The following is a 143,616-nucleotide window of genomic DNA, read 5'->3' as shown; positions in this document are numbered from 1 at the left end:
ATTTAGTTAAAATAATTCTATTATTTTATCTATTATATTATCTGGAATCAGGATACTCCCTGGGATCCCACTGTTAGCAAGAAAAGGCTCTCAGCTTGGACAGGGAAAAGTCCCAGGCAAAGGTATTTCCAGCACTTTGCCTCTCCATGCAGGTAAAAGGGAGAGGGCTGTGGGTTGCCTTGGGTAGGAAGACTCTAGCTCTATTTTTTTTTTTTTTTTTTTTACCAACATCGGGGTCTTCTTGTACCTCCTTTGTTAAGGACAGTGTCCATAGACCCTCATGACCAACCTCCTCAAGTTGAATGACCAAGGCTGCAGGATAGATTTGTTCTCTCTAGTGACAGTTCCCTAGGGCCCCAGGGAGCCCACAGTTGGTGGGATCAGATGCCATCTGGCGGATACTTATGGGTAGAAACAGTATACATGTCTGTAGCCTGGCTTGGCAGGACCCAGGATTCCTAGCAGTGGGTCGGAGACAAAACCTAGATCATTTTGGGTTAATAAAGCAGACTTTTGCATAAATTATTTGGTGTTGCCAAACACCAACAAACAAATACCTTATGGCTCAGATCTGGAATCAGGATACTCCCTGGGATCCTACTGTTAGCAAGAAAAGGCTCTCAGAGGCAGGGAGTGCAAACGTTTCCTAACTGTTTACCATGAATCCTCAGCAGATAAGCAGGTACAGGAGAGGGCTCTGGTGGGTGGAAGGGCCAACAAGGGAATTCTGACCCTGAAATCCTGCTCCTTCCCCTCTTAACCAGCAGTCCCAGGAGCTTGGATTGGAAACATCTCTAACATAGTTTTCAGCCCCACTCCAAAAATGGAGAAGCTGAGGTTAGGGGGAGCCCACGAACTATTCAAGACTGCATACTGGGGGTCCTGGCCGGGGTTTCTGACCCACAGCCTGGCTGGGATTGTACACTTTACTCCAAGCCATTGTGTGTTTGTGGACCACCATTGTTTGAACATACTATGCAATTCCAGCTGCCCACTCCCAGAAGCCTTTTAATAAAAGATTGTTTAAATAACAAATTTTAATTTGATTGAAGCTCACTCATTGAATCTGCTAATAAAAACATTAGGCTTCGGGGTGGGGAATTGAGGGGGTGGGGGACTAAAACCAGAGACGTTCCAGGCCATGAGGTGAGCTCAGGTTGGGATCCCGAGCCTGGGAGGAGGATGACACATGCTCTGAGCACTCACTGGATCTCAGTTTCTGATGGATCTGGAAGGAGGACCGTTGAGACATCTTTCTCTTTTAACTCAGGTCCCACCTGGGCCAAGTTTGGATTTCCTGAGAGCAGCATCTCTGTTAGGTTATTTAGGCTGTTGTTTTCTTTGGTTTTGGACTCATCCAAATGCAGGGCTTCTGGTGTTACCTTTTCTTGTGGCTGCATCTTTCGATTTCTGAGAGGAGAGGAAAGAGTATTGATCAGGGATGCTGAGGGAGTGGAGCAGGCCTGGCTCTCCCGATGGGTTAGAGAGTTTGAGGAGGAAATCCAGTGTACAGTCTGGGAGCCATTTGAGAAAAGTGGCCATGGTTTGACGTCCCTTCAGTAAACAGCTTATACTTGCGTGTGCCTCACTTCATCAAATCCTTTACTGCCACTTGTGAGCCCAGCATTATCACTATCCCCACTTACAGATGAGGAAATGTGGCTTAAAGAGGTCAAAGAAGGCCAGGTGTGGTGGTGCAAGCCTGTAATCCCAGCAGGTCAGAAGGCTGAGACAGGAGGATTGTGAGTTCAAAGCCAGCCTCAGCAACTTAGCGAGACCCTAAGCAACTCAAGATCCTGCCTCAGAATTTCAAAAATATATTAAAAAGGGCTAGAGATATGGCTCAGTGGTTAAGCACCCCTGGGTTCAATCCTCTTTACAAAAAAAAAAAAAAAAGCCCAAGAAGCTCATACCTGAGTTGTATGCTTCAGTCTCCCCACTCTGAGTCCTGTTTCTCACCAAACCACACTATACTCCCCAGGACTGTCATCTTACTTAGTACAGGTCCTTGTCCTTCCACATCCTATCCCCTAAGATGCTGCAGGAAATTTCTAATTAACCTGTGTCTGTGTGTTTCCTTCTCCAAACCAGCCTATCCACACCACCAGTCCTGTGTGTACAGCCCAGGCCCACACACCTCACTCCCTGGCCCAACACCCTCATTGGCTTCCACCACCCACTTCCACAACCTGATATTCCTCCCACAAATCTGTCCTCTCTCCAAGTTGGTTTTACTTAAGATACCCCTAGAATGGAGGGGTCTAGCTCTGCTAAGAGCTGAGTATCCAGAGAATTCCTTGAGCCACAAGAGGGTACAGGTCACTTTCTGTTGCTCCCATGGATGGCCACATTGATTCATTTGACTTCTGAGGGGATATTCTCTGACAGGGGAAGAGGGGCAAGGCCACCTTCTTAATGGCTACCCTCCCCTGGATCATGAACCTTGCTGGTCAGCTCCAGGGGGTGGTAGTCAAGAACAATTGCTGGGTTTTCTTTTTCTTTTCTCTCTCTCTCTCTCTCTCTCTCTCTCTCTCTCTCTCTCTCTCTCGTAGAGGGACACATTCTTTTATTTTTATGTTTTTTAAATGTGCCTCACACATGCTAGGCAAGTGCTCTACCACTTGCGATCGTGATCCTCCTGCCTCAGCCTCCTGAGCTACTGGGATTACAGGCCTGCACCACCATACCTGGCCTTCTTTGACCTCTTTAAGCCACATTTCCTCATCTGTAATGGGGGATGGTAATAATGCTGGCAGTAAAGGATTTGATGAAGTGAGGCACATGCAAGTATAAGCTGTTTATTGAAGGGACGTCAAACCATGGCCACTCTTCCCAACCACAACCACAGCCCAGTTGCTGGTTTCTTAACAGCTTTGTGTTCTCAAAGGACCCTGAGGCAGCATTTTGTCCAAAAAGGCAGACAGCCATGGACTCTAAATGACCCCTTCCTAGATTTCCTCTGGGAAGGCAGGGCCCCTACCTCCAGGACCACCCCAGAGCAGCTCCTCACCTGTTTGCCTGGATGCTCCTTCCCAGGAGGGCAAGGCTTATGACCATCACCACAGCCGACAGGGCAAGGATGGAATAATTCCAAGGAGACCCTGAGGAGGGACACGCAGGACAGAGCCTTGAGGAGAGGCCAGGTGCCTCTCAGGCCCACTAACAGTTGGGGCTTGGGCTCAGACCAGCTCACAGCATCGATTGTGCCCTGCTGTGGAGATCCTTGTCAAGGATGATGAGCCCTCTGCACCAGGGCAACTGCCAGTGGGCAGGGGGATGACACCATGGCTACCCTAGAGAAGCCCTGGTCTAAAGGGGGAGGCAGCCATGCAGTTGGAGAATAGTGGGGGAAAGAGAGTCAGGGGGAAAAGAGGTGAGCCAAGACAAACTTCCCAGTCTTCCATTTTGCCTCCTGTGTACTTCAAGGAAATAAAGAAAGAAGGAAGGGAGGGAAGGCCGGGAGAGGAAGGAGTGATGGTCAAGCTGCCTAGAGATGGTACATAAACTGGCTAATCTGAATTTGGCTACTCAAGATTTGTCCACAGTGGGCTGGGATTGTGGCTCAGTGGTGGAGCTCTTGCTTGGCACTTGTGAGGCACTGGATTCTATCCTTGGCACCACATAAAAATGAATAAATAAAATAAAGGTATTATGTCCATTTACAACTAAAAAAAAGTAAAACTTTTTTAGAAGAATATTACTCAAAAAAAATTGTCCACAATATCAAAATGAGGTGGGGTGCGGCCTCAGGACATTTACATGTGCTGCTCCTCTGACAGGAATGTTCTTCCCCCATATAATCTGCATGGCCAATTCCTTCCTCTTTCTCTGCTTAATTTTTCATCTTATTACACATCATCAATATGCTGTGCGTGTTAGTCATTTACCTTGTTTATTTTCTGTCCACTAGAATGTATGCTTCACAAGGGCCGAGATTTTTCTGTTTTACTCACTACTGTAATCCTAGTGCTGAGAAGAGCACACAGTAGGAGCTTAATAAATATAGCTGTGATGACTGGGTGGCTGAGTAAATGACCACACCCTGAAAAAAAGAGGGTGAGATTCAGCCAAACCCCTCTGGGTAGCCAGACATCTGGTCTCAGTCCCTGTCCTGGAGGGAATGTGCTGACTGATGTTCGGGAGGGGGCTTTGGCCAAACCCTGCTCTGTGAGTTGGGGAGTACCACTGCCCACCCACCAGCCAGTCCCTCACCACTTACCATCTTCTACACGAAAAAACCAAACCATTTCTTCCAGCAGCTCCTGAGGCACCACAGTGCCAACTGGGACTCCGATAACCTCTTTGCTCTGGTCCATGTTCCTTGTCCTCGTTAGGGTACGTTTCTGGCACTGAAATCCTTAGGCCCCTTGGCCACAGCTGCTCTCCTGGCCTCTCTTGGGTTCTGGTCCCTGAGCAGAGAAGCCCTGAAGCCCCTGGAAACAAAGCAGAGAGCATGACTGGATATCCCAGCGCAGCTTTACCTCCCTTCTAGGCAAAAACACAGGTTTTCTCTGGCCTAGGGTTTTAGGACCAAAACAGCCTCAGTCCAGGAGCAGGTGGGACCTGGGACCATAGAAGCAGGAATGACTTGATTCTTTATTAAAACTCATCACATGGGAGAAGAGCAGCACCAGTCTAGGAGGGAAGAGGACTGGCCCAATGACAAGCCATGGAACCCTGGCAGAGGTTGTATGGAATCCCTGCCTCTCTAGTCTGCCCAGCATCACCACCCACCTCTACACCCATAGCCCTCCTCAGCAAACTGTCCCACCCAACGCACTTCATCTCCCATGGTAGCCAATCACAGGCCTTTGTCTCATGTGTTAAAGCTGATGCTTGGCTCACCTGAGACCAAGAGCTGGGAAAAGAAGAGCCAGAGAAAAGCCACTACCTTACCCCAGGCCCGACTGGTGAGTGCTACCTGCAGTTTGGCAACACCCTGAGAAATTTTTCTTTTCTTCCTTATCTTCCTTCATTTCTTCCCTCCTTCCTTCCTTTTTTATTTATTTATTTTTTTGGTACTGGGAATTGAACTCAGGGGCACTCAACCACTGACCCACATTCCCAGCCATATTTTGTATTTTATTTAGAGACAGAGTCTCACTGAGTCCTTTTTCTTTGGTACTGGGGATTGAATCCAAGAGTGCTGTAACACTGAGTTATATTCCAGTTATTTTTATTTCTTACTTTGAGACAGAGTCTAGCTAAGTTGCTGAGGCTGACCTTGAACTCAAGATTCTCCTGCCTCAGCCTCCTGAGTTGCTGGGATTATAGGTGCACTCCACAGAGTTTCGCCTACACCCTGTCCTTTCTCTCTCTCCCCCTCATTTCTTTCTTCTTCTCTCCCTCTCTCCTTTTTGCCTTCCATTCTTCCCAAGAACTGGAGCCTATGTTCCCTGGATAAATTCCTTCCTTAATTTGAGTTTATATCCATCCCTGCAAAATAAAGCAGGTTAAGCTATCTATGTTGACCAAATCTCAGACAATCTCAAAACAGTCACAGATTTTGACATTTTTATATATTACCTTACTATTACTACTTAATTAAAAATTTCTAATATCCATAAAGAAATAGTAAAATTCATTTCGACAATATATTTGGTTGAAACCAATATTTCCAAAATATTTCAACATGTGATCAATATAAAAATTTTTGAGATATTTTATATTTTTTCAGCACCAAGTCTTTGACATTCAGTGTAAATCTTACATTTACTGCATATTTCAATTCCCACTAGCCACATTTCAAGTGCTCAATGGCCACCTGTGGCTGGCAGCTCTTGTACCAGACAGCTCAGGTTTGTGCCTCAGCCTGGGGCCAAGGCTTGACAGCTGGTTTTATGCCTCTGGCATAAAAACCACAGGATGTGATAGGTAGGCCTTGGGCAGAGGGCCAGCTCCCCCACTGGCTCCACCTTTGGCTAATGGTGTTTAGGTGTTCTGCTCTGAAGAACAGAAGAGGAACTAAAAAGGCAGATGCAGAAATTAGGAAAGTAGAGATGAACAAAACCAAAAGCCAGTTTGGTTTTGTTTATATGTGATACTGGGGATTGAACCCAGGGACACTCCACCACTGTAATATCTCTCTAGCCCTTTCATAGAATTTTTATTATGAGACAGCTTCTCACTAAGTTGCCCAGTCTGACCTCAAATTTGGAGATCCTCCTACTCAGCCTCTTAAATTGTTAAGATTACAGGCATGTGTTGCTGTTCCTAATTCCAAATACAGTTTTTATTTTTTAATTTTTTACTTTTTCACCTGTCCAAGATTTTATTAGCGGGACCATAGTGGCCAGTTGCAGAAGGGAAGGGAGTGGAGAGAGAGGGGAAAGAGAGGAAAGAGAGAGGCGGGGGGAAGAGGGGCGGGGGGAAGGGGCCTTGCTAAGTTGCTGAGGCTGGTCTCAAACTTGCATCCTCTGGCCTCAGCCTTCCAAGTCTCTGGGATTACAGGCATGCACCACCACACCCAAGTCTTATTAATACTTTTAAAAACTGTGTTTGGGCTCTCTCTCTCCCTCTCTCTCCCTCTCTCCTCCCCACCCCTCTCTCTCTCTCTCTCTCTCTCTCTCTCTCTCTCTCTCTCTCTCTCTCGACCCCCTTCTCTTCTGCAACTGGCTGCTATGGTCCCCCTAATAAAATCTGGGACAGGTAAATGGTTGTTTCGGTTTGTTGAGTTTACAGAGCTTTTCCGCCGTTCCTACATTGGTGACAAAACCAGGACCGGGATCCCCGTCACTCAAGGCGGAACCCTGTTCCCAAACTTCGAGCCCAACCGTTCCTGTCACAGTCCACTCCTCTGATCACCTGCCTCACATCCACCACCTGCCTGCGGATTGGTTAAAACCGGTTGCACGCCCTCCAGAGGACAATCGCACCACAGCTCCCAACCTTGCAGGACCCCCACAATAGCCCCGATTTACCTTTCCACCTCAGGGATTACCAGCTACTTGCCAACGAGCTGGACGACACTCATGTATTAAGAAATCATTATCAAATAAATTTAATGCCAGGAATGGAAAAACAATTTGACATTAAAGTGTATCAATGTAATTCACCATATTAATAGGCTAAATGAGAAAAAATGTGATTAACACGTCTGATACAATCTGCTAAGGGGCTGGGCATGTAGCTCAGTGGTAGAGCCTGGGCATGTACAAGACCCTGGGTTCAATATTTAAAATTCCTACATCAGGAGTTCTTATTTAATAGACATAGTTTTAGTTTTATAAGATAAGTTCTAGGATGGCTGGTAGTGATGGTTATTCAACAGTGTCAATGTTCGTAGTACTACAGAGCCATACACCAAAAGATGTTTAAGATCAAAAAATTTGTTATGTGAAAAAAAAATTCTAAACCGGGTGTGGTGGCACACACCTGTAATCCCAGCAGCTCAGGAGGCTGAGGCAGGAGGGTTGCAAGTTCAAAGCCAGCCTTAGCAAAAGTGAGGCACTAAGCAACTCAGTGAGACCCTGTCTCTAAATGAAAGTACAAAATAGGGTTGGGGATGTGGCTCAGTGGTTGAGTGTCCCTGAGTTCAATCCCTGATACAAATATATATATATATATATATATATATATATATATATATATATATATATATCAAACATTAAGTGGGGAAACTTTAAATATATTTACTTTAAGGCAACAGCTTACTGACTGCACTTGACCATTGGTTTAATCTAGACCTTGGGATCTTGGTAAATACTCTAATAGAGAAAAGAAAAAGAAGTGCAAAATAGATAGGAAAAGAGACAAACTTGTAATTTGCATATACAAATAATTTACCTGGAAAAACAATTAGAATGAGTAAAAGCATTCATTAGGGTTACTATATCAGTAGCATTGCTCAGATTATTAGTGGGTTGGGAATTAGATAAAAACAAGATATGATTTGCAATAGCTTCTAGGTTAACCTAGCCAAAAATATAAAATACCTGTATGATGAAAATCTTAACTTTAGAACAAGAAAAAGGTGATCTAAATAAATAACAAAAATGTCATTATCCTTATGTCAATCAAATTCACTGCAATTCCAATCAAAATGGATTTTTGAGGACCTTGAGTAATTTGATCTAATAGTTACATAGAAAAATAAATATCTACAAGTAACTAAGTCAATCTTGTGGGTGGGGATGAAGAGGAGAGATTAGCCCCACCAAATATGGAGACACAATAATAAAAATTGTGGTTTTGACACAAGACCAGACACTAGACTGAGGAATCAGAATAGAATTTGAGGAAGACCTATCTACACATGGGAACTTCATATACATATCTCTATCAACTGCAGGGAAAGGAAGATTTATAGTAGGGACTTGGAGACTGTTTTTGCAAAAAGCACTGACTCTTCACTTGGGCCTGCAGATGCCTGATGGGTAACTAAAAGTAGGACAAAAACTTGCATCTCTGCTTTCGTTTTGTTTCTGTCTCCTTTGCCTTGAACTCTGGGTCAGATTCCTGAACTTAAGCATGTTAATCATTAAGGAGCATCCACTGAAAGCTGGTAATCCTCTCTCTTCAAGAATGAAGATGTCAAGATAAGAGTAACTTTTATTTTCAACAGATTATCAACTGCCAGCTTTACGACATCCTGTCCCAGACCCCTGGAGTGGCGCCTAGAAGTCTTCAGTCATTGCCCTAAATTTATTTCCAGAAACAGTGAAGCCTTGCAAGCAGATCACCCCACGATATGACTGCCCCCTAAATAGGAGCAATCGTCTCATGGGAAACAAATTGCCACCCTTTCCAGGATCACAGATCTGATAGAAACACATCACGTGAAGAAAAATGAGATTGCTCCTGAGCAGCAACCAGGCAATTTCCTAGTTATCCAAAGCAGACTCCCATCACTGCCCCCTCCGCAGCAGTAATTTTCTTAATACTGATGAGACTCAGTGCCATCAGAACTGAGATAATGATCAAACAGACCCGTCTGACCAAGTCTGCTTGGCTGTGTATACTTCTTGTCCCCTTCTCTACATAATCTTGGAGCTCATGTCAATACCCTCCAAAGACAGGGCTGCAACACTTGATCTGCCTTGTCTTCCCAATGTAGTTCTACTGATCAATCCTTTCCTGCTTTTCACCATTACTCTTTCCATTTGATTTCCAGGGTGAGGTCCCCTGTGGTCTAGGACTCTAGTAACAGAATTATTTAGTAGATAGTGTAGGGAAAACTGGCTCACCATATGGAGAAAACTCCCAAGGGGTGCATGTCTAACAAACTGCACTTACAAAGAACAGACTCAAAATGCATGAAAGGCCTAAATGTTAGAGGAGTAATACAAAGTCAAGGCCAGATGTAGTGGCACACAGCTATAATCCCAGCTACTCGGAAGGTTGACACAATTACAAGTTTGAGGCCAACATGGGCAATTTAGTAAGACTCTGTTTCAAAATATAAAATAAAAAGGCTGGGAGGGGCTGGGGTTGTGGCTCGGGGGTAGAATGCTCAGCACCACATAAAAATAAATAAAATAAAGGTATTGTGTCCAACTACAATTAAAAAATAAATATTAAAAAAAAGGACTTGGAATATCTCAGTGGCAGATCATCCCTGGATTCAAACTCCAGTATCACAAAAACAAAACAAAAAGTTAAGAGAAGGTAAGTAGGACTTCCTAAATAAAACCATGAAAGTTCAGATCATCCAATAACAACATACATTTATGAATTTGCATCAAATGTATACAAATATTTTACTTATTTTCCTGAATAAAACCATGAAATTTCAATAACAACACACACACATGAATGTGCATAAAAAATAAAGATACCTATTCTTGAATAAAGTGACAAAAACATTTCCATTTGGGATAAGGTACTTACAATACTTAAAACCAAGATGGGATTGATATCTAGAATATACAAAGAATTCTTGCAAATCAACAAGAAAAAAAACATGAACCCCAATAGGTAAACTGATGGAAGATGTAATTTGGCAATTCTCAAAGTAGGAAACTCAAAAGGCTTGGAAGCATATGAAGAAATGTTCAGGGTTGGGCTTGTAGCTCAGTGGTATAGTGCTTGCCTACTATATGCGAGGCATTGGGTGTGATTCTCAGCATGGCATATTTAAATAAGTAAAATAAAGGTCCATTGCTAACCAAAAAAATATTTTAAAAAACTGTTCAGACTCCTTGGAATCAGAAGAATGAAAAGAAAAAATGAGATGCCACTTGACATCCATTGGAGATTAGCACAGTTTGAAAGCTGGATGGGGCCACCTATTGAGGGGTTACAAAGCCTTAGGAATTGAGTGATAGAGGGAGTGGCAACGAGGCAACAACCTGGAGAGAAAATTAGTCAAATAAGATGTATACACCTCCTGACACTGCAGTCCTGCTCCTGAGAATGAACTAAAGAAATGATCCTCAGGAGGGTGTCACAAGCCATCCGTGGTTTGCATGTGAGTCACCCCACATGGAAGCCTTGTCGACAGAGACATCTTGTGCCTGGAAATGGCCAGTGGACATTTCCTCTGGTCAATTGCCCAGGGACAATGTGAATCTCTTTTCCACTCTGCCTTGACCTACGCAGCACTTGAGATGGGTGTGACCTGCCAAGATATCAATCAACCTGCTGATTGCAAGACATCAAAAATCGAGACTCCACCCTTGAAATCTTATCCCTGCCTTTGGTGTAACCCCTTAAATAAACCACCAGAGCCATTTTCCCTTTGTCTAGTTCCAGAACCCAGGTGCACTAGATCTATCAGGGGCTTCGTGTTATGTAAATATATTTCTGAGTATCTGTGTTTTGTTACTTATTAGTTATCTGAGATTGTAAGTTTTAGGGTGGCTTGGATTCCCCTGGGAAGAAAGAAGAACCCCTTCAAGAGACACTGGCTGTTGTTAATCCCCCAGAAAGGAAGGATCTACCAAATGTTTGTGAATATTCAAAATATATACACACAAGCAACAACACCTATTTTTACAAGAACCCATTTCTAAAAAGACACATATTAAACACATTAGGACAAATGTGTTTAAAATTATTGTCTCTGGGAGAGGAGGAAAATGGGAGCAGGAATGGAGATAAAAGTAATCAGAGAAATTAAACAAAAGGGTAAAGAACAGATTCACCATGAATACACAGCCTGGAACCCTGGTAAGAAAAAAATGGAAGGTAAAGAGAGTAAGCCAGGTGATGTCAAGTTCATGAGCTCAGCAACCTCAGCCTGAAACAGAAATAGCCTTTGGACATTAGTTCAGACTTGTTCACAAACAACTGAATGGCCAAAGTGAAACACTGATATTAACCAAAGGACTAAATTGATACCAGTGTTTTCTCCAGCACTAAATGCTCTGAGAAAACTGAAGGAACATCAAAAGATTTTAAGGGAAAATATTTTGACATGAATATAATGCTGAGTTTTTTAGATTTTTCATGAATGATCACACGTCAAGGTGGAGATGTTCACTACCTACTTCCTCATCAGAAGGATAACATGGAAAAACAGAGTTACAGGATGGCTAACAGACATGATCTTGTCTTCCAGCTGCAACTGACTGTTCAGAACACTGTTCTAAGGATGGCGCCGGTCTATACAATCTCAGCACCTGGGTTAATTAGTAACATCAGCCACAGGCCCCTGTCCCATATGCTAATCCCCCATGCCTACAGAGAAAGGAGTGTGGAGGTCAGGACTGACAACTGTCTCCGTCTGGGTAGTGGGATGGGGCCTAGACAAGTGGGGCGTTCACTTTGAACCCTTTGGTATTACATAGACCTTTTGCAAGTATGAACTACTTTCATGATAATAAATGTAATTATAGTTTGTGATACTGAGGATTTAACCCTGGGGTGTTCTACCACTGAGTACACCTTCAGTACCCCCCCCTCTTTTTTTTTTAAATTTTGAGACAAGGTCTTACTAAGTTGCCCAGGCTGGCTTGGACTTGCCATCCTCTTGCTTCAGCCTCCCAAGATGCTGGGATCACAGGAGTGTGTCACCATGCCAAGCTTGTATAAAATTTTCAGTGTGTGTGTGTGTGTGTGTGTATGTGTGTGTAGTATAATCTCTGTGTGGGGTATATGTGTGTGTCTGTGTGTCTGTATGGTTCTGGGGATTGAACCCATGGCCTCGCACATGCTAAGCAAGGGCTCTACCACTGAGCTACACTGCCAGCCTCTATTGTATAGTTTCTGAGACACCAATTCCAATTTTGAATATTTATTTAATGAAATAAATCAAATAAATGTAGAGTTGCAAATAGCCTGATGTCTGTGGTGGAGTATGTATTTTTAAAATGTATAATAATGTCATAGTAAATACATATCAACCAGCAAAAAATCAAAATGAAGAGTGTTATAAATCCAAACTGAGACTCAATCTTCCCTCACTGCATTAAATGCCCCCCAAACAAAGGAAAGTGCCAGAGGACTCATGCAGTTTACCTCTAGAGTGTTATTACTCTTTTACTGTTGAATTAAACTTCATGCTTTATTTGGATTTTATTGATTTTCTTATTAATGTCCTTTTCCCCATTCCAGGATCCCATCCAACACATCCAACATTTAGTTGTCCTGTGTCCTTAATTTCCTCTAGGAAATCCCTGTTTTTTAATCAGGGCTTAGCCATCTGCCATTGGCTGTGATTTCTGCCAAAGACCCTAGACCACCACCCCTGTAGTAGGTTGAGAACACTCACCCTGGATCCTGGTTCCTGGGGCCTTGATGTGCTGATGGGTGCAGCACTGATTTCTGTGGTGTCCTCTTCCTCCTCCTCACAGGACAGTCTCTGCAGCTGAACTATCCAGAAAGGTGCACTTGTGTCCTGGTGGGGACAGTGCCAGCAGGGGCTATAGCAAATCGGCCCATCTGGTAGCTCTGCCCTTAGCATACGCCCAGAGTTGTTGCCTTTGCAGTCACTCTGGGGTGACTGACCTCTTGACTAAGTCGCCTCAAATGGCAAGCAGGCTCCACCTGCCTTTCACAGTCTGAAAGAATCAGGAGCTCAGTGCATTCCATCATAGTGGAGGGCCCCCTCCAGGCCTGTGTTTCTCATCATTGTCAATCTTTAACTAAAGAGCAGGAGTCAAGGCTGGGTTTTTATAGCCTTTGCTTTCTCATAGTGAAGGTCATGCATCATGTGAATTCCTTGGAAGGTGCTATAAAGTCAGACCTTTAGAGGGTGGGGTTGGGGAAGACTGTGTGATCACAGAAGAGGAGCAGGAGCAGGCTTGATACCTTGGAGTGGGAGCAGGAGTCAGGTGCTCCCCTTACCAGGCCAGACCCATTTAATTCTGACAGTCTGTGGACCCTGGGCTTTTCTACCCAGTGTCTCTGCATCTCCAGCAACCATTATCATTGGCTTAGAAAGGGGTTTTCATTTCATAAATGCAGAAATAGAGGCTGAGTGAGGTTGAGTGTCAAGCCAAAAAGTTCCTTTATGAGTTAAGCTGTGGTCAGCAGTGTGGATGACAGCATGGCGCAGAGGGAAAGAGACCCAACCAGGAACCTGAGGGCAACATGGAACCTTAGCTCCTTACCACTCTGTAACACATTCATTCATTCATTCACTCAGGAAATATTACTTAAACACCTACTGGGTGTATACAGGGTAAACTAGACAGGTGAGGACACTGCTGTCTTGGAGCTCAAACTCCAGGGGAGATAGGCAAAGTAAGACATAAACGAGATAACTGCAGTTAGTGATAGTTTCTGTGACGTTTAAACAACATAATGATCTAGAAAGAGATGGGGTGGGGAGCTATGATTACTATATTACTATACTAAAAAATGAACACTGAGTTAACCATGCAAAGACCTAGGACAGCAGGTGCAAAGACACTGAAGAAATTATGAGCTTAATGAGCTGGAGAAACAGTGGCCCAGGGGCTAAAGCCCAGTGATGAGGGGAAATGGCTTGAGGATCCTTCAAAATTTCTTTCTCTGGCTCTCTCCCTGCTTCTCTCTGTATTATGACAGGGACAGAAAGGCTGACTTTGCTAAAAGCAGTGACTCTTCATTTAGGCCTGCAGATGTCTAGTGGGTAACTGAAAGCAGGATAAAACGTGTCATCTCCGCTTCATTTTATGTTTGTCTTCAGGTCTCTGCTCAGCTCTGCATAGAGGTATATTAATAATTTAAGGAGGGTTCATCTGAAAACTAGTAATATAAATTTCATTAGCCCTAAATTTACCTAACCTATCTTGCCCCTTTTCAAAACTGAGGCAAAATTTGTAGCATCCTGTTTCAGACCATTGAAGTGAACCTGAAAGAAGTCTTCAGTTGTCCTACACTTTCCAGGAATGGTAGGAGGCAGCACATCACCCCTCTATGAGATGGACCCCCTAAACAGGAACAATCAGCAATCATCTCATGAGAACTGAATTGCCCCCTCCCAGGATCACAGGTCTGTTACATAAACATGCTAAGTAACAAACAGAAAGTCCCTCAAGCAAGAACTCAAAAGTCACCTCACAGAACCGAACTGAGAGAATATCAACCAGACCACAGTTTGACCAAGACTGTCTAATTATACACACCTCTCATTCCCATCCAACTCTTCCTCTTCTTAAAACTACAGTTCAGACCAGGTTGGTGGTGCAGGACTGTAATCTCAGCAACTCAAGATTCTGAGGAAGGAGTTTCAGAAATTGGAGGCCAGCCTCAGCAACTTAGTGAGAATTTATCTCAAAATAGAAAATAAAAGAGATGGGGATGTAATCCACAGGTAAAGCATCCCCGGGTTCAATCTGCAGGATTTCAAAACCAAAATGAAACAAACAAACAGAAAAGCACAATTCAGCTGGTTGTGGTGGTGCATGCCTGTAATCCTGGCTATTTAGGAGGCTGAAGCAGGAGTTTTGCAAGCTCAAGTTCAACCTGGAAAAATATATTTTTAAATATTTAAAATATTTTTTAAAATATTTGTGCAGGGCTGGGTTGTGGCTCAGAGGTAGAGTGCTTGCCTAGCATGTGTGAGGCACTGGGTTTGATCCTCAGCACCACATAAAAATAAAATAAAGATATTGTGTCCACCTATAACTAAAAAAAATGTTTTTTTTTAAATATTTGAGCAAGGTGTGGTGATGCAGCCTGTAATCTCAGTAGCTTGGGAGGCTGAGACAGGAGAATCATGAGTTCAAAGCCAGCCTAAGCAACTGCAAGGTGCTAAAGCAACTCAATGAGACCCTGTCTCTAAATAAAATACAAAGTAGGGCTGGGGATGTGGTTCAGTTGTCAAGTGCTCCTGAGTTCAATCCCTGGTACCCAAAAATAAATATTTGAAATATTTTTTAGTTGTCCATGGACCTTTATTTTTGTTTATTTATATGTGGTGCTGGGAATCAAACCCAGTGCCTCATATATGCTGGGCAAGCACTCTATCCCTGAGCTGCAACTCCAGCCCCTGAATCACGTTTTTGTAAGAACATTTCAACCCCTCCACTTCTTACATCTGCCTGGACACATATATAATGGCTCAAAGGACATTTTAGGACTGAGGTCATTGAATAATAATCAATGGGACAAATCTGACCTGCAGCATATTTTTTTATAAATAAAGTTTTATTGGAACATGCCAGACCCATTTGTTTATATAGTATCTATGATTGCTTTATTGCTACATTAGCAGAATCTACCAGTTGTGATACTGATTATAGGTCCACAAAGCTGAAATATTTAGTATTTGGCTCTTTACAGAAAAAGCTTGCCCACCCAGAAGACAAGATAGAAGAACTTGGGGTTTTTGAGACATCTCATGGAGCTGAGCAGTCTATTTGCCCCTGGGCCACCTGTCCACTTCTGGAATGCTATGGGAGAAAAAATTGTGGGGATCTCTGTTACAGAAATGTAGACTAGATTATAATGTAACAAATATATGCACCACCCATGCTCAATAACTTGGCTGAATAAGTGAAGAATCTCTAGTCTTTCCGTCCTTGCCTCTGACTAGCTGTGTGACCTTGAGCTAGTAGTCATTTAGATCGAAATTCCTTCCTTCCTTTCTTCCTTCCCTCCCTCCCTTCCCCTTTCCTTCTTTCCTTCTGTCCCTCTTGTATTTCACTATGTCTTTCAGGCTGATTTGAAACTTGTGATATCAAGTGATCTGCTTGCCTCAGCCTCCTAAGTAACTGGGACTCCAAGCAAGCACCAGACCTCAATTTCTTATCCATCTAAATAAAGTTTTATTTTTTTTTAAAATATTTTTTAGTTGTTGATGGACTTCTATTTTTGCTTATTTGTATGTGATTCTGAGAATTGAACCCAGTGCCTCACGCATGCTAGGCAAGTGTCCTACCGCTGAGCCACAACCCCAGCCCCAAATAAAGTTTTATAAGGACTAAGAAGAGAACGTACTTTAGAAATTATTATCAGAAGGGGGCAATTGTGTCATGACAATGTCCAGGCACCCTTTAAACTTGGAAGTTTTTCAGCTGGGACCAAGCAGTTACCTTTTCTACTCAATAAGGTAAAAACCCACAAGGAAGAACTTTTTCCTTGTGGAAATACATGCTGAGCTGTCCAGGGTCCTGATCCCCTCAGCTGGGGCATTTTAACCTCAGCCCAGGGATTAGGGTCGGGTAAAGTCCTGTCCTGAACTCTAGGGTCCAAGGGGAAGCATATTCTTGCTTCTCATCCTCCTACCTCCCCATAGTAAAGGCATAAAACCTGCTAAAGCTTCAAGGTGGTGGATGCTGCTTTGTACTTCTAGGTCTAGTTGTTCTGCTCTTCAGAGTAGGCTGTTCACTGTCAGCTGATGCCAGGAGGGGCGGAAAGGTCCCTGATTAGCTGTAGGTTCTTGTGTGGGTGTTACTGGGGATGGACTCTGGGGTGCTGTAAAATTGAGCTTCATTCCCAGCCCTTTTGATTTTTTTCTTTTGAGACAAGTTCTCACTAAATTGCTGATGCTGGACTCAAACTCCAGATCCTCCTGCCTCAGCCTCCAGAGTAGCTGGGATTACACGTGTAAGCCACCATATGGTGAAGGCGTTTCTGCACCCGTTGTCTGACAGGGTCACAGCATGGCGGTTGCTGCGGCAAGACCACACCATCTGGAAACTGGAACCATTAGGAATGTTAGGTGTTTTGTTTATGATACTCATGATATGGATAACAGGGCATATGTCAACCAATAATAAAAGTACGTATTGCCTGAGATTTCAGGAAAATTCCCAGAATGAACTAAGGATACAATGGAGACATGCCATGAGGTGCGTTTCAATATCTCTCAGGATACGAACAATGGTATTATTCCTCAAGCCTAAGCAACAAGAAATATTTATCCCATGGTTAACAATTTACACTAGCCCCCCCATCCCACCCTAAAGCCACAACCTGTACAGTAGCCTAGCTACAGAAAAACAATTGCTGTATCAACAGTACAAGGACCACAGTAAGTAGCTTAAGGTATCCCCTCAAGGACAAGAGGCTAATAAAAATACATTCCCCAACCAATAGACCCTCCTTTGCTTTACACAGAAACTTATAATGGAAAACACAGTTAATATAAATGACAAATGAGTTGAGGTATAAAGTCTGCCCTTTAGTTAAATGTTGAGAGCCACAGCCGAAGGGGCCCCAGCAAACTTCCAGCTGCCAGCAAACTTCCAGCTGCCGGCTGATGATTGGCTCACAGCGGCCCCAGCAACATCTAGCTGATTGGCTCCACTGCGGTGATGCTCATTGGGCTGTTTCCCTGCCCTTTCAGACCACGGAGCTGCTCATTGGGGGACTTTTTTGGCTCCACCCACGTGACTCAGCCAATCAGCCTCAAGAGCAGGAGGATTGTGGGAGGTGGAGAGAGGCTTGTGTTGGGGAGAGAGGCTTGTGTTGGGGAGAGAGGCTTCTGGGAAGCTGGTGGTGGCAGTTGGGCTCTGAGGGTTTTTCCTGAGGAGCTGTTTTGTTTGGTGTGAGTGGTTCTAAAAATAAAGTTCGTTTCTTTTGACAAGTGGCTCCTGAATTGTGCCCAGCCAGACTGCGGCAGTTAAAAATTACAAATACATAAGAATTGGTGTGCTTTGACCAAAGATCAAGAAAATTCTTTAAGAAAGCAGTTGAATAGGTCATATGAAAAAAGGAAATTACCTTGGAAATTAAAAATAGAATAATGTAAAATTAACATAGATATATTTTAGAGGCACTTCAGAGTAGTAGGCTTTTAAATAATAGACTTTCACTACTTTAAGTGTGTTTTACTAGGATTTTAGTTTAGAAGTAAGAAAGCTTACCAATAATTATAAGTATGCTTTAAAGTTAAAGGTTAATGAAATAATTATAGGTATGCTTTAAAGTTAGAAGTGAATAATAGGTCAGAAGTCATGTAGTCTAGTTACGTCTCCTAGCACCTAGTGATTGAGGTGAAAAATTAAAAGCTTAATCATGAATTGTCTAAGTTTACAGAAAAATATTTTGAACAATGTACTGAATATCATAGGTAATCAATGTATGTCAGAAAAGATTGTAATTCTTCAAAATTATGTAAATCAAAAAAGTTTTGAAGCTATCCATTAACTACCTAAAAAAACACCTGTAATAAAAGGTATAAAAATAAAGGTCCCTCCAGGGGCAGAGAGATGTCTTCTGGAGGTTGCTCGTAACTTGCAACCTGTCATCCCAACTCTTTCACCAAGGCCATTCCTCCTTCAGGACTACCCTTGACCCCTACTCCCCATGCTGGGGCTGGAACCACATATTTTCTTTGAAAGACTAATTCTTACATTAAACCCAGAAGGGGGAAATCAAATAGTGGAATTAGTGAGGGAATTTTAGAAAATAGGTGCTTAAGCTCTGACCTGATGGTCTGATCTGTAGCAGAATTGTGGAGAGGAATGGTGGGTGTCCAGAGGAAAGCCATCTATCTCTATGACAAAGTAAAATGATGTCGGCGAACAAATGCTTTTCAACAGGTACATATTTTTCCAGAAGCATTTCAGAAATATTTGCAAAGCATGAGAAGTTTGGACTGGAAATGGCATGACAATTAATAAAAATGATGTACTCACTCCAAGAAAAGACTTTCTATGGTCACTACCTTTCTCTCTTTTATCTTATCTATAGGATTTGAGACTTCCTATGTCATTGACCCCCATTTGTAATCCTTAATTATTTCTGTTACTTTGACCCCTTGATCCTAGTTATAGTATAACCAAATATCTTCTTCAGTCTCCAACTAAGTCAGAGTCTAAAGGTAGGACAAAGCCAAAGTCTATCAGTTTTCCCTTTAACTACATTGATGTCCTTGAAGTTTAATCATTCTTCGAGACAGCTCTCTTTGACAAGTTCAATTTGAAAGATGTATTACTCAGTAACATAAGAAATGTCAAACTTTTTAGTCATTTTGTCAGTTTCCACCTTCCACAAGCAACTAAACATTTTTTTTTCCTTAAGAAACTGGGGATGCATTCCTGGTACACTGTGATACACTGTTGGTGGAAACGTAAAATGGTATAATCATGTTGGAAAACTGCTCGACTGTCCCAAAAGCTAAACAGAATTACCAGATGACCTAGCAATTCCACTTTTAGTTATATGCCCAAGAAAACTGAAAACATATTTACACACAGAAATGAGTACATGAATGTATGTGGCATTATTCATAATAACCAACAAGTAGAAACAACCCAAAGTCCAACTGATGAATAAATGAGCAATGGAATTATTTAGTAGTGAAATATTAATGAGTGCTATCTGAACCTTTAAACCATATGTAAATTAAAGAAACCAGATATAAAAGACCAAATATTGTATGAAATGTCCAGAATAGACAAATTGCAATGTACAGTAGAGACAGAGAGTAAATTAGTGCTTTCCTTTTTTCTTCCTTTCTTGTTCTGCAGTGTTAGGAATGTGGAACGAGATTACTTTCTGGCAGAATGGATATGTTCTAAAATTGATTGTAGGGATTCATGCAAACCCTGAATTCACCACCAGCCATCGGCATGTACATTTTAAGTGGGCGAATTATATGGTAGGCAACACGGTGTCCAAAAACATGTGACCAGAGCTTTGGCTATTTTGTTAACCAGAGTTTCAGGATGCTTTGTGCAACCACAACGGAGGTGCACAACAAATGTCAGGAATTCTAACTTCTCTGGAAGTGAGGAAATCCTTATTGTTGTTTGCTTGTTTACAGTTATTTGCAGTTTTTCCCCAAGAAGTGTTATAAAAATTAATAGATTCTTTTAAGATTTACATTTGTTGGGCTGGGGCTGTAGCTCAGCGGCAGAGCACTTGCCTAGCATGCGTGAGGCACTGGGTTTGATCCTCAGCACCACATAAAAATAAAAAATAAAGTAAAGGCATTCTGCCCATCTACAATTACAAAAATAAAAATAAAAAATACTAAAATATACATTTGTAGCCCAGTGCAGTGGTGCATACCTGCAATCCCAGTGGCTTTGGAGGCTGAGACAGAAGAATCACGAGTTCAAAGCCAGCCTCAGCAACTTAGTGAGGCCCTAAGCAACTATGCAAGATCCTGTCTCAAAATAAACTATAAAAAGGGCTGGGGATATGGCTCAGTAGTTGAGTGCCCTTGGGTTCAATGCCCATTCCTAAGAAAGGTCCCTGAAGGGACCTTTATTTTATACCCTTTTTACAGGTGTTTTTTCAGGTAGTTAATGGATAGCTTCAAAGCCCAAAACTTTTTTGATTTACATAATTTTCAAGAATTACAATCTTTTTTGACATACATTGATTACCTAAGATATTCAGTACATCGTTCAAAATATTTTTTCTGTAACTTTAGACAATCACGATTAAGCTTTTATGTTTTCACCTCAATCACTAGGTGCTAAGTGACGCAACTAGACTACATGATTTCTGACCTATTATTCACTTCTAACTTTAAAGCATACCTAAAATTAAAATCTAAATTTTAAAAATGTATATACATTTGTTCAGTGGTAGAGCACTTGCTGAGCATGCACAAGGCCCTGAATTTGACCCCCAGCACCAAAAAAAAAAAAAAAAAAAAAAAAAAGAAAGAAAGAAAGAAGGAAAAAACACCCTAAACTATACATTTGGGAAGATAGAGCAAAAAGCTTACTGTCATCCATGCAAAAGACAAATAAAAATCTTTTTACTACCTTGTGTTGAGTACAGGCAGTATCTTTATGATCATGCATCTGATCAGAGTATTAATTGGATGTTAGTACTTTATTAATAAACTTCCTTCTTTCCCACTTATTTAATTTTAATATAACTCAATACCTACATACATATTTTAAACATGTCCTAAATAAATGAAGGTTACAATATTATTTAAAACTTTACATTTTAGTTTAAAATAAATCTAATTTCATAAAACATAAGTTAAAACACTTTTTACCGCATTGATTTTATTGTAATTTGAATACAACAAAAAAGTATGTTTTAATACAGATGAGAAAACTTTTTTTTTTTGTACCAGAGATCCAGGGATTGAACCTAGGGGTACCACATTCCCAGTGGAATATTTTATATTTTATTTGGAGACAGGATCTCACTGAGTTGCTTAGGGCCTTGCTAATTTGTTGAGGCTGGCTTTGAACTAACAATTCTCCTGTCTTAGCCTCCTGAACTACTGGGATTACAGGTGGGTGCCACTGCACCCAGCAAGAACAATTCTTTTTTTATTTTATTTTATTTTATTTGAGAGAGAGAGAGAGAGAGAGAGAGAGAGAGAGAGAGAGAATTTTAATATTTATTTTTTAGTTCTTGGAGGACACAACATCTTTGTTTTTGATGTGGTGCTGAGGATCGAACCCGGGCCACACACATGCCAGGCAAGCACACTACTGCTTGAGCCACATCCTCAGCCCCAAGAACAATTCTTTTTTTAATATTTATTTTTTAGTTGTAGTTGGACACAATACCTTTATTTTATTCATTTATTTTTATGTGGTGCTGATTATCAAACCCAGGGTCTCGAATGTGTGAGGTGAGCACTCTACTGCTGAGCCACAACCCCAGTCCCAACAAGAATATTTTTTAAAAAAATTTTTTATTTGTTTTAATTAGTTATACTTGACAGTAGAATGCACTTATGTACTTTGATATATCATATATAGATGGGATATAATTTCACATTTTTCTGATTCTACATGTTATATAATCACATTGGTCATACAGTCACATACATACATAAAGTAATAATGTCTGTTTCATTCTACTATCTTTCTTATCCCCACATACCCTGCCTTCCCTCCTTTCACTTCCCTCTACCTAACAAGAACAATTTTAAACAGAGATTTATTGAGATATAATTCACATACCTTCACCTAAAGTACAAAATTTCATGATTTTTAGTATGGTTACATAATTATGCAACCATCACCACAATCCGGTTTATAACATCTTCATTATCCTCTCCACAGCGAAACTGATCACACCTGTGTAATAAGCCCTCACCGTGGAGCTATAGAGATGTGCCGCTTGGTGCTGATAACGCCAAGGTCGCGGGTTCGATCCCCGTACGGGCCACCAAATGCCACAGTCTGGCTGGGTACAATTCAGGAGCCACTTGTCAAAAGAAACAAACTTTATTTTTTGAACCACACACGCCAAACAAAACAGTTCCTCAGGAAAAACCCTCAGAGCCCAACTGCCACCACCGGCTTCCCACAAGCCTCTCAACCTCCCACAATCCTCCTGCTCTTGAGGCCCATTGGCTGGGTCGTGTGGGCGGAGCCAAAAAAGTCCCCCAATGAGCAGCTCCGTGGTCTGAAAGGGCGGGGAAACAGCCCAATGAGCATCACCGCAGAGGAGCCAATCAGCTAGAAGTTGCTGGGGCCGCTGTGAGCCAATCATCAGCTGGCAGTCTGAAAGTTTGCTGGGGCCCATTCGGCTGTGGCTCTCAACAGAGATGGAACAGCACCTGGAAGCCCTTGTGGTACCCTTCTAGATCTCTACCACCTAACAGCTGGCTTGACTTTAATACCATGTTTGTGTGTTTTGAACTTTATGTAAATAGGAGCACTTACTCCTGTATATTTTTTTGTGTCTGTTGCACCAAACATTGTGATACTCATCCTGCTATTGCTGGTAGCTAGGGGTGGTTTATTCTCGTTGCTGTATGGTATTCCATTTTGTGACTACCCCTCAATTACGTGTACATTTTATTCATGGCAGACTTTTCAGTTGTTCACAATTTAAGGCTATTATGGAGAATACTGCTAAGACATTTGTGAACTTGTCTTTTGGGGAACATGTGTACACTAGGTAAGATCTCCAGGTTAAAGGATGTGTGCATGCTCAGCCTTAGCAGATCCTGCCAAATGACTTTCTGGAGTGGCTCTCCCACCAGTAGTGTATGAGAATTAGTTTCTCCATAACAACTTGATTTATACTTGATTTTACTTGATTTATCTCTGATTTTAGCCGTCTTTGTATTTACATATATCATGGTTTTAGTTTGTATTTCCCTTTTAAGTGATATGCTTATTGGCCTTTGGATATCATATTTTGCAGAATGTAAAACTTCTTTGTCCACTTCGTTTATCTGCCCTCCTTTACATTGATTTGTGGGAGTTCTTTATATATTCTGGAAAGGAGTTCTTTGCAGATATATGCAATAACTTTCTTTTAAGCCATATTTAGTAAAAAAAATTATTTGTCCAAGTATTTGATATAATCAAATGATTAAATGAACTTGTCATTTTTTTATTCTCTTACATTTTTATATCAAGTTTTAGTACAATTTTTAATATCTTGGTGTAAAAATCTTACACAGAACCATTTCTTAGGGCTGCCCTAATACATGTTTGGTTATCTTTCTTTTTTAAAAAATATTTATTTTTTAGTTGTAGTTTGATACAATATCTTTAATTAATTTGCTTATTTTATTTTTTTAAATTTATTTTTCTATTTTCGGTGGACACAACATCTTTATTTTGTTTTTATGTGGTGCTGAGGATCGAACCCAGGGCCTCGCCTGTGGTAGGTAAGCGCTGTACCGCTGAGCCACAACCCCAGCCCTGGTTATCTTTCACTCTCTATTTTGTCTTAGTAACTGGACACCATGTAGTAACTAGAACCCCGTTATTCTCAGTGAACACTTTTTTCTTTTTTCCTCCTTTTATTTTTGAGAGTTTTTAAGACCACTATTTAAATTTAAGTAAGTTTTCCTCAGTCTCTAAACCCGTCCAAATATGAACTGCATTAAACATGAAATCTTTTAATTTCCTTGTGGAGGCAGGCAAAGGTATTTTACAAAAAGAACCACTATTTCTGTTTGTTAACAATATACAGTTTTATTAACACTGGAAAGCACTTTTGTGCAGTGATCAGAGTTGAGGAACAAACCAACTCCATCTAACATTTAGTCTCTTCATTTATTTTTTTAAAATACTTATTTTTTAGTTTTACACAATACCTTTATTTTTGCTTATTTATTTTTATGTGGTGCTGAGGATCGAACCCAGGACCTCGCACGTGCTAGGCGAGTGCTCTATTGCTGAGCCACCACCCCAGCCCCCCTCTTCATTTATTTTTAAAAATATTTTTAGTTGTAAATGGACACAACACCTTTATTTATTTATTTTTATGTGGTGCTGAGGATCGAACCCAGTGTGAGGCAAGCACTCCACCATGCAGCTACAACCCCAGCCCTCTTGAAGTTTGAGATATTTCCTTGATTTACTAGATTGACCCTCAGCAACAACTGGAAATTTCTACATCCTTGGGCTATACTTCTCTTACCTTTGGTTCCACATCTGGGTTCTCTTTCTGGGTCTCCTGGTGTCCTTTAGATACCTGTCACCTCTCTAGTCTCACCGCCCTGCCCCGTGGGCTCCTGTTGCCTCTTCAAACTCCTGCTGGAGGAGATTCTATTGAGATTTGGCATTTGTGTATCATCCATTCAGGGGTGGGAGAAGTGGAAGAATGTGTGGCCTTGTAGTGCTGATTTACAAAGCAGCTGGACACATTAGTGAATGACACCTGCTGAAGCCACACAGGCCAATACCCCACGGCACAATCCGTCAGAGGTGCAGAAGTGAATAGTCCCCACCTTCAGGAAAGGTGGTGAGCAGAATTCTGATGCAACCACAGGCAGGAGATGGCGGTGCAGCGCAAGGAGCCGCTGTTCAGGGAAGTTTGTCCTAAAAGGCTTCACTAACTGTGCCCCTCCGATCAGTTCTTACCCAGGCACTGAGCCAATGCCTGTGTATGGCAGACCTTCCCCTGGTCACATGTGCCATTGCCTTTCTGGCCACAGGCAGGAGTTCTTGTGGATTCAGGCATCGGCCCCCTTACTAACCAGAGCTCTGGCCATCTTCCTCCTCCTGCCACTGCCTCATCGTTCCCACAGCTCTCTCCGTCCCCTGCTTTTGACTCAACACCAAAAGTCGCACTGTCGCGCACACATTAGGTCTATGGTAGGTCTCACCCCACAGAAATAATACACACAAGTTAGGCCCAGGGTGGGATGATGGGAACAGGGACAGGCCGTGTTCCCTGCTACCTCCAGCCCCACAGTCATGGTGGCCTCTCCCACTGTTACTACCAAATATTTCCAGTTTCTGTTCTAAACACTTGTTTCAATACACCAGAAGATGAACTGTTGTGATGTTCGTCACCACACAGGTTCTTTCTCAGTCAGTGGCACTGCTATTTGTTGTGCACACATGCTCTATTCATCAGGGAATAGAAATTTCTGGAAACTGGAGCATCAACTGACAGCATTATTTGGGTTCCTCTCCCCTTGGAGATGCTTTTTGGGAGTCTTAATTTATTACAATAAATTTTCTTGTCATTCCAACCAGAGTCCTCATCTTTTCTCTGTGCTTAAGGTAGTTCCAGAGGGGCATATATTTGTGCTTGGAAGTGGTCCCCCCTCCTCTTAAGCCCCTAACTCACTACTAAGAGCTTCAGAAATATTTTCACTGGGAAATGGCCTGGGAAAACCTCAGCTATTACAATAATATATTTGGCTTTTCTCTTCTTTTTCTTCCTTCCTTCCTTTCTTTTCTTTTCTTTTCTTTCTTTCTTTCTTTCTTTTTTTTAAGAAATTTGCTGCAAATCAAAAAGCCATCCATGAGAAAGTTCAATGTTAATGTTGGGAAGCAGCTCTCTGGAGGAAGGAAAATAAATTGGCATCAGTTCCTCAGAGAGCAGTCACTGTGTGGTAGGCTGAGGACAAGTGTTTCAAGCCAGTTCTAGAGGGCAGAGCTACATGGGAGAATTTGGGGGTTGCTGAAAATTACATGTGACATAAGGCAGGCTCTCTAAGGCAAGGAGTTAAAAATCCAGCTGGCTGTGGTGACGCATGCCTATAAGCCCAACAGCTCAGGAGGCTGAGGCAGGAGGATCTCAAGTTCAAAGCCAGTCTCAGCAATTTGGCAAGGCCCTAAGTAACTTAATGAGACTCTTTCTCAAAAAATAAAAAGGGCTGGGAATGTGGCTCAGGGGTTAAGTACCCCTGCGATCAATCTTTGGTAACCCTCACCGCCATCCCCACTCCCATCCACCCCCTCCCCCGCAAAAAAAAAATGGGAAGAAATGACACAAAAACAAACACAAAGAGTCACATTTAACAAAGAAGCCAAAATCTACTGTGAAAAGCCAGATAGTTGGGGTTGTATTTTTAGATCTTATTGTATGGGAAAAGACTGTTGTTGTTGTTTTTTTTTAATGTTAGAATCACATTCACTTATCACAGGAAAGGATAATGGAACAGAACTTGATTAAGGGAACAGAGGGCTTGGGGGTCCTATTTCACTTATCTTCTTTATGTGATCAAATGAGAAGAACCAATGGAATCTCTTCCTCTTTCTCTCTCTCTATTGAATGTATAGATGAGTTCTTAACACTGGAAAATCTGTTAATGCCTATGCACACATCAAACAACTTTCCTCAATTAAGCTAAACCCAATGAAAAAGAAAAGGTCTTTACACAGTTTTAAAGGGGGTGGGCACATGGAGCAAGACATCCATGGAGGCAAGAGATCAGTATTCTGAAGAATGAATACCATTTAGAAAGGAAGAGACATGGTTGAGCAGTCTAGGAAGGACAGCATGTGCAAAGGCACTGGAGCAAGGATGTGCACAAAAAGATCTGGTCCATGGTCACTGGGTTTAAGACTGTCTGATGGGGAAGGCAGTAAGAATAGGACTAGGGTGGACCCCTTGTACTGCTCTACAGTCAAAGCCATTTTCATGGATGTGTGAATATTTGAGAAGACTGCAATACCTAGTAGTGCACACCTGTAATTCCAGCAGCAGAGGAGGCTCAGGTAGGAGAATCCAAGTTCAAGGCCAGCCTGGGCAACTTAGTGAGACCCTGTATCAAAATTTAAAAATAAAATAAAAGGGCTTGGGATGTAGCTTAATGGTAGAGTTCCCCTGGGTTCAATTCCCAATACCAGGGTGGAAAAACAGGAGCCTTCAACTCATTAAGGTGATTATGGGCAAGTTACCAAACCTGTTTTCTCAGGTGCAAAATCCAGACGTAGGATTGCTGTGAAAGCCAAATGGTTGGGATCACAGGCTTTGGAGCTAAAGGAATAAGGGTCCTACCCCTGCTCAGCCATTTACTAGCTGTGCAGACCTTAGACACTAGAAAGACCTTAAGCACTTATAAGTCCTTAACTTTACTGAGCCTCAGTTTCTGTACAGTAAAATGGAAAATAACCACCTCGGACATATAATGTGAGGATTAACTGAAATAATGGATATTAAATACTTAGCCAAAGGGTGGCACATAGTATTCAGTAAATATTAGTTATGATGGTTGAGAAAATGATACCTCATTAAATAAATAAGGTTTCATTGTCTGAAAGCACATGATTTGTTCCCAAAAGAGTTACTTTGGGATATTGGCTAAATAGTGCATATAAACACAACGATGGAACTCGCAAATTCTTTGGTCAGCTCCAGCACAGACTCCCAAGCTTCCAATTAGACCGGCCCCACCCCCAGCCGCTTACAGGCCCAGCCCATCGGGTTCCCTCCAGGCCCCGCCCCGAGCGCTTATCTCCGCCCCGACGCGCCTGCGCCGGGTGGGCCGCGGCGGGCAGAGGCTATGAGGATTTTGGTGCGGCGCTGCTGGGGACCAGGGTTGGGTCATGGCGCCGCGGGCGGCAGGCCGACCTCGCAGTGGCGGGTTCGGGCCAGGCTCCGCGGGTCCCTCGGCGGGGAGGACGGCCGGGACACCCGAGTCCGCAAGAAGCCGCCCTGGCGTGTGCTCTTCTTCGGTACAGACCAGTTCGCCCAGGAGACTTTGCGGGCGCTGCACGCCGCCAGGTACCCGGGCCGGGCTGGGGGGCCTGGCGCTGAAGGTGTCCTTGCTGACCCTGTGCGACCGTCTCCGGAGTGTTTGGACTCCTCTTGGTGGAAAGCAGCAGCACCTTGGTGGCATAGGCCCAAATCTCGGCGTCTCGGCTCGCCGGGAAGGTGTGCCACACCTGCTGGTCAGGCTTTGGGCGCCCAGTACTGTCCGGTCTACACTCCCTGCGCCGTCGGTTTTCCAAGCGCCACCCAGCGGTGCCGAGCCAGTGGTAGGCACTTTTCCTGCAGCAACTCGGACCAGGCCTACCGCCTCCCTGCCGGTGTTGGGTGTGCGGATATCGGACTCAGAGAGGTTAAGGCATTGCCCAAGGTCATCAGCTGAGCTGATTGGAGCCCAAATCAGTTCTGACTTCAGAGTTCTCCCCTTTCCAATCATTTTGCTACCTACCAGCCATGTAATTTGTAGCCTCTAATCCTTAGGGCTTTTTTTTTTTTTTTTTTTTTTTTTTTTTTTTTATAATATCTAGGCTTGGCACCTTTTTGTGCACCTGCATCTCACTCCTGTTCCCTGGTCCACCTAGTACACAGCAGGACCCACTTTTCTGGGCCTGAAAGGAGGACATCCCCAAAACAATTTTTTTAAATGAATACATTTATAAATTAGAATTCTTAGGAGTACATTTAGTATGTATGAAATTTAACATCTTGTTTACTGGGAGGAAGAAATTGTTTGAAATTCATCCTTCCCCAAACTCCATAGTGTGTGGTGGCAATACCATACATAGTGTTCTGCTTTCTTTCCCCAATTTGTGTTTTTTCTTTCTCCATTCTGTTTTTTTCCTGATACCCCCCACCACCACCTCATTTCTGTATTTCACTTCATCACTTCTTTCTGTATGTTTAGAATCCCTTGTTTATTGTATTCCTCTCTCCACACACCCCTGGACACCTTTCACATCATGTTCTGGTTGCACACACTTCCTATCTTGTTTCCCATATTGCCACATGCATTTGACACTGACCCTTCTGATGATGCTTCACTTGACAGCTTCATTACTCTAAGCTTGTTTGCTTGATTGTTTTGGGGTGTGTATGTCTGTGGTATTGGGAATTTAACCCAGGGGCACTCTACCCCTGAGGTACTGCCTCCCCCCCCCATTTAGTTTGAATTTTGAGATAGGGTCTTACTAAACTGTCCAAGCTGCCCTTGATCCTGTTATTTTCTTGTGTCAGCCTTCTGAATCACTGGGTTTACAAGCGTGTGCCACCACACTTGGCTATATGCTTTCTTTTTAATGCCCTGGTATATATTCCTTTTCTCTTAATTCTTCAACATATGCATGCCTGTTTAATAAGTGAACATTCAGACCCTGCAGGCTGGGGTGTATTCAGTGGTACAATGTGACACTTATGTGTGAAGCTCTGGGTTTTAACCCCAGCACCCATAAATGAAGGAATGTAAGTATACTGGAATAATCTCTAGCAGGTAAGAAGAATGAGGTAGTGCTACATGTGATCCCATAAAATGATGTTCATGGGATGAATTTGGTTTATTTTTTAATTTGTTCTTTCGGGATTTGGAGCAATGCTACATGCTTGTAATGTTAGCTCCTGGGGAGGCTGAGATAGGAGGATCACAAGTTTGGAAAATTAACCAGACCCTATCTCAAAATAAAACTTCTTAAAAAAAGTGTTGGGGGGGCTGGGAATGTGGCTCAGGCAGTAGCGCGCTCACCTGGCATGCTTGCGGCCCGGGTTCGATCCTCAGCACCACATGCAGACAAAGATGTTGTGTCCACCAAATACTAAAAAATAAATATTAACATTCTCTCTCTCTCTCCCTCTCTCTCTCCCTCTCTCTCTCCCTCTCTCTCACTCTTTCTTTAAAAAAAAAAAAGTGTTGGGGATATAACTCAGTGATAAAGTACCCCTGGGTTTAGTGCTCAGTACTTCCCCACCTCCTTCTGAATTAAATTCAATTAAAACCATATTTAAAATATTAAAAAAATTTAAGGGGATGTAACTTATTGGTAGAGTGTTTGCCTAGAGTGCTCAAGGCCCTGGTTTGATCCCTAGCACTGCAAAAACAAAAAACAAGTATTGTGTTTTTTGAATGGCATGTGGTTATGATACAAAAGGATGCACAGCAAAAAGGCATTTCCTTCCTCCCCTGTCTTCCATTTTTCACTTCTTCTCTCCAGAGACAGCCACTGCTTTCGGTTTCTTATTTTAGACATGTTCAGAGCATATACAAGCATGTGGATATTTAACCAATTTTATTTAAAAAAAAAAAAAAAAAGACTCACATAGGCGGGATTGTGGCTCAGTGGCAGAGCGCTTGCTTCACAAGTGTGAGGCACTGGGTTTTGATCCTCAGCACCACATGAAAATAAATAAATAAAGGTTTTGTGTCCATCCACAACTAGAACATTATTTTTAAAAAAGACTCACATAATAACATGTATAGTATTGTTAGGGGGGAAAAAGCAAAATACAGAATAGTAAGTGTAATATCTCAATTGTATGTTTTTGTATGCATAGGAAATCTCTAGAATGATGCTGTCTAAATGTGATTCTTTAAAATGATTAAAATTAAATAAAAAAGTAAAAATTCAGTCTCTTGGTTGCACTCATTTTAATCATTTAGCCCTAAATGCTTCATGAATTTAATAATAATAATAATAATAATAATAATAAATAAATAAATAACAGTATGTGTGAAGTACCTTACCTTTGAGCCATGGCCCTAGAGCTCTCACATTTTTCTCTAATCTTTTTTAATTTAGGGAGAACAAAGAAGAAGTGTTAATTGAAAAACTGGAGGTGGTGACAGTGCCTTCACCATCACCAAAAGGACTTCCAGTAAAGCAGTATGCTGTGCAGTCTCAGCTTCCAGTGCACGAGTGGCCAGATGTGGGATCTGGAGAGTACGATGTTGGAGTAGTGGCTTCCTTTGGCCGACTTTTGAGTGAGACTCTTATTCTTAAATTTCCCTAGTAAGTTTATTTACAAGGAAATACAGTATACAGACTTTGGTCTTTATAAAAGGACCTGGTATTTAAAATTTGATAATTTGAACTCTATACTTGTGGCATGAATTGTTGAAGTGTGTTGAGTTCTTTATCACACTCAATGGGCTTTAATCTAACCTCATTTAAATTCCATATATATAGTTTGGGATGTAGCTCAGCCGCAGAGTGCTTGCCTAGCATGCACAAAGTTCTTGGTTCATTCCCAGGTAATGAAAAAGGAAATTCTCTATATGTGCACACAACTCCTAAATTTGTCCCTCCAGAACAGCTCTTTCCTAGAACTCCAGGCCTCTAATACCTATTCCATTCTCTTTACCTCTGCTTTGAGGTCTGATAGGTACCTTATGTTCAAGATGTCCAAAACCTTTTGAAATCATTATCTCAGTAGAGACAACTCTGCCCGTCTAGTTGGATGGGCCTGAGTTGTTCTTGATTTATCTCCTGGCATCAGAATATGTTCAGTCCTTCAGGATATCTTCAGTCCTTCAGGATATTCTACTCCTCTACCTTCAAAACCATCTCATAGTTGCACTTTCCTCCATTACTGCAGTAGTCTCCTGTGTCATCTCTGCCTTTATCCTTGGCCCTTCTGTCTTTTACCAACCCAGCAACCAAAGTGATCCTTTAAAAGCACAAGTCAGATCATGTAATTTTGCTCCAAATCCTCTGAGCATTTCATTCAGAATAAAAGGCAAAATTTTTTTGTTGGCTTACAAGGACCTACATGTTTTGTCTCCTCTGGCTGTCTGACCTCACCTAGGAACTGTTCCTCTGGTTCACTGTATTCCATCCACATTGACCTCCTTATTATACTAAGCATTTACTTTTTTAAGATCTTTGTATTTAAAGTTCCATCTGCCTAGAAAGCTTTTTTCCTGTATGATAGTCATGCACCACATAACGACATTTCAGTCAATGGCAGCATATTTGATAGCTACCCATAGGTTATATTGCCTAGTGATGTCATTGTCATCTTAGTTTGTGTGAATACATGCCCTAATTTTCACAGAACAGAATCACCTCACAGTGTGTTTCTCAAGACATATCCCCTTGATTAAGCAACTCATGACTATCTGCATGGCTTATTCCCTTACCTATTCATTGTCTTTGCTCAAGTGTCTTGTTGGTAAAGCTTTCTAAGACCACTATTGAAATTGTAAGCCACGCATGGTGGTGCATGCCTGTAATCTCAGCTGCTTGAGAGGCTGAGGCAGGATCACAAGTTTGAGGCCAGCCGGGCAACTTAGTGAGATCCTATCTCAAAAAAATAAAAAGAGCTGAAGATTTAACTCAGTGCTAAAGTTCATGAGCAATGTTCTAGATTTAATCCACAGTATTCCTGCCCCCCCCCAATTGTGATCTCCCACCCAGTACTCCTATCCCTTTCTCTGCTCTAGACTTCAGCACCATCTGGCAAACTTTTAACATACAGTGTTTTTTTTTTTGTTGTTTGTTTGTTTTATTGTTTATCTTCCACTCTTTGCATATAAGGGCAGGAGTTTTTGTTTTTTTGTTTTTTTCTAACACTTAAATCCCTAGCTAGCACTTAGTGTCTGCACACAGATTGTACCCAGTGAATATTTGTTGGATGAGTGGGACTGGGCTGTACAGTAGGACTTGGAATAATTATAAGGCTTTCTCTCACACACATACACACACTCAAGTGTAGGCTTATGCTGGCGGAGACAAACCAATGATAGATTAGTAAAATATTTAAATTACTCATCAGTGCATGGTAGGTGTAGTGGGATAAACAGCAAAGGTGAACAGATCATTAGATGGGGATTTAGGAAGCTTGCTTTAGGCATTCTATGAATAGAAATTAAACGATATAACCATCAGTATAATTTCTTATGTCTGTGATGTGCACAATATGGTTTGAGGGGTTCTTCTCATATTGTAATAAATGCATTTTAAAACTTCCAGATATCACAAGCTCTTATAGAACACTTTGGAATAATGAATGGTTGTTTTTGCTTTGTTTTTTAATTAAGTTTCATTGGTTTTTTTATGGTAAGAGAGTGAACTTACATGTGACTTATGTTTTTTAAGGTGATTCAAGACTAGATTTAGCTCTCTGATCTTTTTTAATTTCTGGGAAAGCTTAAGGATGAGCAGTATTATATTAGTTTAGGTAGTAGTAACTAAATAGTAAAGCCACTGACTTACTAATTTCTGCATTTTCGAACTCAGCGGCATATTGAATGTCCATCCCAGTTGCCTCCCTCGATGGCGTGGTCCAGCCCCTATAATCCATACAGTGCTTCATGGAGACCTGATTACTGGAGTGACAATTATGCAAATTAGACCTAAAAGGTAGAACGTATTTTTTTTCTTGAGACTTTTCTGATTTTAAATGTTAATATCAATCTTTTGGGTGCCTGAGTGGACGGGTGAATGGACAGTGCTCAATTCTCCAACTTCCTTGCTTTTATATCCTTTCTGTTGTTTCATAATTTCTAACATAAGCCCTTAAAATCCTTATGAAATAGTTAATTTGTTAGTTGAAATAAATTATGAACACCTGATTTCTATAAAAAAACATTGTGTAAGGGCTGGGGCTGTGGCTCAGTGGTAGAGCTCTTGCCTGGTATGTGTGAGGCACTGGGTTCAATTCTCAGCACCATAAATAGATAAATAAAATAAGTGTCCATCGACAACTAAAGAAAAGAAATGATTACTTTAAAAAAAAATCTAAGTACAGGCCATATTTTGCTCTTCTTTCAAATTGATGTTTCTACCTTGCTAATGGCTGACAGTCAAATTTGTAAGCTGCAATAAACTATCTTTGTGCTATGTAGACAAACATTGATCTTAAGAAATAGTAGTCACATTATCAACTTTTGATTTTCCCTAGGTTTGATGTAGGCCCAATTCTCAAGCAGGAGACCATCCCTGTGCCACCCAAGAGCACTGCCACAGAACTAGAAGCATTGTTATCAAGACTAGGAGCCAACATGGTATAGTTCTTCCATATTCCTCTGCTTTTCACTCACTCAGTAGGTCTCCCAAGTGGTTCTGAGGAAAGAACACTTTTATGATTTATAATTTTAAGCTTCTATTGTTTTCTTTTCCTGGCTTCCTAAAAAGTAGCCTCATATTTGTGGTCTCATGTAAATCTTTTCGGATTTGTAGAGTGGGTTCTTAAAAAAGGCTGAGGCCTTTACACTAATCTGCCCAGGTTCTTTCTCCTTCCTCATATATGTACCTTGCCTGCCTGTCAGAGTGAACTAACAGTCATTTATTAAGTAACTCAGTTTTTCTCTCCCTCTGTCTTGGGTTCCAGTCATTTGCATTTATATGCCCTGAAATTCTGCTGACCACCCTTCTATAGATGATCTTTGTTCTCTCTGTGGCTTTGCGTAGCTTGTTCAATCTGTTAACCATAGGTCTAGAAAAATGCTTAGTGACTAAATTCACATTTTTCATTTGAACTAGCTAATTTTATATAGTGTAATATTTTTTTCCCACAACTATAGATGTTACTTCCTATTTGGCACTCCCTTGGAAATGATCTGATAATATCGGCTGCCATTTATTGAGCATGAACTCATGTGCCAAAACTGTTTTAGATTCCCTGTTTGTTTGTTTTTTCCCCCTTCCTAGAAACCTTTGCACAATTGCTATTGATTGACAGATTATGACATTGAATACCACAGAGAAGTTAAATAACTTCTGCACAATAAGACAGCAGTAGGTGGTAGAAGTGGGATTTGAACACAGAGCTGTATAACTCCAAATTACATTCTTTCTGAGAGCTCCACTGCTTTCTGTGGGGTAAGAATGTAGGTAGCTGAGCATAGGCTGTCCTTATGCTGAGATCTTTCACAGCCAGGGAAAGCCCCAAATTATCTGGAAACAAATCAATGCCTTACACTCCATCAAGAGGAGTTCCACCAAAACTCCACTGAATTCAACTTGCATCCTCACATAGCTTAAGCCAATTTACTACCTGTAGCCACCCAGCTAACATTATAGGTAATTTCATGGTGCTGAACTACAAGATATTTCTGCTTTGCTTTTCTGTGCATCTTGAATATATCATGTGCTCTCTTTGTAGCTTATTTCAGTTTTGAAAAATTTGCCTGAAAGTCTGAAAAATGGAAAGCAGCAGCCTGCTGAGGGAGTGACACAAGGTGAGTGAGACTGCAGAGACTTCACATCTTGTGTAAGGTTTTGTTTGTCCTGGTGGTATCTGAATACTGGCTTTTTGCTGTACTTTTCCTTTAATTTTGACAAGGGTGAGTGCCCACTTGTATGTCCTTTTCCAAAGAATGGTTGGTAAGCTCCACCTCTCCCTCTTAGCATATAGTCTCATGAAGGATTCAACTTTTACAATTTTATTTTGAAAAATATTAAATGTAGCAGCAAATTTAAAAACTAGTATAATGAATGTCAATTTATCCCAATAAATTATTAATATATGACCATATTTTCCTCCTGTGTATATATTTAGTGTGTGTATTTTAAATTTTGCTTATTTATTTGCAAGTGTGAAAAATGACCTTTTATCTCTAAGTATTTTACTATGCATTTCTTTAGAAAAATAATTACTAAAATGTATTTTATAGCTTTTTTTTTTTTTTAAATAAGGATCCAGGGAACACAAAACTGTTCAAATCTCTTTTCACAAGTTTCAGTCCTAATTAGGCCCCAATCAAATAAATGTAATTTTTTTGGTTGTTTTTTGCAGTGCTGTGGATTGAACCCAGGGGAAATTTTTTATTTAATTAAAAAAGAAAGAACTTTAGGATCCAGTTATTAGTTGTTATATCTCTTTTGTCTCTTTAAAATAATTTCTCCGGACTGGGCACAGTTGTAATCCCAGCAGCTCAAGAGGATAAGGCAGGAGGATTGTAAGTACAAAGCTAGTTCAGCAACTTAGCAAGGTGCTAGGCAACTCAATGAGATGCTGTCTTAAAAGTTAAAAAAAAAAAAGAGGGCTGGGGTTGTGGCTCAGCACTAGAGTGCTCATCTAGCATATGTGAGGCCCTGGGTTCGAATCTCAGCGCCACATATAACTAAATAAAATAAACATATTGTGTCTAATTACAACTAAAAAATAAATATTTTTTTAAAAAAGTTAAAAAAATAAAAGGGCTGGGTATGTGGCTCAGTGGTTAAGCGCCTCTGAGTTCAATCCTGGTATCAAAAATAAATAAAATAATTTCTCCACTATTTCCCCCCATTATATCATTAACTTCTTGAAGAGACCAAGTCAGTTATCTGATTTGTTTCCTTCTAGTATAGTTTATATCCCTTATATTTCGCATAAATTAGAAGTTCTAAAGGTTTGGCTAGATTCAGATTTGAAGTTTTTAAAAAGTATTTCATAGATGGTACTGTATTTCAATAACATTTGTGCTAGCTTAGGCATTGCTTTTTATTTTTCTTTATGATTTAATTTTAATTTTTGAATATGTAAAATATACACCTGATTCAGAAGTTAAAACCATTCAAAAGAATATACTCAGTAAAATCTTTCTTTTGTCCCTTCCAACCTTTGGCAAGTCATGATATCATGTTGCATGAAAAGAAAGCTAAGAGAAAGCATAGAAACGCTAACTTTGATCATTGATTAGAATGGTGACCACCAGATCTTTACAGTGTAACAATGTATTTTTCCTTCTGCAATTAACAGATAATCTCTGGGGTGATACTTTTGCACTGTGCAAGTACCCCTACTTATTTGTTATGTGTTTAATAGTTCCAATATTATAATACTGATATTACTACTAGCAGTGCAATTATTAAGATTTAAGATTTCTTGTAATTTTTTTCTTTGTCCTTAGACTATATCCTACTAAGATGTACAATCAAATTACTATGTTTAAGACTTGCTGGAGGTGATTGTTTTTTTCCTCATATTTTTATTATCTACTTTGACTACTAGGGTTTGTTTATTCAGTTTGTTTTCAGTTTTAGGAGTTGCTTTATTTCTCTTTGTGATTAAATTTTGGTTTTTGAAAATGTTAAATATTTAGTTGATTCAAAAATTAAATAATTTAGGCCTGGCACAGTGGCATACACAGATGTAATTCTAGTACCAGAGGCTAAAGCAATAGTATTGCAGGTTCAAGGCCAAACTGTCAACTGAGCAAGACCCTGACTTAAAAATAAAAAATAAAAAGGGCTGTAGAGGTAGCTCAGTGGTAGAGCACCCCTGGTTTCAATTCTCAGTCCTGGGGGAAATAAAGAATAAAAAAAAATTATTATAAAAACAATTTATGAAGGTATGCTCAGAAGTTCCCCTTTCATCCCCATCTCATCCAATTCTATTCTATTCTGTCCATCTATAGAGAATTATTTTTATTAATAGTTGATCATTGGAATGGTGACTACCAGAGCTTTCCAGTGTAAACCAAGTTTCTTCAGTCTTCCAGTTTTTACTTTTGTCAAAATTAGCAAAAACATATAATTGTTATTTTGTTATTTTCCTTTTACTTAACAATGTATTGTAGAGACCACTAGCTATTAAGAGAACTTTCTTTCTTTCTTTTTTTTTTTTTTTTTTTATGGTAGTGGGGGTTGAACCTAGGGCCTTGTTCTTGCTAGGCAAGTGCTTTACCACTGAGCTACATCTAGAGCCCGCCTCTTTCTTTTTTATGGCAACATAATTCTCAATTGTGTGGATATATCATAATTTATTCAGTAGAGTCCCTATTGATGGGTTGTTTTCAGTTTTTTGCTATTTAAATACTACTACTATAAATAATTTAATGTGCATTGTACTTCCTAATCCAGTAGATGAGAAATTGTATTTTGGAGTAGTTTAATGTCCATTATTTGTATGAGTAATGTTGAAAATCTCTTTTTTTTTTTTTTTTGGTCAGGGGATACTGAGTATTAAACCCAGGGATGCTCTACCACTGAACTACATCTCCAGCCCTTTTTATTTTTATTTTGAGACAAGGTCTTGCTAAATTGCTCAGGGCCTCACTAAATTGCAAAGGCTGGTCTTGAACTTAGCAATCCTCCTGCCTCTGCTTCTTGAGTTGCTGGAGTAATAAATAGTAGATCTTTTCATATATGTGTAAGGACGGTTTGCATTTCCTTTTTTTGAGAGTTATCATTACCTTTGGCTCATTTTTCAATCAGGGTTTTGGTCTTTTTTTTTCCCCTCAGTTTTTAGGAGTACTTTATATAATACAGAAATTAGCCTTTGTGATATAAACTGCAGATTCTCTCAGTTTGTCATTGCAAATACTTATTCTGCCACTAAGCTGTGTCCTCAGCCTTGTCATTTGTGTTTTTTTTTCTTTTAATAACTTTATTTTTTATTTACTTTTGTATGTGGTGCTGAGGATCAAGCCCAGTGCTTCACATGTGCTAGGCAAGTGCTCCACCATTGAGCCACAACCCAAGCCCATTGTCATTTGTTTTTTGATTTAACTTACAGCATTTCTTTTTCTTGTTAAAAAAAAAAAAAATCATTAATTGCTTCTGGACTTTGAGTCCTAGTTAGAAGAGCCTTTTCTATTCCCACATTATAAAGTAGTTCACTTGTGTTTTCTTTTTAACTTTTTTTTTTTTTTAAGTTGTAGATGGACACAATACCTTTATTTTTATGTGGTGATGAGGATTGAACCCAGTGCCTCATGCTAGGTGAATGCTCTTCCTCTGAGCCACAACCCCAACCCCTTGTGTTTTCTTTTAGTGCTGGTTTGGTTTATTTATTTTTACTTCATATTGTGGGAAATTTTGAACACACAAAAGTTATTGTTATTCAGCATCAATATTTATTTATTCTTGAATATTGAACCTGATGTTCTTTCTTGCTCTTGGCTTTACCTTGTAGCTCCTAAGATTTCTGCTGGTACCAGCTGTATAAAATGGGAGGAACAAACTTCAGAGCAAATATTCAGACTTTATCGTGCCATTGGAAATATAGTAAGTTGAGAAGTCATGCTGCAATTTTATCTAATTGGGTTTTTTGTATGTAATTTGCTTCCTGAATATTTTTATTTAGGAATGAATCTTATAAACTAAACCTACAAAACCTGACATTTATTTTTAGGTATTATTTAAATTTTGATGGAGGCATTAGCATTCATAAATTACTTTCAAATATAAGTTTGTTTGTTTTGTTTTGTTTTTAATATTTATTTTTTAGTTTTTTGGCGGACACAACATCTTTGTTGGTATGTGGTGCTGAGGATCGAACCCCGGCCGCACGCATGCCAGGCGAGCGCGCTACCGCTTGAGCCACGTCCCCAGCCCCCTCAAATATAAGTTTTGCAGTTTCTTTTTTTAATATTTAAAATGCCTTTATTTTATTTATTATTATTTTTATGTGGTGCTGAGATTGAACCCAGCGTCTCGCATGTGCTAGGTGAGCGCTCTACTGGTGAGCCACAACGCAGCCCCAGTTTTGCAGTTTCCTATGACCAAATTCCATTTCACAGTCAAGGGGAATGAAAACTAGTTGAATAACGGTAGAGGTGCTCGTAAAAATGATTTGAGTCTTATAACTCCTAATCCAGTGCTCTTTCTAGTATGTCTTTTTCCCTTTGGCCAATTTTTTACAAACAGATTTTAAATCATTGATTTCTACATGTGATACACAAAGAGGAGTTGTAATGTCAAAGCTTGTTAAAATATCCAAGTTAAATTCTCAGTTCCCTGACAAATTTTTTTTGTTTTTTTCCTTCCTTTCTTTTGATGACCATTTGTATTATTTAAATTCTGAGTTTACCAAGAATGTGTTTTTTAATGGACTACCTCTGATATTAATGTGGGTAAAATGGGAACTACCATTGGGTATCTGTGGCATGCCAAGTTCTTCAGTGAGGATCTCAACTTCATTTTGTACTTATTAGTAGCTCAAAGTCAGCAAACTGAAAATATTCATAACACATACAAGAATTAAAAGGCTAATTCTCTAAATAAAGCAACAGCAATCAAACAGCATGGTACTGGCTATAGCTTAGTGGAATAGAATCAACATTTATGGGCAATTGACTTTTTTTTTTTTACAAGAATGTCAAAATAATAGAAACAAGTTTTGGACATGGTGCTAGATGTTTATAATCAAAAGAATGAATTTTGAGGGGCTGGGTTGTGGCTCAGTGGTAGAGCACTTGCCTTGCACATGTGAGGTATTGGGCTCAATCCTCAGCACTACTTGAAAGCAAGAAAAACTTGAAAGCAAGGCCACACAAAAACTTACAACATTATTTGGAATAGACAAAAAGTGTAAATGACCCAAATGTCCAACAAATGATGGATATATAAATAAAATATAGTTTATCTATAGATGGAATATTACTCAGCCATAGTCATAACCATATGGTACAACATGTATAAACTTTGAAAACATTATGCCCAATAAAAGAAGCCAGTCACAAAAGATCATATATTGTTTTGTTCCATTTATATGAAATGTCCAGAATAAGCAAATTCAGTGCCTGAAGGGAGAGGGTGATGGGGAGTGTTTGCTAATGGTAGGCTTTTTGGGGGTCAGGCTGATGGTGAAAAAATTGGTGCCATGGTTGCACAATTCTGTGAACCTGAACACCACTGAATTATATGCTTTAAAAGAGTGAATTTGGGGGCTGGGAATGTAGCTCAGTGGTAGAGCACTTGCCTAGCATGCATGAGGCCCTGGGTTTATTCCCCCTACTGCAAGAAAAAAAAAAAAAGGATGACTTGTATGTTATGTGAATTATGTCTCAATAAGCTATCAAAACCAACCAACCAACCCCAAGGTTAGAAAGACCTGGATGTGTTTGAAGGATGGAAATGAGACTGGTGTGGCTGATACAGAGCCATCAAGGTAGAGATTAGCATAAAGTGAGGTCAGAAGCAAGCAGGATTCATGTGTAATCCCCAGACAATGTTGATGCTCTTTAATCCAAACACATCATTTAAAAAAGCAAAACAAAAAAACTCAATGGCTCAGGAGGTTGAGGCAGGAGAATTGCAAGTTCAAAGCCAGCCTTAGCAACTTAAAGTGGCCCTAAGCCACCTAGCAAGACCCTATCTCAAAATAATAAATTAATTAAAAGGGCAAGGCATGTGGCTCAGTGGTTTAAGTGTCCCTGGATTCAATCCCTGGTACCAAAACAAAACAAAACAAACAACAACAAAATCCCAAACCAAAAATGTTGCAGCTTAAGAGAGAGCTTTATGATAAAAATCACAAGGGCTGGGGCTGGGGCTCAGAGGTATAGTGCTTGCCTAGCATATGTAAGGCACTGGGTTCCATCCCCAGTACCATGTAAAAATAAGTAAATAAATAGTAAACAACAAAGGTATTGTGAACATCTGACTTAAAAAAAAAAAAAATCACAAGGCCTTGGGTTTGATCCTAGCACCACCAAAAAGAAATCAAACTATTCTGCAGAAATATATGTGCTCAAAGATATGTCAATAAGGATTTTTATTATATTTTATAATTTTAAAATTGGGAATAACTGAAATGTCATATCATAAAGGTATTGGTTGTATACTTATGTTACATGCATAAAATGAGATATTGTGTTGTGTATACAAGGTGAAATAGATCAGTATGTGCTAATGAAACAAGTTGCTTATAAAACAGTATGTTTTAGATTTTTGTAATGGTAACATTTGTAGAAAAAGTACAGGGAAACACATGAGACTGTTAACAGTGGTAAGTTACCTATGGGGTTAAAATACAGAATACTGTCAATTTCTAATTTTTTTTAACAAGTGATGTAATGCTTGCCTCTTCCATAAGCATAAATGTTTAATTGCAAAGACTGATGTAAAGAGTTGCATTTGTGTTCTGTTCCATAATATTTAGTTACTGATTCCCTGATTCCTCTGTACATAGGAGAAAAATCAGACTAGACTAACAAAACTGTAGTTGCAGCAGGTTTGGAGGTTGAGTGTATTTATCATTCCTTTAATTTTTTTTCCCCTCTTTTTTTTTTCCCTTTAATTTTATTTTCAGATTCCGTTGCAGACACTCTGGATGGAGAACACCATTAAACTTCTGGATTTTGTAGAAGTTAACAATTTAGTCCTTGCTGGTACCAACTTTTGATTATAAATTTTTTTTCATTTATAATCTATTTGAAAATGTGTCTGTTTTTAGCACAGTTCACATTTATTGAGAGTAAGGATTGTTTATAGTTTCAGTTCAATAATGATAATACTTTACATCTCCTTATGTTTTATTCTTTGCAGTGTCCATTCACATGCATTTTTTCATCACAAGAACCTGGGAAGTAGAGCAGTGTTCCTTTCCGATTTTAAGCTTTGTGACTTCCTAAATTAAGGTCTTCCAGGGCTGCAAAATTACTTGATTAATTTCATTCTGATGAATATCATAATGAAAATATCTGGGCAGCTCAGTGAGAATCTAGGCCAGGGTGTAGCATTTCACACCACAGATCTATTCTTAAGCCCATCAGTGTCCTCAAAGGTCTAGTCTAAAGGTAGTTGGAATTCTCCAGGAATCTAAGAATGGGGACTGGTTTGGGTGGGGATGGAAGGGCCAGCGCAAATCCTAAGGATCCCGTATGTCTCCCCTGGTGGGTAGTTATTCCCCCAAAATTACATCATAGAACTTTTAGGTGATCACCAGGAGACTGAGTAAATAACTTGGAGCTTCTTATGGGTACAGGAAGCTTTTCTTTGGGTTTGTGATGTACACAGAACACTGTATTTATATTATAAAACCAGTGCATCAGGAAATGTGTCCTCTCCAATATTAGTACTGCCTCCCAAGGTAGTTTTTTATTTTTAAGAAGTACCAAAAAGTTATATAATTATTTTTTCCTCTCTTTGTGTCTCATATCTTCCCCCCCCCCCACCATTCTTTAGATGCAAAACTAACAAGACAGACTCTTACTCCAGGATCAATAATATACCACAAACAGTCAAAAATATTGCTAGTTTACTGCAAGGTATGTTTTCCATTGGTTTCAAATTACCATATTTGTTTTACTGAATTTATGTTTGTATTATTTATCATCTTAGTTAGGATTTCACTTAACTGCCTACCAATCATATTGGACAGTCTAATTTTCTTAATAGTAAAATTTCTAGCATAAATTTTTCAAAGCAGTGAAGATTGCCAAGGCATTCTCAATGAAGAATATTCCATAATGATTGCTTTCTTTTTTTCTCTGATACTGGGTTGAATCCAGGGCCACTCTACTAGCTCTCTTTATTTTTTATTTTTAAATTCAATTAATTAATTAATTTGGTGCTGGGGATTGAACCCAGGGCACTTTTTATTTTTATTTTTTATTTTGAGGCAGGGTCTTGCTAAGTTGTTTAGGTCCTTGCTGAGTTGCTAAGGCTGTCCTAGAACTTGGGATCCTCCTGCCTTAGTGTCCCTACCTGTTATTGGGATTTACAGGCTTGTGCCACCATGCCCAACTAGAACCATTATTTTATAAGATAATGGTGTGTTCCACTGAAAAGCATTCCATATTTTTTGTCAAGTGGTATTTATGTAAGATGTTACACACTCAAGAAAGGGGCATTAACAAATGTCAGGTGAATGGATAAAAATAATGTGATACACATACACTCACACAGATGGAGTTTTATTCAGCCATAAAGAAGAATAAAAGTATGTCCTTTATGGAAAATTGGATGCATCATAAGCAAAGTAAGCTAGACTCAAAAAGTCAAGGGTCATATGTTTTCTCTAGAAAAGAAGAAAAGGGAAGCTAGAAAGAAAAAGAAAAAAAAAGGGAATCTCATGAAAATAAAGGGAAATCAGTTGGGTACAGAAAGGAGACTTGGGGGAGTTGGAAAGGGAGATACTGGGGATTTAAATTGATCAAAATATGTCATGTGCATGTATAGACATGCCTCAATGAAACCCACTATTCTGTATAATTATTATGCACCAATAAAAAAGGAATGCTTAAAATGTGTGCTAGATTGATGTAACCCACCCAAACTATAGATACAGAAGTCTTCCATCAACCTCTCTTCATCTCTCTTTACCTTCTCCGAAAACAGGAGAATATGATTTGCTTATTGGGAATATGTCTTGCTGTCCTTGACCCAGTTATGTATATATTGTTTCATTATTATAGTTTGTTCTCACAGAAGAAACAGGCTCTCAGAACATGGGAATTTGAAAGTCTCACCAGTTGTGTTACCTTGGGAAAAAAAAAATAACTCACCTTCTGAGGGCATCAGTTTCTACTCCTAAAATGGGATTTGCATTTTTATTTTTGGTAATGGGCATTGACCTCAGGGGCATTTTACCAGTGAGTTATATCCCTAGTTACCACCCCCCTCTTTTTTTTTTTTTTTAGCACAAAAGAGTAGGATTTATTCAGGTAAGCAGAAAAGAGCTCAAACAGAGCAAGAGAGGACCCAATAAGTGTTGCCCCCGCCCCTTTCTTTAAATTTTGAGACGGGGTCTCCCTAAGTTGCATAGTCCCTTGCTAAATTGCTGAGGCAATATAACATTTTTTTACTTTATTCCCTGTGTGTTGAAATAGGTTTATACAGGTCTGTAAGTTATCTCTCCTTGGTAATAAACTTTTGAAGTAAACTGATTATATATGTTACTTAGTATGGTGTTATGTACAACTGTATATTCAGTAGATATTTTTGGTTTGTTGCCATTATAAAAGATGTTATAATCTAAAATTTACTTAGTTTTCCAGTCTTGCCACCACTTGCCTAGTCACTGCTTACCCTTTGCACTTTAGGATGGCTGGATTGGTGTTCGATCGGTAATGCTTAAGAAAACATTAACAGCAACTGATTTCTACAATGGATATTTGCACCCCTGGTACCAGAAAAATTCCCAAGTTCAACCAAACCATTGCAAATTTAAGACACTCAGACTTCCAACAAAGAAGAAGCCGGAAAACAAGTTGTTGCTATGCAACAGTGCATTAAGTAATTAGGAAGAAGATGGACGAGAACCTATTGCATATTTGTAATTTATTAAAAGGCTTATTTACAAGGAATTATTTTGACTTTCAAAGATTATTATAAAAAAGATGGATTGCCTCACTTTCCACATTTTTTGTGTAATAGTTAAAAGCAGCTTTTTCTACTTTAATAACAAAAGAAGTTTAAATAAATTTTGTATTTATAATGTCAGACTCTGGGAGATATATCTTTCCCCATGAGCAAGGGCAACTGACTGGTATGTATATATTCTGAAGAGAGGTTCTTTTAAAATAGTGCATTTACTGAATTTTTAAAATTGTGTGTCCCTGCGCACTATATTTCTGGGAATTTTTAATCTACATTTCTAAGCTTCATTAGGTATCAAAAATTAGCTCTTTAATTTCCACTTCCAGCTAGGGCTCATCAAGTAGCAAACCTAGATAATAATTTAATAACCTCTGTCCTGTTGATTTGTACTATAAATTCACTTTTGTATGTGTGTGGTACTAGGGATTGAACTCACAGCCTTATGCATGCTAGGCAAGCAATCTCACACGGATCTACATCCCAACCCTTTTTTATTTTGAGGCAGGGTCTTGATAAAGTCTCCCTGGCTGACCTCAAACTTTTAGTTCTCCTGTGTTAGCCTCCCAGGTAGCCAGATTACAGACATGCACTCCCATGCCTGGCTAAATTCACATTTTAAATCAGCGTTTTCTTTTTTTTTTTTTTTTTAAAGAGATAGTGAGAGAGGAGAGAGAGAGAGAGAGAGAGAGAGAGAGAGAATTTTTTGATATTTATTTTTAAGTTCTCGGCGGACACAACATCTTTGTTGGTATGTGGTGCTGAGGATCGAACCCGGGCCGCACGCATGCCAGGCGAGCGCGCTACCGCTTGAGCCACATCCCCAGCCCCATAAATCAGCGTTTTCTTGAAGTAGGAAGATGCTAACATTTTTCAACTGATTTGCAATAAAGATTACTGAGCATCTATTCTGCAAATCCATTTTCTGTCTCCAGGAAAGGCACGCACTTCCAAAGGAGTTACAGGTACAGTAGCCCCTATTGGGTTTTTACTTGAGAATCTTCACATATCAGTTTTTTTCTGCCTAGATTCTATCAGCTAAAGTTTTTCTTCATTCACTGATTAACTTCTTCATTCAGTAGAGTTTGTTGATAGGTTGATCATATGATTGGTCATCTAAATTAGAACACTTTCATGAGTGGAAGGAAGCACTTATAATAATTACACCAGCACAACAGACATAAGCCAGGACCCTCCCAGGCAAACTGGGTGGTGACATTCTATTAACTGAACATTTAAAGTATAACTAACTAGTCTCTATATTATTTGGAAACTTAAATCCATTGGGGGTACAAACATGTAAGTGTATGTAAAGCAGTTATAAATGCCATGGTGAAGATATAATAGAAGCACTGCATGTCTTCAGGGAAGTCAATGGAAGCTTTCCAGGGGAGATAAACTGAGGTTCACTATGCAGCATGATGCCTGGAAGGGTATCCTAGCATGTGCAGAGACTTATCTTAAAGGGGGCTTTATTAATGTGAGGCTTTGGCTGGTTGTGGAAGCATGACTGTCTTTTATTATTCTTGAAATCATACATCTCTTACACATTCTCTTGCATGTATGAGCCAGTTATATACTTATGTATAAAAGCTGGCTGGGGAGAAACTAACATGGATCATTTTGGAGGGAAAACAAATGGCAAGTTAAATACAAAACAGCACATTGTTTTGGAAAATTTCAAGAATTGCCATGAATGGAATATAGTGATATAGATAATATAGACTGGAAAGCAAGCTGAGGCCAAATAAGGAGGGCTTTGAATACTAAGGTCCCATATTTGGGACCTTGTCTTGTATGTGATAGATTAATTTGGGAGTGACATATCCAGATTTATATTTTGGATTAACTTTGGGAGCAGTGTGAGAGATTGAGGGTGAAACCTGGGCAAGAGGATCTGAATCACAACAGCAGTTGTAGGCATGGGTGGAAATTTAAAAAGATTTTTCCTGTGGAAGTCAGTGAACTTTATTGTGTCTTTATGAAGATTGGGCTCTGCCACTTATTAGCCCTTGTCATATGTCGGTGGTACATACCTATAATCCCAGTGGTACACTCCCAGTGACTGGGGAAACTGAGGCAGGAGGATTGCAAGTTCAAGTCCAACCTCAGCAACTTAAAAAACAATGAGAAAAAAATATGGTGTTTCTCAGTTAATATGTATTGGGCACTTATTCCCTGCAGGGACTATGCTTGTATTAGAGAGTTCGTAGAGAATGAAGATCGGTATCCTCTGGGAGTTCCTGGGTGTGTTTTTCTGCAAGGAGATATGCTACCTAACTTTCTGTCACTATGACAAAATACCTAAAATAAATAATTTATAAGGAGGAAAGATTTGTTTCATGGTTTCAATTAATAGTCAGTTGATCCATTGTTTTTGGTCCTGTGGCAGCACAGCCATCATGATGGGAGTGTGTGGTAGAGGAAACTTCACCTCATGGAGGCTATGAAGTAGAGAGGAAGAGGAACAGGGTGGAATACCAATACCCCCTCCAAGGGCATGCTCTCAGTGACTTAACTCCCTCCAAGTAAGTCCCACCTCCTCAAGGTTCTTTCTGCCATCGCCCAATAGTGCCATAGGCTGGGGAGCAAGCCTTCATTGCATGGGCCTTTGAAGGACATTTCCAAATCCAAATTATAGTAGAGTGCCTACTCAGACACCAGCCAAACGGAGTGGGGAAACCTCACTGAAGGCACAGCTCATTGCCAGAGCTATGACCCAGGAAAGACTGGACTCCATTTGTAACACCTAAGGAATTTACTGCCTCTCTCATTCCCCCACTCTAGAGGTGCAAGGGGAGCACCTGTAAAATGCTAGAAAGAATCACAAAGAAAATCCCTCCAACCTTCCTTTGGTGAAGCAAGAATCTTTTTTAAAAAAATTTTTATTTGGGTTTGGGATGTGGCTCAAGCGGTAGCGCGCTGGCCTGGCATGCATGAGGCCTGGGTTCGATTCTCAGCACCATATACAAACAAAGATGTTGTGTCCGCCAATAACTAAAAAATAAATATTAAAATTTAAAAAAAATTATTTATTTTTAGTTGTAGTTCGACACAATACCTTTATTTTATTTACTTATTTTTATGTGGTGCTGAGGATCGAACCCAGGGCCTCCCATGTGCTAGGCAAGTACTCTACTGCTGAGCCACAACCCCAACCCCGAAGCCAAGAATCTTGAAGTATGCATTTTAACTATTGGTTGCAAAGAATTTTTCTTAATACATCTTTAAGACCGGGCAGAGTGGGGTTACATTTATTACAACAGTAAGTAACTGCTATAACTGCAAGGAGGCAAAGACTAGAAAGCCATTAGGAGAAGGGCAGCAGTGGAGTTGGCCCCTACCCCTGTGTTCCCCATAGTTCCCCTGATGGCATGTGTGTTCTCTGCTTAGGGTTCTGATCTCTTACTACCTACTGATTAAGGTTCACCATCTGCCACTGCATGCTCTGGGCAGAGCCTATCTGATTATTTTGTCAATTACCATTACCCTTGCTTCAAAGAACCTTTTGTACCATACCACTTCTGGTTCTTCATCTATTCAAGTCAAGGCTCACCTCCACAGACCACTAATTTCACACTGCATAAAAAATACCCTATTATGGAGGAGGGAGCTGTGGAAGTTGATCATCGTGAGTGGCATGTTGTAAGACTTAAAGCTAAATGAAATACTTTTTTCATACATTTGAAATCTTGAGGTGAGATCCATCATACAAAATGCAGTTTCTCATTCAGGGATCCTCAAAGCCCCTCTTGAGACCCTGGGATAAACACCAGGTATAGAAACACTCTTAGGGTCTAGGGAAGTAGCCCATTGGTGGAGTGCTTGCCTACTGTGTGTGAAGCCCTGAGTTCAATCCCCAATACCACAGGAAAGAAAGAAACAAACAATGTACATCCCAAGTAGGCCTCAGGAAACCATATGATTTATTCTTTGTTCAGGCCCTAAAGAAACCACAACCCAATGTGATTGAGCAGGATTTCTCATTTGAACCAGAGTCACCTGGAGCAGCTCCTTGAGTTCCACTCCAGATCTTAAATCCAAATTTCTGAATATCAGACTGCATTTTCTCACACCAAATAATCTTTATGCTAAAACAGCAAGTCTTTTTTTTTTTTTTTTTTTTTTTTGTCGTGCCTAGGAATTAAACCAGGGCCTTATGCATGTGAGGTGAGCACTCTATCAACTGAGCTATATCTCCAGCTGCAACAGTAATAGTTTTAACTAGCTTGAGAAGTGCACATGGATTTGTCACACGTTAACCCCTAGGTTCAGAGTCCTCCTAGGAAGGTAGAACATAGCCTATTCTAATCTCTGGTTCAAAGGATAGATTTACAAACACATCGCTTCCTTACACAAGATGCTTCTATTTTGGTTCTTGTTGTGAAAAAAAAAAACATGCTTTGCATCAGACTCCAAACTGAATTCAGTTGCTCGGTACTAGTTGAATGACATAGGGCAATTAAATTTTTAACACTGTGATTTCTCAGTTTAAAAGTTTGGTTAAGTACAACCAGAGAAATGAAAAATTGTGCTCCATTTGTGTACACTGAATCAAAATGCATTCTGCTATCATGTATAACTAATTAGATCAAAAAAAAAAGAAAGTAGAAAAAAATATGAGCTTGGGAATAGGAGGATCACTTTAGCCCATGAATTCAAGCCAACCTATGTAGCATAGCAAGATCCATCTCAATAAATAAATATATAAGAAAAAATACGATTAAGACCTGCCTTGCAGAATAGGGATGTATATGGAAGATGCCCAGGGAAGTGCCTGGAACATAGTAGGCACTCAAATGATAGCTTTTGTCATCACCTTGTACAGTTAATATGTGTCAACTCAACTAGGCCACAGAGTGTGTAACATTCTGAGCACGTATGAGGGTGTTTCTGGATGAGATTAATATTTGAATGGGTAAACTGAGTAAAGCAGATTGTCCACCTATTGTGGGTGAGCCTTATCCAGTCGGCTGAAGACAAAAAGGCTAAGAGGGAATTCCTCTTCTCTGACATCCTTCAAATTGAAATATCAGCTTTTTTTCCTGCCTTTGGACTTGAGCTAGCTGAAACATTCACTCTTGCTGGGATGGGAGCCTACCAACCTTCAATTTCCAGCATGTTTACTTCAGAGTTTGGGATTTGTCAGCCTCCATAATCACATAATCCAATTCTTTATACTCTGTCTTGTTTTTCTCAAGATCCCTGACTAAATGCATTATCACAGTCTAGGCCTGTATAATCTCTTTTTTGGGGCCTGAACAATATTTTCTCCTCTGGGTGGCAGCAACTGCTTGGGGATGCCTATAGGGAGGAAAAGCACTTTAGAGCGGACAAGAATCTAGTATCCAAAATTTAATCTTCAAGATGATGAAACGGGGGTCCTACAACAGTTAGCTAGTGACAACATCAGAATTTGAAATCTGAAGACTATAGAAGATTTTGTTTTAAAAAGGACTCTTCATGTGGTTCAGGAAATAAAAACATTTCTGAGCAAAAAAATGAGTACTTGAGAATGATTGCGAGGGCAATGGACGTAGCTCAGTGTTAGAAAGTTTGCTCAAAGCCCCAAGTTTCATGCCTACTATCACCAAGGTGGGGGGTTATCCTTTAATATCACTCTCCTAAATTTAAGAACCTAATATCTTGGAGTTGGAAGGGTCTTAGAGATAATTTACCCCAACTTTTTAAGAGAAGCAAAACAAATCTTTGTCCAAGGATATAACTCAGGTTTCTTAAATCCCAGAGGGCAACTAATAAATTGTTAATTACAAATAACTGAATATAATTTCTGTTTGATAAGGTCTCTAGGTTGCAAGCTATAGAATAGCCAAGCAGCATGCTTCTCAGGCAGTTCCAGAATATCCACTCCATGCTAGTCCTAGCACCCAGTGCAGCATATATCTGACACAGAATTGATCTGGCAATGAGGAAACAGCATTCATTTTCAATCTGGGGACTCAGCATAATTTGGTATGTAACACTGCAGTCAGTTGTACCCTGGGAAACTTTAAAATAATGGTATTCTAAGAATTGGTATTAGTCTGAAAAATCAAGTGTTGTGTTTCTCTGTCACTTTGTACACACCCTGGTTTTCTGGGGGCAAAAGAGGAGTATTCACTTTAATGGGTCCAATGGAGGGAGGCATTCTAGGTGGAGGGAAGAGTTTTATCAGAAGTCCAGAGGCTCGATCTGAGGTTGTGGTCGATTGACAATTAAAAAATATTAAAAAAAAAAAAGAAAAGTCCAAAGACCTAAGGTATCAGGTGGTGTTGGGAGCCCTTCAAGTAGTTGATATGGCTAAAGCACACTGGGCTCACAGCCAGCCAAGTAGAGACCCAGACCTGCTTAAGTCTATGTACCTGGGATATCAGCTTGAATGCAGTGGGGAGCTACTGAAGGATTCAGAGCAGCAGAGTCACAAATAGAGTTGCTTTTAATTATTTTGATCACACAAATAATATAAAAAATATATTTTTATATAAACTCAAATACTAAATCTCTAGTCAAAGCTCTTCTTTCCACTCTCTCCATCCCCAGTTCCTCCTTAAGGGTGAACACTATACTGTTTGGTGTATATTTTTCTCAAAAGTTGTAAAAATTTATTCACATATGTATATTCATGTATAGAGAAATATCTAGGATTGCTTTGTTGATGTGTTTTAAAAATGTTATCCTGTCACAAGATCAATTAGAAGGGACAGAACATGGATTTGGGCAATTCTGAGAGCCAACTGGCCATTTATTTACTTTGTTTGGTGTTCACAGCATATTTTCTGAACATTCCAGTCTTTCAGTGAGATTCTCACAAGAACAGGTGCTATGGGAACCATCTGGCAGACTCCAGCTGACAGCTGCAAATTCTTAGGGCTCTGTATACCAGGTCCACCTGCTCTGCGGCCTGCCTGGGTCCACAATTTGCTGCCTGCAGTTGTGCATTACAAGACAGCTGGAATTCACAGACATTAAATGTTCCTTGATGAAGTTAGAGAATGGACAATGTGCTGCCATGTGTTATGCAACAACTGAGGATACAAACAAGACTATGTGGTCCTTTTCTAAGGAAAACAATCAAACATTCCCATTTTTACACTGTGATAAAAGGAGATATGTAACAAAACAAAAAAACAGGTCCACGGAGGTTTTTTTAAAGTATCAATAGTCAAGTTAAAAATTATTATTAGAGTGGTAGAACACTTGCCTAGCATGTGTGAGGCCTTGGGTTTGATTCTCAGCACCACAAATAAATAAAGGTCCATCAACAACTAAAAAATTTTTTAAAAATTATTATTACTACACTAACAAGGACTTTTAACATGTATAGGTATATCCATAGCTTAGGTCTCCTTACTGCTATTACTAAAGTGAGGGTTAGGGATGTGGAATTTAAGAAATACAGTTTTAAGAATAGATGTGGACAGATTCATTTACCACTCATTAATTCAATATACACTTATTTATGGACCAGATCTTCTGCTAAGGCACTGAATCACTTTGTTCCCTTTGCTCTGGATTTATACTCCCACAGCATCTGCCCATAAGAGTTTTACAACCAGTGGCCATTCATTAAACTATTACAAAATTGTGAGAGGAAGCCCCCCAATGTTAAATTCGTCTGGGGGAACATACCTCATACACCTACATGATGCTTATAATAAAAGAGCTCTTCTGTGACTAAGTTGCACCTCCAAAAGAGTTAATTGAGGGGAAAAAAATAGTGAGAGAGAGAGAGAGAGAGAGAGAGAGAGAGAGAGACAGACAGATAGGGAGAGAGAGAATGCTTTTGGGATTTGTCCAGATTCTAGACTGGTATCCGAGGCTCCAGAACCAAAGGGCAGAAGTCCCAACTAGAGATGCAGTTTCCAATGGGATCTACCATGACCTAAATCTCATCAACAGTTGCCAGAGAAAGGGCAAAGTCCACAGGCCTTTCAACAGGGTATAAGCTTTCACTAAAACAAATCAGAGAGGCACTTTCAACAAGATCTTGTTGCAGGATCCCTAAGAAACCTCAAACAAGGAGATTTACATGTTATCCAACCTTATCATATTATTTCAAACTGAACCTGCAAATATTTTACTGAAATAAAGGAATCGTGGCGCCTGCAATATCTTGCTTAAGAATAATGATTACAATATTAATAGTAATTACAATGTTAATATTAGTATTAATATTTTCAATATCTGAAGGAAGAGGATGTATGTCTGAGGCCAAGCCTAGGCTGAAGGAACGGGAAGCTGGGTGGGAGTATGTTTCCAGAAATCCCAAAAGACACAGCATACGGGAGGGGAAGGCTTTGAGGGAAAACTGTGGAGGGTGTCTCTGGCTGTGCCAAGACACAAGGAGCATACAAAGCCCATAACCCAAAGGTGTTTCCTTAAAGCTTTCCACGACGGAGAAGCCGTCCGCGAACTTGAAGCCAAGCGCCCCTTTCTTCTATTACCATAATTTCCTCCTGGCCACGTCAGACAGATGACCTAGGGCAGACCCAGTGACAGCTCGGACCTTGTCCTGCGCCTGTCGCCCCCGCTGGGACTAATGTCCGCCCCCACAACCGCCAGCATCCCTGATGGCGCCAGGTGTCTCCCTGCCCAGTCTCCAGCCCGCGCCGTCGCCATAGTGACCGCCGGAGCCACGCAGCCCCGCCCCTTCCTCGCGACGTGGCCCCGCCCTCCTCCGAACCCGGAAGCTGGAGGCTCGCGCCCGCGGAGCACACGGTTCCGGAGGAGGGAGCGCCGCGGCCCGGGCTTGCTCGGCCGCGCGCCCCGCCCCTCGGAGGCCGGGCTCCAGCGCTCCCCTGCTCCCCCGCCAGCTGTGTCTGCGGGTCCTCCGGGCTCTGGCTGCGGGTCCCAGCCGCCTCCATCTACTCGGATATAGGAGCAAAGAGCCGCCTGGAGCTGGAAGCAAAGGGACGTGGGGGTGGCCACGGCAGGTGAGGGGTCGGTGAAGCTATGGAAATCGGGAATGTAGGTGTGTGATGTGTGTGGGGTTGTAGATGGGTGTGTATGGAGCATGCGCGGCTGCCTCGGCCGGGTGTGACTTTGTGTGTAGCCCCCGAGTGGGCCGGTTCATGTGACCATGCACGTGATTGCGTACGTGTGTGAGTGTGTCTCAGTGTTTTTATGTCTGAGGCCAAGTCTGAGTTCATGGGTGGTGGTCGGTGTGCCTGTGACCCTCCCTACCTTTGTGTGGCTGTCACTGGTGGGACTGATGAGGACTGTTTGGAGCCTCTTCGTGGGGGTTGGGGGAAGGCAGAAGGCTTTATCAGGGCATCCTCCTGCATATTCATCCTGGGATCGTGAGGACATAGCCCAAAAACATTTTATTTCAGTAATTTTTTTTTTTTTTTTTTTGTACCAGGGATTGAGCTCAAGGGCGCTCCACACTGAGCTACACCAGCAGCCCTTCTTATTTTTTTACTTTGAGACAGATCTCTTTAAGTTGTCAGGCTGGCCTCGAACTTGGCGATCCTTCCACCTCAACCTCAGGAGTAGCTGGGATCACAGGCGGGAGCCACCGCAACTGGCTATTTCAGTAAACGTTTAAGAAACGTTTGAGTAGAGGCCAGTCGTTTGGGGGATTGTACCTCAGCCCGAAAGTGATAGGCCAGGTATGTGGTTTATGAATGGGGGATGAGGAAAGTGGCAGGTCCACTGTCGCACTTTTCCTCTTCTTTTCTTGGGAAGTTATAAATTAGAAGCTTATGCTTCTTTTTTTTGTCTCCATTTGTAGTGGTCCAGCTTCTGTTGGAAAGATTCAACAGACTAAGCAGTAACCTAGTAGCTGTGTTCAATTTTCCAAAAGCTTTTGCGCTGTTAGCTCAAGAAGTGTTGCAGAAGAGATGTTGGGTAGGCAGCTTTTCCTGCTTTGAGATTTATAGATAATGGAATAGATTTTTGAAGAAAAGAGGTATAAAGAGGTATACATCTCCCTTGAAGAAATCTTAAAAAAAAAAGAAAAAAAGATAGCTATACATTAGTATGGTAAGGAATGGAGACCTGAATTTATTTTTTTAAATATTTATTTTTTAGTTGTATTTGGACACAATACCTTTATTTATTCATTTTTATGTGGTGCTGAGGATGGAACCCAGGGTCCTACACTTGCTAGGCAAGCACTCTACCACTGAGGCACAACCCCAGCCCAGGAGACCTGAATTTAAAAGCCAATTGCTGGGCTGGGGTTAGTTCAGTGGTAAAAGTAAGTGCTTAGCATTCTTGAAGCCCTGGGTTCAATCTCTGGCAAAAAAAAAAAAAAAAAAAAAGCCACGCCAAATGTATCACCTGGAGAAGAGTTGGGTTCATATATATATTTTGCTAGTATTATTAATAAATCACATGTTTTCTATATGTAAATCAACTATAGATTAAGATAAGGGGTCAGAAATCTGTGACTGGTTAAGCCGGATATGTGACATTTGTAAAATGTTTCCTTGATTAAAGCCTGGGAGATTCTGTTGACTTCCTGAAGGATGGTACACACTCATCTCAACTAGCTGTTTTATTGATCCGCAGCACAAGAAAGGGCTAGAGAACTGGGTGTCCAGAACACCCCTGGACTGTGGCTTAATCAAGATTAAGACCATTCTCTGGCCCTTTCCCCCCTAGCCTGAAAAGGTGCTTTTGTTTTTGTGAAGAACCAAATGACAAAAGATCAAACAGTGTTGAGTTTACCATCCACATTCTTTTTTATTTCATCCTGACCAGTTTGGTTACAATCTCAGTTAACCTTCTGTGCCATAGACAGAATGTTTCTCTTGTGACTTGGAAAAGTATCTACCCCTTTAGAGGATGAAAGAGAGCTAGAACAAACTTTCCTTTTCATACCACTCACAGCTGCTTTCACTTTGCAGCAGGGAGCCTTTTTCTCATAGACATCAGCTGGTCAGATGCAACATTTGCTATCTGTCTCACCTTTCATTACTGCCAAACATGCACAAGTGTTAAAATCACTTGTCCCTGCAAAAATTTAGTCACAGCTGGGTGGAATCTCTCCATCTAGCAAGATTAGTTATAACATGTCATAATACTGAGGTGGTTGTGAATTATACTGAGGACTCTTGGTAAGAAATCTCTCTCGAGTTTTACTATAGGAAAGAAGTAGATGATTGGGTGAATTTGTAAGTCTTTGTGTTGTGTGGTAATTTGGTTTGTGTATTGCAACTGATTCCTAAAACTATTTTTTATCCTATGTTTATTGAGACTAGAAGCAAACTTTCTGGCTTTAATTAGATGTTTTTTAAAAAAATATATTGAGATTTTTGTTTAACATGTTTTTATATTCCCCCTCTGTAGAACAGAGTGATTGTTTTTAGAAGTGTAATACTAGAAAATGTCTCTAATAGGAAGTGTTTAGATGATATGGGAGTAATTAAAGACTGTCCAGGTGGAAAATATTCCAGAATTAACTATATGTGCTAGTTGTTTTCATTTAAAAGTAATAACCAGCTTCTCTAAGACTAGTTAAAATTACTTAGTTTTTTAACATGTTAATGTTTAAGATACAATGGATTATGCAAACAATGATTTTCTTTATTTTAACATGAACAATAATAACTACATCTGTGCACACTGATTTTTCAGTGTAAGATTACTAGTGATTTTCTTGGTACTTTGAAGCAACTTATGGTTTTAATAAACTTTTAAAAAAGTACCATCTTAACTTCGAGAGATGAAACCATTATTACAATGTCACAGTTGTAAATCAAGCCTAATATTGGAATGCCTACATTTCTGTCTCCTGAGGGGTTCAGTTTAGTAACTCTCCAAAGTAACATTTGTGTCCCTGTAGAAGCAGATGTGGAAGGCCAGTGAATGAGGAAGAATTCTATTGAGTTTAGAATCCTTTGCTTCTTGCCAGTCCAGAGGACATTCTCTAAAATAACAGTTCAGAGTCAGTCCAGGAATTGAATGGCATCTCAAACTCATCTTAGCCATGCTAGGAAATCTAGGCTTGCCCTGAGGTACAAGGACATAGTACAAGATAAGTATTGGTATCATTACAAACAAATGAGTAAAAGTTCCTCACTTGACAATAAAGACTCTGCAACAGGGAATTATAATTTCAGGTTCCTGTTAAGACATAACAGATGCCTGAGCAAAGAGGGGCAGCCTTGAAATTGCTGATACTCAACCAATACAAAGCTCACAGATGCCAGGGTTAGAAGGGACTCTAGGAGGGCCTAGTTCAGTCCCCGTAGGATGTAGTAATTTTCTTAGTCAATAGATAATGCCTGCTATGTGCCAAGCACTATTCTAGACTCTGGGGACACACTGGTAAAACTCAGATGAGGAAACAAGCCCAAAGATGGTGATGACTTATCCAACATCACAGAGAGATAAAAGCTAGAAATCACTAAGCTTGCATTAGAAGTCCACGCATTTGGGGCTGGGGATGTGGCTCAAGCGGTAGCGCGCTCGCCTGGCATGCATGCGGCCCGGGTTCGATCCTCAGCACCACATACAAACAAAGATGCTGTGTTCGCCGAAAACTAAAAATAAATAAATAAATATTTAAAAAAAAATTGATTCTTAAGACACAGTTAAAAGACAGGCAATGATACTGCAGTTTGGAATTACTTAACTAGGACAGGCAGTATGGTGTCAGAAAAGATTGTCTTGCATCTGAACCTAGTTTTGCAATAGCCATGTGATCTCGGGTAAGTCATTTAAATTTTCTAGACCAGATTACTCTTCTAGAGGAACTAGAGGGGAGAAATGGTTATCTCTCTTAGCATTTCACCAAATTGTTTTCTGTAGTTTAAATATACACTGACAAGATAAAATAGCCCATTTCCTTGGTTTTAAACTGTTGTTGATATAGCTAGACCAGACTGTACATTTAATTCTGATGTAAACATGAATTTTTGACATGAAACATCACATGCTTTTATTTCAGGATTAACCTCCATTTCAGCTAATCATGGGAGAGATTAAAGTCTCTCCTGATTATAACTGGTTTAGAAGTACAGTTCCCCTTAAAAAGGTACGTATGATTTTACTATACCTCTTTGCAAAATCTTGTATTGTTTTTGCATGTGATTTAAATGTATGCCTTAGTAGTGTTTGAGAGTAAATGTTATTGCCAAGTGTCAAATTCTGGGATGCACTGCTTAAAGTTCATCCCTTCCTTGTCACTTTTAAGACTCATTCAAGAGTAAACACAAGTATAACAGTACTCATTATTTATAATTGCTTTACATATTCAAGTAACCAGGTATATGTGTATTCTTTAGTGTGGTATAGTGGAAGGCTGACAGCACCAACTATAGATTAAGTACAGTAAAGTTCAGTTTCTCTTCCTCAGTTTTAAGATTTATTGTGGGTCACCTTACAGACTTTTGCTTGCAATGATGTACTTACTCTGCTATAGTCATTCTTTGTAAGCCTATTTGCCTGAGATATTTGTAAACTCTAAACACTTATAACAAAGATTTAAGCCCAAATGTTCAGGGATCACACTAGACAAAGGCTGTTCACATCACAGAGTAAAATCTTTGCTGATTCTCCTGTAGCAATATGATAGTACTGTGATCTCAAGAACTTCTATGTCTCTGTCATAATCATTTTGTCAGGGCAGGCAGTGTGGAAGAATCATGCAAGTTTGAATTAACAAAAAAATTGTTCTCCATATAGAAATCTAAGGTACAGTTCTCCAGGTGTAGATAGGATACATACATTGTAGGAACTCCTCAGATTTCTTATTTAACACTTTGAGCAGTTTGAAAAGGTGGATCCTTGGGTGCTCATTTCACAGACAAGGAACATATTAAAGGTCACATTGCCTGGTAGGTTATGTATTGAAATTAGATTAATCTGGTGACAAATTCAGAAGAACTTGGGCTGCTTACCAAAGCTCCCCTTCCGTTTTGCTTTCTAGGAGACTATTGCTTATACTAAAAGGAGAGTTGGCCTCTGGGATTCCTCTACTTGGTTCCATCCATTCAAGTAACAAGTTCCTCCTGATGGACTTTCTCCCTCAGCATGTTGATCACCAGACCTAAAACACCCAAACTTATCTAAATATTCTAGAAGTAGTTGTAGGAATTAGTTTAATTGATGTAATTTTTAATTGATGTCAATCAGCTTGGTTCACAAGTCATGATGAATTTGCGTGAAATTTTTTGGTGTTTGATTTTAAATTATCAAATATATTGCGTTTTCTTAGGGAATTATGACAAAATTGCCATTCAGGGTCCTTTGAGAAAGTCAAAGTGATAAACACACTTATGTTCCTAACATTGTCTCTATCCGTTTTCAGAATGTACTATTTCAGAATGTACCATTTCAGAACATATTTGTGTGAACATACTATTTTTGTGTTATTCTTCCAAATTGGATTATTAAAGTAATTCCCTAGGAGATTTTGAAGATGCATTCATTTTACATGATTTTGTTACTACAAGATTGGGATTTGTTGTATGCTCTGTCAAAGATCATTAAGAGTTCAGGGGTCGTTTTTTGTTTTGTTTTGCTCCCACTTACCTAAATATTCTAGAAGTAGTTGTAGGAATTAATTTAATTGATGTAATTTTTTTCCAGTTTATCCTCCCTTGTTTATCCTCTGACCCTATTGATCCCAGCCAGGCCTCTGGGCCAGTGCCACAGAATGACTGTGCATACCGCCCTTCTTATACACACACACACACACACACACACACACACCACCACCACCACCACTACCACCACCACCACCACCAGAAGTATAGGGGAGAAATAAGATGCTATGTACAGAGTTTACTGCCTAAGTGGTAAGCAAAGTAGATTTCTTCCTATTATCATGGATGGACAGGAAAATTTAAAACAGAAAAAAAGCAGCTCTCTGGAAGTTTACAAAGCAGTTCTGAACAATCTGTTAGCACTGGAGTAAGAAAAGGAAACCAAGGCCTTTTATGCTAATCTGGTGTGATCCCCAAGTTACCTTGTAACAAAGCAGTACTGTTAAAATTGTCAGTGAAATTAGTGTAAAGCAATAGTATAAAACCCAAATTTCATAAAGTTTTCCATTTTTTTTCTTGTAATTTTCCCTCCAGATTATCGTAGATGATGATGACAGTAAAATATGGTCGCTTTATGATGCGGGCCCCAGAAGTATCAGGTGTCCTCTCATATTTCTCCCCCCTGTCAGCGGAACTGCAGATGTATTTTTCCGGCAGATTTTGGCTTTGACTGGATGGGGCTATCGGGTTATAGCTGTAAGTATTATCGCTTCAGTGTTAAAATTCAGATTGTGTTTTTTATGCTTCTGATTCTGACAATCATAGTGATAGGCACTTCTTTTTATTGTGATAAGATATTCTTTTCCTGTTTTAAAATGTGAGATGAAACCTGTTGCAGGAAACTGGTGTGTATATACAGACATACAGAGTTTTGGAAGAGATCTGCTAATGGTAGCCTTCTTTGTACCAGCTTTTACATGCATTCTTTCCTGACACACTTCTCATAGTTCTGAATAGTAAGAAGCATTTGTCCTTGTGTATAGAAGAGGAAACCGAGGTGTAGTCATTTTTAGTGATCACCCAAAGTCACACAGCCAGCAGATAGATGGTAGAGGGGGAGACCAAGTTCAGTCTTCTGGCTCCATTTCCCCTCCTGTTGTATCACCACTGTTTCCAGGAAGTTGAGCATGGAATGTAAGTCAACAGAGGGATCTACTAATTTACAGGAATCTGCTGAGTGAAAACCTTGCTTTTAATGTCAATCTTTGACATTAAAATAAGGTTCTTTTGTTAACTCATATCCTTAGTATTGGTTAAGAAGTTTTTTTTTTTTTTTTCATTGTTATTTTATAGTCAAGTTTGGTCTAAAGTCTCAACCTAGTGTCCCCTGATCATTCTCAATTTCTTTCTCTAAAACAAAGGTGTGTATAGGGAAGGCACTTGCTTGTGGCTGATTCCCTCCCTCCAATGCCTGTGTAATAGCACAGGTTGGTGAGGAAGTTGGTCTCCTAACTTTTTTTTTGGCGGGGGGTTGGGGGGCAGTGTTAGTACTAGGGATAGAACCTAGGGATGCTTTGCCACTAGCTTCATCCCCAGCCTTTTTTGTTTTTTGAATCAGGGTCTTGCTAAGTTATCAAGGCTAGCCTTGAACTTGACATCCTCCTGTCTCAGTGTCCTGGGTAGCTGGGATTACATGCCTGATAGCTCTTCTAAATTGTGAGGAAGAAGAGAGACCCTTCTTTAGCTTTGGAGCTGGCAGTGGTTTCTGATCCTGGAATATTAGCATGCACATGGTGCTCCGTGTTAGTAATAAATTGTATAATTATAGCCAGTATTCTATCTAAAGAAGAGAAAGTGGATCAGTTCTCTTCTCTTGGAAGGTAACTGAAAATTCTACTAGGGTTACCACCAACACTACCACACCAAATATGTAAAAGTCCTCTTCCTCCTGACAGCCTTTCTCTTGAGAAAACAGTTATAAGCATTGCCTGCTGCCCCCTTCCTCCCCCCAGGACTTTTCCTTTCTGGCTTCATTTCTCATTTCTTAAAATATTTGTAAGATGACATGTTTGAGTCTCTGTAGCCTGATCCTCCTGCGTCTAGGTATTCATCATCCTTCTTCATATGTAGCATCATAGGAGAACAGTTGGTGCACCTTCATCTCAGTCCTCTATACCCTGGGAGGGGAAATGAGCCACCCTCAGGTGTCTGGCCTGCTGGGGAGTGTAAGCAGATGCTGACAGTGTGTTTATTACTCCAGGCTGGCAGGTCTCAATAACTTTAGCTTCTGCCTGATATTTCTTTGCCCTCAAGGTTCTTGAGGTGGTCTTCCTCTATTTTATTAACTAGATAGTGAATCAAGAAAAGGCCAACAGTGTCTTCCAAACTGTCATCAGAATTTGATCAGAAGTTTTGAAATTTATTAGATATTCATTAGTATCTAACAACTAAAATGCATGGGTCTTTTTTAATTCACATTTTTATTGAGGTGATTACAGAGTCACGTGTATTTGTAAGAAATAATACAAAATGCTCACATTGGTAGCACGTATAATAATGTTGAAATGATACAGAGAAGATTAGTATGGCCCCACCTCAAGGGTGATATGCAAATTGATGAAGTGTTCTATTTTTTAAAAATATATTATTCTTCTTGTTATTATTGGTAGTTATGAACATTAGATTTTTTTTCCATAAGATCTTTTTTTTTTTCCATAAGATCTTACGGTACCTAAATATATGATTGTAAGTGGAAACATAGGGGAAAAAATCAGATATTGACAGTTTTTCTACTTTAATTCGTCAGTTTTTTATACAAATGTAGAGATGTAAAACAGTAATTTTTTTTTTTTTAAAGAGAGAAAGAGAATTTCAATTTTTTTTAGTTTTCGGCAGACACAACATCTTTTGTTTTTGTATGTGGTGCTGAGGATCGAACCCAGGCCGCACACATGCCAGGCGAGCGCACTACTGCTTGAGCCACATCCCCAGCCCAACAGTAACTTTTTTAAAAAATATTTTTTTAGTTGTAGATGGACACAATACCTATATTTATTTTTTATGTGGTGCTGAGGATCGAACCCAGTGCTTCTCATGTGCAAGGCAAATGCTCTACCACTGAGCCACAACCCCAGACCTAAAACAGTAAAATTTTAAGTTAAAATGTTTCAGTGAACAAGTTCAATTTTATAATAGTTATAAATAAACTTTTAAAGTTTCTCTGGATAGTGCCAACTTTTGGATTAAATTATTTGTTTTATTTTTTATGGTACTGGGGATTGAACTGAAGGGTGCTTTATCACTGAACTTCCACTTTGTAAAATTTTTATATTTTGACAGCATCTTGCTGAGTTTCCCAGGCTGGCCTTGAACTTGGGATTCTCCTATCTCAGCCTCCCTATAAGCTGGGATTACAAGCATGTACTTTGTGCCTGGTTGGATTTTTTAAAACAAATTTCTTATTGTTTAGCAACTAAATGGTGCTTGAAGCATTTATATTATACAGTAAGTTACATCCAGTCACTATATTTTTCTGTTTCTACATGTAAGTATATGTTTTGAATGTTATCTGTTTTCTGTTCTGTTCCGTAAAGCTTGCTAATAAAATACATTAAACTATTAAAAAAACAAAAGAGGGCTGGGATTGTGGCTCAGCAGTACAGTGCTCGCCTAGCATGTGTGAGACACTGGGTTTGATTCCCAACACCACATATAAATAAATAAAACAAATAAAGGTATTGTATCCATCTACAACTAAAAGAAATAAAAAACAAAACAAAACAAAGGATCGGGCTTAGCTCAGTTTAGCTCAGTAGTAGAGCTCTTGCGTAGCTTGAGTGAAGTCTGAACTTGATCCCTAGCACCACCAAAAGAACAAATACAAAGAAATATTCCTCTTATATTTTTCCCACTGGTAACATTTTACAAAACTAACACAATGTCATAGCTAGGGTATTGATGCTAATATAAGCTGCCAGTCTTATTCAGATTTCCTCAGTTTCATTTGTACTCAAATGTGTGTGTGTTGGGAATAGAACTCCAGGCCTTATGCATGCGAAGTATGCACTCTCTTGTTGAGCTATACCCCCAGCCTGGTATGGGTATTTTTAAATTAAAGGCTTCATAAAAATATCATCCCTTTTCTTTTAGGTTATTATCTGATGCAAATTCTCAGATGTTCGGCTAGGGAGAATCTGGTCTCCATCCTGTTTCAGAATAGTGGAATTATTATCCACAAATAGAATTTTTAAAATAAAAGTAATATATTACATCCAAAATAATCCCATAATTCACATGGCAGTATTTTTTCCATTGATTTTTTTTTTCCAGTGACAAAAAAAATCTAAGCGTTGAAACAACAAGCCCATCAGATTAATTGTATGTATATTAAAAAGGGGGAATCCTTAGAGGACAAGCCTAAATTCCATTAAAATGAATTTATGACTTGTACTTCTTTTTTTCATCATTGATAGCATTAATAGGCTACTTTTTTGTCACAAATGGAAGTAAAGGATATCATATAGAGTGGGTTGATTAAAATAACAATTTTATTGAACATCCCTTTAAAGAAATATTACCAAAAAGAGAAGAAGCTCTCCTCCGAACAGACTTTATTTCCTATTTTCCTGAGCAAGTAGAGTATCATGTCTTCAATTCAGAATGAAATTGGGTTTAGGGGAAACTGTTTCTTTATTTGGATGAGGTCTGCCTGCTCTATTCACCCTTGTTGTTTTAGTGCTTAGACTTTCTCATCTATTATTTAGATCTTTTTTTCTCTTTCTTTTGGTATGATGGATTGAACCCAAAGGTACTGAGCTACATTTCTAGCCCTTTGCCTTTTTTTTTTTTTTTTTTTAAAGTTTGAGATAGCATCTCACTAAGTTGCTGAGACTGGCCTCAGACTTGCAAACCTCCTACTTCAGCCTCCCTGTCACTAGGATTACAAGCCTACCCTACTGCTTTTAATTCTCTTTAAATTCTGCACTGTTAAGTAAAATGTGCTTTTATTATACTTAGAAGATGAATATTTTCACATATTTTGAATATGGAAGCAAAGCTTGGGCAAATGAGAAATGCTATTAGATGAGTCATAAATTTTTCAGACATGTTGCATTTTTTACTTCTGTAGTTTTTAAAATAAAACATCATTTCAGTTGCAGTATCCAGTTTATTGGGACCATCTTGAATTCTGTGATGGATTCAGAAAACTTTTAGACCATTTACAATTGGATAAAGTGAGTACCCTGAAGCTAATTACTTACATGTGATTTTAATGCTGCCTCTATCTTGCAAAGCCTAATGTTTTGTTTTTATTTATTTTTGTGGTATTGGGGATAGAACCCAGGGGTGCTCCCTTTTTATTTTATGTTATGATAGAGTCTTACTAAATTGCCCAGGCTGGCCTCAAACTTGCAATCCTCCTGTCTCAGCTTTCTGAGTTTCTGGGATTATAGGCATGTGCTTCTACCCTGGCTTCCAGCCCTTTTTATCTTTTGAGATTATGGTTAAGTTGTCTTGAACTTGTGATCCTTAGCCTTCTAAGTAGCTGAAACTACAGGTATGTGCCACTGTACTCAGCTTCTTTTTATATTTTAAAAATGCTTTATTGTGATATAATTCACATAATCAATTATTATTTTTATTAAAGTACTGGGGATTGAACCCAAAGGTTATCTAACATTAAGCTAAATCCCCCAGCCCTTTTTCTTATTTTGAAACAGTCTCACTAAGTTACTGGGGCTGGCCTTGAACTAGCCATCCTCCTGCCTTAGCCTCCAAGTAGCTGGGATTACAGGTTTACACCACTGCACCCAGCCATGCAATTATCCTTTTAAAGTTTACATTTCACTGTGTTTTAGTAAATTCCCATATATGGAAAAAAGTGTGTGTGTGTGTGTATTCTATATATATAATTAATTGTATCTTATAGTGCCACTTTACCCAGCTGTGTTTTCTAAATTTCTGATTACTGTACATAGTTCAGTCTGTTGGGTAGTGATGCCATTATATTCTGTAGTTGTAATTGAAGCAACTTTTTGATTCTCGTGGTCATGATTGATCAGTGTTTTAGGATATACCTTATGTTTGTTTATAATTAGGTTCATCTATTTGGGGCTTCTTTGGGAGGCTTTTTGGCCCAAAAGTTTGCTGAATATACTCACAAATCACCTAGAGTCCATTCCCTCATCCTCTGCAATTCCTTCAGTGATACCTCTATCTTTAACCAAACTTGGACTGCAAACAGGTGAGAATATAAACTTTGGACCAAAAAGGTATTGTTTTTATTCAGTAGAATTTGGAGTTTTTGGTGCAGTGGGAGAGAAAGGTTCCTATCTTCGGTCTTTTGTAGTTCCTTGTTTTTTAAAATTAAAACAGTCACTTGCAAGTGAACTCTTAATTCAGCTATTTCTGTTACTCTAAATTATTGCTTAATGTACATTCACAATGCATCAACTGCTACTGTGTTCTCCTTGTCTCACTTTTTGTGTGAACAGTTCTGTATATTGACTAAAAGTTTCATTAGGCATTTGGCTTTCCCCAGTTTTCCATCACTGCTATAAATTTTTGTACAAATCATTGCTTTCCTTCCCTTTCTGGGTTATTTTCCTGAGATGTGTTCTCCAACTGGGAAGACTAGAGCGGTTAGTTCACCAGCAGATGCTCTTCACATCATGACACTTGATATCATGTCTCCAGAAAGATGGAAGTGGTGAAAATGCTTTGGGGTTAACATTGGGGTACCTGTCTCCTCAGAGGTATCCCTTCATTGATTTTATCATTTTAATTAGTTGGATAGATATTGGATAGTACCTGAAAGCTGGTTTACTGTTCACTTCTTTCATTGCCAGCAAGGTAGGCTCTATCTTTAAAAAAAAAAAAAGGGGGGGCCTGTTACCAAACCCAAGTTTATTTACTCCACACTCAAAGGGCCCAGTGAATCTAGGACAAGTTGTTGAGGCAATGAAAAATATTTATTCAGCAAGACCAAGAATGGTGGACTAGCATCCCCTCAAAAATCTTAATTTTTGTACAATGAATTGAAATGCATTCTGCTCTCATGTACAACTAAGTAGGACAAATTTAAAAAAAAAAATCTTAACACAGGTTTTAAGTTCCTTTTATCTGTAAGGGAAAACCTGGTAGCTGGTAATCTATTGATTTGTGCTGCTAATTTAAAAGATTAACAAGGGCTGCATGCTCAGGGAGGCACAGGCTCTTTCTAGCAAAGGATATTCATAAGTACAGCCACAATTTTCCCAACTGTCAATACTCTATTTTACAATCTTGTTGGACAAAGGGCAATGATTGCTCTGGCCACTTCCTGTTGAAAGCAGGCAAAGGAGGGGTTATATGGAATGGAATGGTTAACTTGGACTTGAAGTCTTAGCCTGTTCCAGTAAACCTTTACGATAACATTAGTTCTGATGCATCACATAAGAGAGATGATTACTGTGTGGTGTATTTCTCCCCATCAAAATCAGCATTTCCCCATATAACAAATGGTGTTCTGCATTGGAGTTTTAACTCTAGGCCAGGTTAAACTAAGTCAACATTCTCTTGTATCCTTCAGGATACAATCAAAATCCTTTTTTCAGGGGTGCAGCCTAGGACAGGCTCCCATTTGGGCTAGCCCATTTTCTCCCTATGGGGAACTAGTTGTACCTCTTTATAAAATCCTTCCATATGGTTTACCAGTAGGATCTCAAAGGTTTTCCTTATTTGTTCATACCCTCTATCTAGTGAACATATCCATTAAATCTAGAGCTAATGGGTGAACTGAGGGGGTTCAAGTAGGATATGACCATACTGAGGGAGCCATCTTCATTTAACCAGGTAAACTTTGTTCCCCAAGACCCATATTCCTGATCAGACATGGGAGATTTTATCAAGCATTTGAGAGGGTTACCTCATAAGATCACCAAGGAGGAAAATTTCGGTAAATATTACCAGTTCATATTGTTGAGCCTTCATTTTTTTCTTAAATTAAGTACTTAGGGTTCTCCCTTGGGGCAAAAGTCCAGGAATCTAATGGCCTTGTTGGAATGGGCGAGTCAGTAGTTGCAGACTTTACCCTCATGTGGTAGATCCCTTGTTTTACTCTGGCTAATTTGACAGAAAAATGGGTTCTTAGAAGTTCTTCAGATTGTCTGGTCTACTTTGCCACACACTGTTGGTCTGGTCCTTATTCCTTCTAGGTTTTTAGAAAAACTCAGTCGTCAGACTGAATGGATGGATAGATACATTAGTGGGATACACCGAAGTTAATATAGTCTCCAGTGTTTTTACATACTGTCACCAGCTGGTCCTGATCCTTTAATAAGTCATGATGTCCTCCTATGGAGAAGACATCTGAAATGGCCTACCACAGAGCATTTTGAAAGGACTCAATTTGAATCTGCTTCAGGGAACTAGCCTGATCTGTAACAGAGCAACTGGTAATGTCTTATCCCAAGTTAAGTTGGTTTCTGACAATTTTTTACATTAGTTTTCTTTAAAATGTGATTCATCTTCTTGGTCTCTCCCATTAACTGAGTCTTCTAAAGAGTATAATTATCAAATTATGTGCAACATTTTAGATACCAGTTAGATGATAGCTGAAATGAAGGAAAATCCATTATTACTTTGAATTGTTAGGCAACCCAAATCTTGGTTTAATTTCCGAATCCCAATTAAAAGTCTTGAGAATTTCAGTTTTTTTTTTTTTTTTTTTTTTTTTTTTTTAGGTAAGTCGGGTAGGCCTCTATATACCCAGGAAAAATATCTACAAAACTAACATATCTGGAATTTCCCAGGACTTGGGACATTTGAGTAAAATCAACTTCAGGTCTGGCTGGGCCATTCCCTAAACTGACCTCCCATTTGTATAGGCCTGATGGTTATATCTCCCTCAGATTGTATTTCAAGCAGTTTTGAATGACATATTGAACAGTTTTTAAACATTTGGTCCCATATTTCTGTATCCTTTGGAGAGTGGCATTTCTCCCAAAGTGAGTACTGTGGTAGATGTGTTTTATCATTGTTTAGGACTTCCAGGATCCGAATTACTCCTCAAGCACTGCACTTCCTTTCAGGGACTGTTTGGCCATTAGTTAAGCCCCATTCTTTAGCACTTTTTTAGTCTTATCCAGATAAGTCAGTTTAGAAAACCAGAGGTCCCATCAGGGCTGTCACCAGCCCTAACAGCCTTGGCTGCTTAGTCAGTTGGTTTCCTTTATTCACTATGCTCTCCCCTTCTGGTGGCCATAATAGGGAATTATGACCATCTGGAGAGACTTGTGAGCCACCTCTAGTAACTGCAAGATTCCAGGGACCCCTTTTTTCTTGGTTAGGGAGAGAACCCTAGTAAGGGCAACAATTTCTGCCTTCAGAACTGAATTTCAGGGAGGTCATGCTTTTGTCTTCAATGTTTCTTATAAGGTTACCTCTGCACACCTAGCCTGGCACTTACCTTGGTAGATAAAACTGGTCCCATCTGTAAACAGTTGTAATTTGGGACTAGGCAAAGGCTGATCAAAGATTCAGCTGGCTGGAATACTCTAGTTCAATGATCTACAGGTAGTTATGTTGAAGGGGGTGGTGCTCATTGGGGAATAAGGTAGCTAAACTCAGCCCAGCTGTAATCTATACTCTCGTGGCTGGTATTGTTCAATAGAATAACTTGGTATTTTCCCATTCTTCCTGAAGTGAGCCAGTAGCCTTCTTTTTAATTCTAATAGGGAGAGGGTATGGTAGGACACCTACACAAAGGTTGTCACAAGGCAAAGTTTTCTGTCTCGAATGTTTGGTCATTAGTTAAGCCCCATTCTTTACATACACAAGTGGTTAGAATACCAAGTGGCTTCAACTTCTGGCAAGTATGAGGGTTATTCCTTAGCTATGTGATCCAGTTGTTTGGGAAAACATGCTGCTAGAGACAGCACATTTCCTAAGGGCTGAATTAAAACTCCAGGTCCTAATTCTTGTTTTTCATGCACATACAGGCTGAGAGGCTTTTTTTTTTTTTTGCAGTCAGGAAGACCCAGTGCAGGAGCTGTTACTAACTTCTCCTTCACCGTATCAAAGAGCTTTTGAGATTCCTTAGTCCACTCTAGAGGCTCAAGATTATGATCCTTAAGGACCTCATAGAGCAGTTTTACTCTAAGCCCATAAGTGGCAATCCAAAATCAGCCATTCTCCAAAATCCTTAGTTATCACCAAACATATTTATGGTCTGGCAAAGGATCCCATTGCTCCTGGGACAAAGCAAAACCCAAATAAATGACTTGTTGCTTGCATATTTGTGCCTTTTTCTGAGACACTTTGTATTCATATTGTGTTAAATAATTCAGTCTATTGTGTTGGCAAGATCTTTGTCATATGTTGGGCTCACTATTGCCACATGTTGTAACAGAGAGTCCCTGAACTAAATTGAAAGACCTTAGGTAGATTTTTAGCCAGAATTTTCTTGAACAAAGTGGGAGAATTCTTAAGTCCTTGGGGCAGTATAGTCCAATAGTATTGTAGAACAAACTGAGTATGTGGGTCCTGCCACTCAAATGCAACTAGTTCTTGGGATTCATTTTCTACCAGAATTATGAAAAAGGCATCCTTGAGGTCCAGAACTGAAAATCAGTATTCTCCCAGAGTAGTCAGCAGAGTGTATGGATTAGGCACTCCTGGGTATAGATCCTATTTTTATTGTCTGTAGATCCTGAAGAAATTGATATTCAGTCAAATATGGGTTGTTGACCCAAAGATTGGGTGTGTTATATGGACACTGGTAAGGTTTGGTGAGTCCCATATTAAGAAACGTTTTAAGAATGGGCTTTATCCCATGCCGAGCTCCCTCTTCAAAAGGCATTACCCTTTTCCTTCCTTAAAGGCAGTTTGTATGGGGGAAGCATCTTTTGCCTTGCCAGGAGTCCTATCTGCCCACATAATAGGCCTTACCTCTCAGATAACTACAGCTGTTACATGTCCCTCTGATTGTTCCTTAGACATTAAGAGGGCTAATGGCAGATACTAAGTCTGTTCAGGTGGGACCTTAATGTTGCAATGTCTTTGTAAAAAGATTACTTGAACATTTATATAGAAGATCTTGTCCCCAAAAGGAAATCAGGCACTCTGGCATACACAAGAAACTGTGCTTTAGGATGATGTCCCTATGATGGTATTCTAAAGGTTGCTGAAAGGTGTGGTCCTTTATTTTTTCCCCAAGATGCCTATTGCAGGAATAGTATGTAAATAGTATGTGTAAGCTTAATATTCAGAAGTAGTGCTTGCATCCACCAGAAAATCAATTTGTTCCCCACTGTCAATTTTGTATGGAGATCCTCTGGGTGAATTTGTATCAGGTGCCTTAGATCCAATGGAACTAGCTCCTAGGCCTCTTTCTGGATCTGAATATTCTTTCCTTTCTGCCATCTGCAAGTCTTTCTCTTTCCTTTCTGCCATCTGCAAGTCTTTCTCTTTCCTTTCTTTTCTACTCACACATTCTTCAACTTAGGACAGTTCCCCCCCACCCCCGCCCAGTGTTCTTCCGGACAGTAGATGCATTGATCCTAGCAGAGGGCACCTTATCTTTCTTTAAAGAACCTTCTCTTTAAAGTCTAATGTAGAAGCCACCAAAGAAGCATTGTGTTTTACATCCTCTTTCTGCAGTCACTATCTTTTGTTAAACACCTTAAAAGCTATATCCACCAACTGGCATGGGTTCATTCTAAAAGTTAACTCTTTAGATATTCTATTTCAGCTAGGACTGGCTGAAATAACAAACCTCTAAATGACCTTGAATAAGAAAATGATCTTAATATAAGCAGAAAGCAGAAGAAAAAAATAAACAGCTAAAAGTCTTATGTATTATTCTATAAATGTACTTAAAGAATTATCTTATACTTATTCACAAGAGATATTTTAAATTAGGCATGCTGATCAACAAAAATATTCAATTAGACACATATAGCCATATGAATTCACCAGAAAAAAATGCTGAGTTACCTGAGAAATCCCTGCCAAAAATACAACACAAGTCACTCACAGGAACCCCTGCCAAAACTATTTTTTAGGAATCCTAGGGGCGATTTACCTTGGTGTGTTTGAATTAAATCCTGCCCAATGCTGTTTTCATAATTTATTTTCAAGCCATGTCTTTCTTGACTCCAAAGGATACTGGTACCAAGCAGTATTACAAAAGCAAATATTTTTTTTCCTTTTTGTGGACTCATAACTACAGTTGAACCAATTACTGAAAATCTGCCCTAACAGGATTTCCTTGGGATTGATAGTGTTTCTCCTATTCTGAAAAGAAAGAATGAATTCACACAAATGCAATACATAAATAAATGAATTCTCAATTTGAACAAAAGTCCAACAACTCTTACCCCTTTCCAAATAGTGTTTTATGGAGAGAATTATTTTTTTTCCCTTCCCACTATACTGAGGATTGAAACCAAGGGCACTCTACCACCAAGCTACATTCCCAGACTTTTTTCTCTCATTCCCTCAAGATAGAGTCTCACTAACTTGCTGAGGCTGGCATCAAATTTTTGAGGGATTATAGGCATGGGGCACTTCTCCTGGCCCACCCTTACCTTCAAGAGAAGGTGGTGATGACAGAAAACTTAGTTAACTGGAAGATGGCCAAGTGGTTCTTTGAAGAGAAAGTCAACTTCCAATGAAAGTAAGCATCAGAAGGTGATCTTCATCTTTTATAAATAATATTCAGCATAGTTTTAGAGAAATTAGCATTTACCCTCCATGCTGGCTCAATAATTGAAATTCCTCCGCTCTAGGCAGCTGCCTAGGTTGCCTTGAACCTAGGCAAGTGTTACACTGCTGGGAGAATAGCAGCTAGTAGCTGGTTGGCATTCTTGTTTTTGTTCATGCTGACCCCGTACTGTTAACTATACCAGGATGTCAGCATAATTGAAAAAAATTGAAATTCGTTTAATAAAATCAATTAAAAATCACGTATAGAAATTCACAAAGATTGAATGGCTCTGAATTAACCCAGGCGAGGCTAACAGCAAGTTTTAGGGGGCATGATAATTTTCATTTTGGTATAATCAGAAGGTGTTTTTTAACTAGAAAGAAAGAATATTTCTCTTAATTATCAGTTTCTCAAAGAAAATAGTTTAGCCATTGGAAATAAAATCAGTTAGGTGGAAAGAATCCTGGAATCATCAGAATGCCTAACTCAGTGAAAGTATTTTTGAAATATTGCTTATATTCTGTATACTCAAATAAAAGTTTAATTTGACCATAATTTTTTTGAGAGCTTAGAAAAGTGCATTTAGGGTCTACATGCTGAATTCTTTGAAGGGAGTAGGTTTTTTTAAATCTCTAGATTCCAAGTATCTAGCTATTAAATGTTAAGTGAATATTTGCCATTTATGTATAGTCTTGAAAGTTTGAATTACCAGGTCTTTGTTTTACAGCTTTTGGCTGATGCCAGCATTTATGCTCAAAAAGATAGTTCTTGGAAACTTTTCGTCTGGCCCAGTGGACCCAATGATGGCTGATGCCATTGATTTCATGGTGGACAGGGTAAGGATCATGGTACTGGGGTGAGAACACCTTGTACTGGGAATTTCCACAGGTACTTAGTCTCTAAAGATATATCTGTCTCATTGAATATGCATTAGAGGTCTTTGTTAAGCAGCCTTCCATATTAACTTTAATACTCCCAACAGATATCACTGCTGGTAAGGATTTGGCTACATTAGTGCTTCCCAATAGCTGTTCATCAAAATCACATGGGTCGCTTTTAAAAGTACAGATTCTGGTATGACTGTAGATAATTATTTACTAACCATTTCAAAAGAAAAATAGAAATAGATATTATTAACCTGATTTAAGCGTCACAAAATGTATACATGTATTGAAATGTTACATTACCTCATCAATGAGCAATATTTATTTTTATGAGCCAGTTAAAAGTATATTAAATTTTTTTAAAAGACAGGTATAGTGACATATACCTGTAATCATAATGACTTGGGAGTCTGAGGCAGAAGGATCTCAAGTTTAAGGCCAGCCTAGGCAACTTAGCCAGACCCTGTCTCACAAAAATATAAAATAAAAATAGATTCCAAGGCCTCTCATAATCTGGTATCCTTGGATATATGATACTGGGAATCTGTAAGTTTTACTTTACCCTCCGCCTCTTTTTCTCAAGGTAAATCTGATGAACCATGTCTGTAAGCTTGCTGTATTATGTAGTATTAAGGATGGAACTCAGGCTCACTCTACCACTGAGCTAGACCTCAGCCCTTTTATTTTTTTATCTTGAGACAGGGTCTTACTATGTTGCTGAGGCTGGCCTAGAACATGAGATTCTCCTGCCTCAGCCTCTCAAGTAGCTGGGATTAGAAGTATGCACTACTGTACCTGGCTGTAGGCTTGCCTTTAGTAACTTAATAGGTAGGTTATTTCTGAGGTCTCTTCTAGCTCAAAGATTCTTTAGATGTTTATCTGACACCTTTGAGTGTGGGAATTGGCATGGTGCCCACAGGCACCTCCTTGAAGCAGGGAGTTTCAGTTAAGGGGTTTGAAAGGCCAGGTTCCATTTATGGGATCTTAGTCAGGTTCCAGAACAGAAAAAAAATCACCACGAGAGAAACCCATTCCAGGGTCTCTCATATACTTTGTTTCTTATTGGTAACTTTTCTGGCCCCACTGTACATGATACCACCTTTATAAATACAAATGTTATTTGTTGATTTACTGTAAATATAAAAAACAAAATGTCAGAAACCCAACATGTCTTTTTTCCGCAGTTGGAAAGTTTGGGTCAGAGTGAACTGGCTTCAAGACTTACCCTGAATTGTCAGAATTCTTATGTGGAACCTCATAAAATTCGGGACATCCCTGTAACCATAATGGATGTAAGCTTCCTGTTAAGTAAAATAGATATTTTACCTTTTGAAATTATTTGCCAAGATACAATTTTCAGATTTTAAATGTGCTGCTTCAAGTGCTGCCTTGCCTTTTACATTTGCCCTCAGCTTTCTCAATTCCAAAATAATGTGTTTATTGCTTGACCTGGATTTTTCCTCACAAGAATATTACTGTTGAAATAAACATAAATTTAAACACGCATAGTAGTCTTTGCCCATTTTGGTTTATTTTTGCTTTCTTATCAACAGAAAGCAAAAAATATTTGGTATATTTTAGCTGTTTCACATCTGGGTAGCAAAGAGAAAGTGCCCCTCAGACAATCAAAAAATACCTAAAGTCAATTAGCACAAAAACTTTTTTTAAAACATATATAACAATATTTACCACTTTAGCCATTTGTAAATATTCAGTTCAGTGACATCACATACATTCACCATCTTCTGTTTCCAGAACTTTTTCATCATCCAAAATAAACTATTAAACATTAACTCCCCGTTCCTCCTTTCCCACCAGCCCCTAGCAACCAACAATCTCTTACTTTCTGTCTTTGAATTTTCCTTTTCTAAGAAATACATCATGTAAATGGATTCATATACTACTATCCTTCTATGTCTGGATAGTTTCACTTAGCACAATGTTTTAATTTTTTGCAGTTCTAGGGATATAACCCAAGGCATTGTCATTCTAAGCAAGTGCTCTATCACTGAGCTACACTCCCAATCCTACCATATTTTTAAGATTCACCAGTTCGATGTGTGTTAGAATGTTGTTCCTTTAAGGCTGAAAAATATTCCATTTTATATTCCACATTTTGTTTATCCAGTCATCTGTCACTTGAATTGTTGTTTTCAACTTTTGGCTATTGTGAATATTGTCTCTATGAAAATTGTTATTAAAAGTTAACTGAAGCAAGTGGCTTGGGAGGCTGAGGAAGGAGGATCTTGTGTTCAAAGCTAGCCTCAGCAATTTAGTAAGGCCCTTAAGCAACTCAGTGAGACCCTGTCTCTAAATAAAATATATAAAAAGGGCTGGGAATGTGGCTTAGTGGTAAAGCGCCCTTGGGTTCAAACCCTGGTATCAAAAAAAAAAAACTGTTTGAGTCCCTGCCATATATATATATAGTTGTTGATAGACCTTTATTTTATTTATTTATATACAATGCTGAGAAATGAACCCAGTGGAGTCCCTGCTTTTTTTATATATATTTTTACTAGTTGATGATGAAATATTTTATTTATATATTTGTATGAGGTGCTGAGAATCAAACCCAGTGCCTCACATGTGCTAGGCAAGCGCTGTACCTCTGAGCCACAACCCCAGCCCAGAGTCCCTGCTTTTAATCTTGAGGGTTCCTACATACAAGGATACAAGGGAGATTGCTACATCATGTGGCAATTCTGTTTAATTTTTTGAGGAACTGCCATTTGTCTTCCACAAGGGCCATACCATTTTAAATTCCCACCCGTAATGCACATTCACATCCTGAACAAGACTTGTCTTGTTGTATTTTGGGGTTTTTGTTTTGTTTTGGTACCAGGGATTGAACTCAAGGACAACCACTCAACCTAAGCAACTCAGCGAGACCCTGTCATATTCCCAGCCCTGTTTTTTTTTTTTTTTTTTTTTTTGGTGGTTGTGCTGGGGATTGAACCTGGGGCCTTATGCATGCGAGGTAAGCACTCTACCAGCTGAACTATTTCCCCAGCCCTATTTTGTATTTTATTTAGAAACACAGTCTCACTGAATTGCTTAGTGCCTCACCATTGAACTAATGATCCTCCTGCCTCAGTCTCCAAAACCACTGGGATTATAGGCATGCACCACCATGCCCATCTGTATTTTGTTTTGATTACAGCTATCCTAATAGATGTGAAGCGGTATCTCACTCTGTGTGTGTGTGTTTTGTATTTTAAACAGTGCTGGTAATTAAACCCAGGGCCTCACATATGATAGGCAAGCATGCTATCACTAAGCCACATCCCCACCCCCACTGTGGTTTCGACTTAAAAATTTGGTGGGGGGAGGTTAGGATCAAACCTAGTACATCCTGCATGCTAAGCATGTGCTATACCACTGAGCAACAGCTCAAAAATTTACTTTTTTTAATGATGTAATTACTTTATTTTGCCTCAAATGAATTTGTTCCTTAATGCAAATAATGTATTTTTAAGAATTGATTTGTCAGGAAATTATACAAGCAGTAAATAACTCTTTATTTTCTGCTGTAATTGCTATGTCTGACAGTCACCATGACATAGAGCAAGCTTTTCAGTGGTACTCACAGTATATTTGCTCAGCCTACTCTCCTTTTGCAGCTTTGTTCACTACCTGGGTTCATGGCCAATGAAAACTACAATATTTAGTTGGCAATGCATTTAAAATTATTTGTGTAAATTTGTGTGTGTGTGTGTGTGTGTGTGTGTGTGTGTGTATGTGTGGTTTCTTATTTTTAAATTACTTTTTGAAAAACTTGTTTGGGCATTGAAAGACATGTAGAATCATATTCTCTAGATTTCAAAAAGTGGCTCCTCCAAGAAAGAATTTGGACTTTTTACCTATACTCTTTAAATACCTTTTGGAATTTTTTTTTTCACTGAGATTATATGACTTAATTTTTTTTGTGTGTGTGTGAGGTACTAGGGATTCCATCCAGGGCCTCACACATGCTAGGCAAGCATTCTACCACTGAACTTCATCCCCAGGTTTGTTTTTTGTTTTTTAATTTTGAGACAGATGCTGAAGCTGGCCTCAAACTTGTGATCCTGCTTCTCAGTCTTCTGAGTAGCTGGAATTATCAGTGTGTGCCATAGTGCCCAGCTGTGTAGTTGTTTTTAATGAATAAAAATGTTTTTGAGATTTTGTGATTTTTTTAAAAATTGATATTTTTTCAATAATGATTGTTCACTGTTAATTCTATTAATTAGGTATATTTGAGGAAAAGGGAAATTCATGGTAGAATTCCCCTCTCCACTCCCACCACCAAAAAATGCAAGGGACATTTTGCAGGGAAATCTAATTAAGGTGTGAGGTTGGGTTAGAAGTGCTCAGGGGTCAGCACTAGAAGGTGGTTCAGGCTGCTGTGGCAGTCAGTGTTATATCTTCATGAGAAAGAAACACTTCAGGTGACACCCTCCATACTAGGAAAGAACATCTCAGCCTTTGTTTATTTTTATGTATTTATTTATTTATTTTGGTGCTGGGGATTGAACCCAGGGCCTTAGAGCTTGCAAGACAAGCATTCTACCAACCGAGCTATACCCCTAGCCCAATGTTTGTTTATTTTTAAAGGTATTTGACCAGAGTGCACTTTCAACTGAAGCTAAAGAAGAAATGTACAAACTGTATCCTAATGCCCGGAGAGCTCACCTTAAAACTGGAGGCAATTTTCCCTACCTGTGTAGAAGTGCAGAAGTGAATCTTTATGTACAGGTGAGTCCTATCTTGCAATTCAGAGCACTTTGAACCTAAAACTTAAAGGTTTGTAACAAAGCTGCTTTTTTTTTTTTTTTGGATGATGGATTAAATAAGGGAAGAACAGAATTCTCTGTGGGAATGAGAAGAACAAGGCATTAACTTGTTTTTTTTTTTTTTTTTTTTTAAAGAGAGAGTGAGAGAGGAGAGAGAGAGAGAAAGAATTTTTAATATTTATTTTTTAGTTCTCGGCGGACACAACATCTTTGTTGGTATGTGGTGCTGAGGATCGAACCCGGGTCGCACGCATACCAGGCGAGCGCGCTACCGCTTGAGCCACATCCCCAGCCCCAAGGCATTAACTTGTTAAATGTGATTTACATTTATAATTTATAGAAGACTTCAAACAGGTATATTATGAAAGAACCATGGGCAACTCTGTGCCCACCAGCTCTTTCTAGAGCAACAAGCCCATGTCCACACACTAAGGTGGCCATTGGTATGATATGACATTACTTCTTGGACACAATTCAGCCAAAGCAAGATGTCTATCAGACCTAAATGAGGTTAATTTGAGTTTCATGAAGCTACTCTTTAAATCTAATTTTAATGCATTAAAGAAATTTTAAAACCTACATCTTTATCCTCTAGGATATTGGAATAGCAGTGACAAGGGCAATTTTACAAAAATTATCAGGAGCCTTACAAAGCCAGTCCTCTCTTTAATCTTTCCACTCATTTGTGGAAATAGATCCTAAGGAGAGGATCCTACACATAAAAAAACTGATGCCCAGAATATTAATCATAGTAGCAGAAGATGGGGAGGACCTAACTCACAGCAACAGAAGACTAAAACCTGCTCATGGAGCAGCATGCAGCCATTTAAGATGTTTATGAAGACAGTTCTAGGAATGTGGAGGGACTGGTTACAAAGAAAGCAATTTAGGATCAAAGGTCCCATGTTGTGGTATTTTTTATTTTTCTGTGTTTGCTGATTTTTTTCCTAATTAGTTTGTATTAGATTCTAATTTGAGAAGGATAAAACATTTGCTATGGTCTCTAGGCATGGTGTCCATGGCAAGTCTGAGGCCAGTCTGCTCAACATATAGAAACACTGTCCCCCACCCCACCCCCCAAAAAAAGCCAGATTGTAGCTCACTGGTAGAGCACCCCTGGGTTCGTTCCTCAGTACTGGGGTGGAAAAAATCTGCTATGGTGGTGTTTTCCAGCTGGGCTCCCCACCAATCCCTCTTGTGATAACTAGGGATTGAACCCAGGGGTACTGTTCCACTGAGCTGTATCTCTAGTCCTCATTATGTTTTATTTTAGGGCAATGTCTCACTAAGTTGCCCAGGTTACAAACCAAGCTTTTTATATAAGGCAGTATACATTCTTCTCAGTAATGCATCCATTAAAAATGAGGATTCTGGCTGGGTGCCAGCCTCAACAACTTAGCAAGGCCCTAAGCAACTAAGTGAGACCCTGTCTCAAAATAAAAAAGGGCCAGGGATGTGGCTCAATCTGGGTTTAATCTCTGATACCAAAGATAAATAAATAATGATTCGAGCTGAGCATGATGGTACACACCCATAATCCCAGCTATTCAGGAGGCTGAGGCAGGAGGATCTCAAGTGTGAGGCCAAGCTGGACAATTTAGTGAGACTCTGCCTCAAAATAACATAAAAGAAAGGGATAGGGGTGTAGCTCAGTGACACCACCATTGCCTAGCATTAATGAAGCTCTGAGTTCAATCCCCAGCACTGAAAAAAAAATACTTTTTAAACAAAATAATAATAATTCTCCATCTCTACAGATACATTTGCTGCAGTTCCATGGAACCAAATATGCCGCCATTGACCCATCTATGGTCAGTGCTGAGGAGCTTGAGGTGCAGAAAGGCAACCTCAGCATCAGCCAGGAGGAGCAGTAGATGTGGCCTTTGCTGTTGCTGTGAGGTGACCCAGTGTGTTCTTGTACAATCAGTGGCGTCAGCACCACCAGTCGGCCTCTTCCTTCAGGCTCGTCAGGCTCACCGGTTCTCACTGTGTTTTGGAAGTAGGACTGATTGTCATCTTGACAGGCAGCAGCTCTTCTATGCCAGTGTAACTAACTGTCCCCACCTCAATTTTTTTAGCTTTTGAAATTGAAAAAATACTTTTGAAGACTCACATTTTACAAATTGTGAAAATTTACTATCAAAAGTCTTCACCATTGTGTTAAGTGAATACTAATTTCTGAGGTTTGGGATTCTGGGGTTTTTCCTTTTTCTGTTTCCTGTCTTCTTGATTTTTGTTCTTTGCTGTAAATGTTCACATCCAGGTCATGTATCAAAAGGACACTGGTTTTTTTATGCTTTCTTGGCATAGCCATCATCAGAGAGCTAAGGCTGGCACTCTGCTGTTAGGTTTCCTGCACATCAACTACTTTTAATTTCCAGTTAAGCACATTATTTGGAGTGTTAGCTGTTTTCTTTCTAGCCATTATGTTCATTTGGAATAAAAATTAAGTTTCAGTGAGTGGCTTTTATAATTATTCTTGCTGCCCTTTGGGGCTGCACTGACCATGGGTTTTACCAGTTCTGTGTGGCTTTGAGTGAATTATTTAATTTCCCTGCTCATGGTAAGATAACAGTTGCTTTTATTTATTGAGCAGCTACTGTGTGCCAGGTACTTTCTCCTACATTCTCGCTTTCTCTCAATACACATAAAGGAAATAGTATTTTAAAAGTCCGGGCTCAGGATGTAACTCAGTGGTAGAGTACTTGCTTTGCATATACAAAGGTCATGAGTTTGATCCCCAGTACGAGGAAGAAAAAGTGTAAAAAAATTCTAACTCATGGACAGTTTTGTGTCATCCCTTAACCTACCCTCATTTTTCCTTTTTTTTTTTTTTTTTTTTGGTAATCCTTTATTTTATGTAGTGTAGTTAGAATTTTTAATAAGGAGGACTTTCAATAAAAGCTTGGGAATGTATGATCATGATTTTAACTTTTATCTGAACATTTTTGTTGTTGATATCATCTGGTCAAAATCATCTAAACCATCACTTATCATTTGAAGTGATTTCACCAAACAATCCATTTTACATCTTGCCAAAGACTCAGCCATATAATGTGGAAGAAAAACATTAACCTCTTTGATTAAACATAGTTTACATTTTCATTAGTCATTCCAGTATTTAGCTTATGGATGAATTAGAATATTATAAATGAGAAAATATTAGGTACTTTTTAATATCCCACCCTCATTTCTTCTACACATACTTCCATCACTGGATTATTTTAAAGCATTTCTGATATAATTTCTACATGTATTTTCAAGAGAGAAAATAGATTATATGATAACAAGTTGAAATTTCTATAGATGCAAGAGATTTATATTCAAATTCACATACTGGGAAACTGATTAATCAAAAATTTTTGGCAATTTTGAAAGGAAAAATAACTTTCCATAACTGGGTTAATTTTATCAATATAAAGTTAGAAAAAACTAACATCTTACCTGTGATCATAAAAACACAAGGCTGTTGGTGGGCAACATGACTGAACAGAGGCACCCAGCACTTGCCTTCTCCACAGAGAACCAAAACTGCTGCCTATTGAGCTAAGCAACTGGGAGAATAGTGAAATTCAACAGCAGAGCAGCAGAAGCCTTGTGAAGTCCAGAGACCTGACATGGCAGCATAGCAAGAGAAAAATCCCTTATCTGCTGCCCCAGCTCCACCAGGAAAAATGTAAAGAAGAAGACTCTCAATACAAATTCTGACAGTGGTAGCTTTGGTAAATCTGTACAGTAGCCTGGATTTAGGAAAGGAATTCACATCTCCCAGCAAATACCCAAAGTGGTATAACCAGGAGCCATTTTGAGAGGGGACATAATGTCCAAATTTAAACTGTGTTAGGAGCCAGGTGCAGTGATGCACACCTGTAATCCCAGTGTCTCAGGAGGCTAAGGCAGGTGAATTACAAGTTTGAGGCCAGCCTCAGAAATTTAGCAAGACCCTGTCTCAAAAATTAAAAAGTGGAGACTGAGGTTGTAGCTCAGTGTTAGAGCGCTTGCCCTAGCATGTGTGAGGCACTGGGTTCGATCCTCAGCACCACATGAAAATAAATTAAGATATTATGTCCCATCTACAATTCAAAATATTTTTTAAAAAATTTTAAGAGGGCTGGGGATGTAGCTCAGTGGTAAAAACTGTTTGGGCCAAAAACTCCTGCATAGTTGCAACTCTGGGACACAACAGACATTCCATTGCCACATCTCAGCTCATGGGTGCCTTGTAGCCAGACCTGGCTTAGTGGAATGAACAGCAAAAGCCCATTGGGAATGTTCCCTCCCTCCTGCAAACACCTCAGCCAGGAAGAATTTTACCCAGCTCCAGCCACAACCCACTCCCATTCCCATCTCTTGAAGGTGCTACAAGTGAAAAACAGAGGGTGCAAAAGCCCCCCCCTCTATCACCATGTTTCCAAGCACTTATATAGCTATGGACCCTGGGGTTCTGCTCCTGGGCAGGCAGACCGTTTCAGCAAAAAGGAATAACAATTTTTCCCACCTCTGTACTTACTCGGGTCCCCTGCATTGGTTGCCTTGCTTCTTGCCTTATCACACACTACTGATAAGACTAGGTGTGAATGCCACAAAGCGGGTGATGTGATTCCTGTCCTTCCTCCCCTAGAAGCACCTGAACCAGTACCTAATTATAGGCCAAATGCTTTCAACTCCTTACCACTATTACTGGTGCAGTCAGTGACAGGGACAAACCTGATAACAAAGCCAATGTCTCCAGTGCCTGAGGAAACCTCCATTGCCCAACAGGGGCCACCATTCCCATTGTAAGAGTAGCCACACAGGCTGCACACTCTGCTACCTATACCATGCCTGCCAGAACTGCTAGAATCCCCATTCTTGCATAACCCATGGAGACAATGGATCCTTCCAACTGTAATACAGTACATACTGTGTCCAAACTCGCTAATCAGCCAAAGAAGCCAAAAGGAGATTACACTAGAATGCCCAGTTGGAAATAAACTCACTGTTATAAAATAGAACAACACCCCAAAACACATCTTTAGAAGAAAACCATCCCATAAGAAGGCCATCCCATAAAAGTGATTGAGATATTCATTTCACTAGATGCACAAATCTCAACATAGAAACCCAAGAAATATGAAATGTGAAGCTGAGCACTGTAAAGAGTAACCTTTTAAAAAACAGTAAAAGCCAGGCGCAGTGGCACAAACCTGTTAATTCCAGCAACTTGGGAGGCTAAGGCAGGAAGATAGATTGCAAGTTCAAAGCCAGCCTGGACAATTTAGCAAGACACTATTTCAAAATTTAAAAGAGCTGGGGGTCTAGTTCAGTGGTCTGATGCCCCTGGGTTCAATCCCTGGTATTGGGAGAGGGGAACGCCTCTGAGGTTCAAGAGAAAATACAAATACAAATTAAATTAAATAGGAAGCCAATTAGAAAAGGGTTCTATAAATCAGATGAAACAAATTCAGTTGAAACCCTCAACAACAGATTAGTTCAAGAAGAAAGAATATTTGAGCTTGAAGACAAGTCTTTTGAAATACCACCATCAGATGAAAGAAAAAAAATAAGAATAAATGCTGCATTCAAGATATTTAGGACACCATTAAAAAAATCAAACATCCGCCCAAAGAGGAAGAAACAATGGTTAAAGGAAACAGAAAACTTACTCAGTGATTATAGCAGAAAACTTCCAGAATCTTGAAGAAGACAGACATCCAGGTACAAGAAACCTATAGAAGGATTGGGGTTGTAGCTCAGTGGTAGAGCGCTTGCCTAGCACGTGTGAGGCTCTGGGTTCCATGCTTAGCACCATAAAAAAAATAAATAAAATAAAGGTACTGTGACCATCTACAACTAAAAAAAAAAAGAAGAGGAAGAAGAAGCCTCTAAACCCCAAATAGACATGACCAGAAATAACCCATACCATGATATAATACAGTTAAACTTAGTTAACTAAATACAGGACTAAAGAATTTAAAACCAGCAAGATAAAAGTGTTAAGTCACATTTAAGGGCAATCTTATTAGACTAACAGCAGATTTCTCAGCAGAAATTCTTTAGGCTGGGGGTGAGAGAATGGGCATGGAATGATACATTTTAAGTCCTGAAAGAAAATGACTTCCACAGGGTAGGGTGGCACATGCCTGTAATCCCAGCTACTTGGGAGCTTTAGGCAGAATGGCAAGTTCAAGGCCCTTAACAACTTAGCAAGACCCTCTCTCAAAATTTAAAAAGGGCTGGGGATGAAACTCAGTGGTAAAACACACCTGGGTTCAATCCTCAGTCACACTCACATACACACAAAAGAAAGAAAAGACAAAGAAGCCCTTGCCAACCAGGATTAATTACTATAGCCAGCAAGGCTAACCTTCAAAAGAAAATAGGTATTCCAAGATAAGCAAAAATTAAGGGAATTCATGACCACCATATCAGCCTTTCAAAATATGCTTAAGGGAGTCCTACACCCAGAAATAGAATCAAGGTAACTAACATGATGATAGCATGTGAAAATATAAATCCTATTAGAAGAGTGGCTGCACAGCCAGGCATAGTGACACATGCCTGTAACCCTAGCTACTGGGGAGACTATGGCAGGTGGATTAAAAGTTTGAGTCCAGCATGAACAACTTAGCAAAACCCTGTTTCAAATTTAAAGGGGGCAGGATGTATAAGTGGTAGAGAGTTTGCCTAGCACATGTGAGGCCATAGGTTCAGTCCCCAGTACAGGGATAGGGTAGGGAAGAAGACCCAACAATATATTGCCTATAATAAACCCACCTTACCAGTAAGGATACACACAGACTGAGAGTGAAAGGATGAAAATGTTTTTTAAAGCAAATGGAATCCAAAAGCAAGTAGAAACTATACTTGTATCTGATAAAATGGTGTTAACACAAAAATAGGCTGGGGTTGTGGCTCAGTGGTAGAGCACTTGTGAGGCACTAGGTTTAGTCCTCAGTACCACATAAAAATAAATAAATAAAAGGCACTGCATCTATCTACAACTAAAAAAATATTTTAACAAAAGACAAAAACAATAGGAAAAGACAAGAAATTCATTGTAAAGTGATCAATTCATTAAAAATATATAACAATTATAAGTCTTTATCCACCTAATAACAGCACTCAAGTTTATAAAACAAACACTATTAGACTCCCCTTTGGTTAGGGATTTCAATACTCTACTCTCACCAATGGATAGACACCCCACTGCCCTCCAAAAAAAAAAAAAAGGTAAGGAAAAAAGAAAAGAAACAGACTTGAACTACACTATAGATCAAATGGACTTAACATTTACAGAATATTCCATCAAACAGATTCATGAGCACATGTAACTTTTTCTAGAATGGACCACATATTAGACCATTAAAGTCTTAAATTGAAAAAAAAAAAAATGAAGTCATCCTATATCTTCTCTGATTGCAATGGAATGAAACTAGAAATTACACAAATAGAGACTGAATAACACTTTTGAATGAATAGTAGGTCTTTGAAGAGGTGAGAAGGGAAATTTTAAAATTCCTTGAAATGAATGAAAATGGAAATACAACATAATGAAACATGGGATACAGCAAAATGAAATAGGGTCTAAAAGAACAGTACGAAGAATCAATGAGGGGCTGGGGTTGTGACTCAGTGGTAGAGTGCTTGCTTTGCATGTGTGAGACCCTGGGTTCAATTCTCAGTACCACATATAAGTAAATAAAGGTCCATCAACAACTAAAAATTATTTTAAAAATAATCAATGAAACAACTATCTGAAAAAAAATAAGCAAAGTTGACAAAAGTTTAGCTACACTAATCAAAGAGGGGGGCGGTGGTAGGAAAGATGCAGAAAAATAAAATGAGAAGTGAAAAAAGACATTACAACTGATGCTACCGAAATTCCAAGGATCATCAGGGATTATTTTGAAAACTAGTAACAAATTAGAAAATCTAGAAAAGACAAATTTCTGCCTCATGACTATTGAATGGAACCAAAAGAATATAAAAAACCTGAATAACCAATAAAAAGTAATGGGGCATGCGTGTGCCCGGGTTCGATCCTCAGCACCACATACAAAGATGTTGTGTCCTCCGAAATCTAAAAAATAAATATTAAAAAAATTCTCTCTTTCTCTCTCTCTCTCTCTCTCTCTCTCTCTCTCTCTCTCTCTCTCTCTCTCATCTTAAAAAAAAAAAGTAAAGAAAAAAGAAAGAAAACACAAAACGGTGGGAGGGGATCAGATGCCATGATCAAACTGGTTTCATTCCAGGGATGCAAAGATGGTTCAACATACGCAAATCAAGAAACAAAATACATCACACAAATAGAATGAAGAATAAAAATCACATGATCATCTGAACAGATACAGAAAAATCATTTGATAAAATTCAGCATCCTTCATCATAAAATCCCTGAACAAAATAGGTAAAGAAGGGTCATACCTCAATATTGTAAAAGTTTTTTTTTTTTTTAATATTTATTCTTTAGGGGCTGGGGATGTGGCTCAAGTGGTAGCCGGCTTGCCTAGCACGCTTGAGGAACTGGGTTCGATCCTGAGCACCACATAAAATAAAAATAAAGATATATATATATATATATATATATATATATATATATATATATATATATATATATATAATTATGCTCCTTTAAAAAATAAATAAATATTTATTTATTTATTCTTTAGTTATAGGTGGACACAATACCTTTATTTAATTTTTATGTGGTGCTGGGAATGGAACTCAGTGCTTCACGCAAGCTAGGCAAGCAGTTTTCCTCTGAGCCACAACCCCAGCCCCAATATTAGTTATATATGACAAACTCAGTCAACATTATACTGAATGGAAAAAAAATGAAAGTATTTCTTCTAAAACCAGGAACAAGATAAGGATGTCTACTCCCACCATTCTGAATATAGGACTATAAATTTTAGCCAGAGCAATTAGGTAAGCAAAAGATATACAAATAGAAAGGAGGAAGTCAAATTATCCCTGTTTGAAGATTATATATTTCTACACATAGAAAAGCCTATAAAAGATACCAATGGGAGCTGGGGATGTGGCTCAAGCGGTAGCGCGCTTGCCTGGCATTCGAGGGGTACTGGGTTCCATCCTCAGCACCACATACAAATAAAATAAAGATGTTGTGTCCACTGAAAACTAAAAAAGAAATATTAAAAATTCTCTCTCTCTCTCTTTAAAAAGAAAGATACCAATGGGCTGGGGCTGGGGCTCAGTGGTAGCGCACTTGCCTGGCAAGTGTGAGGCATTGGGCTTGATTCTCAGCACCACATATAAATAAATAAATAAAGGTCTAATAACAACTAAGAAAAAAAGATCAAATTTTTAAAAAAGATGCCACCGGAAGACTATTAGAATTGATTGATGAATTCAGTAAGTTAGTACAAAAATTAGTAGCTTTTCTGTATACCAATGAGTTTGCTAAAAAAAAAAAAAAATCATGAAAGCAATCCCATTTACCATAGCCACATACACACACATGTACCCACCCCCACACACACACCTAGGAATAAACTAAGTGAGAGACCTCTACAATGAAAATTATAAGACACTGAAGAAAGAAGTTGAAGAAGACACTAAAAGTAGAAAGACCTCCCATGTTCATGGATTGGAAGAATTAATATTGTTAAAATGTCCACACCACCCCAAGCAATCTACAGATTCAATGCAATCCCCACTAAAATACCAACAGCATTCTTCACAGAACTAGAAAAACAATCCCAAAATTCATATGGAAGCACGAAAGACCCCAAAGAGCCAAAGCAATCTTGAGCAAAAAAGAGCAAAGCTAAGGCAACACAATACCTCATGAATTTTAAGACACACCACAGAGCAGTAGTAACAAAAAAAAGCACGGCGGGGGCTGGAGATGTGGCTCAGCGGTAGCGCGCTCGCCTGGCATGCGTGCGGCCCGGGTTCGATCCTCAGCACCACATACCAACAAAGATGTTGTGTCCGCCGAGAACTAAAAATAAATATTAAAAATTCTCTCTCTCTCTCTCTCACTCTCTCTTTAAAAAAAAAAAAAAAAAAAAAAGCACGGCGGTATTTGCAAAAATTGACATACAGATTGATGAACAGAGAACCCAGAAATAAGCTCATTCATCTATAGTCACCTGATTCAACAAAGGTACCAAAAATATAAGTTGAAGAAAGGACACCCTTTTTAATAAATGGTGCTGGGAAACCTGGGTATCCACATGAAGTTTGAAGCTTGACCCATAACTCTCACCCTGTACAAATATCTACTCAAGATGGGGACTGAATAACACTTAATGTGAGCCCTGAAACTCAAACTGTTAGAGGAAAACATGGGAAACACCAAAATACTGATACAGGCAATGAGTTTCTGGATAGGACTCCAAAAGCACAGAAAACAAAAACAAGAATTGACAAATGGGATTACATCAAACTAAAGCTTCTGCACAGCAAAGGAAACAATCAACAGAGTGAAGAGATTACATACAGAATGGGAGAAAATCTTTGCCAGCTATTTATCTGACAGAGGGTTAATATCCAGAATATATATATATATATATATCTCAAAAAATTTTTAAAAAGAACTAATCCAATTTAAAATGAGCCAATGATCTGAATAGATACTTCTCAAAAGAAATGCAAATGGCTAATACATATATGAAAAACATATGTTCAATGTCATTAGCCATCAGGGAGATGCAAATCAAAACTACAAGATACCATCTCACCATAATTCAAATGGCTATTACTTTTTAAAATACCAGCAAGGATGTGGAGAAAAAGAAACTCTAATATTGTTAGTGGGAGTGCAAATCAGTATAACCACTATGAAAAACAGCTTGGAGGTTCCTCAAAACACTAACAGCAGACCTATCAGCAGATCCAGTGATAGACACCACTCCTACTGACACATCTGAAGGAAATGGAAGCAGCCTACAAAAGAGTTGCCTGCCTACCCACATTTTGAGCAGCACTATTCAATAGCTAACATATGGAATCAACCTAGGTACCAGTGGACAGATGAATGGATAATGAAAATATGTTATATAGGGACTGGGATTGTGGCTCAGCGGTAGGGCGCTTGCCTAGTACGGGCGGGACCTGGGTTCAATCCTCAGCACCACATAAAAAACAAACTGCATTGTGTTGTGTCCATCTACACCAAAAAAAAAAAAATAAATAAAATAAAATAAAAATGTTTTTTAAAAAAGAAAATATGTTATATACAAATCGGAGCATTATTCAGCCAAAAAGAATGAAATCCTGTCATTCACAGGAATATAGGTAGAGCTAGAGGACATCGTGTTAAGCAAAATAAGTCAGACACAGACAGTATTGCACACTTTTATGTGTGGAAACAAAAAGATGACAAGGGATTTCTGGGCCCAGCAAGGGAGTAGGTGATGGGGGCAAGAGGGTAAACGGATGGACACAGTCAATGCACAGTGTATGCACGTATGGAAAGATCTGTGAGTCCATTCATCTGTGCAACATGTATTGATTATAATTTTAGAAGAAAATAGCCATAAAACCATTATCACACTTAAAAACTTACCGATAAGCTGGGCTTGGTGGCAAACACGTCCCAGCTACTCGAGAGGCCGAAGCAAGAGGATGGCTTGAACTCCTGAGTTCAAGACCAGCTTAGGCAACATAATGAAAAAAAAAAAAAGTACCAATAATTCTGTCATTTCATCTGATATTCAGTTCATTTACTATTCTCCTTCATAATTGCCCCATAAATTTTATAGTGGATTTTTTCTAATCAGGTGCCATATAAAGTCTGCATTTATTTATTGTGATACTGAGAATTGAACCCCAGGGCACTTTATTGCTGAGCAACATCTCCAGCCCTCCTCATTTTTGGTTTTTTTTTTTTTTTTTTTTTTTTTTTTTTTGAGACAGAGTCTCACTAAACTGCCCAGTCTGGCTTGAACTTGTGATCCTCCTTTCCTCAGCCTCTCAAGTGACTGGGATTACAGGAGTATACCACTATACCTAGCCTGCAATTTATGTTTGATTGCAGCATCTCTTAATTCAGTGCCTCCTGTTTTTCCTGGGCAGGGATTCAGTGAAGTAGCTAGCTGTATGGCGGACAAGAAGCTTGATCAGGTGAAGCTTGATCTTTTGGGAGGAACACGTCATGGGGGGTGGGCTACTCCCAAAGCCTACCTCCGGAGGCTCGTGAGGCTCGGCTGTCTCTGTATTGCTCAGTTTTTATGGATGCAGATGTTGTCAGGCTGATCCTGTCCTGAGGAAGCTGATTGATACAGCTGTCTCTGCTGAGCTCTGTTTCTTAGGGCTTATAAAACCATGATGATACTCGAATTGTTTTCATTCCTCTGGTGTTTATTAGCTGGAATTTGCCAACTAGGAGAAAAAAACTTTCCCTCACCAATTACTTGGTTTCTCTGAGGTGTAATTTAGGCAAGAAAATTAACACCAGTGCTCCTTTCCCTTTATTTGCCAGTTTTCAGAATGTTGAGCAGCCGTACCTTCTCCATTTCATCTCTGCCACCACCCTGATCGCCCTGATCTTACAGGTCAGGCCTGGCAGAGGCCCAGAGCCTTGCTTGGGGCCCCACAGTAAAGGGTGGAGCTGAGGTGCCCTCTTGAGTCTGACTGTCCTTCAAGCCAATGCCGCTTCCCCAGAGGCCACAGTGTTTCCTGATTACCTGTCACTTGAAAACTTTCGTGAGTTATGGAAGCACTTGGGAAGCCTTAAAGGCCCTGATTGACATGTTAACTAGTAGCATAGGAGGCTGCCTGGGTTTTCCCTTAGTTTCACTGTTTGTGTTTCGACTGACCGACTAATGCTATGGGCATTCCTCACTTCTCTGGTACAGGAAGGGTCTGTGGACTGCTCTGTACTCTCTTTCCAAATTCTCGCTGTGTAAACCCACACCATCTAAGAGCTACTCCCTGCCTCTACACCCAGGTAACTGAAAATTGCAATTTTCAGCCCTGACTGGTTTGATTGCAAGGCTGCGATGCCTATTCAAGCTCACCTACTAGGCCAGATGTAGGGCAGGGCCAAGACGGCTGTAGTCAGGCTCCCTTGCTGAGGCTTCTGGTGGGCTATGTTTTTAGTATGTAGCCAAGGTCATGAACACTCAGGGTCATAAACACTTGCTTGTGAGCAGGCACCCACTTATGGAACCTGTTGGCAATGTGCCTTTTTTGTCTGGCCTGCATATAAAAAAGGCCTATGGAAATGATTCAGGGAGCTAAATGGAACTGGAGCTGGAGGCTGAAAACCACCTCTGAACAACTGTTCTTATCTCTTATCCCAACTGCATTTTTCATCTTCTTCCACCTGCCGGGATCCTGAGTCTGTTTCCTAGAGCCTAAGCCCCCACAGGACACCAACTCTCTACAAGAACCCCAGATTTCAACTAGTAAAATCACACCCATAGCTGGGTACAGGGATGCATGCCTGTAATCCCAGCAGCTCAGGAGGCTGAGGCAGGAGGATCACGAGTTCAAAGCCAGCCTCAGCAACAGTTCCCTTTCCCTCCCTACCCTTTGCCCTATCTAGAGTTCATCTATTCCTCCCATGCTGCCCCCACCATCCCCATTATGAATCCAGCATCCTTATATCAGAGAAAACATTCAGCATTTGATATTTTGGGATTGGCTTATTTCACTTAGCATTATATTCTCCAGCTCCATCCATTTACCTGCAAATGCCATAATTTTACTCTCTTATAATGTTGAGTAATGTTCCATTGTGTATATGTACCACATTTTCTTTATCCATTCATTTACTGAAGGGCATCTAGGTTGGTTCAACAGTTTAGCTATTGTGAATTGTGCTGCTATAAACATTGATGTGGCTGTGTCCCTGTAGTATGCTGTTTTTAAGTCCTTTGGGTATGGACCAAGGAGTGGGATAGCTGGGTCAAATGGTGGTTCCATTACCAGTTTTCCAAGGAATCTCCATACTTCTTTCCATATTGGCTGCACCAATGTGCAGTCCCACATGCAATGTATGAGTGTCTTTTCCCCCACATTCTCGCCAGCACTTGTTATTGTTTGTATTCCTTTTTTAAAAAAAAATTTTTAGTTGTAGGTGGACAAAACACCTTTATTTATTTATTTTTTATGTGGTGCTGAGGATTCAACCAGTGCCTCACACGCACTAGGCGAGCATTCTACCACTGAGTCACAACCCCAGCCTCTGTTGTTTTGTATTCTTAATAGCTGCCATTCTGACTGGAGTGAGATGAAATCTTAGTGTAGTTTTGATTTACATTTCTCTAATTGCTAGAGATATTGAATATTTTTTCATATATTTGTTAATTGATTCTATATCATCTTCTGGGAAGTGTGTGTTCAGTTCCTTGGCCCATTTATTTGTTGGATAATTTGGTTTTTGGTATTAAGATTTAAAAATTTTTTTTTGTAGTTGTAGATGGACAAAATGCCTTTATTTTATTTGTTTATTTTTATGTGGTGCTGAGGATCGAAGCCAGTGCCTCACACATGCTAGGCAAGCGCTCTCCCACTGAGCTACAGCCCCAGCCCTGGTATTAAGATTTTTGAGGTTTTTTTTTTTTTTTAAATATCCTAGAGATTAGTGCTCAATCTGATGTGCTTGTGGTAAAAATTTGCTCCCATTCTGTTGGCTCTCTATTCACCTCGCTGATGGTTTCTTTTTCTGAGAAGAAGCTTTTTAGCTTGAATCCATCCCATTTATCAATTCTTGATTTTAATTCTTGTGCTATAAGAGTCTTATTAAGGAAGTTGGGGCCTAATCCGACATGATGGTGATTTGGGCCTACTTTTCTTCTAATAGGCGCAGTGTCTCTGATTTAATTCCTAGGTCCTTGATCCACTTTGAGTTGAGTTTTATGCATGGTGAGAGACAGGGGTTTAATTTCATTTTGTTGCATATGGATTTCCAGTTTTCCCAGCACCATTTGTTGAAGAACCCAACTCTTCTCCAATATGTTTTTGGTGCCTTTGTCTAATATAAGATAACTGTAATTATGTGGTTAATTTCTGTGTCCTCTATTCTGTACCATTGATCTACCAGTCTACTTTGGTGCCAATACCATGCTGTTGCTCTGTAGTATAGTCTGAGGTCTGGTATAGTGATGCCACCTGCTTCACTCTTCTTGCTAAAGATTGCTTTAGCTATTCTGGGTCTCTTATTTTTCCAGATCACCCCAGTTCTTAACACGTGAGTTTTATGGGCTCCTTTTGATATGTGATGTGACCCAAAGTCTGCCCCACACCTCCCAGAAACTATCCTGGAATCCATTGGAGAAAGACTTTCACTATAGATCTATAAGCTTACAGAGTATATTTAAATAGATTTTAAGCTTATGTCTTGCAAAAGGAGGGAATAACAATAGAGTTGTAAATACACATTGGAAAAGATTGAAGTTACTTTTTAAATATAAGGAAAATCATAATTAGCAAGGTAAACCTGTGCTCTGAAAGAAGCACGTTTCCAAAGAGGGAGTGAAACAAAGCCATAAAACAGCAAATTCCCTAAAAACTGATCAGGCTGTTTTTCAGGAAGGAAGCAAGTCCAGAAACCCAGGACCTGACCAAAAATAGCCTTCAGAACTTGATGGAACCTGAGGAATGAAAATTGGGCCTCACAGACCTAGAATAAAGGGAGGGGTTCAGGAAGCTCCAGAATCATCCGCAAGATGCCCTGGGCTGGCAGACCATCTGGAGTGCTGGCGGACCCAAGTCTCCCAGTTGCAACCAATAGCCCTCCAGTTCCCCTCACCCAACGCCACATAAATGCCTTCGCTGCTGATGAGGGAGACAGATTGGAGTGTCCTCCTGTCTCCTTGTCAGATGACCCACAATAAGGTTCTTCCTTTTGGCAAAATGGCAGTCACATGGTACTGGGTTCTATGCATGTCAGGCAGCAGATTCTTGCTCAGTTATAGGAATCTATTCTGTTCAGTTTTTTGTCTTAGGAGACATCAATTTTTAAATTATGGGGTGAAGAATAAACTTCCAGCATCCTTTCTGCACCCCTTCCTATCTCTCCTTGTCCTTCCACACTTTGTTCCAGCAACACCAGTTCCTCAGATGCATCTATTGCCACACCTCCAGACCCCTGCATAGACGGCACTCTTAACTGAGTCTGTCCTTTCCCCACTACTTTCTCCTCTGTGAACTTCTCAGACTCCCTTCTTCAAGGAAGAATAAATCCCATAATTCTTCACACTCACCCACTATAGGGCCACTTACAGGATATTACACTTACTCGTGTCCAAGCCCCTCTCCTTCACTCTAAGCTTCTGGGGGCAAGAACTATGGGCTACTTACCTCCATACTGGCTCCAGACAGGGGTGCTCTGGAACTGTGTACTGGTGGGGACACGCTGAGAGCTAAGCTCACACAGAACCCACCCAGGATAGGCTCCTGCCTGCTTTGACACTGTGCCCCAGATTTCCCAAACCAAAGAAATGAGAATTGAATATGAGAGATTACTTCAATGTTTATTTAAGGACATGCTTTTTTACCTCAGGAAAAAAAAATACAAAATTCCTTTTGTAAAATTCATCCAAATAAATTATCGAAGTCCCATGTACTACAAAAGACACCTGTAATTCTGGCTACTCAGGAGGCTGAGGCAGAAGGAGTTGGAAACCAATTTATTGAGACCCTATCTCTAAATAAAATAAAAAGGAACAGGGGTATAGCACGGAGGTAGAGCATTCCTGGGTTCAATCCCCAGTATTGGAAAACTTTTTTTTTTAAGAGAATTTTTAATATTTCTTTTTTAGTTCTCGGCGGACACAACATCTTTGTTGGTATGTGGTGCTGAGGATCGAACCCGGGCCACACGCATGCCAGGCGAGCGCGCTACCGCTTGAGCCACATCCCCAGCCCCATGGAAAACTTTTTTGAAAAAAACTTTTCCAAATGGAATAGATGATGGCCATGTTGCCCAAACTGGTCTTAACTCCTGGACTCAAGCAATCCTCCTGCCTCAGCCTCCTAAGTAGTTAGGACTATAGGAATCTGCCATCACAGTTGGTCTTTTCTTTTTCTTCTTCTTCTTCTTCTTTTTTTTTTTTTTTTTTTTGTTTTGTTTGAGATGGGGTCCTGCTATGTTACCCAGGCTGGTTTTGAACTCCTAGTGTATTAGTTAGCTTCTTGTCTCTGCAACAAAATATCTGAGATAATCAAGTTTTTAAAAAATATTTTATTTTATTTGTTTATTGTTTTTTTTAATGTGGTGCTGAGGATCAAACCTAGGGCCTCACACGTGCTAGGCAAGAGCTCTACCGCTGAGCCCCAGCCCCACCCGATAATCAACTTTTAAGGAGGAAAGGTTTATTTTTGCTCACGGTTTCAGTCCGCGGTCACTTGGACCTGTTGCTGTGGTAGCACACCCCATCATGGCAGAAGCACAAGAAGGAGGATGTGTGTTCACCTCCAGGCAGCCAGGAAGCAAGGAGGAAGAGGAAGAGACCGGCATCCTAATATCCCCATCAAGGGCATCAAGTGACTTAACTTTCTTCTAATAGGCTGTACTTCCTAAAAGGTTCCACCACTTCCCAATAGTGCCACCAGCTGGGGGCCAATCCTTCAACCCACGGGTCTTTGGAGGACATTCCAGGTCCAAACTACAGTACCTGGGTTCAGGTGATTCTCCAGCCTCTGCTGCCTGAGGATTACAAGTGCATACCACTGAACCCAGCCTGGTGGGTTGATTTTTAAAAGCTTTTTCTTTTATTCCTTTTTATAATTTTATTTTTAGATTTAGAGAAAAGTTGGGCAGAAGGTACAGAGAATTCCAATATATCCTTCTTTTATTTATACAAGTATCAGCAAATAAAATATATTTTTGGTTTCTTTCCTTTCTTACACAATCAGCATACCATATGCACTGATCAGATCTTGATTTTTTTTCTACTTAATTTATCCTGAAGCTCTTTTGAAACAATACTTGGAAAGTATCCATGATCTTTTGTTTTAATTTTTTTTTAAAGAAAGAGAGAGAGAGAGAATTTTATTTTATTTTATTTTATTTTATTTTTTTAGTTTTCGGCGGACACAAAATCTTTGTATATGGTGCTGAGGATCGAACCTGGGCCGCACGCATGCCAGGCGAGCGTGCTACCGCTTGAGCCACATCCCCAGCCCCTCTTTTGTTTTAATTATTGAACCATACTTTATTTTACCCATCCTCTGAAGATGGTCATTCAGTTTATTTTTAAAAAACAAAAGATTGACCAGGCATGGTACTGCATGCCTGTAATCTCAGTGGCTTAGGAGGCTGAGGCAGGAGGATCATAAGTTCAAGGCCAGCCTCAGCAATTTAGCTGAGGCCTTAAGCAACTTAGTGAGACCCTGTCTCAAAATAAAAAAGTAAAAAGGGTTGGGGATGTGACTCAGCGGTTAGGTGCCTCTGGGTTGAATCCCTGGTAACAAAAATAAAATAAAAAACAAAAGATTGGAAACAATGTAGTGATAAAAAACCTCATATGTCTGTTATTAGGTACATATATTGACTTATCATAGGACATGTCCCTAGAAGTGGGATTGCTGGACCAAGGGGGAGAGATGTCTATCATTGGATAGACAAAGCCAGATTGCCTCTCAGAGGACTGGACCACCGTGTATGCCACCAGCCACAAGTGACAACTGAAGCCCCTTTCAGCTTTAACAGTTCTGATTCTGTCTCCTGTCGGTCCCAGCCCAGGGGAGAACTTTGTAGGGAGCTTTTCTGAGACGGGGGCTCCTAGAATGGCCACAGCTGTGCCACACGCAAGAGAGCCCACACTAGATACCAATCGCTTTCTGGCAGAACTTCTAGGTTATTCTGCACAGGTGGTTTCTGAATTGTAGGAAATCAAAAAGCTTCCAAAGAGTCACATTTTCCTGGAAACCTACTCTCCTGCTGGGGTGACCGAGCCCCACAATCTGTGCTTGCCCGGCACCTGAAAGCGAAGCTCAGATTGGCTCTGTGGTCCAGTATGGTTGTCACTTGTCTATTTACATCTCAAATGATGGAGGTGGGGGGTGTAGCTCAGTGGTAGAACACTTGCCTAGCATGCCCAAGGACTGGGCTCAATCCCCGGCACCACCAAATGTGTATACATGTATTTTTTTCAAACAATCAAAATAGGATAATATTTAAAATCCATTTCCTCAGACCCACTAACCACATTTAAAGTGCTCAATAGCCACAGGTCACTAGTGGATACCATCTTGGACAGGGCAGATAGAAAACATTTTTGTAGAACATTCTACTGGATTATACTGCACCAAAACAGTGACCCTTTGTATGCGGCTATTAAAAATGAAAAGAGGGTTGGCGTTTAGCTCAGTGGTAGAGCATGTGCTCAGCATATGCAAAAACCTAGATTCAACCCCCAGCACCATAAAAAAAAAAAAAAGTACAGAAGAATGACAACTAAATGCCATCAGTGATCCTGGACTGGATCCTGGTCCAGAGAAAAGACATGAATGGCTCAACCAGCAAAATTTGGATCAGGTCTGATATTAGCAAATAGCATTGCACAGTGTTAATTTCCTGGTTTAAAAGAGTATACTGTAGTTACGTAAGACGTTAATATTTGGGAAAGCTGCTTGAAGGGTATTTGGAAATTCTTCATACTATTTCTGCAACTTTTTTGTAAGTCTGAAATTATTTCAAAATTTAAAAAGTTTTAAAACATAAAAATTATAAAATAAGGGCTGGGGTTGTGGCTCAGCATAGAGCACTCGCCTTAGCACATGCGAGGTGCTGGGTTCAATCCTCAGCACCACATAAAAATAAATAAATAAATAAAATAAAGGTATTGTGTCCAACTACAACTAAAACATATTTTAAAAATACTTTAAAAAAATTATACAATAAGAGGGGGAAATGAGCATGCACTTGTAAGGAGCCTCTGCCATAGACATGCCAGGCCAGGCTGGGACTCACTAAGTTGCTAGCTGTAAAGAACAGCAGCCACAGGCATGCTTAGTCACAACTGGACACAGTTGATAAGGACCATCATCTAGAGACAGGCAGAACAACACTGGAGCATGATAACAATGAGCACCAACTTGGAACTGCACATGAACTGCTTGTCCTGCCACATCAGAGAGCTTTGCTCTGAGGAATCAGTGAGACTGGCCACCTTGCTGTCCATCCATCCCCAGATGGAATCCACCATTCCCTGATGTCCAACCATCAGCTGGAGAGAACCACATCTGCTCTTCGGTTAAGAGAAGTTGTGTGGCATCAGAGGTACTTTGGGGCTCGAGGTTGTCCTAGTATTGTGTGATGTGCTTGTTGTGTTAATTAGTGTGCATTAGATGCTAGTTAGGGTGCTCCAGCATACCCAACACTTTTTGCATTAATTGTTTATGTTTGATGATTGGTGTGATCGAATATACGCTTGCATTTAAAGACAATACACCTCTGAGTAATTATTAATAGCGCCACTCACAACAGCACCCCTCTTGTCCAAATATACAAATAAATTTGTAACTACAGGTAGGTGTGGGACAAGCGTGCCATTCTTAAAAACCAGTGAACAAAACAGGCGTGGTAACACGCACCTGTAATCCTAGCTGCTGAGGCTAAAGCAGGAGGATCACAACTTTGAGGCCAGCCTCAGTAATTTAGTGACACCTTGTCTCAAAATAAAAAGCTATTGGGAATGTAGCTCAGTGGTAGAGAGCCCCTGGGTTCTATCTCAGTACAGTAAAACACAAGCACACACTAACAGTGAACAAATTAAGAAGAGTTCATTTTGAAAGAGACAGATGGAGCCCTTTCCCCGGGTTGGGTGGGAGGCCTGCTGGGTTTGACAACAGGCCCCATCATCTGATTAGTGGTGTGACTTGGGCAAGTAGCTACTCCTCCCTGGGCCTCAGTGTTCTATCTGTAAAGATGTCCCTTGAATAGCAGGGAAGAGACTGTGAGTGTTCAAGATAATGGAGGTGAAAATGAGCAAAGAGCCAACGGACCTGGCACGGGATCACCTGCAAAACCTAGAACAGGCCTCTGGACCAGTCCTCCCAAAAAGGATTATAAGCATTTGCCTGCTGGTGTCTGCTTCACTACGCACTTCAGTAGAAACAGTTGTGGGTCTGTTAACAGTGGTCATTTGAAAAGCACTTAAGGGTTGGTCATCTTCTGTTCAGGTGGCCCCTGATTACATGGCTGTGCACCTCCTGGGGGCCTTCGGCTCAGCATTTGCTTTCTTCCTAATACTCTCTGCAAAACACAAGAATCTTATGGCTTCGGTTCTACCCTCCAGGGCAGGTTTTATATTTTAATTTCCTGCCAGACTTGGTGCTAAGAAAAGGTACAACAATTTTATATGAGAATATTTTGGAAAAAGATAAAAGCCATCCCTAATTCCTCCACAAATAATGCTCTGCTTTCCCACCTTGCCTATGGCAGCCACGGGTCAGCCAGCAGTGTTAGACATTACACATGACATGACAGCAGTCAGACATTACAGTGTTTAAAACTTTTTTGTCGTGAGCTGATTTTGTTTTTTAATGAGGAATTAGTGCCAGACCTTTTATCCTCCTGGCCTGAAGGTCCCACGGGACTCTCTGAGTCCCAAATCAGGATTTTGGGATTGGCATGATTAAGGAGGTTGTGGTGACCTCAGAAGTTTTATTTTCCAGAGCTGACTGGTTCAACTCCTATTAAGCCGGTTGGGTTCTCAAGTCTTATTTTGTGAAAAAGAAGTCTAAAGGCTGTTCTAGACTTATTCCAAACTAGGGGCGAAATTCAAGGCATGGAGGGTTGGCAAGGGAGAGATTATAGGGGGCTGTGAAAATCAGAGGGTTCGTTTAGGCCGCCCACCCTCACTACGGGATGGAGAAACCAGGGCCAAGGGGCACTGTGATTTGCCCAAGGCTCTTCCTGGGTTTGAGGAGGAAGGAGGGCTAGGACTAGGAATCTGGAAGATTCGGTTAGCATCACAGCTTTCTGGTCTGAGCAGCCCCTTGGGGCTGGGCCACATTCCAGCTAGGGGCACACAGCTTGTGAGCCCAACTCTTACCAGCCAGGTCCCTCCTGCCAATGGCCACCAGGCCCTCGAACAGCGCTTTACTGGGATTCTCACCAGCCATGACCACGCCATGCAGCCAGATGAGCAGCATCCTGTGGCCATGCTCCTGATAGCTCCTGGTGCCTGAGGATGACAAGGGAAGAGAGAGGAGCCATCCATGTCTATGTGGCCTTCTGTAGCCTCCTGAGCATGCCCAGCTACAAAAGAGGCCAAGGACCACCTCAGGCCTCTCTAGCAGGCTCAGCCCAGAGGTGGCTAGGGGTGGGGAGGAGCCGCATCTCAGATGGGGTGGTGTCAGAGTTTGTATCTCAGGGACCTAGAACATCCCTAGTCCCAGGCTTTCTCCTGAGCATCCGCTACACAACCTGTCAGTGTCACTCTGAAGAAAGAAATAAATGGCATATGTCCCTACGGTAGCAGGATGCACACAATTATGAACCTCATCTCTTTGACTGGTCACAATCTGTGCCTTGCATGCTAGTGGCCCTGTTTTCCAGTGAGAAGAGGGCTTACTGAGAGGCAGAGCTGGCCATGTTCTTTTCCCTACACTAGATGTTCTCAGCCTTACCTGCTCCTTGGAAAGATCCGGGAAGCATGGGAAAATATTGGCACCACGGGCTCACCTCACCCCAATGCAGATGTGCCCGAGTCTGGGTATGGCTTAGGCCTTGAGCAGTTTCAAAGCTTCTCAGGTGATCCCAGCATACAACCAGGTTTGGGAAGTAACTGTCCACACTATCCTGTGTCCAGTGTTGGGGGTTAACGTGTTTTAAACCCTCATGACTAAGTCAGATTTTCCTGCCTGGGATGCAGACAGATGCTTGGCCACATCATCAGATCCAGATGAGTTGGTTCACTGTATCCTGTGACTTTTTGTGTTCTTCTCTGGGCCCTCAGCAGACACGTCCTCATGGTGCTTGCCCTTGATGTGACTGGTGGGAAAACTCAACTGGTCAACCCACTTATCTCAACACAATTAAATAGTATTTTCCCCGACTCCCACAATTTACAAATCTCCTTTATCATACATGAGGATTCCTATCTGTAACAGAGTTTACGTTTGGACTCTAAGCTTCGGTTGATTCTGAAGACTGTGAAGTCCTCAGGTCACTGGGAGGGAGAGGGGGGATACAGCCTGTGCAAGGGGCCAGAGTTGGAAAGGGGCAGGTGGGTGGCACAGCTTTTCTCCTCAGGAGCACGGAACAACTCAAGTGCCCCTCACCCCTCTGTGCCTTGGTTGCTGGGAGGGGGGCAGGCTGGTACCTGTCCACTGTTGCTCGATGGCATAGATGTGTGCCTCGGTGAACTCCCAGGAACATGCCAGCTTCTTCCACTCCTGGGGCCGCAGATACCTGGAGGCCAGTCGCCACAGCACAGAGCGGAACTGCTGTGTTTCTTGCCGATGGTCCTGCTTAAAGGACAAGCTCTTCCCCGAGGAGTCATTGGGGTCCCTGCATGAAAGGTGGTCCTGTGGGTAGATCCCAAAAGTGAGGGGGTTTCCGTGCCAAGCTCCCTCTCGTGGTCTTGAATAGGAGTAACACAGGGCTGCAGCCCCAATTACCCTATGACCACCTCTGCTGAGGAGCCTGGAACTGGAGTCAATGGGGCCTGAGGCTCAATGTCCCCTGGGGTCCTGACGCCATGCCATGCCTTGGAACCCAAGGTGCTCGCACACTCCTTCCACCCAGAATTCGGTTTCTCTCCTCCCTGACCGTCAACCCCACTGCCATAGTCAAAAGAGCACTCCTGGGCCACCTCCTCCAGGAGGCCTTCCCAAATTCCTCTGGTCAGAAGCCTTTCTCTCTCAGTACTTTTTGTTTGATTTGGTTTTTGATTTGTTTGTGTTTTGGGCCCTGTGCATGCTAAACAAGCCTTCTACCACTGAGCCACAGCCCCAGTCCCTTTTGGGGTTCTTATAGCATGTTTGTCAACAGAATGACTCAGAAGCTATGGCCAAAACCAGGCAGGCCAAGCATCAGGCTTAGCAAATCCCAGCAAATAGTGAAAGCTGGGGTTACAGGGTCCTTCCTAGGCAAAGCGGGTAATAACATTAGGGGTTACAAAAGAATTTGGAAATAGCATAAATTAAACCCACAAAAACCTAAAGCCCCCCTATAGGTAATGGATGTTGAGTTCTGGTTGTTTCAAAGTTCAAGGTGAAAAAAATTACCTGGCATTTGCAGCTCCAGATCTTGCATCCTGGTCAACCATCTGTGGCCAGTCACCTGGGAAGTGATGACCCAGGAGCCTGGTTCTCACAGGGTATTAAAAATTGTTTCTTAGGGGCTGGGGTGGTAGCTCAGTGGTAGAGCACTTGCCTAGCATGTGTGAGGCTCTGGGTTTGAGTCTCAGCACCACATATAAATAAATAAAATAAACATACATCAACAACTAAAAAAGAATTGTTTCTTAGGGCCTGGCATAGTGGTGCATACCTGCCATCCCAGTGGCTTGGGAGGCTGAGGCAGGAGAATCACAAGCTCAAGGCCAGCTTGGACAACTTAGTGAGACTCTGTCTCAAAATAAAATAAAAAGGACGGAGAGTGTGCTCAGTGGTAAAGCACTTGTCTAGCAAGCACTTGCCTTGGGTTCAATCTCCAGTACTTTGAAAAAAGTTCACATTAATTTCAAAAACTAAAGCAAATGCAAAAGTTTTCTATGTATGAAGACATCCCCAAGGACACCCAAAAAACTCCCCATTCCCTATTGGAACAGCCCATACGTGACCTTACATTCTGCTCCTCTGCTTCCCCCAGTCTATGGAGGATATCACCAATCATTTCCAGCACACTTTCCCTCTGGGTTCAGAAAGTCACCTAAACAAAATACCCTGCAATTTCAATCACCCGGAGATGTCAGTGAGATGGAACCAACTTGCCATCTCCTTATTCACTCATGCAGTTCAGTCACGTGCATTCGCCAGGAGCTACTGCAGTGTCCAGCCTCAGGAGCACAGGCGTGGATCTCAGTCTCAGTGTGCCTGGGTGCAAAGCAGGGATTCTCACCCACTTGGAGACAGGGACCCCAGAACTGGCCAGGATCCGAACTCAAAACCAGCTCTACCCAGAGCTGAGGCTGTTCTCTTCCCAACATAAGGAACCAGTGGAGCACGGGGCCCCCATACCTTCTCCCACCTGTAGAAACGGTCTGCTTTTATGATCATGTCCACCAGGTTGACGTGGTTGCTGCGGGCGGCCACTGCCAGGGCGGTTTTTCCTTGCTGCAAGCAAGAGGCAGAAGGGAAGTCCGAGTTTCCACAGGAGGGGTGCAGCGTGGCCTCTGCCACTGACTGTAAACAGCCTGTGAGCTGATGTTAACCCCAACCCCATTTTTTTTTTTTAGTTGTAGATCGACACAATACCTTTATTTTATTTGTTTATTTTTTTATGTGGTGTCGGGGATTGTACCCAGTACCTCATGCATGCTAGGCAGGCACTCTACCACTGAGCCACAACCCTGGCCTCCCCAGCCCTATTTTTCAGATGAAGAAATCAGAGCCCCAAGAAGAGTGTGGGCTCATTGGTTCATGTTTGTTCACCCTCCTGCTGGTGCCAGCTCCTGTGCCCCAGGCCTTCCAGTCACCTCCAGGGACTCACAGTGGGATGGTAAATTGCTCTTGGCATCTGGCCAGCTTCCCTGGGGGCCCAGCTCAAAGCAGGGAGCCCTTTCCCAGGCCTAACCTGATCCTGGTCCCCAACTCTGACCCCACCACCCAGGCTGACCTTGCTGAGTGAGGTGTGCAAGTGCCCTCCCCTCATGCACCTGTGATCTCCAGCCTCATCCCAAGCCTTCAGCTCCTCAGAGACTTCCAATCACTGGAGGAAGTAGCCACCCACAGGCACAGTGTGCCAGGAAGTGTCCCCAAACCCTGGTGCACATGCAGAGGGTGCTGGGTGGTGATACAGTACTCCTGCTACTCCCCACAACCCCTCAAGGTGATTCAGGGAGTTCACCATCTGGTGGGGGCCAAGAGACAGAGAAACCATAGACCGCACCTGGGTGGAGGCTGAGGGACCTCAGAGGAGGGAGGGCAGGGAGTGGGAGGGCAGGAATGCTTTCTCAAGGAGGCTGCTTTAGAGCAGGGGAGGGGACTGAAGGAAAGAGACATTTGCAGCAGGGGCTCCAGCAAAGAAGGAGGCCTGCTCCGAGCAGAGGTACCTTATCTCTCAGGGTTAAGTCGACCCCAGCCACGAGGAGCATCTCTGCTATGTCCTGCCAGGCGTGCTCAGCGGCCAGGTGGAGGGGTGTCTGCTGCCTCTGGAGAAGCCAAGGGGACAGATGAGCAGAAAAGCAAGTATGGTGGCATGCTGCTCAGTGCCAGGGCAGGACCAGGGTGGGACAGGCCCAAATGGGCCTTAACAAAGTTATGCTGTGGGGCGGGGGGTGGGGGTGAGCTGGGTTTAATCATAAACATAACACTCCATAATGAGCCTGGTGAATTTCTAGTCCTTTTATATATTTGAGATCATCTTGTACATACACTCTCAATCTTATTTCTCCACCTACCATACTACTTGCCATGTATTATAAACTCTGATAAACACCATTTTTACTAAACTCTGTAATGGCCTATTTATGTCTGTACCATAATTTACCTAATCACTTCTCTATTATTAAATATTTGGGTCATTTTTAAATTGAGAATTAATAGTGAATAATGTTTTAAGTTGACTTTGAAGCAGGGGTGTGTGTGTGTGCAGAGATCAAGCCCAGAGCCTTCCTTGCACACGCTGAGGTACATCCCTATCCCTAAAAATAAAAGTCTCTGTGCATGAGCTTTTAATATATTCCTTGAGGCTTCATTCCCTGAAGGGCAAATGCAGATCTTTGCAAAGGTATATGACATAGTCTGCCAAACTGCTTCCCATTCTCCAGTGGTTGTGTGGGCTGGCACTGACTGTGATATGGTTGTGGGGGTGGTTGTGGGGACAGGGATTTAAAAGGGCTCCTTACAGATCATAACTTCAGGACTCAGGACTCTTGTTATATAAGAATGCCCCTTTCACCTATCCCCTGAGAATTTTCTCTAGGGAAAAGAAATCAATGAAAGTTGAAAAGAAATCCATGAGATGTTTACTGCAGCATTTTGTGTGTGTGTGTGTGTGTGTGTGTGTGTGTATGTACACATATATATAATACCTAATATTATATACAATATTATGTATGTTATATAATAGATAATATTATATGTACTACATATATAACATATACATATTTTATGTATGTGTATATAGATATAGATATAGATAAAATCTATCTCATAGTAAAAACTGGAAAACATCCAAAATGTTAAAATAGAGAAATGGTTAATAAAATGATATGCTTTTAACAGATATTCAAACAACATTTTAAAAAAATGGTACTGGGGATTTAATCCAGGGGCACTTTACCACTGAGCAATATACATTCCCTTTTTATTTTCTTATTTTGAGACAGGGTCTTGCTAAGTTGCTTAGGGGCTCTCTAAGTTGTTGAGACTGACCTCAAACTTGTGATCCTTCTGCCTGAGCCTCCCAGGTCGCTGGGATTACAGGCATGTGCCACCACAACTCAGCATCAAACAACATTTTTAAAAGCTAAAAAGAGTAACAACTAAGGTTATCATTACATATAATTATAATGTACCAATAAAAATTGTGGGAAAATAAAATAAAATAGAAATAAAAGCTAAAAAGCAAATTTCTTTACTCTGGGCCACTCTGGGAACCATGGCCCAGCCCTGCCAACCTTAGAGAGCACCCAGAGGCTCCCTGGGCCTGGATGGTTTCTATAGACACTTACATTGTCGATGGCATCCAGGTTACTGTGGGCCTCAATGAGGAGCTGGACCAGGGCAGGGAAGTTGTGTCTCACAGCCAGGTGCACAGGAGAAGTACCCTGCTGTGGGAGGAGACACACGGATCAATGGATGTGTCCCTCCCAGGACCTGCCCTGCCCGGCTGCAGGTTGGGGCTGGGAGTCAGGAGCAGGGAGGGGTAGAGTGCTTCTGGGTTTGGCCCTTCTGGCATCTTAAACTACATTGGTGGTCTGAGGCAGTCACAGACCACCTGAATTCCTGAAGCCATTTGTAAAACTGGTCCTCAAAGTGAGTGAGGGTCTGCACATCCAAGATTGAGACTACTATGCCATCTTGGATGTGTGTGTGCTCACTAGGTGACACCGGACAAGCCATTTCCTGTCCTCTGCTATCTTCATCTGATAAGTGATCTTTGCTAAGGCCTCTTCTGGCAACACCACCTTCAGATTCTCTACCTTATTAATCCACATGTCTTGGAAGCACACAGGGATTAACCCACATGTCTCAGAAGCACACATTCTTAATAGTTCTTCACCTTCAAATGGAAACAATGAGCTTCAGAAAACTTAAGCAACTTTCCCAAGAACACACAGCATGGGCCAGCATGTAGGCAAGTGCCTGATAACTATTTATGTATGAAATGAATGAATAAAAGAATCAGATAGGAACAAAAAAGAGACTTCATTCCAAGCCCAGTGCTCATCCAAGTCCTCTTTTGAGGCTGGGGAATATCATCCCCAGGGGTCCCCTTTAGTCCCCTGACTAAGTAACACAATGGAGACACTACCCCAACATCCCCCTCTCTAGGCAATGGAGTAACATACATACTGTGGAACAGTTCGAAGCCCGTGAAGATGATGGTATAGATCTATACTTATTGTGGAAATTTATGTTCATCTGTTCAGCATAAAAGAGTTATAGAACATATAAATGTATATATATATTACAGAATGCCCACTATTGTCAATACCAGTTTAGGCCAAGGTCAGGGGAAGGTTTTTTCAGTATTAGAAAACAAGATTTTCACAATACCATCATTTGTAATAAACAAGGTGATTATCTATCTAGACAGGTTAAGATAGTTGCCCCTACTCTGCCCTAGTAGAATTAATTTTAAAAAGTTATCTAGAAGCCAGGAGCAGTGGCACACACCTGTAATCCCAGCGGCTTGGGAGACTGAGGCAGGAGGATTGCAAGTTCAAAGCCAGCCTCAGCCACTTAATGAGGCCCTAAGCAACTCAGTGAGGCCCTCTCTCTAAAGGACTGAGGACATGGCTCAGTGGTTAAGCACCCCTGGGTTCCATCCCAACTACCCCCCAAAATAATAATAATAATAATATAGAAGAGAAGAATATCCAAGTGAATAGCATTTAATATATTAAAGCCCACAAGAAATGACACAAATGTAAAAAGCTACCATGTTCACAATGATGGGCAAACAATATGAAATGTCTATGAAGGGTATAACTGGAAATGATTAAGACTCATGTAAACCAGAAGTTACATAAAATCACTGAAGGATGTGAAGGTCATAAAGAAATAGCAAGACATCATTTTCCAAGTGAAAAAGTTAAATATTATAACGATGACCACTGTGTCATTATTTTCAGGTTTAATGTAATCCCAAACCCAGAATGTCAAGTGCCATGAAAAGAAAGTTTTAAAACCCAGGTAAAATTACTCTGAAACTTCAACCCGTCTCCTGAAATCATTTGCAGGTGAATGTGGTATCAAAATCAGGCCAAACAAAGGCCTGTGAGAGGGGATGAGCCCAGACTGGACAGTGGCCCAAGGGCAGGAGCCATCATGGTGGCTTCCCAGGAGGTGGCAGGCTAGAGATACCAACACAAAATATGCTGGATACGCCTCGGTCTTCCAGGAAACATGTGGTGGGGAAGGAGAATGGTAAGAAAATACGCACAGCTTTTTCACTATTTTACATTTTGTCAATAAAATCCAAAAGAACCAAAAAGGACAAAAAGTCTTCCCAACTCATCACCCTTCTGCCCCATCCTCCCCACCCACCAACCCCACTGATAATCAGTCACTGCTTTTCTCAAGCAGGGGGCACTACTGGGGATTGAACCCAGGGGTACTTAACCTCTGAGTTTCATCCCCAGCCCTCTTTATTTTTTATTTTGAGACAGGGCCTTGCTAAGTTGCTGAAGCTGGCTTTGATCTCACGGTCCTCCTTCCTCAGCCTTCCAAGTCGCTGGGGTTACAGGCATGTACCACCATGCCCAGCTCCAATGACTGCTTTTATCTGACTAATTCCAGAGATTTTTTAAGTATATATACAAGCAAAACCTTTTCTAATTCAAATTTAAAGTTTGAAACGATCGCAGATTCATATGCAATTAGAAAACAATACAGAGATATCTGGTGTGTGCTGTAGTCAGTTTCTCCAATGCTACTGTAAATATCCCAAGGAGGGTATTGACAAGATCAGAAAATCCACTGATATTTAGACTGCTCCAGTTTCACCTGTGTTTGTTGTGTGTTTACTTCCATGCAATTTTATCACCTGTGTAGGTTTCTATATCTGCCACACAGTCAAGACAAAGAACAGCTCATCACAAGGAGCCCTTATGTTGTCCTTGTATGACCCTTCTCCCTCCTCTACCTCACCCCTATCCCTAACCCCCAGCAACAAAAGCTGTTTATTTCTATTGTTTTCATTTCAAGAATGCTAAATACGTGGGCTGGGCATGGTGATACACACCTGTAGCCCCAGCAAATCAGGAGGCCGAGGCAGGAGGATCAGAAGTTCAAGGCCAGCTTCAGCAACTTAGTGAGACCCTAGCAACTTCATAAAAAAAGAAAGAAAAGAAAAGAAAAGAAAAGAAAGGAAGGAAGGAAGGAAGGAAGGAAGAAGGGCTGGGGATGTAGCTCAGTGGTAGAATGTCCCAGGGTTCAATCACCAGTAGCACTTACACCCAAAAAAAAAAAAAAAAGAAAAGTTGTAAAAGTAGAATCAGACAGACATAAACTTTGAGATTGACTTTTTTCACCCAACATAATTCCCTTGAGATCTATCCAAGTTGTTGCACATGTCAATAGTTTCTTCCTTTGCATTGCTGAATGTTAGGAGCCACAGCAAAAATATTGATACAGGCACCTTTGGATTTTATGACTGCCAGCCAGCAATTCACATTCATATGGTAATTGGACTCATGCTGTCTAGCTGGGCCCATTTTCAGGACTCAGGTTACTCATGTCACTCTTGTAATGGGAGAGTTCCCATTGGTTGGGAAAGGATGGTAGGAGGGTGTTCCGGGGGAAGGGGAAACCCCCCCGGCTCAGGTAGAACACACACGTGGCGGACCCACCTGTTAGGGGACGCACACGGCCTCTCTCTAAATAAAACTTTGTCTCAGTTTGACTGGCTTGTGTTTTTGTGCCCAACCGGGTTGCAAGATTGCAAGCCCGCGTGCACTGACAGCTCAGCAGGGAATCGCTCAGCAGGGGTGCCGCAGGCAGTGCTCGGCAGCAGGAGCGGGACTCAGCCGGCCCGGGGCCGGGCAGTTTGCGGCATTTTGGTGGCCCTGTACTGGGAACGCCCAAAATTTAAAGGTGAGTAATATCGCTCGCCCCTAAGGAAAGGCGACAGAATGGGTATTTCTGTTTTGATTTATTCTGCTTTTATTTCAGGCTCTCTAGCCTTACAATTTTGTCAGGCAAATTGGGAAAAATGGCTAGCTCAAGGTTTGAAGTTATTCGGCCCTGAGAGAGAGAAAATTGACATAATCATTTTCCTCCTCTCCGTTTCTGTTTCATTCTGTTTTGGCTTTCTTCTATCCTATCTTATTGGGTTACGTTACCTTTATAGTAGATTAGAATCTAGTAAAAAACAAACCGAAAAACTGTTAAGTAAATTGTTAGAGGTCCAAGCCATGGCAGAAAACATATTAGGTCAAGCAAAACAAAAGGTCTCTCAAGCTAGTCAGATAGAAGAAAATTTGAACAAGGCAAGCTCAGGGAAAAAACGGTCGTCAGATAGGGAGGCTGCTACTAACTCCGTTCCACCACCAGAGGGCATAGTTCAACCAACAGCTTTACCTGCCTCCATAGATGATGAACGGAATCCTGAGGCGGGACCCCAAAAACTAGCATGCCCTGTAGTTGAGCAGGGAGAAGAAAGAGAACGAGTTTACCGTGCCTTAGATTTCAAAATAATAAAGCAATTAAAGGAAGCTGTAGCAGCCTACGGCCCGGCCGCTCCCTTCACAGTCAGTATGGTCGAATCTATTACCGGCTGGAACTTAACACCAGCAGATTGGGCTAACGTGTGTAATTCTGTGCTAAATAGAGGACAGTATTTATTATGGAAAATTGCCAATGAGGAATTTTGCAAGGAGACAGCTAGGCGAAATGCAGAAGCAGGTTACCCTGAACGAGACCTGAAAATGTTAATGGGGAAAGAGGAATTTGAAGGGCAAATGCAACAGCTCAGATATGATCCTGGCGTATACGCTCAGGTCGCTATAAATGCAATTAAGGCATGGAAAACTTTAAAGGGACAAGGGGATTTTCAAGGTCAACTATCTAAGATAATACAAGGAGTTAATGAGCCCTACGCTGACTTTGTAGCTAGACTTATTGAAGCAGCCTCTGAGACATTTGAAAATACAGAACAGGCAATGCCATTTATAAAACAGCTGGCTTACGATCAAGCAAATCGTTGCTGCAAAGAGGTCATTAGACCGTGGAAACAGGAAGATTTAAACACATATATTAAATTATGTAGAGACATTAATGAACAAGGACAAGTCATGGCAGCTGAAGTAAAACAGGCTTTAAGTACCAAGCCAAAAACATGCTATAATTGCAATCAAGAAGGGCATTTTAAAAGAAATTGCCCCATAGGAGGAGGGTTTAACAAAGCTAGGTATCAAAAGAGTAGAATCCCGGGTATTTGCCCACGATGCCATAGAGGGAGACATTGGGCTAATGAATGCCATTCTCAAACCACCATAGAGGGTATTCCGTTATCAAAAAATGGACAAAGACCAAGTGTCTACCCACGATATCGTGGAGAAAGGCATCAGGCCCCGTTGTCAAAAAACGAATTGGAGGGCCCAATGCCCCGGGGCCCAAAACCACAAATATACGGGGCAATGGAGGAACCCAGCAGCACCATCAAGGTGGTGCCCAGGACGCATTATCCATCAGATCCCTCATCAGACAGACTAGAGGGAGCGCAGGGTTGGACATCTGTGCCTCTGCCAGAGCAGTATTAACTCCAGAGATGGGAGTTCAAATCATTCCCACAGGAGTAAAAGGACCTCTTCCCCAGGGAACAGTAGGCTTATTATTAGGACGCAGTTCTTCTACACTTAAAGGACTTATGATAAGTCCTGGGGTAATTGATCCCGATTATGAGGGTGAAATAAAAATCATAGCTAGTTCTCCAAGAGGTATATCAGTAATTTCATCAGGAGATAGAATAGCACAGTTATTAATAATACCAAGCCTACATGATAAATTTTCCAGTTGTAATGTAGAAAGAGGTTCCAAGGGATTAGGCTCCACAGGTGTAGATTGGGCTATGCTATCTTTAAATTTAGATTCTCGCCCTATGCTAAAATTAAATATTCAAGGACATGATTTTAATGGACTGCTGGACACAGGCGCTGACCTCAGCATCATATCTCGCCAGGAGTAGCCTAAGCATTGGCCATTACAGCAAGCGACCCAAACGCTTAGAGGCCTAGGAGTGGCAACTAATCCCCATAGAAGTGCAATGGTATTAGATTGGAGGGATCCTGAAGGATGTGAAGGAACTATACAGCCCTATGTATTGGACCATCTCCCCATAAATTTATGGGGACGAGACGTCCTAGATCAATTAGGATTGACATTAACAAATAACGTCAATCCTAACGCGCCCACTACTAGGGCAAAACAAGGCTTTAGAAAAGAAAAGAGATTAAGAGATCAAGAACAAGATATAACAGCACCAATTCAAGTAGATCAAGAGATAGATAAACATGGATTGGGTTTTCAAAAAGGGCCACTGAGACAATCAAAATTACTTGGAAATCAGAAAGACCAGTGTGGGTTCCTCAGTGGCCCCTAACTAAAGAAAAGATACAAGTAGCCCATGATCTGGTCAAACAGCAATTAGCGGAAGGACATATACAACCTTCCGTATCTCCCCATAATACTCCCATTTTTGTTATTAAAAAGAAATCTGGTAAATGGAGATTATTACAAGATTTAAGAGCCATTAATAATGAGATGGTTATTATGGGACCTGCTCAATCAGGGATTCCCCAATTGTCTGCTCTACCAAAAACCTGGCATGTTCTAGCTATAGATATTAAAGATTGTTTCTTCTCAATTCCAATTCATCCCGAGGATAGTCCGCATTTTGCATTTACTATCCCTGCACTGAATCATGAAGGTCCTGATCAGAGATATGAATGGAAAGTACTCCCTCAAGGGATGGCTAACAGCCCAACTTTGTGCCAAATTTATGTTGATAAAGCAATCCAGCCACTTAGAAATCAAAACCCTGAACTACAGATATTTCACTATATGGATGATGTGTTAATGGCACATAAAGATAAAAACACATTGCTAGAATGTTATGCCACGCTTACAAACTTATTAAAAAATTATAATCTAGAGATAGCAATAGATAAAGTACAATTAAATCTTCCAATTAATTATTTAGGAGTTCTATTATCCTCAACCATGGTCCGTCCACCAAAAATTCAAATACGAGTAGATCAACTCAAATCACTTAATGACTTTCAAAAGTTATTGGGAGATATAAATTGGATAAGGCCTTATCTAGGCATACCAACAGGAGAATTAGGACCTTTATTTGATATTTTAAAAGGTCCATCAGATCCAAATTCACCCCGCATGTTAACGCCTGAAGCTAGAAAGGCATTAAAAATCATTGAAACATATATGGAAAATATGCATTTGGATAGAATTGATATAAGTTTGCCTTTATTATTTATTGTACTACCGACAAAAAATATTCCTACAGGGGTATTTTGGCAAGAAGGTCCATTATTATGGATACATTTATCTTATTCTCCTAATACTATTCTTACTAGATATCCTGAGGCTGTAGGGCAATTAATACTCAAAGGAATAAAAGCAGCAAAAGGAGTGTTTGGGATTTCTCCCAATAAAATTATTACTCCATATACTATGGATCAAATTGATGAGTTAGCTAATGAGTTAAATACTTGGGCAATAATCATGTGTAAATCTAGTGTTGCATTTGATAATCACTTGCCATCTAATCCTTTGTTGTCTTTTTGGTCTAAGCATCCTATAGTTTTTCCAAAAATGACAAGAAAAACCCCTATCATAAATGCTCCAAATATATTCACTGATGGGTCAAATAATGGTACAGCAGCAGTAGTTACTCCTGATCAAACTTTTACATTTTTAGTACCCAAACAATCAGCTCAAAAGGTAGAGCTCAATGCAGTATTGCAAGCTTTTATGATGTTCAAAGATTCTACATTTAATTTATTTTCTGATAGTCAGTATGTAGTTAATGCTATCGTATCTCTTGAAGATGCTGGTAGGATTTCTCCTTCCTCTACTGTTTTCTCTTTGTTTTCTGCTATACAAAGTCTAATCTGGGATAGAAAGGATCCATTCTTTATAGGACATATCAGAGCACATACAGGATTGCCTGGAGCCCTTAGTTTGGGTAATGAACTAGCAGATAAATCTACACATGACATACATATTTTCTCCACAATAGAAGAAGCTATAAATTTTCATAAAAGGTTCCATGTCAATGCTAATACTTTACAAAAACGTTTTAAAATAACTAAAGAACAAGCCAGACATATAATAAAACAATGTCAAAATTGTGTGACATTTTTGCCACAAGTTAATCTTGGAGTCAATCCTAGAGGACTGATACCTAACCATGTTTGGCAGATGGACGTCACACACTTGCCAGAATTTGGAAAATTAAAATATTTACATGTTACAGTTGATACTTCTTCTGGATTTTTGATGGGCTCCCTTCATCCCGGAGAAAAAACTAAAGATGTTATAGCTCATTGCTTACAAAATTTTGCCACTGTGGGTGTTCCTAAACAGTTAAAAACTGATAATGGCCCTGGTTACACTTCCAAGTCTTTTAAACAATTTTGCTCATCATTTGGCATTACTCATATAACAGGAATCCCATACAACCCACAGGGACAAGGCATAGTTGAAAGAGCTCATCAAACTATAAAAATGTACTTATTAAAGCAAAGGGAGGGAATTAGTAAGGGGTATATATCCCCCAAAGATAAACTTAAAATAACCCTTTTTACTCTAAGCTTTCTAAATTTGGATTCATCAGGACTTAGTGCTGCGGAAAGACATATGTATCCGAAAAATGTACATAAGCCTAAGGTACTTTGGAAAGATATTCTAACAGGACAATGGAAAGGTCCGGACCCAGTAATAGTCTGGAGTCGGGGCTCCGTCTGTGTTTTTCCACAGGAGGAACAGCAACCAATATGGATTCCAGAGAGATTAACTAAAACAATTTCTACAGAAAAAGAAGATGATTTGACTCAAATCCATAACAGCTGATATCCAGAGTTCCAGCCTGGCTATTCTTGCATCTGCGACAGTGATTTACCACGGTGCCTTTTTCAATATCTATTTTATTATTTGCATTTTTCCCACATCATAAAGTTCTATTTTATTTTATTTTATTTTACCTTATTTTTTAAGCTCATACAAACCTAGGTTAATGTTTTTCTGATCAGTTTTATTTTTTGACTGTGTTTTATTTTTTTTTTTTTTAACTGTAAAGTTTTTAAACATTACAATGGAGATTTCACCTAGCTATAGCTACAAGGCCTTTATTTACTATTGTCTTATATGTTCTATGTTATGTATGCACTGTTTTGTGTTGTATGTCTGTATGTGTGTATGTCCATACTTCATTTATAAGGAGCGCTCATATATAAATAGATACAAATATCAAAAAAAAAAAAAATAGTCACGTGACTTATATGGTTTAATTTACTTTAGGTAAACAACTGTTATTAAATTTTGCTTTTAAAGGTGGTTAACAGATATGTTTGTTTACTTTCACCTTTCCTTTTCATTATATTTCATAATTCTGTTCAGGATAATGTCTCTTTAGCAACATGGCCATAATTCTCATCTCCATCCCAGTGCCGGTGAAGACTAAGACCAAACTACAACTTTTATGATAGCTATCACTATAAACTGTATAAATTGATACATCAATCAAAATAACTCAATAAGACTGCTCAATCAAGGACTTAATTTACTTTGGGAGGAAATGGACTCCTCCAATTTGAACTGCTCAATCAAGGACTTAATTTACCTTGGGAGGAAATGGACATATTGATAGACTCCTCCACTTTGAACTGCTTACACAACTTGTCTGGACTATGTATCACCTGTATGCATTGTGTTCTATTTGTTGATACAGCGAACTGGTAGTGCTAAATATCTTAGCCGATGTGTCACCAGTGTTTCCATAGGAGCCGTCAATTGGCTTGGTGTCGTGGCAATTCTGCGTCTTTCTCCCTTCTGCTAGTGATGGTCTAAATTTGGGGGCCAACAGAGGTGAGGCAAGAACCTCACCCCCCCACTGGCACCAAGGTTAAATTTGGGGGCCAACAGAGGTGAGGCAAGAACCTCACCCCCCCACTGGTGCATAGGCCTATTACACAGGTATGGCTATATACTGGACCGGTAGTCAGTGACGGGTATGATTCGGTTACAGTGGTATCAACCTAAGCCAGGAGACTGACGCAATAAGGTCAGTTTTCCCATGACGGGTAAGAACCATATGTGAATTGGACATACCTAACAGGCACGGTCCCTAGCCACATTTGCCTGTTGTTTATTTAAACAGAAGGGGGCAGATGTTAGGAGCCACAGCAAAAATATTGATACAGGCACCTTTGGATTTTATGACTGCCAGCCAGCAATTCACATTCATATGGTAATTGGACTCATGCTGTCTAGCTGGGCCCATTTTCAGGACTCAGGTTACTCATGTCACTCTTGTAATGGGAGAGTTCCCATTGGTTGGGAAAGGATGGTAGGAGGGTGTTCCGGGGGAAGGGGAAACCCCCCCGGCTCAGGTAGAACACACACGTGGCGGACCCACCTGTTAGGGGACGCACACGGCCTCTCTCTAAATAAAACTTTGTCTCAGTTTGACTGGCTTGTGTTTTTGTGCCCAACCGGGTTGCAAGATTGCAAGCCCGCGTGCACTGACAGCTCAGCAGGGAATCGCTCAGCAGGGGTGCCGCAGGCAGTGCTCGGCAGCAGGAGCGGGACTCAGCCGGCCCGGGGCCGGGCAGTTTGCGGCAGCTGAATTGTATTCCTTACATGCTGTGGTTTGAACATGGCCCCCAGAGTTCACGTGTTGGAAACTTAATCCCCAGTGCAACCGTGTTGGGAGGTGGGACCTGCAAGAGGTGATTAAGACCTGAAGGCTCTGCCCTCCTGAATGGAAAATGCCATTATCTTGGGCCAGGTGCAGTGGCAAATGCCTGTGATCCCAGCAACTAGGGAGGTTGAGGCAGGAAGGTTCCAAGTTCAAAGCCAGCCTCAGCAACTTAGCAAGACCCTATGCAATTCAGCGAGACCCTGTCTCTATAAATAAAATATTTTAAAAGGACTGGGGATGTAGCTAAGTGGTTAAGCACCCTGAATTCAATCCCTGGTACCAAAAGAAGAAAGAAAGAAAATGCTGTTATTTCGGAAGTGGGTTTCAAAATTAAAAATAAAAAGTGGTGGGGATGCAGCTCAGTGTTAGAGCATCCCTGAGTTCCACCCCTAAGACCAGGGGAAAGAAAGACTCAGTGCATAAATGAGCAGAAAAGAGGAGCAGATAATTCAGCTGGGACAAAGTGCAAGCTTGATTTCAGTCCTGTTCCAGATAGAACATTATTTGACTTTCCTAAGTGCTGCCAGCTCCCCTGGTCCCAGCACCCCCCCACCTTTCTCCCTGCTGTGCTTCATCAGTGTAGTCATGGGAGACTTTGCAATGGAGACCCCTTCAGTTGAGGCCCCCACACTTACATGATCAGCCACATTGGTGCAGCCTCCTGCATGAATGAGGGCCCGGCACATGTCCTCAGAGCCACCAAGAGCTGCGTAGTGGAGGCAGCTCAGCCTTTTCTAGAGGGAAGGAGGCATCAGTGCAGTGTCACAGGTCCTCCCAACGCGGGGTTGACATAGCACTCTGGGATCCATCTGCATCTCACAACCTGCGGGGGCTGAGGGCAGACATCAGGAGATGTGGCTACCTGGGTGAGGGCATTCACATCGCTCCCGGCCCTGAGGAGCAGCTGCACACAGTCGGGGTGCACTCCTTCAGCAGCCGCATGCAGAGCTGTCAGACCTTCCTGAAACACACAAGGGTGGGTGAGGATGGTGGGGAGGCTGAGGCCAGACCCCAAGGTGACAACCCTGTGCCATGGCTCCTAGGCCCCGTGGATGCTCCACCACCCACTACTGAGGACAAGGGTCTTGGTCATTTGTGGCATCTGAGCCTGCACCTGATATTCTCACTGTGTGAAGCATGGATGGGGCACCTCAGTTCTCTGCTCCACATCTCTCTTCAGGTTCTCTCACCCTTCAAGCCATTGCAGCCCCAGCTTCGTCTGTTTCCTCCCACTCAAGCCAGGAAGTCCTCCCTGACCATCCTAGCCAACGTCCCTCCTGTGGAACACACCTGAGTAGAAAGTCATGGTAGCCCATCATGCCTTGCTTCCACCCAGCCTGGGTTCTGGCTGTGGTTCATCTTTTCATAATTTGCTTTTTTCTGAGATCCTACGCTCAGCTTCCAGGCTTCAGGGCCTCAACCAGGGGGAAATAGCCTGCTCCACAGGCTGGGGTTCCTCAAAGGTAAGAAGCCAGTGAGTAAACCACATCTCTGCATCCCCTAGGTGGTGACTCACCACATTCTGCTCCTCCAGGTCCAGCCCGATGTCCACAAGGCGCTGCAACACAGCCATGTGACCCTGGCTAGCAGCCAGGTGAAGGGCTGTGTTCCCCTCCTGTAGGGAGAAGAGCACCGGATATCCACAAAGCATTGCAATACAGCCACGTGGCCCTGGCTAGCAGCCAGGTGAAGGGCTGTGTTCCCCTCCTGCAGGGAGAAGAGCACCAGAGAGGCCTGTAGACATGGAGCCCTGGAGCCACACAGAGACTCACAGGATCCCAGCAGCACTGCCCCTCAGAAGTGACATGTCTAGGATCATAGGACAAGTATGTGACAAAGTACAGCCTATACTCTGGACCAATGCCACACTGTTCCCAAGAAATGTGTCAAAAACTACAACCAGGGCACCTTCAAGGGCAAGTCCTTACACTTCAAGGCAGACACATTGCTTTCAAAATAAGTTGAGCATAGTGGTGCACACCTATAATTCCAGCTACTTGGGAGCTTAAGGAAGGAGGATTGCAAGTTCAAAGTCAGCCTCAGCAACTTAGCAAGGCCCAAAACAAGTTGGTGAGACTCTGTCTCAAAATAAAACATTAAAAAAAAAAAAAAGGCTGGGGATTTGGTTTAGTAGCATCCCTGGGTTCAATTCCTGATACCAAAAATAAAATAAATAAAAATTTAAAAGGCTAGGGATATAGCTCAGTAGTAGAGCACCCCTGGGCTCAATCCCCAGTATGATATGATATAATTAATTAATTAATTAAAATCAACCCTACTTCACCCATATCCACCTAAAGCCAGTTGCCCCAGGTACCCAAGCCTGTGTTCAGAGACAGATAGGAAGCAGGTAAACCATGAGGAGCCCACATATACCCCCAATTAGCAGGGTGCAGAGATGATTGTGGGGCTTTCTTCTTTCTTCTGGATTATAAACACCCACATTCTGCTCTCCAAAGCTACAAGTACATTCAGGGACTGCCTCACAGGGAGTTTTTCCACTTTCCTGGGGCAGGGCAGGGGAGCTGGGCAGAAGGTGGCCTTAGCCTTGGGCCTGATGCCCTCTTCCCCCACCTGGGGGATGCCCAGCCTCTTTGCCTCTGTGTGGCCTCATCAGCAACATCTGGTCACTCCAAGTGGCCTGCAGCACCTCTGGATCCTCACTTCAGCAGGTGTGGCTGACCTGTGCTGTCCTTAACTCTGAGATCCGTTCTCCTCAGCAGACCACAGGGTCCTAAACTTTGAAAAGCACCCCTCCCCAAATGAGATTCAAAATGAAAACACTTCTAATCTGAAAAAACGAAACTTAACTGGGGTACGCAATTCTAGAAGCTGCTTTCCAGAATTTCTGATTCTGGATGCATTCGCCATAGCTAGATATTTTTTTTTAATTTTTAATTTGTAGATGGACATAATATCTTTCTTTAAATTTATTTTTATGTGGTGCTGAGGATCGAACCCAGTGCCTCAGGCATGCTAGGCAAGCACTCTACCACTGAGCTACAACCCCAGTCCTCATAGTAGATTTTTCTCATCTGAGTTTGATGCTTCTGTTTTCCTGGGGCCCTGAGGTTTTGCCTCCAAGGTGAGCCTGTCCTGCAGGGAGCCCCCTTTCCTTTATCCCTTCCTTTATCCCTCTGTGTTCCCAGTTCCTACCACAGAGCAGGACCTGCTCAGCCTGTCTTTTCAGAATAAAGGAAACCAGTGTAATCTGAGTCTCTTATCCTCAAAAACTAAACGTGGACAGGTCCAGTGCAGACTCCAAGGGTTTGATGCCTTAGGAGGCAGCCTAGTGAGTGAGAGGAACATAGGGCAGGAGCTGGGCAGAAGATGCTATTTTCAAAACCCACACTACCTTTATCTTGCTGTGGGACCTTGGCTAAGGCATCTCCCCCTCTGGGCCTCAGGTTCCACAGCTGTAAAAGCAAGAAAGCTGCACTGACCCTTAATGAAGACCCCTTCCAATGCCAAGATCCTGTGGTGTGTTTGTCTGTGAGCTCTCTGTCGCTACTTACAAACAGAACTCCTTTAAATCCTGGCCAAGCACACCAATCAGAATATGCATATATTATTAATCAGAAGATTAATAATGGAGCTCCTCCCTTTGTTGAAAGCATTGTTTAGAATTTTGCCCAATGACTCACAATGGCCCACCGATATGAGTCATTTTCAGTGTAGTCTCCCCTTCTCAGCTTGGTGAAATCCTGCTGGTAAGCTCTGCACCCTGAGTGAACTGCTGCCATTCTATGTTGCCACAACCATGGCAGATGCATGGCTACCACCCCCCATCTCCTCCCCACATCCCAACAGTAGACAACCCACTCCAGTGGAATAACAATCCTGCTCAACACCCTCTAGACAGCACCACCAACCAATCAGATTTGCCATTCTGATTCCCTGACAGAATGACAGTCCCTTCCTAGGACTATGGTGTGGATTTCCTCCAATAAGAAACTGCATGTTGGCCATCTTTGTGCCTCAGCCCATAGCACAGGGTGGACCCACAGTATGTGCACTGAAGTGCTTGCTGGGTGAACATCAGACACACTCTGATCTGTCTCTGGATACTGCCCCCCAGCACAGCTGGAGTCAGAAGTAGGCACAGGAAGCGGGGCACGGTAGCACACGCCTGTTATCTCAGTGGCTCAGGAGGCTGAGGTAGGAGGACAGCGAGTTCAAAGCCAGCCTCAGCAAAAGTGAGATGTTAAGCAACTCAGTGAGACCCTGTCTCTGTATGAAATACAAAATAGGGCTGGGGATGTGGCTCAGTGGCTGAGTATCCCTGTTCAATCCCCAGTACCAGAAGAAGAAGAGGAGGAGGAGGAGAAGGGGGAGGAGGAGGAGGAGGAGGAGGAGGAGGACCACAACGACAACAATGAAGACATAGGTGAGGTACCAGAGCCAGGAAGGTGACAGGAGGTTTTGCATCCTGGTCAAAGCCCAGACTTCATAGTCACAGTACCTTGTCTTTGACACTGTGGTCACAGCCAGAGCCCACGAGGAAGTCCAGAGCATCCAGCTGCCCGTGCTCAGCAGCCCTGTGAAACGCGGTCCTTCCCAGCTGGCCAGGACAAGAGAGAGAGTGACCTTCCTCACCCTGTCAGTGGGCATGCCCATTCTGCCCACTGGCCTCTGCTTCCCGACCTCTCCGGGCTTGCAGTGGCCTCTCCTATCCAGATGTTCTCCCCCTTACTGCCCCTTGCCCCACACACTCTGCATGGAAAAGCCTGGACCTCACTTCCCAACAAGGGCCACTTGGGGAGAGGGTCTCCCACTGCAATCCTTTGGTGGCTCCCTGCTGCCTACTAAATGAAGAACAGATTCCTGAGACTGGGGTAAATATCTCCACTGGGGTAGATATCCCTCCCATCTCACCTCAACCCACCTTCCTTCCCAAAATTCCAGTCCATCTGAACTCTGGGGCTCCCCACCCCTTCCAATCTTACCCCAAATCCAACTCCTTCAATGCCACCCTCTCCAGGACACAGCAGCAGGGCTCCCTTCTGTGCCCTGTCTAGTCCTTATCAGGGCCTTTCTGAGGCAACTGCTCATGTTCTGCTTCTATCCCACCCATTTGTGTGCCCCCAGACCAGTACTCCAGGTGGGACACAGTCACCCACAGATCAAAGGATGCACTCCAGAGTGCAGTAAGCCTCTAGGGCACAAGTGGCTCCAGGAGCCCCAGCCCATGGGAGGGAGGAGTGGCCTTGCCGTTCTCACCTTGTCTGCGTGGTCCAGGGCCACGTCCTCCAGGTCCTCCATTATGAACGCCAGCACAGGCACATGGCCTTTTTGGGCTGCGCAGTGCAGCAGAGTCAGGCCATCCTAGAAACAAGCCTAGGGTGGGCCCTGCTGTCTGAAAAGGGAGGCCTTTGGCATACCTGCCTGTCTCCCAGAACCCAGCTTTCCCATGGAAGCCACATGGTAAATCAGGAATGGCCCCAGGCTGACCCACTGGGGCAGCCACTCAGCCTCAGCTGGGCTGGTAGGATAAGGTTGCCAGAGGTCAAACTCCAGCGTCACACCCATCAGCTCTGTGGTCTTGGGCCAGTTGCTTCTATCTCTCTGAGCCTCCATTTGTGCACAAGTCAATTAGGATGATCGGGTTAGAACACTACTCGGCATTGCCTACAGGAAAAGTATTTTATAACTGAAAAATGATTTTTAAATGTAAGGTGAGGTCATACAGCACTCACTGTTCCCAAAACATCCACCACAGAATAGTTGAGAATGTTCTAGGCCTTTGTCTCCCTTCATAGAGTTACAAATGAAGAAGCAAGTGACTAAGGGCTCCCTGTATTCAGGTAACTAGGAGCTGACCTCTGGTGTGCAGGAACTAGAGGAAGTGGCCTGGTTACGGGGAGGGAAGAGGCAGGAAGGTCTCTTGAGTTCAAAAGCAACATTTAAATGAGAGAGATTGCAAATTCTATGCTCATGATCCAGAGCTCCTACCCCTGCCTGTACCAAAGCCAGATTATTTGGAACATTGTTTATCAAATAGTAGATTGCGGTCCATCAATGGGTCATAAAAATCAACAGAACAATCGTCTACATCTTGATGGCGTCAAATCTCAGTGAGTATACTTTTTTATTTGTGTATTTCATTGTATATAAGGAAACTGAATTCCAATGATATGCTTGCTGAAGTATTTAGAGGGAAGTGCATTGAATTTACTTTGAAATGTATCCAAAACACATAAAGAACTCTAAAAATTCACCAGTGAGGAATTAAACAATCCAATTAAAAATAATTTGACTGTGGAAGTGCCTGAATGCTGAGTCCCCACACTTACAAGGTGGAAGGACTGCTGGAGCCCAGGAGTTCAACACCAGCCTGAGCAATACAGAAATCTCATTTCTCTCTCACACGCACGCAAATACCTGTGGCACACACCTGTAATCCATCTATGTAGGCAGCTACAGCAAGAGGATCTCAGATTCGAGGCCAGCCTGGACAATTTAGGGAGACTTTGCCTCAAAATCAAATTTAAAAACAAGGCAGACGTGGTGGTACACACTTGTAATCCCAGTGACTCAGGAGGCTGAGGCAGGAGGATCTAGAGTTCAAAGCCAGCCTTAGCAACTTGGCAAGGTCCTAAGCAACTCAGAGAGACCCTATCATAAAATGGGCTGGAGATGTGGCTCATAGGTTAAGTATCCCTGAGTTCAAGTGCCCCTGGGTTCCCTGGTACCAAAACTTAAAGTGGGTGCAGTGGGCTAAGGGCATAGGTTAGTGTTAGTTAGAGCATTTGCTTAGCTTGAGGGAGGCCTTGGGTTTAATCTCCAGCACTATAAAAAAAAAAGGGTATATAAAGAATAATTTAGAAGAAACTGGATCAGTCTTATTATTTTGAAAGGAGATAGCAAATTTACATTTGAAAAATTATCTGACATTATTAGTCATTATTGGAATGCAAATTAAAACCACAAAATAGATCCTAACAATAGAGCATGAAAAGGGAAAAATGCTGACTTTATAATAGAGAAAACTACCCGATGCCACCTTCACCAGAGAATCAAGGTCAACATCCCTAGTGATAAGTAATGTTGGTATCACAAAGCCCCTAGTAAGACAAGACGAGAAGGGCATTGCTCTGTGGCCTTCAGCCCAAATTTATGAGTAAAGACTGATGATGAGGAAAACATCAGATAAACCCAAATTGAAAGGCATTCTACAAAACACTTGACTGCTACAAATATGCCAAGGTCATGGAAAGCAAAAAAAAAAAAAAAAAAAGCTGAGAAGTTGCCACAAAATTGGAAGACACTAAACAGGTAAGATGACTAAATGCATTATAGGATGTTAATAAAAAGCAGGTGAAATGTTAATATATCCTAAACTACTTTAAAATGTAGAACTGTGCTACCCTTCTCATCAAGAGGGAGAATCCAAGTCAGTATTTTCCTTCCCTTGGACCTAGGCTGGTCCTGATGGGCTCTGGCCCACAGACAATGGTAGAAGTGATGTCATGTGGCTTTTCAGCTTTGGTCTCAAGAGACCTTGCCTCTTCTGCTCTTGCTATTTTTCTGCCCCAAGGCAGCCATACAGGAAATCCAGGCTGGGCAAGGTGAGGATCAGTGACCACCTGAGAAACTGGGTCACTACTCTAAACATCCCAAACTTCCTTACAGAGGCCCTGACACGTGGGTGAGATCCTCCAGAGCCAACCAGCCTCAACCACCTGCCCGCTGCCTGCAACCTCATGGGGGAGCCCAGGCAAAGCCAGAACTTTCCAGCCAGCCTCAGAATAAGAAGTCATTATTGCTTTAAGACATTACGTTTTTTTTTTTTTTCATAGTCCTAACTATTTTTTTTTTCAAGAGAGAGAGAGAGCGAGAGAGAGAGAATTTTTAATATTTATTTTTTAGTTCTTGGCGGACACATCTTTGTCTGTATGTGGTGCTGAGGATCGAACCCGGGCCGCACGCATGCCAGGCGAGCGCGCTACCGCTTGAGCCACATCCCCAGCCCGACATTACGTTTTAAATAGATTTGTTGCCAAAACCAGAACATAAAATAGAGGGGATCTGCTTGACTAGAAGAACCCATTACTCAGAACCCCACCCTCCATATACACCAAGACACCCCCCATTCTAGAATACTGAGGCTCATTTACAACTCCAGCAAATCTATCAGGACAGCCATTGGACTCCCCAGGGCTACTGAGATCCTCGAAGCCATGCTGGGCCAGGCAGGCAGGACTAAACAGGAGGACTCTGAGCTCGAATGTGGGTATCTTCCCAGGGCGCTCTTCTGAGGCTCCTCACTCCCACACTCCAGCTCCAATCCTGTGACCCAGGAATATCCTTCCCAGAAGTTGTCAGTTGTGCCCACTGCCACTGGCAAGATCCTGACAATGGCATGAGCCAGATTTCATATGTGCCATGGCCCTTTTTGGCACTTGGTGAAGCCTATGGATTTTCTTAGTGTAATGTTTTCTTAAATACATAAATCATTTGGGAAAAAAAGTTCAATCAAATACACAGGCTTACAATGATGTATTAGTTTCCTATTGCTGCTATAACAAATTATTATAAATTTAGGGGATTAAAATAGCACAAGTTTATTCTCTTATAGTTCTGAGATCAAAAGTCTAAAATTGGTTGGCAGGACTACATTTCCTCTGCAAGTTCTGGGGGAATCTGTTTCCTGGCCCTTTCCAGCTCCTACAGGCTACCTAAATCCCTTGGGTCATGACCTGCATCACCCCAATCTCAGCTTCCTTCATCATACCCTCCCCTGACTCCCTGCTTCCTCCCTCCTTCCCCTACAAGGACCCCTGTGAAAGCATTAGACCCCTGTGGATAATCCAAGATAATCTCCCTAACTCAAGGTCTTTACTTTAATCGTATTTGCAAAATTCTTTTTGTCGTGTTAGGCTCTGGGGTTCACAGGTTTTAGGGATTAAGATACTGACATCTTTGTAGGGGGGCATTATTCTGCCTGTCATAAGAGAAAACCAATTCCACTGAAATATAGTTATCAAAATATTAAGAACGAGTTTTCAATCTAATAACATTTATGCTTCTTTACTGATACATTAAACAATACCATTAGTAAAGAGTCTGATTACCACCATAATTTTAAAGTAATGATGAATGTAAGGAGTATCTTTTAAAATATTTTTTTTAGTTGAATATGGACACAATACCTTTATTTTATTCATCTTTAAGGGGTGCTGAGGATCAAACCCAGGGCCTCACACATGTGAAACGAGTGTTCTACTGCTGAGCCTCAGCCCCAGCCCAAGAGTATTTTAATATAACTGCAAAGACTTTAATTAATATGAAAACAACTACATTTTCTATCATTGAAAGAAATTTTAGATTTTCAAGTAGACATTAATGAAAATAAATATGCACTTTTTGGATCCAACTTTATAGGTCCTCTGAATTCTCTCCAAGGACCTATGTTTGAAAATTCCTGGCCAAAGGCATTTGGAATATGGAGATATTTGCATTTCCTGAAGGGCCAGCGCACTCTAAAAGGTAAGAGACCAGGGGAGGGTTCCACATACTCTGACCTGCTGGGGCCCTCCTCCCTGAAACCACACACACACACCAGTCAGCCATGAGGGCTGCCAGGTTCCCTAGGGTGCCAGCACCCAGTCTTGTATGTTATATGCAGCACTGTGCTGGCTTCTCCCTCAGTTCCAAGGTGTAATAGCATCCCTGGGGCTTGGGATGTGGCTCAAGTAGTAGCGCGCTTGCCTGGCATGTGTGAGGCTCTGGGTTTGATCTTCAGCATCACATAAAAATAAAATAAAGATATTGTGTCCACCTAAAGCTAAAAAATAAATATTAAAGAGAGAGAGAGAGAGAGAGAGAGAGCGCATCCCCATTATCTAAGAGGAAAGCTGAGGTTCAGGCCGATAAAGTAACTCACTCAAGGTCCCGGGGTTGGTAAATGGGGTCCTTCCATCCCACCACTGAGCACAAGGTGAACCCACCTCCCTTTTCTTTCATCCTCCTAAATTACCCTCGGGGCGGGGGTGGGGGGTTGTTGATTTCTCTCCTATAAATAAGGAAGCCAACCAGAGGGCTGAGAACTGTCCCAGCATTACAAAGTAGTAAGAGGTGTGGGAACCAAAAGAAAAAGCCTGTCACTTTCCCTGCTGTTGCTGCTGCTGCTGCTGAAAACACTGGAAGCTCCTCCACACCTTTCTCCCAAGCCCCAGGGGAAGCAGCCCCCTTGGAATGAGCTCAGCACAGCTTCTGGGGGGTGGGGGTCTCAGAGAATGGGGCAAGTTGGGAGCTGCAGAGGCAAGAAGGGACAGAGTCGGGAGCAGATCTGTGTGTCTGAGGTCAGGGGGAGCCAACCTCAGAGGGCAGGGGCTGCAGGCTGGGTCTTACCTTGTTCTCACAGTGGATCTTGGCCCCAGAGTTGACCAGGATCTGGAGGATTCGCAAGTGACCAAACCAGGCAGACAGGAGAAGCGCGTTCATCCCAAACTGGGGGAAAGGACAGAGAGGTAAGGAGAATGAGGAGGCGTGGCCATGCCAACTGGGGCCCTGCATCTACATGGCCAAACCGTACAACCATAAGGATTGTCAGTGCCACTCAGTTACAGAGAGCACCAAGCTTTAGGAACTTAAAGACCAGGAAGTTTTGGGGGATTATTTTGCTAGATCAAATCTAAAAATGAAACAGCTACCATCTACTCTCATCATTGTTCTATAAGGAAGAACCATTTTTTAAAAATATGAAAGGAGCCAACCTCAGAATATATTCATTATAATCCAGAGTCATGAAAAGCATATGATTTTGTCCTTATTGTCTGACCTGATGGCTGGTGAAGACCTCACCTGGGACTGAGCCTGAGAATCACTGTTGAAATCTTCCTAGAACATCCCCCAGGTGATAGCTTTGTGTGCAGCACTACCTGCCTCACAAGACAGCCACACACGGTCAGACACCGCTGTCAGACACTCCTAGCCCTGTCCTGCAGTTGGCACTCTGGCCCCTTTCACCCCGTGGTCCCTCTAAGCAGCTGGAAATAGGTTGATCACCCATTTGAGGGCTGCTTTAACTCCACTTCTGAGTGCTCCAGGGTCATCTCCAGGGACCTCAGCCATGTTAGGGGCCCTGCATGGTCAGGACAGTCTTGACCACATCACTTCTGGGTCTTCTCTTGGAAATGGGGCCAGGGTTGTGGGGAGGGGAGATGTTGCTACCACACCCCATCCTCAGCTAGTAATCAAGTCCCCCTCATGGTGGGACCTGGGACCAGAGAGAATCCAGAAAGGAAAGAAGTATTTCCAGATGCCCAACTACCTGTGAGGCTGAGACAGGAGGACTGCAAGCTCAAGGCCAGCCTCAGCGAGTTAGCAAGAACCTGTCTCAAAATAAAAATAAAAAGGGCTGGGGAACATAACTCAGTGGTAGAGTACGTGCCTAGCATGCACAAGGCCCTGGGTTTGCTCTCTAGCACTGAAAAAACAAAAACAAAAAACAGTGTTTCCATGGACAACTAAATCTCTGCAGGCAAATTTATGATCTTTTTAGAAAATTTAAATTTATATTCATTCTCTCACCTCACACCCGATCCACCACCACCACCAATACAAGGGATTGAACCCAGGGCTTTGCACAGCTCGCTACCCCTGAGTTACACCCCCATGCCTAAATTTAGGTTCTTAAATGTATTCTTAGGAAATGTCATTATCAGATTCAGCTGGATCCTCAAACCTGTAGAGCTAATTTTGCAGATGTTAGCCTTCAGTGCTTTCTTTTTCTCAACAATGGTGCTTCCTGTTCATTTTCTCAGTAAGACCATTAGTCTCTCTGCGAGTCATTGGTTAAAGTGTTAGCCAGGGCGGGGCTGTGTCCTGCCATGACAGACCTTCTTCCTGGTGACTTTTATTGGCCTTTACCAACACCCAATTATCTGTTCTATAGCCCACAGCTCTCCCTGTCCTCATGGTATCATAAGGGACTGAGAAAGGCTCTTAGAACTGAAAGGCCCTTGACAATGGAGAGCTCTTTATCACTGTGCAAGGGAAAAATAGAATCGATGTGGTTTCACTAAGCCCTGAACCTGGCTCCCCACCAAGCACCTGAATATCAGTGACAATCTCAGCAACTACAACTGGCTTACACAGACCCAGAGAGATCCTGGGATCTCTGCCCTAGCCTGAGACAGACAAGACACACAGACACGCCTCCAAGAGGGACCCCTACCGCGTCCTCATCATCCACAGCAGCCTTGTGTTCCAGGAGCAGCCGCACAGCCTGCTCATGACCTGCACCCGCAGCCCGGTGCAGGGCCACCCTGCCCACCTGCAGGAGGGAGAGGAAACTCATCACTGTCGCCCTCCATACCTGCCCCACCAAGAAAACTGGTCTGCAGGCTGAAAGGGCCTTTTGCTGGCTCTGGTGACCATCTGGCTGAGGACCCCGCCCCACTTTAGCCCCACTGTCCCTGACAGCAGAAGGCAAAATAAACACAGTAAGACACAATGACTGCGTGCTTCTGTCTCCACCTAAAAGTCTCCACAGCTTCTCACTGCTCTTGGGACAGACTCCTAACCCTAGGGCCTACAGGATTGTGAGTGGCCTGGCAACGTACATCACTGCTTCCTCAAAAATGCCAAACAACTTCCCACCGCTAGACCTTTGTTCCTGCTAGCTGAACTTGAATTATTCCCCAAATCCCCAAGGCCTCCATCCCGAGTGCCTGGGGTTCTTCCCTCGGAATGGGGCTGAAAGGGCCTAACTGCCCACCTCATCCTCAGACTACCCTGCAGGTTCATCACGGGCTGTGGCCTCCGCATATCTGAGCTGGCTGAAGGTGGCCAGTTTCCCACCCAGAGTCTGCTCCTGCCTTCTGCAGCACTGTCCTCTCAGCTTATGAGGGGACAATGAACAGAAACACTGTGTGATCTCAGACAAGTCACATCTCCTCCCTGGGGGACAGGCTGTTCCTTCCTTCCTTCTTCCCATGCTCTTCCCTCTGCCTGGACACTGCCCCTCCTCACCTGGCTCCCGGAAGCTTGCCCTGACCCCTCTAGGTGGGCAAACCCCCTCTGACCCTTCTCCCAGTGCTCTCAGGACAGCTTTTCACAGTGGGAAAGGACTTCAAGATGCTTTGCTTAGTGTCTGTCCTCTCCACCAGTCCATTGGCTCCACCAGGGCAAGAACCATGTGTGTCATGGGTTCTATTCTGTCAGTAGCACCTAGCACAGGGCTGAGCAGAGTACACCTTAATAAATAACTTAATGAATGAATGAATGAGCCAATGAGTGTGCAAAAGAATGAATGAATTAGTGAATGTGGCGCTGGCATCCTATCATCCTACAAGGTCATGCTTCCTTGCATGTTGAGACCAAGGTTTCAGTCACCAACAACATGGTGTATGACCTAAAGTGACCTGTGGCCCGCTGCACTGCTTTGGACTATACACAGGGCTAGTACTTCCTGGCCTCCTTATCACTCCCAGGGGGCAGTGATAAGTGAAGACCACTAGGAAGGAAGAGGACAAGTGCTCTGAAAACCAAGATGTAATAGACACATCCCAGAACCCCTGTCACCATTATGTGCCCCAGGCTGCACCTGTCATGTCACCCCATATAAAGTGACCTCTTTCTGCAGTCAGGAATCCTGCCTCTACTCCTTCTAGCCAGGACCTGGCATCTTCTCCAAGAAGTTCCTAACAGTCAGAATTCCCAAGGCAGGGAGGTGTCTGTCCCTCATGTCCCCCACAGAAAGAATGGCTTCTCCCTCTTGTCCCCTTCACCAGCAAGGCTATGTTTCCCCAACTCCTGCATGCAGCATTCCCTTGGGCCTCTGTCCCTCCTGGAACCTGCACTCTGCTGCCCATGGGCCAGCCCCTGACTGTTGACCTTCAGCCCCCTGCCCTTCTGTGGCTCTAGCCTTTGTCCTAGGTGTGTCTTTCTGATGGGTAACCAGGATTCAGAGTCGTAGCTCTGGAATTGCCTAACAGTATCCTGACCTTAATCCCTACCACTCCAGAGTCTCAGAGGATGCAGACCCTGTACCTCCCGCCAAATTAGCACATGCAAAGCGTCTGTCTCCAGCTCAATGTACTGTCCCCCTGTGTGATGCTGTCACCTTGTGGGAGCCCATTACTTACGTGATTTCTGGCCCGGATGTTAACCCTCCTTCCCATCAGCTCCTTCATCTTCCCAATGTTGTTCTTTTGGGCGGCCTCATGGAGCTGCCTCTCCAGGGGAAGCACTGAGGGGAGAAAGTAAGTGGGTTGAGCGGAAGGGTCTCCTATATTTTTTAAGGGCTGCTCTTGGCCAGGTACAGTGGCACATGCCTGTAATCCCAGTGACTCAGGAGGCTGAGGCAAGAGGATTGCAAGTTCAAAGCCAGCCCCAGCAACTTAGTGAGGCCCTAAGCAACTCAATGTCTCAAAATGAAAAATAAAAAAGATCGGGGATGTGGCTCAGTGGTAAAGTGCTCCTTGGTTCTCCCAGTTCCGAGAAAGGGGGGGAAAAAGAGCTTCTCTTGGGGAAGGGGAATGGAATTCATTCCCAGTGGAGTCAGTAGCTCCAGTCTGCACAGCTCAGTCTGGTGCAGAAGGCAGCCAGAATTCCCTGTGTCAGCCTTAGGTGAGGCTGGAGGCTCATGGCTCCACTTCTACACCTTCACCTCCTGGTTCCACTCCTCATCCCCAGATCCCAGTCCTTCCACCTCTGCACTCTGAGGCCCACCCTGCTTTGCCTCCTCTGTGGTTTATTTTCTCCACTGTCACCCTGGTAGCTACGTCCTTATATCAGAGTCTCAGACTGCTGGGAACTCAGAGCTGCCCCTGCCAACCTGTCACAAGCATTGGGGGCATCAGTGCCACACAGCAAGTTAGCATCTGAGTTTGGAGAACACAAGGCTGGTGACATGGTCTGGGGCTCACCCCACCTAACCCCCAGAACTTCGGTCATCCTGACTGCTCTCAACTGTGAGACTCTGGTCTCCTTGGCTAGACCAGAAGCTTTTGGGGACCCCGGCCACTTCTGCTCATCCTGATCTACCCACAGCTCTCAGCAGACCCAAAGCTGGACACAGGAGAAATCTACAAAGCTTTGCTTCTATGAATCAGACTAATGAATGCCTGACCCTACTCTAGAAGGGCTCAGATCCACCATAACAGAGGACAAATATTTTCTAGACCTTTGCACAGTCACTCCAGGGCAAGTAATTTTGTGTTTATGTTGTTGCCAAACCCACATCCCACATGTTTGGACCAGTGTGAATGTTTGGATCCAGCCCTGGTGTATCCAGGGACAGGTGGTCATTCTCTTGACAGGGAAGGTTAGGATGCACTGAAGTGACAGGCCCGCCATGGAGTTGCTTTTCCAGATAAATTCCACAGCCTTCCAGATGTTGAAGAAAGTCTTGGGCTCTCTAGGTCCTCTTGGAGATAACTTGTGGGTCCCATAGTTTCTGTCTTAGGACCATTACATGGCCCTGGGTTCAAGTCTGGAGGAACCATTTCTAGCTGTTGTGACTTACGTTACTTAATCACCTGGTGCCTCAGTTTCCTCATTTGCAAAATGGGGACATGAAGTCTCCCCTGCAAAGTTCATATAATGATTAAAAATATATCTTGGGCTGGAGTTGTAGCTCAGCAGTAGCGCACTTGCCTGGCATGTGTAAGGCACTGGGTTCAATTTTCAGCACCACATACAAATAAATAAAGATATTGTGTATCCATCTCCAACTAAAAACAAAAATTTTTTTTAAAATTACCATCTTTACCACTATGTGCCCAAACCACCATCACCATCATCATTACCACTATTCCTCCAAGGCAAAGAGTCAGGGAATATTTTCTGTTGGCCCAAGACCTGGAGGTGCCTCCTTCACTTAGGGGCCCCTGAGTCAGTGAAGCCCAACCAAGGAAAGGAGTCCCTATTTACCTCCTGGCATCATTTCTTTCCATATGTTATTTTACATATTTATATTATCTACTTGCTCCTTTGTGTGTGTGTATGTGTGTGTGTGTGTGTGTGTGTGTGTGCATGTACTGGGGATTGAATCCTGGGCGCTTTACCACTATATATCTATCTAGCTCTTTTTTACTTACTTTTTTTTTAATTTTTTTTTTTTTAGTTTTAGGAGGACACAATATCTTTTATTTTTTATTTTTAAGTGGTGCTGAGGATCGAACCCAGTGCCTCATGCATGCAAGGCGATCGCTCTACCACTGAGCCACACCCCAGCCCCTTTTACTTACTTTTTATTTTATTTTATTTTTATTTATTCATTTTTTTTAAAGAGAGAGTGAGAAAGAGGGAGAGAGAGAGAGAACTTTAATATTTATTTTTCAGTATTTGGCAGACACAGCATCTTTGTCTGTATGTGGTGCTGAGGATCGAACCCGGGCCGCACGCATGCCAGGCAAGCGCGATACCACTTGAGCCACATCCCCAGCCCTTTACTTACTTTTTTAAAAAATTATATTTTCAGTTGTAGGTGAACACAATACCTTTATTTTATCTATTTATTTTTATGTGGTGCTGAGGACTGAACCCAAGTGCCTTACATGGGTTAGCAAGTGCTCCACCACTGAGCCACAACCCATCCCTCTTTTTTTAAATATTTATTTATTTATTTATTTAGGTGTAGATGGACACAACACAATGCCTTTATTTTTATGTGGTGCTGAGGATCCAACCCAGGTCCCGCCCACACTAGGTGAGCCCTCTACCACTGAGCCACAATCCCAGCACCCCATCCCTCTTTTTTATTTTTATTTTTTTATTTTAAGACAGGGTCTCACTAAGTCACCAGGCCAGCTTATTCCTTTTAACATAAGCTCATGACAAGAGAGATTTTTGTCTGATTTGTTGATATCTATAGTTCCAAATTTGTGCCCTGGTACAGATCTATTAAATAAATGTGTGAGACACAACTCATTCAATTTCCTGGAGTTGGAAGTTTGGCCTTTAGACTGTAAGATGTGCCCCAACTGAAATTCACTAGTCCCCTAGAAAAGTGAAATATAAGCTCAGGTTAACAGCAGGAAAGAAGCTCCGAGGGAAATGCAGCTTCACCCCAATACTTTAGAGGAGGGTATTTAAGAGAAATGCCACCTTCCAAGTGTGGTCTCCACTGATGGCTCCATTCTTCCCTGTCCCAAAGGGTCTGCCTTCCCTGCCTTCCCTGAAAACGTGAGGAGACCTTCTCAACATAGCATAACAGGCTTTAGAAGAATCTTTCTCAGATCCTAAAAATCTTCAACACATACTGTCCTGCACTTACTTTCTTACTTTTCTTTCTTTTTCTTTTTTTTTTTTTTTTTGTACTGGAGATGGAACCCAGGAACACTCTATCACTGAGCCACATCCCCAGCTCTTTTAATTTTTTCATTTTGAAACAGGGTCTTACTAAATTGCTGAGGCTGGCTTTGAACTTGCAATCCTCCTGCCTCAGCCTCCCAAGACCCTAGGATTACCGATGTGCATCACTGTGCCCAGCTGCACTTTTCTTTCCTCAACTTTTTGCCTGAAAACCACCATGACCCAGGTTCAGAGGAGCTAGCATTTCAGGTGTGAGCCAGCTGAGGGTGGGTTCCAGGCCCTACTATGCCACTTTCCAGCAGCACAATCCTGGGCTAGTCAATCCCTTTACAGGTCTCAGTTTCCTCAGTTGTAAAATTAGGGGACAGAAGAATCTATTCAGGTTCTTTCCAGTTTCTACACCCACTATCCTAGCTGAAGCTCAGGGGAATGGCCTGGTTTGTATTGACAAATAACCAAGAGTCCCAATGGGGAACAAGCAGACACTCCATACAGTGACCAGAGAAGCTCAATTGACAATGAAAGCAAGTTCTGTTTATCTCTTCCATTCACCTCGCCTCATGTACCCTCCTTCCAGCCACAGCAAATGCACACTATGCTCTCTGCCCACTGAGCCTTTCCCCATGCTCTGTCCTGCACCCAGAATCCTTCTCACATACTCCATTGCTACCCATGCTTTGAATGTGAGGCTCACTTGAGTTGAGGCCAGCTCCAGTGAGCTCTGCCCCAAGCAGAACCCCCTTGACACTTTGAAGAAGCCCACCACTCCCAACACCATCCCTCAGCTGAGTGGATAGTTTGCTCCATCATATGGAACACCAGTGAGCTGTACTATGAGGATTTAATGAGGAGCCCTTGAGTTCAGGTATCAGGGCTCAGCCAAGGGCTGCAGGATTGAGGCTTCACAGTGCAGATACTGGCGTAATCCCCTCCCCTCTCCCATGTAGCTCAGCCAAAGCTACCCCCAGGTTAGCTGGTGCCTCAGGAATATTACTACCCCACCTAGGAGTCCTGGCACTGGGCACACTTCTGGAGGAAGTCTCTGGGGTGCCCTCATCCAGCTTGGAGCTGGCCCCAGCTCCTCTCCTCTGGGTTTCAGCTTCCCCATTTGATATGGTCTCCATTCCCCATCCAACCCCAACATTCTGAGAAAGCTGGGATCGCCAGCATTTCTACCAATTAATGGCCATGTGACCTTGCACAACTTACTTAATGGCCTTGTGCCTCAGCTATCTCATCTGCAAAATGGAGATAACAATAGGTCCTACCTGTGCGGCTGCAGTGAAGATTAAACGTCATGCCTGACCTGCCTCAAGGCCCGGCACACAAAGCCAGTTCTCAGTAAGGATCTCTATTACCTTTATTCTGTCTAGCTAATGTCTCCTTGGCCGCAGCTTCTGATTGGCCAGATGGGTGGCGCCCCCAAGTCCCAGAGGTGCGGCCAATGCCCCCTTGGCCAGCTGTGCGTTCTGCTTGGAGCCATAAAGAAGCCCAAGACGGAGGTGGCCAGGCAGACCGCGTCAACCTCTCCCTTGGCCGCCCTACGCGAATGTCCGGGTCCTGTCGGCCCAGGCCCGCCGGAGTCACCCCTCCCGCGGCGCAGCCGACTCACAGCCGTGGGTCTCCCACGCCAGCTCCTCCTCCATCCCGCCGCCCCGCAGCGTTGTGCGCGGGTGCCCCGGCACGAGGCGCGCGTTCGCCGGCGCAGAGCCTGGGAGCACCGAGGGCGGATGCAGAGCCCGGGATGGGAGCGGCGCCTCCGGATCCTGCGCCCCTGCTACTGCTCCTGGCTGCTGCAGCAGGCGTCTGGTTACTCCCCCTCCTGCTTCCTCCCCCTCCTGCTTCCTCCCCCTGCCCACCGCCCGGCGCCCTTCCTACCAGAATCAAGCCCGACAGGGCACGCTGGGCTCAACAGTCCACCTGGGCGTGTCTGCCCCTGAGAGTTCGCCCCTCGCAAGGCCTCTGGCGGGCATCTCCCATGCCTTTGTCTGATCGCCCCCTGGATTAGAAAGTCAGACCCCTAAAGACTGGAGCAGGCATTTAAGGAACAGAAACCCCAACAAAGCCTGTGAGTCTGTGAAAACATGATCAGATTCATTTGTGATCAGAAAAATACAGGTTACAATGACAATGAGGTGTAACACCAATCCACTGGTAAAAATGAGAAAGCTGGATATGCCAATGTCAGTGGGAATGTAGAGCTTTCCCAGCTGTCGCACTGCTGGTGGACCAGCCCGAGGCTGTCATTCTGGAACAAAGTCTGGCAGTAATGAGGGAAATTCACAGTGAACTATTACTATGACCCTAAAATCTAATTCTTACATACAGAGCCTCCAAATTCCCTTTCAAGCCCCTAAACGGACACGTGGAAGAATGTTAGTTGCTGGATCACCAGGAGTTGGAGGCAACCTAAATTGCTCGACATTGGGAGAGTAGATGGGTAAAATGTGGCACTATGCAGCCTTAGAAGCAAGGGGCCAGGGCCTGCCTGTAATCTCAGCAACTCAGGAGACTGAGGCAGGGGATAGCAAGTTCCAAGCCAGCCTTGGTAACTTGGAAAAACCTGTCTCAAATTTTTAAAAATGAAAAGGGCCAGAGATGTAGCTCAATGGGATTACACCCCTGGATTCAATCCCTAATACTCCTGCCCCCCCACACCCAAAAGCAGCAAGGGACCAGGTATGTTCATGGCAACATGGATGTAAACACCTACTGCTGGATGGAAAAATACCTGTAACACAACAGTAATAAAAATATTAAAAGTTTTAGCTGGGTGTGGTGGCCCACACCTGTCATCCCAGTGACCTGGAAGTCTGAGACAGGGGGACCACAAATTTGAGGCCAGCCTCAGCAATTTAGATAGGCTCTAAGCAACTTAGTGAGACCTTACCTCAAAATTTAAAAATTAAAAGGGCTGGGAATGTAACTCAGGGGTAAAGCACCCCTGGGTTCAATCCCAGGAACCAAAAAAATATATATATTAAATATCTAAAGAGTCAGGCACAGTGGTGCATGCATGTAATCTCAACTATTTGGGAGACTGAGGCAGGAGGATCACAAGTTTGAGGCCAGCTTCATCAATTTAGTGAGACCTTCAGCAATTTAGGGAGACCCTGTCTCAAAATAAAAAATAAAAGAGCTGGGTATGTAGCTTAATGGTAGATTGCCCTGAGTTCAATACCCAGAACCAAAAAAAAAAAAAAAGTACATGCCAAAATTTAAATTTTCAAAGACATACACAAACAAAAAGATACACATTAAACACATCAGAAGAGATTATATTTCAGACCAGTGGAGTGCCAGCTGCTATCCTTGATGTCTGTGCCCCTACATCTGCAGAGAAAAGAGGCTGCAACTTTATCACCCTCCTGCAACCACTGCTACCTGGGTACTATCCATAGTCCTCCTAGCTTTCTCTGTGGAACCTGGAGATGAGACCCAAGAGAATGTAAATGAGCACTGGAAAGACCTACAAGGAATGAGGCCTCTCACCAGGCACAGGCCTGCTCATTCTCCCCAGAGCAGCTGCCCTGGCCCAGGCTGAACCACACACACCTATTGCTTTTAGATCAGCCTAGAAGGCCCTATAGGCTTTCTCTAGTAGGCTTCTCCACTTCTGCTCTCAGGGCTCCTGCTCTGTAGCTTGGTAATGATGTATATCATTTCAAAGATGTTGGGGTTTGGGGGCACTGGGAATTGAACCCAGGGCTTCACCTTCTGGGCAAGCACTCTACCACTTAGCTATATACCAAGCACTTTTTTTTTTCTTTTTGATACAGGATATCACTAAGTTGCCCAGGCTGACCTCGAACTTTCAATTTTCTTGCCTCAGCTTCCGAGTAGCTGGGATTATGGGCTTGCATTTACCCTCTGACATCTTCTAAGTACAGATGTCAGAGTCACCCTGGTAAACATATCAAATACTACAAGCACATTGCTATTTGTTGTAACTCTACTGTAGTGACAACAGACTGGAAACAGGGCAAATGTCCATCCGCAAAGAGACAGGTTGAATAAGCCACACAATGGAGAGTTCTGAGGCTATAAAAAGGATAGAGGATGATCCTGACTATTGCTGGAGATCTCTGCAGTGGGTTGTATGAATAAATATCCAGAACAGGCAAATCCAAAAAAGTCAATGAATGGTTGCCTAGCCATTCTAGGGGCGGGAGTGGGAAGGGAAGACTACCTGAGGGGGTGGCTAATGGTTACATAACTCCGCAATACTAAAAACCACTGAATTGCACACTTATGTGGGTGAGTTGTATGATATGTGAATTATGTCAGTAAAGCCACTACCAAAAAAAATTCACAAAGCAAAAAGATTGTGTGTGGTATGCTACTGTAAAGAAAGGCAGAATATAGGATTGATTCAAACAGTATAAAGGCAAGCCACAAAAACAGTTATATGTCAATCAAGGGAGAAAATGACTTTGAGATTGTGGGTTTGGGATTTGTCATAGCAATTGTGAATGAAGCTGGGAAGAGAGTGATTAAAGGAATTGGGGATCAGAGGAGTCACTAGCCAGTCCTTCTAAGAAACCAAGTATGTACAGCTGCTGAAATGGACCCACAGGGAGGCTCATGGGGAGGTCTTGGGGATTGTTTCCACCACAGAGCCAATGTCTCCGGATCAGTCAGCATCTGTGGTGGCCTGGGGCCACTGCTGGTCAGCAGCCTCCTCAACTGGGAATAAAAATTGGATATGGAATGAAAGAGAATAAGAACAAGATGGAAGCCACTAGTCATCTCTCCATCCATCGCCACAGCCTTCCGAGACTCCTTTGAAACGGGTAGATAAGATGTCATGTAAAACAAAATTAACATTTAAAAGCATCTGAAAAGTAAAACAAAACATATAAACAATGTTTGTTGAGTTGATAGCATAACTACACAGTGAAGTGACTTTAAAACAATATTGTGACTTGATGCTCCTAGTAGGATGTAGCCAAATGATAAGAAAATTTGTTATTTATTTATTTATTTATTTATTTATTTATTCATTTATTTATTTTGCAGTGCTAGGGATTGAACCCAGGGCCTCACACATGCTAAGCAAGCGCTCTACCCCTGACCCACATCCCTAGTCCCAAGAAAAACTTTAAAAAATATATTTTCTAGAATTATCTTGTTGATTATTACATCAGAATTCTTATTCTGAAGCTGTTTGGAGCATGAATGAGAATTCTGTTGAAATTTTCACAGGAAAGTGGGATTTCCAACATAGGAGAAAGAAAACATAGATGTCATTTGATGATGTTCAATCAAATCCCGTTGTCTTGTCTTGAGTTTGAGTTGATACTTACGATGTGTATTATGGTTTGGACTTTAGGTGCCCCCACCCCACCCAAAACTCATGTTTGAGACAATGCAAGAAAGTTTAAGAGGTGGAATGATTGGGTTATAATAGTCTTAACCTAAGCAGTGCATTGATTCCTCTGATGGGATTAACTGGGTGGTGACTATAGGCAGGTAGTGGCTGAAGGAGGTGGGTCATTGGGGATGTGACTTTGGGGTATATATTTTATCCCTGGCCTACAAAGTCTCTCTCTGCTTCTTGATGGCCATGTTCTGAGCTGCTTTCCTCCTCCACATGCTTCCAGGACGATGTTCTGCCTTATCTCAGGCATACAGCAATGGAATCAGCCATTTATGGACTGAGACCTCTGAAACTATGAGCCCCAAATAAACTCTTCCCCCTTAAACATTGTTTTTTGTCAGGTCTTTTGGTCCAGTACCAAAAAATCTGACTAAAACAATGTTTTATCAAAAAACAAAAAAAATGGACAAACATATCCTAGCTTGATCTGATGAATGGCCCTAGAAATAAGACCAACCCAACAGCAATGACCAGTAAGGAACAGCAAGGCCTGGATTTCCATCTCTAAATACCACTTCCATTAAAAGGACCCAAGACTCCCTGGAAACATGGATGCTTCTAGGGCTGGTGCCAGGAATATGGTGGCTGGTGCCAGGAACTTACCAGATCAAGCTGGAGTGTTTTGGCATGTCAACAGTAGGTTGAAGCCAAAGGTAACACAATCCGAGTACCAATAAGGAAAATAACATCAGTGGATAAAACATAGATCCTACTTTACAATGATAATAAAACAAAATACCACAGTGATCACTTCATACAATGCTTGGAAGTCATCTCATGATTTGGAAAATTGGTAAATAAAAGGAAAAACTACAAAAGGAAGGAATGCTTTCCAACAGGAACTGTACCTTAATCAAATAGTCGATAGGGGGAGTTTCACGTTTGATAAGTGTGCCAGTCAATAAACAGAGAAAGTACGACAGAAGTAGAACATCATCAATTTTTAAAAGCCGGCTTAATAAATGTATAGAGAATATAATTAATGGCTGCTGAATGTCATACAAAGGGGGACAAGATGCTGTGCACCTCGTGATGGAAATACATACCACTTCTGAGAAAGAAGCCTTACCAAGACTCTCTTTTTATCAGTCTGCCAATTTATAGAAAATACAGGAGTCAGGAGAACATGATGATGACACCACGGGGAAGGGATCGGCAAAGCCTAGATTTCAAGAATCTCTACAGGACAAATGGCCCAGTATCTTCAACAAACGAATTATGTGTGTGTCTGTGGGAAGCCGTTCTCCCTGACTGGGTGTGAGGCGTTCCGGCCAGCTGTGTCAGAACTTATCCCCACCCTTTATCAGGTGCAAGAGCCCATCGGTGTGGGGGTGTGACTGACCATTGACCCTGAAACCAATCACTGACCCTGACCTTGGAATGCTGTCCCCCTCGACCTTCATTGGATGGAATTTTCCCCTGAATTTCTTGTTCCCCAATAAAAGGCCACTCTCTGGCGTGCCCTCCCTCTCTCCTGCTGGTCTCTTGGGTAAACCTCGCTACCCCACCAGGTGGCTCGAGGCAGGAGCCAGGAAGGGCCATCTCTGACCTGGTCAAGAAAAAGGTAAATTGAGTTTATTGAGTTATGTCTTTATTTTGATCTCACTAGTTAACTTCTATGCTTAGGACCTCTAGTATGAAGCTAGCGTGCTGGTCACGCGGCAGATGTCTGTCTGTGTGTGTGTGTGTGTGTGTGTGTGTGTGTGTGTGTGTGTAAGAGAGAGAGAGAGAAGGAGAGAGAGGAAGAGAGAAAAAAATTTTTAATTCTTTTTTTTAATTGTAGATAGACATAATACCTTTATTTTATTTACATATTTGTATGTGGCGCTGAGGATTAAACCCAGCGCCTAACATATGCTATTCGAGAGCTCTACCACTAAGCCACAACCCCAGCCCTGGAGAGGAAATTTATAGATTAAGAGAATCAAGAGACAAATCAGAGGACCTTAAATGAAATGAATAAGCCAAGCACAGAACCACAAATATTGCACATTCTTACTTATATGTGGAAGCAAAAAAGTTGATCTCAAAGAAGTAGAGGATGAACCAGGCGGGGTGGTATACACCTGCAATCCCAGTTACTCCAGAGGCTGAAGATTCGAAGCCAGCCTCAGTAACTTAAGAAGACCTTCAGCAACTTAGCTCAAAATAAAAAGGACTTGTAGCTCAGGGGTAAAGCACCCGTGGTTGATTTAAAAAAAAAAAAAAAAGGGAAGAGGAGGAGGAAGAGGAGAAGGAAGAGAAAAATAGAGTAGTGATTACCAGAAGCTGGGAAGATGTGAGACAGAGGGATAACTAACAAGTACAGGAATGCAGTTGGATAGAAGGAATAACTATGGTTGACAATAACTAATTGAATATTTTGAAATAGCTAGCAGAGAGAATTTGAATGGTTCAAACACAAATAATAAATGTCTGAGGTGATGCATATGTCAATGACCCTGATCTGATTATTACATATTATATTAATGTGTTGAAATATTACAGTGTATCTCAAAAAATGCATACACTTACAATGTGTCAATTAAATTCCCATGTAATTTTGCTAGCTATTGCCAAATTTCTCTCCATAGGATCCATTCTATTTTGCATTCCCATCACCAGCACATGAGAGTGCCTCTTTCCCCCAGCCTTTCTAACAGAACATACTGCAGTCAAGCTTAGATTACTGCCAATAAGAAAGGTAATTCATAATTTTAATTTGCATTTCTATCATTACAAGCAGTTGTTTATTTTTTTGTGTGTGTTTAAAAGTCACTTTCATTTTTTTATGAAAACAATGTGTTCTTTTCTTTAGTTCATTTTCTTTATACTTATTAATCCTTATTTTTTTTTTGTACTGAGGATTGATCCCAGGGGTACTCTACCAGTGAGCTACATCCCTAGCCCTTTTTTATTTTGTGAAGGTTTTGCTAATTCCCCCAGGCTAGCCTTGAAATTTTAGTCATCTGCCTTAGCCTCTCAAGTAGCTGAGATTAGAGGCCTGCACCACTGTGCTTGGCTATGCTCACTAGCCTTTTTCAAACAAAAGAGCACACACACACACACACACACACACACACACATGAAATATTGTCTAGTCTTATGCCAACACTTGGGAGCCAGAAATTGCATGGGTCTCCTTTCTGCTTAGTGTAAGGTGAGGCCTAGAGTGCTAGGGAAGGGAGGGGCGGCAGAAGGTTCTGACTGAGAGGCACTGGGTGCAGCCAGTGGGAGAAGCAGCTGAGTTGAGAAGGCTGTGTGGTTGTGGTGGGAGGGAGAAAGCCCTGTGGTGACTGACTTCTTACTTTCTGCCTCTGCTCTTATTTCTAGTCCAGGGCTAGGAAATCTGAGCTCCAGTCCAGGTTTGCATTGCTCAGAGGGATGACTCTGGAGAAGTCTGTCCTCTCTCCTAAGAAAATAGGATCCAAAGGTCAAGGCCAGCCCCAGCAACTTAGCCAGACCCTATCTCAAAATAAAAAATTAAAAGTGTTGGGGTTGTAGCTGAGCGGTAAAGTGCTCTGGGTTCAATCCCAGTACTGGGGCAGGGAGGGGAGGTTATATGTGATAAATAATGTCAAAGGAAGAAACTATTAACTAAAAGGAGATAGGGCCAAATATTTTTCTAGCCCTTGGGCACTTCCTTCACTCAAAGACTTCAGAAATTGGACTTGGTGGGAGTGAAACCAACGCCTGGCTCAGAGCAGCCGCTGCTGAGGTCTCTGGCCAGTGTCGCTTCCAACCACCTACAAGGATGGGGAATATCTTTGCAAACCTCTTCAAGGGCCTTTTTGGCAAAAAAGAAATGTGCATCCTCATGGTGGGCCTGGATGCTGCAGGGAAGACGACGATTCTCTACAAACTGAAGCTGGGTGAAATTGTGACCACTATTCCCACCGTAGGTTTTAATGTGGAGACCGTTGAGTACAAGAATATCAGCTTCACTTGTACTCAACGGTCTCCACGAATATCAGCTTCACTGTGTGGGACGTGGGTGGCCAAGACAAGATCCGGCCACTATGGCGCCACTACTTCCAGAACACCCAAGGCTTGATCTTTGTGGTGGACAGCAATGACAGACAGCGTGTGAATGGGGCCCGCGAGGAGCTCATGAGGATGCTGGCTGAGGATGAGCTGCGGGACGCTGTCCTCCTGGTGTTTGCCAACAAGCAGAATCTCCCAAACGCCATGAACGCAGCGGAAATCACAGACAAACTGGGGCTGCACTCGCTACGTCACAGGAACTGGTACATTCAGGCCACCTGTGCCACCAGCAGGGACGGGCTCTATGAAGGACTGGACTGGCTGTCCAATCAGCTCCGGAACCAGAAGTGAACCAGAACCCCCTCACCCCCTCACTTTTTCTTCTCCGCTGTCGCTTTCCTCACAAGTGGCAAACGTGGGACTCTGTGGTCCTGAGTGCCAGAAGCTGTCTCCATGGGTTGGTCAGTGTGCATCGCACCGTGCTGGACATGTGCAGATGCAGCCTGCAGCCAGGTTTTTATTTAATGTAAACAGTTTCTGTTTCCACTGAGGCAGTTTCTGGTACTCCTATGCAATATTACTCAGCTTTTTTATTGTAAAAAGAGAATCAACTCACTGTCAGTACTGAGGAGGGATTTAGGCATGTGGGCACCTGGCCTCCAGGAGCTCCTGGGCTGTAGATTGGTGTTGGAATCCATTTGGTGGTTGGTTTTTAACCCAAACTCAGTGCATTTTTTAAAATAGTTAAAAATACAAGATAAGGAGAACACTTGAACACACAGAAGGGAGACTATGCCTAGTGTACAGCCTGAATGCTAGTCCATTGGACCAGCTGTTCCCCTGTGGGAACACAAAGATGGTGACACAAACCGCCATCCACTGCATGGTCCCAGTAGAGACCCCGTGACTCGCCTGTCTTTGG

At 41.7% G+C, this 143,616-nt stretch overlaps 6 protein-coding genes and 1 non-coding gene across 9 annotated transcripts in view; 5 read left to right on the top strand and 2 right to left on the bottom strand.

The window, feature by feature from the left end:
* The window catches only part of Rasl12 (RAS like family 12), a 12,685-nt gene extending 11,690 nt beyond the window's left edge, over nt 1–995 (top strand). Inside the window, exon 5 of the mRNA XM_026384917.2 lies at nt 1–995. This exon is cut by the window's left edge and continues 916 nt beyond it. The gene's annotated coding sequence lies outside the window, so the exon portion shown is untranslated.
* A 207-nt stretch (nt 996–1,202) lies between these two features.
* Nucleotides 1,203–4,316, bottom strand: Slc51b (SLC51 subunit beta). The gene is made up of 3 exons (XM_026384781.2): nt 4,220–4,316; nt 3,011–3,101; nt 1,203–1,410 (listed from the first exon to the last, which is right to left on the bottom strand). The coding sequence occupies exons 1-3, from the start codon at nt 4,314–4,316 to the stop codon at nt 1,203–1,205; spliced, it is 396 nt and encodes a 131-aa protein (XP_026240566.2).
* Nucleotides 4,317–27,925: 23,609 nt separating this feature from the next.
* On the top strand, nt 27,926–45,332 carry Mtfmt (mitochondrial methionyl-tRNA formyltransferase). Its single transcript, XM_026384855.2, has 9 exons — nt 27,926–28,173; nt 30,945–31,154; nt 33,384–33,506; nt 34,048–34,150; nt 35,251–35,326; nt 38,989–39,080; nt 42,109–42,187; nt 42,984–43,066; nt 44,843–45,332. The coding sequence occupies exons 1-9, from the start codon at nt 27,953–27,955 to the stop codon at nt 45,041–45,043; spliced, it is 1,188 nt and encodes a 395-aa protein (XP_026240640.2). The 5' UTR covers nt 27,926–27,952; the 3' UTR covers nt 45,044–45,332.
* Nucleotides 45,333–53,800: 8,468 nt separating this feature from the next.
* Nucleotides 53,801–80,687, top strand: Spg21 (SPG21 abhydrolase domain containing, maspardin). Of its 2 annotated transcripts, none has more exons than XM_026384814.2 (9): nt 53,801–54,049; nt 58,015–58,101; nt 60,149–60,310; nt 64,708–64,788; nt 65,653–65,798; nt 72,970–73,078; nt 74,311–74,418; nt 77,720–77,860; nt 79,656–80,687. In XM_026384814.2, exons 2-9 carry the CDS (start codon nt 58,039–58,041, stop codon nt 79,770–79,772), a joined length of 927 nt encoding a protein of 308 aa, XP_026240599.1. In that variant the 5' UTR covers nt 53,801–54,049; nt 58,015–58,038; the 3' UTR covers nt 79,773–80,687. The 2 variants fall into 2 exon arrangements, with proteins under 2 accessions (XP_026240599.1, XP_026240600.1); XM_026384815.2 differs by lacking the exon at nt 53,801–54,049 and adding an exon at nt 54,567–54,727.
* LOC113180092 (U6 spliceosomal RNA) lies at nt 62,084–62,190 on the top strand. The gene has a single exon (XR_003300419.1). It is a non-coding gene; the product is annotated as a U6 spliceosomal RNA (small nuclear RNA).
* Nucleotides 80,688–98,996: 18,309 nt separating the features above from the next.
* Nucleotides 98,997–135,041, bottom strand: Ankdd1a (ankyrin repeat and death domain containing 1A). The gene is made up of 15 exons (XM_077800308.1): nt 134,964–135,041; nt 130,180–130,283; nt 128,268–128,366; nt 126,440–126,538; nt 121,307–121,411; nt 120,549–120,647; nt 117,603–117,701; nt 116,949–117,047; nt 116,722–116,820; nt 105,651–105,749; nt 104,028–104,126; nt 102,994–103,089; nt 101,133–101,337; nt 99,861–99,992; nt 98,997–99,058 (listed from the first exon to the last, which is right to left on the bottom strand). The coding sequence occupies exons 1-15, from the start codon at nt 134,995–134,997 to the stop codon at nt 98,997–98,999; spliced, it is 1,530 nt and encodes a 509-aa protein (XP_077656434.1). The 5' UTR covers nt 134,998–135,041.
* Nucleotides 135,042–142,422: 7,381 nt separating this feature from the next.
* Nucleotides 142,423–143,045, top strand: LOC113180056 (ADP-ribosylation factor 1-like). Of its 2 annotated transcripts, none has more exons than XM_077799994.1 (2): nt 142,423–142,612; nt 142,759–143,045. In XM_077799994.1, the coding sequence occupies exons 1-2, from the start codon at nt 142,465–142,467 to the stop codon at nt 143,043–143,045; spliced, it is 435 nt and encodes a 144-aa protein (XP_077656120.1). In that variant the 5' UTR covers nt 142,423–142,464. The 2 variants fall into 2 exon arrangements, with proteins under 2 accessions (XP_077656120.1, XP_026240662.1); XM_026384877.2 differs by having other exon boundaries at nt 142,423–142,640; nt 142,676–143,045.
* The last annotated feature ends 571 nt before the right edge of the window (nt 143,046–143,616 follow it).

The sequence above is a fragment of the Urocitellus parryii genome, chromosome 6 (genome assembly GCF_045843805.1).
Source record: "Urocitellus parryii isolate mUroPar1 chromosome 6, mUroPar1.hap1, whole genome shotgun sequence".
NCBI lineage: Eukaryota > Metazoa > Chordata > Mammalia > Rodentia > Sciuridae > Urocitellus > Urocitellus parryii.
This window is presented reverse-complemented; position numbering and strand designations above follow the sequence as displayed.

Excerpts from the sequence above, each read along its gene's own strand:
- Slc51b (XM_026384781.2), bottom strand. The coding sequence starts at position 4,316 with ATGGACCAGAGCAAAGAGGTTATCGGAGTCCCAGTTGGCACTGTGGTG. Across the intron at positions 3,102-4,219 it reads GTTTTTTCGTGTAGAAGATG|GGTCTCCTTGGAATTATTCC; the intron begins GTAAGTGGTGAG and ends GTCCCTCCTCAG. Across the intron at positions 1,411-3,010 it reads AGGAGCATCCAGGCAAACAG|AAATCGAAAGATGCAGCCAC; the intron begins GTGAGGAGCTGC and ends CTCTCCTCTCAG.
- Mtfmt (XM_026384855.2), top strand. The coding sequence starts at position 27,953 with ATGAGGATTTTGGTGCGGCGCTGCTGGGGACCAGGGTTGGGTCATGGC. Across the intron at positions 33,507-34,047 it reads ATGCAAATTAGACCTAAAAG|GTTTGATGTAGGCCCAATTC; the intron begins GTAGAACGTATT and ends GATTTTCCCTAG. Across the intron at positions 35,327-38,988 it reads TGCTGAGGGAGTGACACAAG|CTCCTAAGATTTCTGCTGGT; the intron begins GTGAGTGAGACT and ends TTTACCTTGTAG.
- Spg21 (XM_026384814.2), top strand. The coding sequence starts at position 58,039 with ATGGGAGAGATTAAAGTCTCTCCTGATTATAACTGGTTTAGAAGTACA. Across the intron at positions 64,789-65,652 it reads ACCATTTACAATTGGATAAA|GTTCATCTATTTGGGGCTTC; the intron begins GTGAGTACCCTG and ends GTTTATAATTAG. Across the intron at positions 74,419-77,719 it reads TCCCTGTAACCATAATGGAT|GTATTTGACCAGAGTGCACT; the intron begins GTAAGCTTCCTG and ends TTATTTTTAAAG.
- Ankdd1a (XM_077800308.1), bottom strand. The coding sequence starts at position 134,997 with ATGGAGGAGGAGCTGGCGTGGGAGACCCACGGCT. Across the intron at positions 117,048-117,602 it reads ACCTGGAGGAGCAGAATGTG|GAAGGTCTGACAGCTCTGCA; the intron begins GTGAGTCACCAC and ends TGTGTGTTTCAG. Across the intron at positions 99,059-99,860 it reads TGGCAGGAGGGACCTGGCTG|AGAGTATTAGGAAGAAAGCA; the intron begins GTAAGAGTTGGG and ends TGTGTTTTGCAG.
- LOC113180056 (XM_026384877.2), top strand. The coding sequence starts at position 142,465 with ATGGGGAATATCTTTGCAAACCTCTTCAAGGGCCTTTTTGGCAAAAAA. Across the intron at positions 142,641-142,675 it reads GTGGAGACCGTTGAGTACAA|GAATATCAGCTTCACTGTGT; the intron begins GAATATCAGCTT and ends AACGGTCTCCAC.